This window comes from Sapajus apella, unplaced genomic scaffold (assembly GCF_009761245.1).
Source record: "Sapajus apella isolate SASKATOON/1434 unplaced genomic scaffold, GSC_monkey_1.0 scaffold116, whole genome shotgun sequence".
Classification (NCBI taxonomy): domain Eukaryota; kingdom Metazoa; phylum Chordata; class Mammalia; order Primates; family Cebidae; genus Sapajus; species Sapajus apella.
The window spans coordinates 5,347,627-5,491,805 of NW_022437056.1; the positions used below are offsets into that span (position 1 = coordinate 5,347,627).

Genomic DNA, 144,179 nt, shown 5'->3' on the forward strand with positions numbered 1-144,179 from the left:
TGCTGGGTAGATAGGATAGCACGGCCTGGCTCTCACCATTGGTGTCCCAATTAAAACTCATGTATGTATTTATGTATCCTCTGCCTTATGCTGACAGTATTGGAAGTGGCAAGCTAAGATTAGGATTCTCGGCTCCTATATCACAGACTGGCAAGCTTCCCACCCTGCCCACTGAATGTTCTGCCACAGTGGGTGCTTCACCTGTGTCCTGCCTCTAATGGGACATGTGGCTACTAAGCACTTGAGCTCCAGTGTGACTCAGAACTGAATGTTTCATTGTACTGAATTTTATTTCGTGTTAATTTAAAAAGCCATGTGTGCTGTACGGACGGGGCGCATTTGGACAACACAGCTCTTGACCATTTGTTTTTAAATACAGTTTCATGTCTATACAAACAGGTTTTTGCTGTCCTGTGTGGTCAGCTATTCTGAATGCTAAATTGCTTTTCCATCTCTCTCTAGATTCCATCACCCAGCACAAGGTCTGTGCCCCTGAAAACTACCTGCTGCCACAGTGACCCCACTGGCATGGGTGGTGACTGCACACCGCTCACAACACTGTCTTTGGACATTCAAATGAGAAACAAAACTGTGAAGGAAGGAACTGACGAATACAGGATGACTTCGGATATCACGTTTGCCACGTGTGGTGGTTCTTATCATAAGAACTCTCAGGTGACTTTCTGATGACTGAATTTGTTCAGAGAAGTTTTAGATGGCTGGTGCTCCTTTTCAGACCTTTTGTTTTTCTTTTTCTTTTTTTTTTCTTTGAGGCAGAGTCTTGCTCTGTTGCCCAGTCTGGAGTACAATGGCACGATCTCAGTTCACTACAACCTCTACCTCCCAGGTTCAAGCAATTCTTCTGCTTCAGCCTCTCAAGTAGCTGGGATTATAGGCATGCACCACCACACCCTGCTGATTTTTGTGTTTTTGGTAGAGGAGAGGTTTTGCTATGTTAGCCAGGCTTGTCTCAAATGCCTGACCTCAGCTGATCCATTGGGCCTTTTCTATAAAATGGCAGTTTTTTGTATCTTAGTAGTGAGCAGAATTGAAAGGTCTCAGAACCTTTGTCGTTAGAACACTGTACTGCCAAATAAAGAATGGAAATTCCTTGACATTGTTTTATTACTGAGAACAACTAGAGAACTCTGAAAGTTTCTTGGCTTAGACTCGAAGATCTTCATTAATACATTATCTACTAGGTAGAAAGGACATTTATCAGTTATTAAGGTGACTTTTATCTAGCTGAGATTCCTCTCCCAAAGCAATGAAAGAAGACAGGTATGGAGGGTGTAATATAGGATGACTGGTACCATCTGAGTGTCTTGCTTCTGCAAGCCTGCTATATGGTAAGCAGAGCATCACCAGCAAGGGATCACAATGTCCACTGGCCACTTCTTGCTCGCCATCCTCCAGAGGAAACTGGCAGCTGGGGCTGATTCACGGAAACACCGATTTGTGGCTGGGTTTTGGCCACGCTAATAGGGGTGTAGCCGTACCTCACTGTTGCTTTCATCTTCAGTTCCCGAGCCAGGCACGGTGGCTCATGCCTGTAATCCCAGCACTTTGGGAGGCTGAGGTGGACAGATCACTTGAGGTCAGGAGTTCGAGACCAGCCTGGCCAACGTGGCGAAATCCCATCTTTACTACAAATACAAAAATTAGCTGGATGTGGTGGCAGGCACCTGTGGTCCCAGCTCCGTAGGAGGCCAAGGCAGGAGAATTGCTTGAACCCCTTAGGCAGAGGTTGCAGTCAGCCAAGGTTGCAATGAATCAAGATTGCTCCACTGCACTCCAGCCTGAGTGACAGAGCAACTCTCCGTCTCAAATAAAGAAATAAGAAACACCGATGTGTCTGTCATCTTCTAAACAAATGAAATGCTAGGAAGTCCTAGCCAGAGTGATCAGGCAAGAATAAGTCATAAAAGGCATCTAAATAGGAAAAGAAGTCAAACTGTCTCTCTTCACTGCCGCTATGATTCTATACCTAGAAAACCCTAAGGACTCTGCCAGAAGGTTCCTGGAACCAATAAATGACTTTAGTAAAGTTTCGTGCATAGAAAATCCATGAACAAAAATCAGCATTTCCAAACACAATAACATGCAAGCTGAGCGCCAAATCAAGAACACGGTCCCATTTCCAATAACCACAGAATGAAATACCTAGGAACACGTGTAACCAAGGAGGCGAAGCATGCAACAAGCAGAACCATCAACGAGATGCTGAGTCCCAGAGAGGTCAGAGGTGCCACTGAGCCCTCGTCATGATCTGTTCCCGCTCCAGGTTATTCATCTGTTGCTCATCTCAGCTATTGTTCCTACCTCAAATTTCAAGTCCCTCAACAAATATAACAGATCAACTTCTAGAATGAACCTTTGAGAAAGGAGGTAGCATTGTATTCTATAGAAACTGGCATGCTATAGAAAACTATAGACACTGGCAATAATGAAGGGGTTTCTACTTCCACCCCCTCTTCTCCAATTAGGAAACATTGTGATTACATCGATTACCTTAGTCTCCCCAGAATAATCCAGGAGGACTTCTTTGTTTTAAAGTCAGCCGATTAGTACATTTTCCGCCTACCACCTGAATCCCCCTTGGCCGTGAAAGGAAACATATTCACAGATTTTCAGATTAGAACATCTTTGAGGAAACCTTACTTTGCTGCCAACACTGGCCCCTGATTGCCTCACACTAAATCCAAGATGGATGCACTGATCAGGGGTTCTCAGTGGCACCCAGCCTGAGACCTTAGAGGAGCCATTTGTCTTCTCAGAGCTATGCTTTCCTCAAATAGAAATATTCACAATAACCCCTGTCTCATGCCTGAGAGCACAGGATGACGGCTGGGGGTTGATGCCCTTCTGAAAGGAGGAACAAGCAAAGGCATCTCAGTTTGCAGTATTCAGTGAGTTATGCCAATGCAAAGACTTGGATCCGACACTGACTGGTAGGAACCCCCAGCTCAGATTAAGGAATGCACAGCCAACAGGCCTGGCTCCAAACAATTCAAACAATGGGGAAAGAATGGAGGATATTTTTACTTCTAATTATTGTGTCTGTTTGACAAATACTTAATTGACCATAATGTCAGGCTGGAATTTGCCTATTTTAACGTTATCTGTGGTTTTAATTAAACTGCTATGTTTCATGTTCTTAATACTAATTCGTCTACTACTTTATTTAAAGCTATACATTTTTGTGCCAGGAAGACAATATTTACTTTTATCCCTCTAATTTTTGGCCTTTTAGCGAAGACAATAATTAGAATTATTGACCTGACACTACACAAGAGCATACAAATATTCTTCAGGCTAAACTATCATTTTGTTTGGTGTGAGTTCCCAGTCTAGGCATTAATACTTTCCCAAAGCGTCAGGACCTTCCAAGGACTAAGCTCCACCTAGAGCTCTAAGATACTGGAGGGAGCTGTCAATTTCATTAATCTGGTTTCAATTTTTTAAATGTTTGGATTCACAGCTTATCTATGGGAATACGTAGTTGTTCCATCTTTAATATTCCAGAGAAACAATTTGCCGAAAAAGCTAATTCAGTATTCTCTCCTGTGAGCCAGCCACTGAAACCGCAGCCAATGCTGAGGAGTGAGGGCTCCAGGGGAGGAACGCCATCCTGGGGTTCTCTGGGCCACCGTCTATCAACAGCGAGATGAAAACGAGGGGCAACAGCGCAGCCCTGTTGGCCCATGGCTGCCCCAGGGGCCCTGGGAGAGCGGGAAAGGAAGACACTGCCAGACCTCAGAGCTGGCACCAGGACCCAGCTATCAGCCAGATAATGTACTCAGCCACCAGCGAGACATCCGACTGTGAACTTATTGGGAACTGGTCACAGGAAAGAAAAGGACTCTTTGTCCTGAGTGTGTGATGCCGTGGTGGTGAGGGCTGCGGGGCTGTGACTCACACGATGCCACAAGGATTGTTCCAAAAACAACTGGGGATGCTGTGTGGAGACAGGGCTGAGGGCACGGTAGGAGGTAGAGGGCTCGAGACTGGCCTCCTTTTCTAGGGGTGGTGAAAGACTGTCACCTCATCTTGTGGCCGCAGAGCCCAGAGGAGGCGTGGCGTAGCAGTTAGAGACTTACGGAGGAATTCTGCTGTTTTTAACTCCTTGGCATTTTGCTTCTCTTGAGCAACTCTCACACCACCCCTTTTTAAAGATTTATTAGGTTCAGGGGCTACTTTATAAGATCCTTTGAGCCCATATTAGGCTTCAGCACATAATATATCTGTGCTTGAGGAGTTTAGGGGTTTAACTTCTCAATAAAGGAGCAAAGAGATTTGGTAAAATGTCCCCCATGGCCCCTAATGTTGATGGACCCACTGAACTTAGTCTGTCACCTGAGACAAAAGGATACTATTTTAAAGAGATGAGGATGTTTTCCACATTACTGTTCAAAGCAATGACTTTGCACCTTCATCTACTGAAGGCCTCCTCTCCACCTGGTCTGCCCACCCTGGATCCACAGGGCTTATGCTGCCCTCTCCCTGCCTGCAGTCACCTTCCAGCAAATGTTGGAGTTTGAGTCACACCAAACAGAAATAGCCAAAATTCATAAGAAGTCTATTGGGCACCTCTTCTGTATGAATGGCCGTACAGGCTCCAAGGGCCAGAAGTAACTAAGACAGAGGACCTATCTTGGGGAGCTGACAGCCTTGAAGGCGGATGAGTTTGGAAAACAGATGACGGCACCGTGTGGTAAGTTCACTATAGACCAGGGGAGAGAGACAACTTTGAGAAAGGGTGATTGGTTTTAAAAGGAAAGGAAAAGAGCTTGGGAAGTGCTTCCAGAAGACATTGACATCTAAGTTAGGTGGGTTTTGTTTTTTTAGCTGGGGTCTCACTGTGTTGCCCAGTCTAGAGTGCAGTGGCTATACAGAGGCGTGATCGTAGTTCACTGCAGCCCCGAGCTCCTGGACTCAAGCAATCCTCCTGCCTCAGCCTCCTGAGTGGCTGGAACTACAGGTGCATGCCACCATGCCTGGCTCTCCAACGTAGGTTTCAAAGGAAGTCTAGGACTTCAGAGAGGAAAAGAGACCAAGGAAGAGGCCTGTGTACAGTCCTGAAGGTAAGGGGAGATCCAGGGGCTTCAGAATTGCTGGAGCTTCCAGCGGGAGGGCACGGTGAGGGGACGCAGGTCAGATATGAGCATTGGCTAGTTAAGAGAGCCTCTCGAAATTTTCCAGACAAGAAATGCTCAGGTGTTGAATGCAGTGCTCACAGAGGTGGAAAGGAGGAGGTGGATTAGAGGGGTGCTTTGGAGATGAAATTCATAGGACTTGTTGCCTGAGTGGCTATGCAGGAGGAGCAGGGGGACAGGGTTGAGCTGGATGAGTCTCGGGCTCAGGCATAAAGTGTCAGCAGTCTTGGGAGGACCCACATCCTCACAGGAACCAGCTCCTTCAGCTAAAGGGAAAAAGCACTCGGAGCGTCAGCCAGCCCAGAGCCTGCCCTCTGTAGACATAAAGAGGCCAAGTTCTTGTTGCTAAAGGCATCCAGCAGAGAAGTGTGGGAGGGCCAATTAAAGGCAAAGCCTGCCATTTTATAACCACATTTTTGGCATATTAAACATTCTAGCATGTGATTGTCAGACTTCTAAACTGAGCCACTTGTGTTATCCAAGAAAGTACATCAGTGGCTTAGGTTTCCAGCAACATAATGAGCATTATAATGGATACCTGAAAATGCAGAGTGACTGATAGAGAATTGCCTTGGGAATCATGGATAAAGTCTAAAAAAAAAAGGTGGAGAACTGTTCAACAACTGGAGATAAGGTGGAGAAGTGGGTTGACGTGGAAGCTGGGGAATGTTACAGTGACCGTGCATTGTGTACACACAGGATGTGTGTGCATCTATATGTGTGTGTGTCTGTGTGTGCATGTGTGTATACGTGCATTCATGTGTGTGTGTGATGTCAGTGGGTGAGGACAGGGGCGTTGGAATGGAGACCAACCTGATAAAGCTGACATTCTGGAAGGGTTAGACTCCCAGGAGGAAAGTTAAGAAGGGGAAGGATAACGTCTGCCCAAAGGAAATCAGAAAACAACATCCTTTGTCAGCAACATCCTTAGACACCTGGAAGAAGCAGACACACATCTTCCAGGAAGAATGTCCCTCAACATGAGCTTCTGGTGATTCTCACCAATACCGTGACCGTCAATTTGAATGTGCATGCGTGCACACACACACACACACACATATGCACAAACTTCCAAATAAATCGTCAAGACAGTCATTAGGAAAAATGAGCAACAGGACAAGACAGACTAAGACTTTGGCTGTTGGCGTCATCCGATATGGATGATACACATTTAAAGAAATAAAAGAACAAAAAACCATGAAAAAGGAACAAGAATAGTAAGATCGAATTGACAAGGAGGCAGACAGAACTTACAGAAAAACGTTTTTTAAACTTAGCATTTCATATTGTTTAAAAACACTTTCAGATCCCCACATAAGAATAGATGGCCTGGGTAGCAAACCCAAGCCAAGAGAGCCTTATGAGTTCCAAACTGTAAGCAGGTAGGGGCAAACCACCACCAGCCACAAGCCCCATGTGGTTCCAGCATCTGCAGGGGTGGAAGAAGGAAGCTCCCGGCGGCAGTAGCCCAGCCTGGGAACAGTAGAACCCCACACAGCTGAGGGTTATTCTCCATCTTTCACTCTGTATTACCAGGAAGCCCAGCAAGACCAATTAGAGGACAGTGCCTGGGTGTTGCCCAATGCAATCTCATGTGAGAGCAAAGGGGCCGCAGCAGGAAGGGCCCAAGTGTCTGGAGCTACCCCCCGAAAACTCTCCAAAGTCACCCATCTGAGTGCCAGTCCAGGCGGGGGCCCTGCCCCAAGGAGAAATTCCTGGGAGTAGAATCAAAATCAATCAAGACAGGCATGACAGACAAGAGAAAAAGAAGGTCGACACCAGGTTGGCACATCTCTCGATTAAGGACCCGAGAGTAAATATCTTAGGCTTTGAAGGCCAGACAGTCTTGCTGCTTCTACTCAGCCCTGTGGTTACAAGGTAAAAGCAGTCACAGATAACATGTAAATCAATGGGCATTGCTGTGTGCCAATAAACATTTATGAACACTGAAGTTTGAATTGTATGTAATTTTCATGTGTGACAAAATAGTATTCTTTTGTTTCTTTGTTTCAACCATTTAAAAATGTAAAAAACGTTTTTAGCGCACAGGCTACACAAAACTGGTGGTGAGCCAGAACTGGTTTTCTGTCTCCTGGTCTGAATGGAAGAGGGTTTGAGAAAAAGACAGGGAAACTCAAGACAGGAAGCCCTGCTACTTTCGGACATTACCAAAAACATCAGGGGGCGAGCCCTGCCAAGGCAGAAGAGCCCTCTTAAACCCAGACACAGCCTAAAGGCTCAGGCAAATTAATTTCACATCAAGATAAGCAACAGAAATTATCCAGGTCAAATCCAATACAAAACTATTGTAAGAAAAAGATCGTCAGAAGCAGAATAACATCCCAACAGACGACAAGAGCAGACACAAAGATGTGGCCATCACGGGCCTTAGAAAGCCGGAAATGCAGCGTCAGAAGCTGAGGTTCTCCCTGGACTTCCCCTGCCCTCCTGCACCTCACCCCTCATGCTCCCCTGACGGAAGCCGTAGAAACTAGAATTCCTCTTCTCCAAGGTGAGTCATAAAAACCAGAACCCCTTTGCTTCAAGGCCAGTCATAAAGCCTAAAAATACGACTCTAGCCTCCCTCTGCTTTTCTGTGTAACAGCTGGCAATAAAGAAATTAAGACCCTCACTGTAGAGGGGCCAACCTTATGCCCAGGAGGAGGGAATACACAGAGAGGCTGAGAAAGATCTGAACGTGGAGGCCTCTCTCCACCCGTCTATTACATTCCATCTGGCTGAAACTTCAGCAGTGAAAATGGACTTTATTTAAACTGTTACACCCTTCTCTCCACCACCCCATCTCCTGCCTGGCAATCCTCAACTGCCCCCCCTCACTTCCTTAACAGTGCTGGTGGGAGCACCCGACAGCCAGCCAGGGCAGTGCTCCCGTGTCCAGGATGTGGGGTGTCAGTGGAGACTGCTTAGATCTTTTAACATCAAGAAAAGATATTTTATGATTGGATTTTTTTTTTTTTTTTTTTTTTTTTTTTTTTTGAAACGGAATCTTGCTCTTTTCCCCAGGCTGGAGTGCAATGGTGCAATCTCGACTCACTGCAACCTCTGCCTCCCAGGTTCAAGTGATTTTCCTGCCTCAGCCTCCCAAGTAGCTGGGATTACAGGCACACGCCGCCACACCTGGCTAATTTTTTGTATTTTTAGTAGAGACGGGGTTTCCTCATGTTGCTCAGGCTGGTCTCGAACTCCTGAGCTCAGGCAATCCGCCTGCCTCTGCCTCCCAGAATGTTGGGATTACAGGCATGAGCTACCGTGCCTGGCCTATGATTGGAATTTAACAGAGATTTTGGTTAATAGCACGAGGCCTCCCGATCTGCTATTTCAATAAGAAAATTTCCCTAACCATTTCTCCCCAGTCACAATTTCTCTGTAGTTTTCCAGAATTTCAATCAAGTTATCTGTTGTTTTCTTCAGTTTTACATCGTAATTTTGGCAGATAATTTGTTTTAACTCCTGGACTAGCGGGCTTCACCAGGAGGTTCTCATTTCTTTGGTTCTAGAGAGCAACCACAAAATGTCAAATCTTTGAGTCTTTCTGACCAGCTGGATGCCACAGTCGTTGACAGACTGCCGCCTGGAAGTAAAAGAAGAATTTGAAATAAATCACTCATTTCTGCATCTCAACAGTTACAAAACACCGACAGCCCCCAAATTACAGGGTGTTACGTAAGTCAATGAACCAAGCATTTGGGATTGTATGGAAACACTGTCTCAGCGGGCACTGGCTTCCTGGCCTGACCATTATATAACTATTATCCATAGCATAATTGAGGTGCTGTATGCTTGGAATAAATGATAAAAAAGAATGCTGTAGATTATCCATTTTCTTTAGCCATTTTTCCATGAAGACATAGCCCACAGGGTGCAGGAGGATAGCTAACTTAGGCCTCCTCCATTTCTTTGCCAGGCCATTTAAACTCCCTCCTAAACTGACTACTGGCCCAAGGGAGGGTATGGAAATGGAAGGGACTGGTCCCAGTGGGTAGACACTGTGTCAGATTGGGAGGAGGCGCTGTGGGCTCCCCACAAGAAAGGGACCTCCTCTCTGTAGCTCCACCCCCCACCCTTTAAAGAAAGTAGGAAAAGGAAGCAGTCAGAGAATAGCAGAACCCCACTGGCCTTCAGGGCAGCCAGTCAGCAGATAGATATAGGGGCCATAGTGGGCCAGGGTCCCCCATTCTTAGGGGCAGACATAGGGGCCATAGTGAGCCTGGTGGGGTGTTGGGGGGCGAGTGGAGGGAGGAAAGGCAGTTCCCACAGGATGAACTGCAGATCCTCCAAGCATCTAAAGATTGGGAGGGACCAAACATTGCACCCACTCAGTCACTCCTGCCTCCCCGTCCAGGGTTCAAACTTCTGATACAATATTCGGTTTTAGCTCAAATACTTCCAGTGTCAGGGCTGCTCCCATTTTGGGGACCACTGGGATGGCAGAGCTTGGAAGGATTAAGACTTGAGGGGATTAAGAAATGGAGCCAGGCTGCAGTGGTCCTGGGAAGAAAAGAGAGCAGAGGGACTGGATGTGGGAGGAATCAGGGCTTCTGTTTGGTCCATACCCCTGCAGAGGTACAGCGAGGTTCATGTGGCCAAGGGCTCCAAGAAGCAGTGCAGCTATAATTTTGCAGGGGAGGTATTGCCACAAAGGCATGACACCCTCCATGGGGGCAAAGGTTGCCAGCACAACCTCTGAGAAGACAACCTCTCCCGCAGCTGGGGTCTGCAGGGGATAACAGAAGGTCTCTGAAGGGTATGGGTGATTTGCCTGGGAAGAGAAGTGTGGACTCTGGTAGCCCAGTGTCCCCGAACCCCCATTACTGGGGCTACTATGGTACACGGGGAATCCACCCGCCACCTTGGCTCCAAGATGCTCAACCCTTTTCAGCTCCCCCAACGACTGAGCCTCTGCCTCAGAAAAGAGTTTCAGGTTTTTCAAGTGCACCCAGAGAAGTGGGGAATACAGAGGGAAAATGAGTTCCTTGTTCCAATGAGACCCAGAAAAGTAGCAGGGAGTCTGTGAGTTCTAGAAGAAGTGGGCAGAGGTGGGCTGGGATCTGAGGTCCTGCATCCTCAGCTTTTTATCAGTGTTTGTTAGAGACACAGGGACATTCCTCGTACCTGCAACTCAAAGAGGCACCATATAAATAATAAAAAGGGGAGGGAAGACGTTGATGACACAAGAAAAGACTTAAGTTATTCTCTTTCTCTCTTCATTGGAAGAAATGTAAGATTTGGACCAAGAAGACTGGAACAGTCAGGAATAGGAGAAATTATTCCTGTGGAGAGAGAGTGAGGTCAGGCCATGAACTTGGGAGATAGTCGAAAGCTTGAAACTGAATTGCTGGATGGAAAAACCAAGCTAATATTCTCTCCACATGAATATAAATTTAAAATTTCTGTGAAGAGAGAATGAATGGAAACCACATGACTATTCAATACCCTGGGGGAAGCAGACCATGATAGAAGTATGTTGGAAGCAAAAAAAAAAAAAAAAAAAAAAAAAAGGAAAAAAAATGCCCAGTGGAAGAAACAGCTCGGTTAGTATACTCTTCACCATCCCTCCCTACTGAGAGTTACTGACTGCTCCTTGCTGGACAAGTGTAGCTGGTAATGCCAGGAAAAATATTAATAAACTTGTTCAAATAACAAAACATAGGAAGAAGACAACAATTTTCAGGGAAAAATAACAGAGTATATCAGATTTCAACAGAAGCAAAAATATTAGCATAAATGAATCAATAAATTTAGTCTAATAAATGTAATAAAATAAATACAGGAAGGTATTACCAACTGAGAATAAGAAAGCATTAAGAAAACAAAGCAGAAAGCTTAGGTGTGAAACATAGTTGAAGTAAAATATACAACAAATTAAAAATTGCAGAAATTTAACTTAGGGAATGATACAACTTGGAACACTAAATATAGAAAAGTCTTAAAGGGAGAAAGGACAGAACAGATAAATACGGGTGAAATGTTAAGGCAATATGAGAATAAAAAAGAAATACAAATATTAAGATAGGTAATAGTTCAAACAAGAGTGAAAACATGAAGAAGGGGAAATATTTCAAGAAGTAGTTGAGATCAGTTTCCCAGAATGAAAAGATTGACCTCAGATTTAAAGAACTCACAAAGCACCACAAAAGAGAATAAGGAAAACCTCACCTACACATACTAAACTGAAATGAAAGAGTATAAAAAAATTAGAGAAATCCTAAAAGCCCACAGAAAGAATGACAGGCTATATAAAAGAATGAGAATCAGCTTGACATGAGCTTTTTCAACAGCAATACTGGATGCAAGATAAATGGAATCTTATTTTCAACATATTGATGGAAAAGAACTTAAAAATGTAGAATTTTATATCCAGCCAAACTATCATTCAAATAAGGTGAGATGATAAATTTCCTCAGGCATACATGTGCTTTGAAGATTTTATAGAAAAGCTCACTTTGAAAATAGTTTTGAAAATAACTACTTAACTAAAAAGTGAGGCAAATTGAAGAGCTACTGCCAGAAATTCTTGAAGGAAAAGTGACTTTATATCTTAGTAGAGTTGATTGTTGTCTCTATAAATTGCTAAGACTAACAAGAAAAAATAATATCCTTATAACTAAGAATTAAAAGTTAATGTCAATATTAATGAGTTGGCAGAGGATGGTAAGTACAAAGGATATGAGAGCGTACTAAACTTCTTATTAGATATAAAATTGTTTTAAACAAAGCCCAAACCTAAGATATGTAATTAGAAAAATTCTAGAAGAAAACAGGGGAAATACTCTAGGATGTTTGCCTAGGCAAAGAGTTTATAGTTAATACCTCAAAAGCATAAGCAACAAAACCAAAAATAGACAAATGGGACTATATTAAACTAAAAAGCTTAGGTACTTCAAAGAAAACAACAAAGTGAACAGACAACCTTCTCTTTGATCATTTGAATATTGGCCAAACTTCATCTGATGAGGGGCTAACATCCAGAATATACAAGGAACTCAAACAACTTGACAACAAAAAAACAAATAATTCCATTAAAAACTGGGCCAAGAATCTGAATAGACATTTCTCAAAAGAAGACATACAAATAGCCAATAGGTACATGAAAACATGCTCAACATCACTAGTCATCAGGGAAATGCAAAATCAAACCCACAGTGAAATATCATCTCATCCAAGTTCAGATGGCTATTATAAAAAAAAGTAGAGATGCTAGCAAAAATAAGGAGAGAAGGGAATCCTGTACACTTGGTGAAAATGTAAATTAGTACAGCCATTATGGAAAACAGTAAAAACCTGTCCCCAAAAACTAAAAATAGAACTACCAAATGATCCAGCATTCCCACTACTGGATATTTATGTAAGGGAAAAGAAATCAGTATATCAAAGAATTCCTGCATGGCCATGTTTACTGCTGCACTTTTTGCAATAGCAAAAATATGGAACCAAACTAAGTGTCCATCAAGGGATGAATGAATAAAGAAAATGTGGTCTGCATACACAATAAGATACTATTGGACCATGAAAAAGAATAGAATCTTGTCATTTGCAGTAACATGAATGGAACTGGAAGTCATTATGTTAAGTAAAAAAAGGTGGGCACAGAAAGTTAAATTTCTCATGATCTCACTCAAATGTGGGAGCTAGAAAAGTGGACCTCATGAAGCTATAGAGAGTAGAATGATAGACACCAGAGGCTGGGAAGGACATATGTGTTGGGGGTGGGGTTGGGGTGGGGGATGAAGAGAGAAAAGTCAGTGGGTACAAACATACAATTATGTAGAAGGAGTAAGTTCTAATGTTTAATGGCCCAGTAGGGAGACTATAGTTAACAATGTATCATATATTTCAAAATAGCTAGAAGAGACTTCCAAATGGTTTCATCACACATGGTAAGTACTTGAGGTGATGGATATCCTACCCTAACTTGATCGTGACATGCTCTATGTATGTACCAAAATACCCCATGTGCCCTGTAAATATGTACAAATCTTATATATCAATAGAAAAAGAAAAATTTTAAAAAGATTGAGTGGGGCCAGTGGCCATCCCACCCATGTCGGCTTCAGCATTGACTTGACCTAGTGGTGCTACCTGCAAAGAGGTACCTGCTCAAAACTGCAAAGCCAGCCTGGTTTCCGAGTCCCTCTCCCTGTCCATTTTTGAGACTCCTCCCTCCATCTCCCTTATGCAGCCCCATAGGGCTCGCTGGGGTCAGCACCCTGCTCAGGCCAGCCTGTGATGTCCAGACTTTGTTCCTAAATCAGAACTTGCATTCCTTGTCCATTTCCATCAATGATCTGAGTAAAATAAGTCACAGTGAGGTGAAAAAGTCAACTGCATTTTAAGAGATTAGTAGCACAGATGAAAGGGACTAACAGGCCCCTTTCTGTCGGGAAGCTTTCCTTAATTACCTCATTCAATCTGCAGAACCACTGTTAGAGAAGAAGAAATGCCTGCTGTAAAGGGTTAAGTAACTTGCGCAAGGTCACCCACTTCTAAGTAGCAGAGGGGAGATTCAAATTCCATCTCTCTGATTCCAAAGCCTATGTTCTTTCCAAATAAATTACCAAAAGAAAGAATGAGTGAGCAGACCCCCCTTTTTTTTTTCTTTTTTTCTTTTTTTTTTTTTTTGAGACAGAGTCTTGCTCTGTCGCCAGGAGCCAGGCTGGAGTGCAGTGGCACAATCTCAGCTCACTGCAATCTCCACCTCCTGGGTTCAAGCAATTCTCCTGCCTCAGCCTCCCGAGTAGCGGGGACTACAAGCATGCAACCACCACACCCAGCTAATTTTTGTATTTTTTAGTGGAGACAGGGTTTCACCATGTTGGCCAGGATGGTCTCGATCTCTTGATCTTGTGATCTGCCCACCACGGCCGAGAGGACCCCTTTTAAGGATGGAAAGGCTCTTCGTGTATCAGTGACTTCCGGTTCACAGTGTTTTACCTTCCGTAGCCCCCTGCTTTGTCAGCAGTGAAATCAAGGCAGGGGGTTAGTGTTGCAGCCACATACCACTCTCTGACACCCCAGGGAAATCTCTGTAACAGAGTCTTCTTACTTGGAGGAGAAGAACATGAATTGGCACAAGAAAAGCACAATCGCAAATCCCAGCCCCAGGTGCTTGCTACATCTTGGCTGTTACACAATTTCCTTTCTGGAGTGCCCACTTGACATGCTTGCCAGCAGGTATCAATGAAACCGGGGTAACTCATAACAGCTTCTGAGGGAAAATGGGAGGACTTACATCAGTTCAGCATATTTAGTTGTTGCCACATAAATGTTCTCAAACCCAAATGCTAACTTTGAGATTATTTATAATTAACTAATAATATATTCTACCTTTGCCAAACAAGATAAGTTATCCCTTGGGGGTAAAGATAACAAATGAATTAAATATAATGGCTGCATGCTTTTCATGAAAAAAATGAGATTCTCAACGTATAGGCAAAAAATAAAGTCGCGGATAGACGAGAAAATTTAAAATGATGTTAAGAATTAAATATTCCATCTAAATCAAATCATGTTAATACAATAAAACTAAGCTGTGGGGATTTAGTGAGGGAAATGGAGTTTAGAATCTCACATAGGTTCACAGTTAAAACTCTATGAAATATGTCACATTATTTACTGTTTTCAAATTTAATAAATCTTCAGCTAACCATGATATTCAGAGACAGGAATGTCATGGTTCTCTGAATTCCCTGGTTAATATGGTTAACCAGAAATCCTCCTGGAGTTCAATCCATCTTTTTGAAAATCTCTCAAAAATTTTTCTTTGTTTTCTTGTCCTAGTAAATACAATGTACTCACCAGAAATCTTTATTCCAGAACCTCAGAATTACTGTACCATGCTGTTTGTAGAAAGTCTGTGAGATAGGGCTGAATTTGTAACAATCCTGGAACACAGCCTGTTGCTTTTTAGATAAGTGTCTGATAGGAATACATTGAGTTGTGAGTAAACTCTTCCAAGTAGAAACGTGGGAAGTAAAACCAAGGTATCTATTTGAAGTTTCAGTGAGTTCTGTATCAGAAAATCAATGCTCCCTCAAGTTTTCCAATTTGATTAAATATACATTGACTAAGCACCTACTTGACATGGAGGCTTTAAAAAGTAGGCATAATCCTTGCACATGAGCAGCTCTTAGACCATGATAAACAGATAGCTGTCATTGAGTCTGTCACATAGAAGCACATCAAGCACAGTCAGGGTGAGAGTTAAATTGGCTGAAGAATTAAGAGGGAAGAATGGGAAAGAGCATTAGGGCAGAAGGCACTTGGAGTAGTCTAGAAAACATGCAAGAAATTTCTGGACAGAGCAAAGAGGGTGGAGAGGCCATTCTGGAAGAAGGTGATAACACTGATAAAGACATCTAGATTTAAGTATCTAGATGGCACTTACAGAAGTAGTAATTTACCCAACCGTGTAGACCAGTGTGGTGTGCAGACAGGATGGTTGTGATGTCAGAAATGGAGGCTGGAATGAGTTAGTGAAAGCCTGGATATTTCATGCTAATGCAGCTGCTCTGAATTTAGTGAGCACTGGCAAGCTATCAATAGCTTTCATGCTGGAGAATGATGAGATTCAATTTGTGTTTGGGAAGGTCATTCTGATAAGAGTGTGGCAGATGGCTTGGGTGGGGCAAGACTGGAGACCAAAAGACCTATTAGGCTATGGCAACAGGCTGCTTAGAGATTATGAGCATCTGGACGAGGGCTGTGGCAGCAAAGATGGAAGGGAAGAGAGAGATCAGGGCACCTTTTTGAAGTAGGAACTAAAGGACTTACCAATTGCATGATTTAGATGGCAGGGAGTCCAGGTGGGTAGATGGATAGTTTTACTTCCATAAAATAAGGAAGATAGAGGATGAAGAGGCTTAGAAATGAGACCATGAATTTGAATTTGCACTAGGTAAATCTGAGGTGCCTGCAGCATGTTTAAATGGAGATCCCTAGGAGGCAGTTCAATCTTGAATTTCAAAAAGAGCATCTTAATGCCAAGTTTAATGACTCAGACAAGTTTAATGGCCATGCAATACTAACACAAATATTCAACATTAAATATGTAATATGCAAATGAACACTGAGAGACCACAAAACCCATTTGTTACTCCCAACTAGGAAGTCTGAAGCTGTGTGTGGTGCTTTGTTTGTGATCCAGGCCTCAGTTTCCCCACTATCTCAAGGCTCCACTGAACCCCTTCCTAATTTGACCCGAGCAGAACCCCATGAAACAACTACCTTTGTTTCAGCTGGCTCCAGCTGATCTCCCAGTTGAGGCTCAAACCTGTTGATTCCTTAACAAGGAATCACTGTTTCTATGGAAAACATGGTGAGCCAGTTATGTGTTCTGTTGAGTGGATTTCATCTTTCTCTGTTGATTCTCATGTGCTGACCACATGTAGCTCCCCTGTTCCTCAGTTCTTCAAGGCCTGCAGACACCCAGCCTCCAACCAGCCCTGCTTCTTTCTACGGTGTATTCTGTATTCAGGCCCATTAGACTCCATGGGCTGTGCAAGTCATCCTGCTGTGTGTGCCGAGTTCAATCTCAGCTCCGTGCTTGGGTACAACCATCACTACCAATGACCATGCAGATGTACTAGATGGTTTGCTGGCTTAAACAAAATATAGCAGCTTTCTTATCGGGCACACAAAGGAGTTTCATCATCAACATTTAAGCAGCATGTAGAATCAAATTTCCCATTAAAAAAGAGAGGATTGTTTCATTATTGCTTCGATTGTGCTGTAAATCTCTTTGAAACGAGGTGCCGTGAACGATGGGATTCCTTCGAGGACTCTGCCATGGCAGCCGCCAGTGTAGAAGAGCACATTGGAAAACCGATCCCATGTGAAGTAAGGTTCGCTGGGAGATGGAGACTGGTGAGGCCAAGGTTGGAAGATGGCTGGTTGAATCACTTGTTTTCTTGTCATGACTCCAATTCACTCGATTTCAACCCTGGTTGCAGATCAGAGTCACCTGTGAAGATTTTGTTTTTCCCCAAAATACTGTGCCTGGGCTCACAGTCCCAGAAAATCAGTAGGACCTCCCCCACCCCCACCCATGTATACTTTTAGAAAAGTCATCATTCTGTTGCCTTTTACTCCTGACACATGAAAGACTAGTGACCATAAACAGGCATTCATTTAGGCAACGTGTGAATACTCAGAGTATACAGGAAGAAGTGGAGAATGTGGCCTGGACAGCATGGGATGGACTCTAGGAAGCACCTGGCACCTTTCGGAGACAACCCTCACTGCTCAAGGGCTTCCTGGGTGTTTCTGAAGCTGCATTTGGGATCAGGCCTTAGTTCCTATGTCTCAAGTGCAATGTAGTCCTTTCTCCTCCTCTCTCCCCGTCTAAAAAATATCACCGAATCTACTAAGCGTTGCAAGTCCATCTGTAGGAGCAGAGGTGGGAGGTATATATCCCCAACCCTGAGCTAACAAGGCCTAGGAGCTAGGGGCCACTGTAGTGGCTCGGGAGCTGTGAACGTTGCAGGGAAGATTTAACCAAAATAACAAGGGGTGTTAGGTCCCTAGGGCTCTGTCCCTCTTTCCCCATCCAAAGTTCTGTCATGGAAATGATGAATGAAGGCACAGGACCTTTGCTGTCAAGCTCTCTTGGCTGGGGACGGTGACTCCCAGGGCCACCAGCAGTGAGCATGCCTGGGACCCAGGGGAAGGGAAGCAGCTCTAGGACCTCAGCTCTGAGGACACACAGATCCTGCTCCCGGTGGTCTCAAGCCTCCTAGTTCTGATTCCTATCTGTCGACAATCTGGACTCAGCCACGCTGTTACCAAAAACCATTTCCTAGGCAGGCATGATGGTGGATATCTATAGTGTCGGCACTTTGGGATGCCAAGTTGGGTGGATCTTTTGAGGCCAGGAGTTCAAGACAAAACTGGGCAAAACAGTGAGACACTATCTTGACAGAGGGAGAAAGAAAACGAAAGAGAAAGAAATGAAAAAAGGAAGAAAGAAAAGGGAAATAAAAGAAGGAAAGAAAGGAAGAAGAAAGAGCAAAAAGGAAGAAAAAGGAAGGAAGAAAGAAAAATGTAAGGCAGAAGGCAGACAGGAAGGAGGGAGAAAAGGAAGGAGGGAGGGAAGGAGGGATGAAGGAAAAGAGGAAGGAAAGAAAGAAGGAAGGAAGGAAGGATTAAAAAGAAAAAGGAAACAGAACCATCCTCTCCAGCTGGCCCCACTGAAGTGCATCCTGGCCATCCAAATAGGATGAGGCAAAGTCCAGCACACCTGAGCTGACAAGGATCAAGGACAAGGCACAGGAGGTAGAGTCATATTTCACAGCATCCTCCCCGGAGCCTCTGGGCGAAGAGCTTTACATCTTGATATCAGTTCAACTTCCATGAAGGCCAAGTTAGCTGTGTGAGATGCTGTTTCTGCAAAGTTCTCAAGTGGTTTCCCAGGGCCCTTTAAGGAGCCCACAGCTTCTGCACGAGACCAATCATCTCCTCATTAACCAGTTTAGATTCCCTTAAACCCACTCTTAGGTTTTCTTTTGGGCGGCGTGGTCGCAGATATCATCTAAAAGTATGGGAAACTGCTTCTGAGTGGGACCATATAGTCCTCAGAGATCAGTTTGGTCAAGAGAAGGGGTGTGAGGGGAGGGAGTGAAGCCAGTTGGTGTTAGAGAGGCCTCAGAGAGCACTTGGCCCAGCCTTTCATTTCAGATCAGAGGAAACAAGAGACTTAGAGAGGTTAAGTGTTTGTCCAGAATCACTTGAAATGTGGATAGCAAAAACAGGGCGAGGCCTTCAGGAGCCTAACTGTCCACCCGAGGCTCCTTCTGGTTAATGTAGCACGTGTGGTTTCCAAGGAAATCAGTCAACTCTTTGGCAGGAGGAGGTGAGGTTGCAGAGCAGAGGTGACGGTGGTGCAGGCAGCCACACCATCGTGGCCACAGGAAACGCGTGCTTCAAATGGGGCTGCGACAGGAACAAATACCAAGGGTACTGGCGTCAGAGGTGGCGTAGGACAGCACGTCACACAGTGACAAATGGATTGCCTATGCAGCCGGCGCTCCGGGAGTTGAGACGAAGCAACCACTGGACACAGGTGGATGGAAGTTATCAGGTCAGTTTCGTCCTGCAGCTTGCAGGTCATGAACGTGTCACGCTCACTGGGGGTTTACACTGCTTTTTTACCTGACACTACCCAGGCAGCAGAATGGAATTTAATAAAAAATGAGAACCGTACTTGAGAAGGCTTCAGTGTCATTTGCATTTACAGTTGCATTTCAGAGGCCTGATTTTTCTGTCTGACCTGATTGACACAAAAGCATATTGAGTTCTGCGAGTTCTACTTAAAGATTTGCATTGATGATTTCCAACTTCTGCTGTTTGAGATTTCATGTAAGGAGTATGCAAAGAACGAGCTGTTGAGGCAACATGATTTTGTTGCTTTTTCACTGCTGCATTTATCCATTCTTTAAATTGTTTTTTAAATTATTTGAGACGGTCTCTGTTGCACAGGCTGCAGTGTAGTGGCATGATCATGGCTCACTGCAGTCTCAACCTCCCAGGCTTAGGCAATCCTCCTGCCTCAGCCTCCAGAGCAGCTGGAACTATAGGCATGTACCACTATACCCAGCTAAATTTTTTGGTTTTTTGTAAAGATGGGGTCTCACTATGTTGTCCAGGATGGCATTTATCCATTCCTAATCATCTCTTTATTTTTATACAATGTCAAAGTTCACATTATTATTGGGGTAAAATTTCCCCCAATTAGAAAAATTTCCTTCCCTCTCTCCCTCCCTTCCTCCCTTCCTCTCTTTTCTCCTTTCTCTTTCTTCCTTTTCTCTCTCCCCTCCCTTCTCTCCTCTCCTTTTTGATTTTCTTCTCTTTTCTTTTTGAGATGGAGTCTCGCTCTGTTGCCCAGGCTGGAGTGCAGTGGCGCCATCTCGGCTCACTGCAACCTCCTCCTTCCAGGTTCCGGCGATTCTCCTGCCTCAGCCTCTGGAGTACCTAGGATTGCAGGCACACGCCACCACACTCAGCTAATTTTGTATTATTAGTAGAGATGGGTTTTCACCATGTTGGCCAGGGTGGTCTTGAACTCCTGACCTCAAGTGACCCACCCGCCTCAGCCTCCCAAAGTGCTGGGTTTACAGGCATGAGCCACCGCACCCGGCAGAATTATTTCATTTTTAACATGTGAATACCTCAACAAAGTCAACTGAGTCTACTTCTAAAACTCCTTCCACGCATATCCCTTCCTCCCCAGCCTTGCTGGCCACTGCCCTCTCCCAAACTCTCGTGAGTGTTTAACATTCATTTTACAGCAACAGCCTCCTAAACTGGTCTTTTAGCTTCCAGAAAAAAACATATTAAGAAACAAAAACAATTAAATTCCTAAAGGTCAATAGATGATATATTCTACACTGCATAGGTGCAAATTCTGTGCCATATATTCAAGGCCAGAGCAGAGTCTGATGTTACAGTCTGGCAGAAATTTCAGAAATGGGTGTTCCTCCAAGGAAGGTTTAAATTCTGTTGTCTGAAGTCCAGTAATTATACCTGGCATTTTTATTCAGATGACCAACCAGCACCGAAGGTTTACTAGCTCATGTGCAAACTGCTGTCAACCCACCAAGCTTCCTACTTGTCATGAGAAATCCCACATGCTACAGAGAGAACGCAATTTGCAGATAACTTGAAAACATAAGAAGCCCAAATACAAATCACGTAATCAGAGAAAACATTGCTCTCTTAAACAGTTTTTTTTTCTTAGCCAAGATGTATTTATTATCATTTCCAGAATTACTCTTATAAGTATCTGGTTATCATAACCACAGAAAGACAGCTTATTAGTTTTAACTGCTGGATAAAAGCATGTAGCATTTTCAAGATTTCTGGTTTCACCCTTTTAACCCAAAGAGTAACTATAAATAGTTGGTAAAGTCTGGGATTTCCACAGCTAAGAGCTGCTATAAATAGTTTTAAACATTTTCCCACTTCATGCTTTCTGAAAGAACATTCCCCACTTCCTTTCTTGGATAACCTCTGGGAATAAAGGGAATCACATTCAGAATTTTATTGAGGGAGTTTAACAAACTGCTTTTAATGAACCTTTTAGCAACTCTAAACATTTCTCAGATGCTGAAAAAACTGAGAATAAAATGGTTTAACAAATGTGTTACTTTAAATAGATACTTAAATTGAAATAGATATTTTTGAGAAATGCATTTCCTTTTAGTAACCACTTTGGAGGTTACTAAAAGAAAGAAGTGTATTTCTTTCAACGTTCCTTCCATGATAACATCTAGAAAAAGGGGTGTGAATTCACACCTGTTGTCAGGTGTCCACACTGTCTTCTTTCTTAGGGAATATTCATAAGACGCCCTGTAGAATAGACACAAAGACCCTCAGTTCTTTGTGAAATCTCTGCCACGGAGCGGAGCGAGTGCTGTCCCTTGGGACATGCCTGTAGCTGTCAGAGCGAAGCTGGCGCTGTGCAGGACCGCCCATCTCTCCACAGCTCAGAGATTCCTAATGCCTGCCTTCTAGCAACCTCTGCTGGTAGTTATTTCTGACTGGGAAGAAAGGACAATTAGCCAGTCTTTCCCCATGGCAGGGAAATTAAGCAAAGAGAAAACAGCCACGAAAACAGGTCATATCAGTGAAACTTGTGTTTCTGTTTGATATTTTAATGAAAGGGGACAATGGAAGGATTCTAAATGTTTTTTTTTTTAATATTCGTGTTTTCTAAAAAAAGAAAAAAGATAGGCTTTTTTTTTTTTTTTTAGCAGTTTTAGGTTTGTTTTTTTTTTTTTTTTTTTTTTGCTTTTTTTTGTAGTCCTTTTTTTTTTTTTTTGAGATGGAGTTTAGCTCTTGTTACCCAGGCTGGAGTGCAATGGGGTGATCTCGGCTCACTGCAACCTCCACCTTCTGGGTTCAAGCAAGTCTCCTGCCTCAACCTCCTGAGTAGCTGGGACTACAAGTGCATGCCACCATGTCCAGCTAATTTCTGAATTTTTAGTAGAGACGGGGTTTCACCCTGTTGACCAGGATGGCCTCGATCTCTTGACCTCGTGATCCACCCGCCTTGGCCTCCCAAAGTGCTGGGATTATAGGCATGAGCCACCGTGCTTGGCCAGGTTAGATTTATTTTACTCATGAACTTGCAAATCAGGCAGGGCTCTGGGGGCTGGCTCCCCTGGGTTGACCTGCAGGCTGGTGTTGGGATCATTTACAGGCTCGCCCCCTTACATGTCTGCTGCCTGGCATGGGAAGACTCAAGCATACAGACTTGAAGGGAAGAATTAAACCATTTGTAATTTTAATTTTTTAAATTTCCCACACTGCACTGCTGTACATAGTTTAAATTTAGATAAAGTCCAATTTGCCTATTTTGTTTTCTGTTATTGCCAGTGCTTTTGGTGTCATTTCCAAGAAATTATTGCCAAATCCAATGTTATGAAGATTTTCCCCTGTTTTCTTCTATGAGTTTTATGGCTTTAGCTTTTACATTTAAGTCTTTGACTCATCTTGAGTCAATTTTTGTATGTGGTGTAAGGGAAGGGTCCAACTTCATTCTTTTGTATGTGGATATCCAGTTTTTTCAGCACCATTAGTAAGACTACCCTTTCCCTGGTGAGGGATTTTCGGACCTACTGACAATATATGCAGTGGCTTATTTCTTGGCTCTCTTATCTATACCATTGGTTTCTCTGCCTGTTTTTAAGCCAACACCACACTGTTTAATGACCATGGCTTTGCAGTAAGTTTTGAAATCAGGAACTGTGAGTCCTCCAACATTAGTCTTCTTTTTCAAGACGATTTTAGCTATTCAGAGTCCCTTAATATTCCACATAACAGTCATGTGCAGTAGTGCACACCTGTAATCCCAGCTATTCAGTAGGCTGAGGTGAGAGGATTACTTGAGCCAAGGAGTTCAAGTCCAACCTGGGCAACAAAGAGAGAGAGGAGGGAGGAGAGAGGAGAGGAGAGAGAGAGATTTTCTATGAACGGTAGGATGTACCTTTCTGTTTCCATAAAAAATACTGGCTGGGTGCAGCGGCTCACTTCTGTGATCCCAGCACTTTGGGAGGCCAAGGTGGGCAGATTACTGCAGGTCAGGATTTAAAGACCAGCCTGGCCAACACGGCGAAAGTCCATCTCTACAAAAATATAAAAATTAGCCAGGTATGGTGGTGTGTGACTGTAATCCAAGATACTCAGGAGGCTGAGGTGGGAGAATCACTTGAACCCGGGAAGCCGAGGTTGCAGGGAGCTGAGATCATGCCACTGTACTCCAGCCGGGGAGACAGAGCAAAAGTACGTCTTAAAAAAAAAAAAAATTTTCACAATGAGAGGGATTTCACTGAATCTATAAATCCTTTTAGGTAGTATTCCCATTTTAGCAATATTATATCTTCCAGTACATGCACATGGGATAATGTTTCATTTATGATTTTAATATTTTGGGGGTTTTCAGTGCATAAGACTTTTGCCTCCTAGATTAAACATATTCTTAAGGATTTTAGTCTTTGAATCGTAAATGAAAGTTTTAAAATTTCTCTTTTAGATGGTTATTGTTAGTGTATAGAAATGCAACTGATTTTCTGTTTGTTGATTTTACGTCCTGCAACTTTGCTTTCATTAAAAAATGCATTTTGTCTTCATTTCTGAAGGACATTTTTGATGCACGTAGAATTCTGGGATGACCGAGTATTGTTGGAAGAATGGGGTTTGGCGGCTTGGTTTTTTTCTTTCAGCACTTAAAAGATATTCCACTGTCTTCTGGCCTCCATGGTTCCAAAGAGAAATCTTCAAATTCTTCTTCCCCTGTATGTATCTGTTTTCACCAGCTGGTCCCCATCCCTCTTCTTCTCTTCTTCCTGCAGTTAGATTATTGTGTCCTGGCACAATATTCTTCATGTGTATCCTGATTGAGGTTTATGAAAGTTTACGTTTTTCCGCCAAATTTGTTTAAGTTTTAAGCATGCCGTTATGTTTCAAATCGTTGTTCCACACCTGTCTCTCTTCTCCTCTGGGACTCCAAGGACATAAAGGTGAAACCCTTCGATATTATCCTATAGGTCCCTGGGGCTCTGTTCATTTTGTTTTAAATCTTTGTTCTTTCTCTACTTCAGACTGGATAATATCTATTGATAATTTTCCACCGTTTCTCCGACATCTCCATTCTACGATTAAGCCCAACCAGTGAATTTTTTATCTTCTTGCGCTATATTGTATTTTTCAGTCCTAAAAATATTCGTTTTGTTCTTTATAGTTTGGATTTTCCTACTGAAAACTCATTTCCATTTTTCATTTATTTCAAGTATAGTTATAATAGCTGTTAAAAGACTTTGTGTGCTAATTTCAATGTCCGGGTCCTCCCGTGGTTGGCATTTGTTGATTGCCTTTTCCCTTGGGAAATGGGAATATATTCCTGGTTATTTGTATATCAAGTTATTCTACATTCTATCTTGGACATATTGGTTATTATGTAGAGCAACCCTGGGCTCTGTGTGATCATGCTGATTTTTTGTGATTTGTTTTAGTAAGCAATCAGCCTGTTTTGGTTCAGACGGCAAGTTCCTTTTGCTGTGGCAGTGTTTCCTATCTCAGTTCTCCAAGCCTTTCTTATGCTTCTCTGTGTCTGTTGTGTGTACTTCCAGCTCTAGATGAGCTCAAGAGTTGGCTAGATTCATACACACAATTAGGGGATGCCCTCCTCCAACGCACTTCCCTCTGAAATGTCCCCCACATGGTTGGACTCCCAGAGACCCCTTTTCCTCTGACTATAATGATAGTTTTCTCTTGGGGTTTCAGCTGCCCCCATCATCACTGCGGTAGGTTAGCTTTGCAAGGTGAGCTTGCCTTGTGGCTGGACCAAGACAGAAGAAAGGAAAAAGGCAGAAAAGTAAACAGGGATTTCCCTTCCCCTGCACTCTTGACTCATTTTTCTGTGGTCACAAAGGAAGTGTTTCTCCTTTTTTTTTTTTTTTGAGACAGACTCTTACCCTGTCACCCATGCTGCAGTACAGTGACATGATCTTGGCTCACTGTAAACTTTGCCTCCCAGGTTCAAGCAATTGTCATACGTCAGCCTCCTGAGTAGCTGGGATGATAGACACAGGCCACTACATCCGGCTAATTTTTGTAGAGACAGGGTTTTAGCATGTTGGCCAGGCTGTTCTCAAACTCTCTATCTGAAGCAATCCTCCTGCCTCGTCCTCCCAAAATGCTGGGGTTGCAAGAGTGAGCCACCACACCTGGCTGAAAGGAAGGGAGAGTTCTGTTAGAGCTTTTGCTCTGTGTCCACTGTGAGGTTGTACAGATCATGTTGCAGGGCACCCTTGCATGGAAGGCAAAAGATGAAGAAAGAAATAAATCTTGGAAACTCACTATTGGTGTTTGTAATTTTTCAAGTTGTTATTTCTCTCCCCTGCTGTTGTTTACTTTTCGGTGTCTTCAGGTAGATGCTTTTTGCATTCTCAAAGCTAGGTGTAATCAGTGGATGAGTTATGGACCAAAATATTCTTGTTGAATTTAGAAAAGAGGTCTGGTCAGTCTCACTGACTGGGCTGTTAGCTCCAAGAAGCCATGGACCGTTTCTGTCTTCTCCCATGTGATACATGGGAAGGTCAAAATAACTGTTAAATTAATTAATATTAGGCAAAGAAGAATAAACACAAAATATTGAAGTAAATTTTTAAAAACTTTTATTTTATGTTCAGGGCACAGGTGCGGATTTGTTATATAGGTAAGCTCATGTCACTGGGGTTCATTGTACAGATTATTTCTTTACCCAGGTACTAAGCCTACTATCCACTAGTTATTTTTCCTGATCCTCTCCCTCCTCCCACCCTTCACCCTCAAGTAGGCCTCAGTGTGTATTGTTCCCCTTTGTGTTCACGTGTTCTCATCATTTAGCTCCCAGTTATAAGTGAGAACATGGGGTAGTTGGTTTTCTCTTCCTACATTAATTTGCTAAGGATAATGGCTTCCAGCCCCATCCATGTTCCTGCAAAGGACATTATCTCATTCTTTCTATGTCTTCATAGTATCCTACGGTGTATATGTACCCACATTTTCTTTATTCAATCTGCCATTGATGGGCATTTAGGTTGAGTCCATGTCCTTGCTACTATGAATAGTGCTGCAATGAACAGTCGTTTGCATGTGTCCTTATGGTAGAATTATTTATATTCCTTTGGGTATATACTCAGTAATGGAATTGCTTCGTCAAATGGTAGTTCTGTTTTTAGCTCTTTGAGGAATTGCTACACTGCTTTCTGCAATGGTTGAACTAATTTACATTCCAACAGTGAAGATGCATTCCTTTTCCCCCACAACCTTGCTGGCATCTGTTATTTGTTGACTTTTTAATACTAACCATTCTGTCTGTGAGTTGGTATCTCATTGTGGTTTTAATTTTTCTAATGATCAGTGATACTTAGCTTTTTTCATATGCTTGTTGGCTGTATGTATGTCTTCTTCTGAAAAGTATCTGTTCATGTCTTTTATACTGCAGTGATTTTTAAAAAATACTTTATGTATATAGAATGTATGTAGTGTGTATGCTGGCTGTGGTGGCTCACACATGAAGTCCCAGCACTTGGGGAGGCCAGAGTGGGTGGATCACAAGGTCAAGAGATTGAGACCAGCCTGGCCAACATGGTAAAAACCCGTCCCTACAAAAAATACAAAAAATTAGCCTGGCATGGTGGTGCGTGCCTGTAGTTCCAGCTACTTGGGAGGCTGAGGCAGGAGAATCTCTTGAATCTGGCAGGCAAAGGTTGCAGTGAGCAGAGATCATCCCACTGCACTCCAGCTTGGCAACAGAGTGAGACTCTATCAAAAAAAAGAAAACAGAAAAAAAAAAAAAAAGAAAAGAGAATATGTGTAGTGTATCTAAGTGGGAGATAATGTTGTGGGAGTGATATAGCTTTCACTTAAGGCTTGAAATTAATGGCAAAAATTCTGTAGGCACATCAGGGTTTAGAAAGATTTAAATGGAAGGATTTTTTTTCCAGTTGTAATATTAAATAATAAAGCTCTTGGCAGAAAGGATACATCTGAAAGTGATATAATATTCAGGAAACAATAGAAATTGGCATGGATTTACAAAAGAGAAAAAAGTCATTTAAAAATCTGAGCCTTAAGTTTTGATAACCAAAAGCAATAATGTGCAGTAGAGAAAATAAAGGAATCAAGGAAGCTTATTATCCCCTCTTAACAATACATGACACAAGCCTTGGAAGCCAGAGACAATGGAAGCTGTACCTTTGAACTCTACTTTGAGGTATCAGTGCCTGTCCAAAGGATACAAAGCCATCAGAAAGACAGGCAGAAGCCGGATAATACAATGGTCACAGGCCAAGGCCAGAGACACATATCTGGGGTCATCTATACAGAGAGAGTAACATTACATGGAATGCTGTTGACATCTTTTGGCAGAGGCAAAGGGGAATTATCACGGGTGTCCGCTCGTCAGCTGGAAGAATGATGGATGTTCAGGCGCAAATAACTATGGTTCATTCCAGTGGTTTGTCTCCAATGTTTTCTTCACAGAAAGGAAAGGAATCAGGACAGGGGACATTTCAAAAATATATATCTTTCAACAGAAAAGAATAATTTGTTTAAATGACAGAACCTATTAGAAGATTATAGATGGGAGGAATGGTTTGGTTAAATCTTAAGAGTCTTATTGTTTCAGAATTTTTGAAATGATTTATAAGGAAAAAAAAAACCTTTGAAAAACAAAGTGATTTTCAACACATTTTAAAGCATGCAAGTCCTCAAACACTGAATACGACCATACTGTCGAATATTAAAAGTCATGTTGAAAAATAATATTAGACTGTAAAACTAAAAGCTAGGAGTGAAGGAAAAAGTGGAAAAAATTTCGATGTTTTTAAAAGGTAGGCTAAATGCTAGGGGTATATTGGATTGGTCCTGTACCATCCCTAGTGAATGGCAGCAAGTGTCATTTGATATACACAGAAAGAAAAATTGGTGGTGAGTGGTGGAGGTGAGGAGGGAGAGCTGGCAGTCATAACAACTGCAACACACTTCCCCGGAGAATCACAGTGAAGCTGGAGGCAAAGCCTACTATGCTCTGGCACCCCTGGCCAACGGACTGAGAGGTTTTCAAACCTGCAACTCTACACTCTAGTTTGCAAGGCCATCAAAGACTTGATTTCACTTCCAATAGTCTTTCAATGTGACTTTCGTCCTCCTGGATGTACTATAATAAAATCTAAGTTACAATGCAAAGAAAGCAAATCCAAACGCTCATGATAAAGTCCATTTACTCTGCTAAGATGAGTGGAAGTACATCAAGTCAAATCTGAATCAGCATGGAGGATTGAGCATATGCACAAACACGTCAGCCAAGGTGAGGACATGGTGAAGGAGTTAAAGGAATGGTGAGCAGCGACCCGGGGATTAGAAGCTGTGGGGCTTGGTTCCAGTGCTGCATATAGCAGTCACGGGACCCAGGCAGACTGTGGCTCACTTGGCCTTGATGTCCTGGTTGTTAAAATAGTAGGCTGGCTCAACATCCCAACAGCCCTCCTGGCTCCTCTTATGGTAACTTTTGCATAAGTGGAAACTGTAGAAAAGAGAACACAAAGCCTCTGACATGCAGAGGGCAAGGCTTTAGTATCATAAACTCAGAGGCTCCACCTAGGCAAAAGGCCCTATAACCTAATCACCATCAGTAGGAAGGGCTAGTGCTCCAAGCATGATGGCTCACACCTGTAATCCCAGCACTTTGGGAGGCCAAGACAGGAGGATTGCTTGAGGTCAGGAGTTAAAGACCACCCTGGGCAACATAGTGAGCTCATGTCTCTACAAAACATTTTTAAACTTAGCTGGGAGTAGTGGCACATGCAGTCTCATCTACTTGGAGCCCCAGAGTTCAAGGCTGCAATGAGCTATCATGAAACCACTGCACTCCAGCCAGCATGACAGAGAAAGACCTTGCCCTAATAAAATAAAACAAAATTAAAAATAAAAAAAGAAGGGGAGCTATACTAAAACAGAAGTTGTCAAATTTTGTTACCTGGTCAACATAGCAAGACCCCATCTCTAGGGGAAAAAAATTAACCAGGCATGGTGGCATGTACCAGTAGTCTTAGTTACTCAGGAGGCTCAAGCAGAAGGATTACTCGATCCCATGAAATCATGGCTGCACTGAGCCGAGATCATGCCACTGCACTCAAGCCTAGGCAACAGAGTGAGATCTTGGTCTCTAAAAAAAAAAAGGTTAAGGTTAAAAAAAAAAAAAAAAAGACTTATGAAAAAGTTAAAGGAGTACTTAAAAGAAAATAAATGGCTTTAAATTCATTTTTGAAAAAAAAGGGTAAAAAATAAAAAATTTCCAACTCAAAAAACTAAAAAAAAAAAATTAAATTAAATACAAAGAAGGTAGAAGGAAATAAATAAAAAATTAGGTAAAAAATCAGTGAATCTAAAAGCAGGCAAACAATAATCAGTGAAGCCAAGAGTTTGTGCTTTGAAAATATTAATAAAATTAATTAGCCTGGCATGGTGGCACATGCCTGTAATCCCAGCTACTTGGTAGTTTGTGGCATAAGAATCGCTAGCAACTGGGAGACAGAGGTCACAGTAAGCTAAGATTGCGCCACTGCACTCCAGCCTGGGCAAAAGAGTGAGACTCTGTCTCAAAATAATAATAATGATAATAATAATAATAATAAAATTGACGAAGTCCTTGCTTGTTTGGTCAATGGGGAAAAGGTGGGAAAACAAGACCACCAATATCAGGTACAAAAAAGAGGACATAGAGATAAAGAATGTTATAAACAATTTCTTGCTAACAAATTTGACAACTTAGATGAAGTGAACAAATTTCTTGAAAAGCACCACTTATCAAATTTGACACAAGATAAAATAAGAAATTTCAATTGTATATATCCAAAAGCCATTAAAAGATTCAATTTTTAATTTTCAAAATCAGTGTATGTGTGTGTGTGTGCATGTGTGTAAAATGTACAGTTTAAAACCCTTCCACAGAGAAACCCAGGCTGGGCTCTAAAAGCTTAGCATTGGCCTCAGCCTAAAGTTGTGCTGAACCACAGACGGTCTGCATGGCACTGACCTCATCTTGCCGTCCCTGTGCTTTCTTGCTCTTCATGGTCTCTTGCCTCATTTCGTTATTTATTCTGCTGTTGTGCATGCATCATTTTAAGTCACTGTGCAACTTCTTTGTAACAAAGTGAAATACAGTCCTGCGATGCTTAAGGATGGAGACATGCTCTGAGAAATGCGTTGTTAGACAATGTAGTGATTGTGTGGACATCAGTGTGTACTCACACAGACTTGGATGGTGCAGCCTATTACTCCTAGGCTACAAACCCATATACCATGTTATTCTACTGAATACTGTCCGCAACTGTAATATAATGGTATTTGTGTATGGAAACATAAAAAGTGTAGTAAGATACAGTATAAAAGATAAAAAATGATACACCTCCACAGGGCACTTACCATGAATGGAGCTTGCGGGACTGGAAGTTACTCTGGGTAAATCAGTGAGTGGGTGGTGAGTGAATGTGACGGTCGAGGACATTACCGTACACGATCATAGACTATAAACACTGCACACCTATAGGCTATATTACATTTACTTTGCAAAATTTATTTCTTCAACAAATGAACCTTACTTTGCTGTAACTTGTTTATAAACTAATTTTTAAAAATGTTTTCATTCTTGTAACACTTAGCTTAAAACATACATTATACAGCTGTACAAAAATATTTTCTTTCTTCCTATCTTTATCCTATAAGCCATTTTAAAACCTTTTTTATTACTTTCTAAACTGTTTTATTCAAAACTAAGACACAAACACACACATCAGCCTAGGCTACACAGGGTCAGGATCATCACTATCATGTCTTCCATCTCCACATCTTATCCCACTGGAAAGTCTTCAGGGGAAATAACAGGTATGGAGCTGTCGTCTCCTGTGACCACAATGCATCCTTCTGGAGTTACCCTGAAAGACCTCCCAGAGGCTCTTTAGGAAGTGCTGCTGTTTTCAGAAATATGTCTTTGGTCATTTGCTTGGTTTCTTTTTTACATCACAGATTTGCCTACAAACAGATAATGTACCATATACATTCCTTTCTATTAATAAAAACCTTTTAGTGTTGGGCTCTATGTTTTCTAACTTTTTAAGTAGCTGAGGTCTACAAAGGCTTCTGGCAAACACTTCACTGTTAATTTTCTTGGGAGTTCTTTTTTTCTCTGTTTCCTTTTCTCTTGCCTCTTGTTCAGCTATGCATTCCTGTTCCAGTTCCAACAGCTCCTCCTTCTTCAATTCCTCAAGAACCACCTCAAGGAACTCCTCCACATCATCCTCATTTATACCTGGTTACAGTAGTTTGTTATGACAACCACAGCCTTGGTTTTTGCAACCTCCTTATCCTGGATAATCCTTTGAAGTCATGGACAAACCTCTTGAGTGTCTTCATCCAGATTCCATTCATACATGCCTTGGTGACCATGCATAGGTTCTTGATGCAGTCACAGATATCGTAATCCTCCCAGAGTTGCATCAGTGTCTTCTCAGCATCTTTCTCAGCCACAGCAATAGCCTGGGCAAAGGTCCTTCTTAGGTAGCAGGCCTTAAAGGCACTATAAGTCCTTGGTTCATTGATTGAATCAAAGAAGTGGTGTTTTGGAAAGAGAAACACCACCTCAATATTGGGATGCAGATTACCAATAAAGAAAGCATGTGCATTAAGGGTAAACACAACCTTGAAAGGCACTGTACGTTCTTCTTCAAACGAGTCTGCCAGCTTCATTACTTCCTGTTCTCCACATCAACATGTATGTGGTTTGGGGTTTCCGCATGACATGGTTTGGCTGTGTCCCCACCCAAATCTCATCTTGAATTTTAATCCTCATAATCCCTAGGTGCTGAGGGAGGAAACAGGTGGAGGTGATTGGATCATGGGGGAGATTCCCCCATGCTGTTCTCATGCTAGTGAGTTCTCATGAGATCTGATGGTTTTATAAGCATCTTGCATTTCCCCTGCTGGCACTCACTCTCCTGCTGCCCTGTGAAGAAGGTCCCTGCTTTTGCTTAGCCTTTCACCATGACTGTAAGTTTCCTGAGGCCTCACCAGCTGTGCAGAACTGTGAGTCAATTAAACCTCTTTTCTTCATAAATTACCCAGTCTCAGGTATTTCTTTATAACAGCATGAGAATGGACTAATAACACACCATGGTACCAATTATAACTGTAATTCTCTATTACTTCTGTGCTCTAGTGCTTAGTTCTGTTTGGCTGTAATTTTTTTTGTCTCCGATGACTTAATTACTGCGTCTATGACTTAATTACCTTGGATCCAATCACCAGGGGATGAAGGGGATGATTTCCTAGTATAAATTTGGTTCTGTAGCTCTATCTCACATAGCAATGCTTCCAGGGAGTGAACCCACCTTTACAAGAGAAAATCATGATGGTGAAAGAGATCTGACCTAACCAACTCCCATCTTGCCTTTAACCTCCAAACTGCTCTTAATCATTCCTGAGCTCAGGCCAAGCTAACTTTGGTAGACATTTAGTTTACAGTTTAAATGATAATATCTCTTCCCCAAAACTAAACCACCTTTGTAGAGCTAACAAAAGGCCATCAGGTCAAAAGATGAGGAGAATCTGAGTTCTGCTAAGGTGAAGATGTGAATGGTTACCAACTGTTATTCCAGAGGTCACAAGATTTGAAATTTTCCCAATTGCTCCTGCAGATAACATCACTATTGTAGAACCTGACTGGCCTTTTGAGATGTCCTTTCAGGTATTTACATTTTTGACAACTGACACACTGGGAGGGACAACCAACTGGTCCTGTGGCCTCACCCTGAAGTAGACTCAGCATAGCATGCATGGGGACCATTTTCCACACCACTATGATTGCATCCCCAACAAATGAGGAACACCCAAACTATCTGTGAAAAACCGTTGTCTCTGAACTTCCAGGAAGACTGATTTGTGTAGTAAAACTCTCGTCTCCCATTCAGCTGGCTCTGCATGAGTTAAACTCTTTTTTGACTGCGATCCCCCTATCTTGATAAACCAGCTCTATCTTGGCAGCAGGCAAGATGAACCCATTGCATGGTTATAGGAGCACCTCCCATGAAGAAGAAGGATTGGGAAAACACCCATGTGTACCCACACAGTGGCAGTGTGCTAGGGACTCAGCATGGCACACAGACTCTCTTACATAGAGAGTCTAAGGTCCAAGGAGGTGTTGGCACTTCTAGTGCCTGGCCGGGTCCCACGCTCACTCACTCACCTGTTCCCTCCCTCAAGGGGCTTAGTGCAGTGGGCCAAGTAGATGGGCACCCTAGCTGCAAGACTGGTAAAGGTGTTGAGAAAAATACTGTGTCAGTAGGGGATCTAACTGGTATTGGGCAAATGATTGGAGGGCACAGCTAGGCAAGGGTCTCAGAACAAGCGGGAGTTCAAACAATTCTGTAAGAAACACCTGTGGGATATATTGTCCTGAGAGGGCTGTTTCTCAGAGAAGTCTCCTGGTGTGCTGGGAAGAGGTGAGCCTGGCAGTCTATTGTTTGGATACATGGACATTTAAGAGATTCCTGAAGAAAACAACAAAGTTATTGACTGGTTTTACAGCCTTATATTCCTGGACGAGAACTTCCTGGAACAAAGAGCTGAGAAAAGAAAAGAATTTGTATCTGAGGAATGCAGTCCTTTTAATTATCAGGCCAAGCGAACCATTAAAATAAGATCACAGAAGCTCACCGAGGAGGTGTGTGCCTGTAGTGCCAGCTACTCAGGAGGCCGAAGCAGCAGGATCACTTGAGCCCAGGAATTTGAGACCTGCCTGGGCAACATAGCTAGACTCACCTGGGCAACGTAGCTAGACCCCGTATCATAAAAAATAAAAAAGAACATATAATGAGACAACAGTCACATTCTACTTCCCCCTTGAGCTATGCATTCATCTCTTAAAACTGCCTGCTATTGCCACAAGTAGCTATAAATTGACCTGATAATGGTGCAACTGACATTATAACCCACAACCTACAGCTTAGCAATATAGAGCCAATCACTAATTACTGTTATCTATGTGAACCAATGAGATTTCCTGACAAGCCACTTTGTATCTGCCCACTCTCTGTCCCCATTTCCCTTTAAAAATCCACTTGTAATTGCTGCTAATTGGAGTGTGTATTCAGGGCTACTTGAATCTATGCTCCTGGGTTGCAATCCTCAAGCTTGGCCCCAATACATTCCCTATTTATGCTAATTTTGCCCCAGCTTCTTCCTTTTAGGTCAACAGAATCAAGTCACGTTGCAGTTGGCTTAGTCCTGACAGTCAGTTATGGCACACCTAAATGTAGATGGTCTGGGCAGAGCTGTGTACCGAGGTCAGGGAAGCAGCTCATGGGGCAGCCTTGCTGGCCATGGGAAGGACTTCATTTGGATTTTTTCTGAGCTGGGAGTATTTTGAGCACAGAAGTGATAAGAGTTTGCCAGAGCTGCTGTAACACAATGCCACACATTGGGTGGATTTGAAAAAGGCATTTATTGTCTCTCAGTGCGGGGTGCAGAAAGTTTTTAAACAAGCTGTCAACAGGGTTGGTTCTTTGTGAAGGCTGGGAGGAAAAGGACACCAAATATTTCACCCCAAAATAGACTTCTTTGACATACTTCAAAATGGCTATTCAGGGGGCCTGCAAACACAAGAATTGTCCTGCAAAGCTAGTCTCCCCTTTTGAGTTGGTGGCAGGGGAAGGAGGTTTGATGCTTATACCTGCTTCTGCATTCAATCTGCTGCAACGTTTAGCTTTTTTTTTTTTTTTTTTTTGGCTGATGTGTATAAAGAGGAAATAAAGTGAAGTAAACAATGGATGTTAGAAGGCTTTCTCTGAAGCCCCTTCTGTCGGGATCTAGGAAAGATAACGTAAGAGTCTCAAACCTTTAGGGTCTGACAGACACTTCCTATGGCCTACCTACTGTCTATTCTTCCTGACGGCTGCTACCTTGGCTTCATCTGCATAACAAGACTGCCTTAGGTACCAGGCCTCCTCTTCTCTCCCTCCCATAACCCATAACCTCTTTTGCCATCATAACTTGTTTTGCCAGGACCCACGTAACCTCAAGATGGTATAAAAGCATCAGCTGGCCTGGAGCAGTGGCTCAGGCCTGTAATCACAACACTTTGGAAGGCCGAGGCAGGCAGATAACTTGAGGTCAGGAGTTCAAGACTAGCCTGGCCAACATGGTGAAACCCTGTCTCTACTAAAAATACAAAAATTAGTCAGGCACGGTGGCACACATGACTGCAATCCCAGCTACTCAGAAGGCTAAGGTGGGAGAATCACTTGAACCCAGGAGGCAGAGGTTGCAGTGTGCCAAGATTGTGCCACTGCACTCCAGCCTGGGTGACAGAGTCTCAAGACTCTGTCTCAAAAAAAAAAAAAAAAAAGAAAAAGAAAAAAAAATTTAAAAAGCATCAACCACCTGACCATTTGAGTTTTTCATATTTTGTATGACTTCTGTGCCTGAATGCACATGTACTTTATAACATTGTCTTTAAAAGACTATTTTCAAAAACAATAAAAAATTTAGGAAGAGTGGCATTGTTTTACTTTTTTTTTTTCAAATCTCTTTAATGTGGCTTAATAAAACAGATGCTCGAATGCTTGTACCTGCTGCTGCATTCAATCTGCTGCATTTTTTTTTTTTTGGCGGAAGTGTATGAAGAAAATCCAGCCTTACATAGATCTGTAATTAGAAAAAGGGAGGGTTTTTTTTAGGGGGGGCGGGGTGGGGAGCAGGGTCTCATTCTATCCCACAGGCTGGAATACAGTGGCGTGATCTAAGCTCACTGCAGCCTCCTGGGCTCAGGTGACCCTCCCACCTTAGCCTGCTGAGTAGCTAGATGAGAATACACGTACGCACCACCATGTATGGCTAATTTTTGTATTTTTTGTGGTGAAACATGGGGTTTTGCCATGTTGCCTAGGCTGGTCTCAAACTCCTGAGTTCAAACAATCTGCCCACCTCGGCCTCCCACAGTGCTGGGATTACAGGCATGAACTACCCATAGTGCCCAGCCTGGAAGGGGTATCTTTATATCCTTTTCAGATAATGTGACTATTCTTTCATATTATACTAAACCTCAGAAACTGGTAATTGCTTCAAGGTTAGCAGCCATGTAAAGTTTGAAATCACATCAATGAAATTTTTGTACTTAAATTAAAATCCATTGGTATATCTTAAGCTTACAAGAGCCATTTACCCATTCATCATTTTTAAACATCATGCATTATTCAAAATATGTTGGTTTACTGCATTGTGCTGACTTTCCAAATGCATTTCATCATACAATATGGAAAACTCACATTGGTTGCCATTATCACAGATCTCATGGAAAAGTCTTCAAGAATTGAGAAGGTATCAAGCTCATAGAACAATATAAGTTTTCCAAGACTCAAGTTTTCACTTAAAAGTTCCAATTTTATTGTTGGCAATATTACCCATTGTTTTCTTTTGAAGTGAATTTGTTTTTGGAAAAAAAAAAAAAAAAAAGTCTGCCAGACTCACCAGTTTATCTGCTAGCTATTCTTTCAAGTAAAAGTGATGTTCCCTGAAGAAAGTAGCTCGCTCAGCTTGCAGCTCAGAGGTCGCTTCTTACAGGGGAGTTATTGCACTTTGGCATGCATCTCATGTGTCCCATGCAAGTTCCATTTAGTTACATGGAGGATTATTAAGATGTGTACTCCACAGTTAAGATTTAATAAAGCTGATTTTTTGTTGTTTCTACTGCATTGAGGATATTCTTAAGTGTAGTGTTTTTTGCCATGATCACACGTGATGAAGCACACAGTGGTCACTAGTAGGTACATTTCTACATCACTGCCTTACTCCCAGGGAGGTGCCAGTGGATTTACCTACCCCTGCTTTTGCAACCCCACTGCAAATCTAATAGGGAAAAGGCAAATGATGTCTCAGTATCACTGTGAAAACATTTTTTCCTCAGACCACCTGAAAGGGTCTTGAGGAGGCTTTAGGCTTCAAGGTCCACAATTTGATAAAACACAGCCCTAGACTGATGGTGGCCCATTATGGGTGGACGGGTGGGGTCAACTTCCCCTCAGATCACATGGGCTCTGCTGGAAGGAGTGGCAGTCTGCATAACCATCTTAGTGACCTCAAGAAGGGAATGGCCAAAGACTGCCAAACATCTACTGCATAAATACACAGCTGTAACCTCTGGGTAAGAAAGTGGGATTGAGTGCGGCACGAGGGAAATGTCCACATTTTATTCAACATTCAAAAAATAGTATTGCTTACACTTTGTATAACAGGAATGCCTTCTTGTTTTATCTGTGCAAATAGCAAAATAAAAGCATGAATGGGAATTGACCAAAGAGAGGCAGAGTACTGGCTCCAGTTTGGAGAAGTTGTTCATGGCTTGATAGAAGGTATTCTAGTTCAAGATCTTTCCATTCACTGAGATACGCAAGTTTCCTTTTGCATCCAAGGGTACGACATTGAGTTTAGCACCCTTCTGTTACCAATTAGGAAGGTCAATTTACAACACAACTGATTATGTTACAGCTTTCTTTAATTACATCCCAGGCCTGAGTTCACATAAATTCAGTTTGGATGTTCTCAGAAGCATGCTGAGATCCCATGGTGCCCAGGTTGAACACTCCTTAATTTGTATACAAAAAACAGTGGGTTTATTCAGCTCTGTGGAGATTCCAAGATCTTTTGAGAATCAATACTTTGTAATTACTATTGACCTTGGCATCATCCCAAGCAAAATCTTAAAGATTTAAAAACTATTATGCTATATTTTCTCCAGCACACTTATGTGCTGGAATGTCAAATATGGTTGACATTTCAGTCAGCCACAGAGGCATATATGATGGTGGTCCCATAAGATTATAGTGAAACCAAAAAATTCCTATCACCTAGTGAAAACATCATAGCCATTGTAACATTGTAGTGTAATTACTTTATTAAAAAATAGGAATGTAATGTACAGTGTGTATGAAGTCTATAGCAGTGTAATGTCCTAGGCCTTCACATTCACTCAGCACTTACTGACTCACCCAGAGCAACCTCATCCTGAAAGCTCCAATTACGCTAAGTGCCCTATATAGGTGTACCATGTTAAATATTTTATACTTTATTTTTACTGTATCTTTTCTATGTTTAGATATACAAATACTTACCATTGTGTTACAATTGCTTACAGCATTCAGTATGGTAACATGCTGCTCAGTTTTGCAGCCTAGGAGCACTAGACTATGTGTGTGTATGTGTGTGTATATATATATATACACACACATACACACACACAAGGACTCAATCACTCAGTCTATCTATCTATCTATCTATCTATCTATCATCAAGGACTAGATCTATATTTATACCTATAGTCAAGGACAATTCCACCTGTGCATTTATGTCCCTGGAATCATCTATTTTTGAGCCCACCCATGCTATACTGTTTATGTTCTCCTAATCATATTTCTCTTGGCCAAAAGGGCAGGCAGCTGACCAAATATAAAATGCCCTCCATGGTGGCAGAGATCTCTTTCTGATCCCAACAGCTGAAGCTGTGAACACAGATCACTACTGGGAAATTTGACACTGTGCTGTATTGGCACGCTGAATGCCTCTGCCATTTGCCCAGGGAGAAAATTGCTACTTGTATATCCTGGGCAATGTCTAATTATGTGATAACAGTGCCAGATGCCATGTAATCAAACTAAACTTTAAAATGGGCCAGTTTTCAAAAACAAACCAGGAGACTTACAGCAACCAGGGCAGGATTCAACTTACCTGAGTTGGCATGATAAAGAAGTCTTAACCATATAAGGAGAGTAACTTCGAAATGACCAATCTGCTTTTTGTTCTGTTACTGCTTCTTTAGCCCTCTTCAGCTTACAAAGCCCACATCCTCTGCTCAGCTCAGGGAGCTTGCTCTATTTTATGAATGAGATGATACCTGATTCATGAACAGGTAATAAGAATTAATGAGACCTCCAAAAAGAAAATTTCAACACATTGAGCTTTAAACAGTGGTATGTTAACTTTGAAAAATTTCTGATTTCTCACTCTAAATATCCATATTCAAATCTAATTTTGTAGAAGTAAGTTCCATATCCTATAAAACTTGTTGCCATACCATCAGTGGGTGAAACCAAATTCTGCCCATTAGTCAAGCATGAAACCTGAAAGCCTTCTTTATTCCTTTCTTCCTCTTCCTATCACCACCAGTCAACTAACTCCTGTGGATCACATCTGGTAGCTGTTTTGTACAAAAGGTCAACCTTGGTTTTTTTTTTTTTTTTTTTGTATTCATTTTTAATAGCCTGTGTAATAAGTAAACCTCACTCCCCATTCCCCCCAACTCAGATCATAAGGATCACCTTTGGGCCTTTTCTGCTCAAGGTCATGGTCTCTGACACCCAGTGTGATGTGGGGTGTCTAAAAGGCACTGAGTCTGCTAAGTCAGTATTTCCTTGTAAAAACCTGATACAATACAGAAAGTCCAGTTGACCTTCATGTGATCTTACTCTTCTTCCCAAAAGATAATTGCTGTCATCAGTGTATCTTCCCAAATACTTTCTAGACATTTGCATTTAGAAATATAATTTTAGTTTGTACAGAATTAAGATCATGTGCATGCATTATCCTGCAACTTGCTTTGTCACCAAGTGTCTTGGAGATCTTTCCATGACTATGTATTTAGGGCTATTTATTCCTGTGCAACTGCTGCATACCATTTCACATATCAGTACTGTGTATTCACAGTACCATTCTGCTACTGATGTCCACTTAAGTAGATTGACTAATTAAGGGTATCTGTATTAGGCTGTTCTTGCATTGCTATAAAGAAATATCTGAGACTGGGTAATTTATAAAGAAAAGCGGTTTAACTGGCTCATGGTTCAGCAGGCTATATAGGAAGCATGGTGCTGGCATCTGCTCAACTTCTGGGGAGGCCTCAGGAGACTTACAGTCATGGTGGAAAGAAGGGAAAGCAGGAACAAAAGTGACGGGGGAGGTGCTACACGGTTTTAAATCACCAGATCTCGTGAGAATCACTCACTATCCTGAGGACAGTGCCAAAAGGGATGGTGATAACTATCTATGAGAGAACTGCCCCCATGATCCAATCGCCTTGCCCCAGGCCCCACCTCCAACATTGGGGGTTACAACTGAAAATGAGATTTGGGTAGGGACACAGATCCAAACCACATCACTGTCCATTCTTAGAACATACTGTCAAATTTCCCTCCGAGAAGGCTTACATGATGGATTAATTTTTCTCTCTATACATGGTCACCATCAAAGGCTAAGCTACTGTCATCCTTTCTACCTGGGAGCCTAGCTATGTCTCCAAACTGTTTAAATGTACTCTCCACAATGCTTGAACAACTTAAAGCTGTCAAATATAAGCAGGGCACTCCTCTCCTTAAAATCTCAGTAGCTTCCCTGTCCTTTGGGATAAACTCTTAAAAGCTTTATGTGTCTCCCAAGACCCTGCTGTGTTCTGGTTCTTGCCTACCTTTCCAGACTCAATTCCTACCATCCTTGTCTCTTTCCTTACCACAATTACTTTTGTAAAAACAATCTTCCAGTGGAGGCATGGGTATCCCTGAGAATGCAGACACATGCGGTCATGAACAGTTTTAAGGGATTCAATTTTCAGAACTCAACTCTTCTAAAACTGATCTGCCTGAGGACTCCTGGAGTCCAGACCCACCTGGCATTTCACAATGACTCCTCTGCCACCTGGCACATCCCAAATCTTATGACGTGGTGCTGCCCTGCTGAGGTAGAAAGGCATAACCCCGAGGATACCAACAGAGAAAATTTAGTTAAGGCACCACTAAGAGTTGCATTTCTAGTAAAACCTTTTTTGCCTACAATTCCTTATCAGATTTTATGAAATACATTGATTAAAGTGCATATTGTTAATAATAGCAACAGTTCAATCCAGAAGAAAATTTGCTTCTTAGAACCCTGATGATACAGTCCGCTCAATAAAAGACTTTAAGGGATAAAGCATATTCAGTTAAGGTAGAATCCTGTGGCAGAAGTGAAATAAAAAGATTTTCAGGGAAAAAAATGATTGATGCAAAGTTTTCAACTGGTCAATGGCTTAAGTAGCTTTGAGATGAATGATGCGGTGGGTATTAAATCGTTATGGTATTTATAACTCACTGCATATATTTAAAATTTTTCTGTAATCACTTTATTTTTACAACATCATTCAAAACTCATCAGAACTTCCTTCTTTTTGTGATTATTTATATTTATAATGAAAAGCCTGTGCATTTTGTTGTTGTTGTTGTTGTTTTGACAGGGTCTTTTTCTTTTGCCCAGGCTGATGTGCAGCGGTGCCATCACAGCTCCCAGCAGCTTTGAACTCCTGGGATCAACCAGTCCTCCCAACTCGGCCTCCTGAGCAGGTGGGGCTACAGGTGTGCACAACCACACCCAGCTAATAAAAAAAGAATTTCTTGTAGAGATGGAAGTCTCACTCTACAAATCGCTCAAGCAATCCTTCCTCCTTGACCTTCCAAAGTGCTGGAATTACAGGTAAGGGCCACAATGCCCAGATGATGAAAACATTTAATTATCAATTTAAGTATGTGTGATAGGAATACACAGCATTCTTTCAGGCAGCATCTCAACAAATCTTAAAAAGACTATTATGGCCCACTCCAGTGCTATGCATGAGAATACGATGTTCTCTCAGCTTCAGGCATTCAAATGTGCCATTCTCCCTTGGAGGGCCCACTAACTCCCTCAAGCATCACCTTAAATATCATTTTACCTGAAAAGTCCTCCTTGTCGCCATACTAAATTAGATTGCTTTGATATATGCTCCCATAGAACCACGAATGTCCCCTTTTCATCCCACAGGTAACTCGTTAAATGTTGTACCAGGAACACATAGAATCTGCTTTTCACTGTTCCACTGGTGCCCAGCAGGGTATACAGAGGAGGAAGTCAGCCGTGCTCTGAAAGAAGCATCATTCCGGCAGACGGGTGGAAAAGGTCATCAGACTGCAAGGGCTCAACCAAAGTACAAGGTAAGGAGGCAGAGGGTGTGGACTGATTTTCAAGAGGTTTGCATGGAAAAGGAAGGAAGGAAAAAAAAAAAAAAGACAGAGAAATAGAGCCGGGTCGTGGCAGAAAGGGAGGGTGGATCTGTGACTGTTCAAAGGAAGAGAGGAATGTGAGCAGCACAGAGAATAATTGATAAAGTCAGGAGCTGGGTTTGAAGATAAAAAGGGAACACGAGAAAGTTAAGTTCCATGTTTCCATGCCAAACATTGCACAAAAGTTTACAACTTGGTGACTAACAGTAATCTGGGGTAATTCACAGTAACAAATTTACACAGAAACATGTATTTATTGACTGTATACATGGCGATCCCAATGTGAGCACAGAACCTGCTTTATCTTTTCACACATTGTTCTAGCATAGGGAATGTCTGGTCTCAGTTAAAGAAAGCATGAACATTGTCCACACCCATGACTTTCCCCCTCCAGTACTAAACCTAGTTCTTACAATGCAGGGCAATGACAGCCACAGAAAGGGGGAGAAGCTCTTTCTACTGTGTAATGCTTCCTGCTGGCCCTCAAATACTTGTTACTTGAGAGATCTCTGTTCACCTGGCTTTATCCCCAAAGGTCACCATCTACCAATGATGTTACTTGATGTTAATCATATATAAAGAAAGTAACCATCCTGGCCCCGCTTAAAACTTTCCACTGAAATGCTGTTCTGCCTAAAGGTAGCACGGGCTTCCATTAGGCAGGAAATATATATATGTATTTAAGGTAAAGCATTTGGCATTCTTTTAAAGTACAACTATCCTTGAAAAGTGTTACGTATTAAACCAGTTTTACTGCAGCCAAAGGGGAGTACCCAGAAAGCCTGTGAATCTGCTTTAACATCAATAAAACAGCTACCTACCCTTCCTAGCTTTTAGTGAAGGCTACAAAAGTATGTATTTTATGGGTTCTACATGTACACTCAAGTACTTTATTACAGAAAAAAATGAGGCTCCTTATTAAAAAAAAAAAAAAAATCAGAAACAAGTCCAACAGGCTCTGGAGAAATTAAGCAAGGGTGAATTTTGGAAAGGTCTAATAAACAGTACGGAAATATCTTTGTGGGATGGTTCTTCAGCTACGCATAAACTTGTAATGGTCATCATTGCTGTTATGGGCAAAACACCAATCCTAATTCTTAAACATCTGGTGGAGAGAAACGGGCGGGAAGGGCTGCTGCGCAGGCAGAAGGGAAGCTGAGGCGGCGGCATCCCAGAGCTAAGGCCCGGCAGCGAGCAGATGGGGAAGCCCGAGCTGCTTACAACCTGGGACTCTGACAACGCTGACAACCCCTTTCTCACTGCTCTAATTGTGTGCTCCCCGGCGCCCAAGGGCCTGTGGGCAGGAGATGCACGTTTCAGGCAGCTCCAGCGACCCTGAAGCCCGCCGGAAAGCACGTCCGGCCGAGGGAGCAGAACAGGAGGCACCGGGACCCTCCTCCGGTCGTAACCCTTCACCCAGCTCCGCCAGTCTACGGCAGGGACAGCTGGGGAGCATGCGCAGCGGCCGGGGCCGGGCTGCCCGCGTGCTCGGTAGGCAATTTGTGCGGCAACTGTTGGCCAAGCCAACCAATGAGGAGACGCGTTATTTTCGCCGATGGGGAACTATGGCAACGGGAGACCAATCAGAAGGCGTGTTATTGCCGCGGAGCCCCGCCCCCAGCAGGGGGGATGTGGCTATGGGTGAGGGTCATGGGGTGTGAGCGCCTCTGAGCCGTCGACCCGGAGGGCCGCGGGTGCCCTTGCCTCGCCGCCGCGACCAGCGCACCCAGCCCCGCAGTCGCCCGCCCCGTTCCCGGCGGCGGCGCAGTCCATGCGGCTGGGGGCGGAGGCTGGGAGCGGGTGGCGGGCGCGGCGGCCCGGGCCCGGGCGGTGATTGGCCGCCTGCTGGCCGCGGCTCAGGCCCGGGCGGCGGGCGGGGAACGCAGGCGGAGCCCGCTGCCGAGGAGCCGAGAAGATGCTGCTGTCCCTGGTGCTCCACACGTACTCCATGCGCTACCTGCTGCCCAGCGTCGTGCTCCTGGGCACAGCGCCCACCTACGTGCTGGCTTGGGGGGTCTGGCGGCTGCTCTCCGCCTTCCTGCCCTCCCGCTTCTACCAGGCGCTGGACGATCGGCTCTACTGCGTCTACCAGAGCATGGTGCTCTTCTTCTTCGAGAATTACACCGGGGTCCAGGTGAGCCGCCTCCCGCCCCCAGGCCTCGGCGTTCATCCGAGCTCCCAGGGGAGCAGACCCCTCCGCTCCCCCCAGGTGGCGAGGGTCGCCAGGCCTGCCCGGCGGACCCAGCCAGGAGAGCACGTGCCGCCTCCCCGCCTTCTCTCTGCTCCTGCTTCCTGTGGGTCCGCGGAGATCGCTCTCTAGGAAGCGGTGGCTGCGTGGTTCTGAGGCCACAAGTGGGACCAGCCACCCCTTTCCCCGCCCCTCGCCCGGGTCTGATGCTGTTTAGCAAAGTGGGTGCAGATGCACGTTTTAAATAGGACACGCGTTTGGCAGTTTCTGGCCTTTGGTCCAAAGAGGTGGTCATGTTGGAACAGACTGTAGAGATGTCTGCCCTCCGAAGTGCGCTTTTACAATGACCTTCTCTTGAAACGGAAGTACAATTCTGTCTTGTGTTCTTCCCCCAGGACAAGTGAAAGCTGGACGAGGAAATGAATACATTTGTTACGGTAGAAGCCTCACTAGATACAATTGTTGCCAATTTTAACTGAGCTTAAATGTGTCGGTGATCTGTTGCCTGATTACTTTCTTTCTGCTACTGTTTCTTTGTAGTTTTGGATTCGTAGATTACATTTGAGAAACAAACCATAAAAGTAGAAGGCCCTCTTAACAGTAGGTACTTGAAATGTTATAAAAAATTACAAATGTGACTTTTCCTTTTATTTTTCATTTTGAAAGAACAGCTTCATTCTTGGTTATTCCTGATGTCCACTTAGTCCTCTTTTACTTTTCTTGGTAGGGTTAGGGTGGGATGGGGAAAATGGGACGGTGTCATTTTGTCTTTTTTTTTTCCCACTTAGAGCAGCTGTTTTTACCCTGTGGTCAGTCAGCTACTATATTTAGTTTGCAGCTGCACTGCTGATGGACCCTTGATGTCCCCAGTTGCAAGTTGTTGGCGGGGAAGGAATTAGGAGAGGCCAGGGCCTCCATTTAAATCAGTATCCCTGTCTCCTTGGAAAGAAAGATGCTGTTCCAGACCATGGTTTCTGGGTAATTGAATTTTAAAATGAGCCTCATTTAAAAATCTCAATAATTCAGGCTATTTTTTTCCCTTTACATGATAACTTCACCAAGTTTGTCTAAATATATGATCATTATCATGATGAAGTTTTTACTTTTACATCATATGACAACTGGCCTGGGCTGGGATATAAGCTCAGAGCACAAAGTCATTCTCCTCTTAAAAAAATAATTCTACCTGTGCTGGGTTATGTTATTTTTGTTTAAAGAGTATAGAGTGTCCCACACAGTATGATGCAGAATATACCATTGAAGGATGTTTTGTTTGGCAATTTCTTATTTTTTTAAATGACTGTAAAACTTAGTGTTTCTGAAATTACATACTTTACCTTATATAGTGCTGATTGCATAACTCCAATTTACTTCTTGATTTTCCAGCAAGTGATTTTTAAAACATTTAATCTAATGTTTCCCCCCTCTCTCTATTCAAATAAAAGGAACTAGCATCCAGCACTAATTTTCACACATTTGTGAAAGGATGCCTGAGGGCCCTTACATATAGTTCAAAATTTTGTTTAATGTGTATTCCTTGATGAAGTTCTTTAGGAATCCTAGAACTGATTGCCCAATAATCATCAAATTCAGGTTATGAATACATTTGATACAAATTTAAAACCAAGAGTTTCTTCTTCCTACATTTTTGTTTTTATTGTTTGGACGGGGCAAAGAGTTATTTTCTGTTTAGTAATAGAGAGAAGGGTATTTTGAATTTGTTAGGGTCTTTTTCTGTAATCCAGATTTCCTGTATACACAGTGCTACCTTTCAATATTTTTGATTATTTCCTTCAAGATTAAATCAATAGAGGAATAAATATCTTCAAATGTAAGACCCAAAGGAACAAGAGTTATAGTGACATTCTGTCATCTTATTTTTTACCTATGACTTTTTACCATTGACTTTGTCACTGAGATGTTTTGATTACAATTTTTAGCTTGTTTTTCTTGTTTTGCCACTATAATTTTTTTCCTTGAATTTTTTTTTTAATCAGGTTTCATTTGCAAAGCTAGTGATGATTCTCTTGTTCTGTATAAAATATTAACTCATTTCTGAAGGGAGTTTTAGTAATTTAAGAGGTTCTAAGTTTTTTAATAAAAGAAGGTTTATTATATACATCAAAGAGGCATTTTAAAATTAAAGTTTTTTTTTAGTGACATTTTTATGCCTTTCAACTACAGGTTTGAAAATATGAATGGTTCATAGTAGTTCTTGCAGAATATTTTCTTTTGCATATAATTTTTTAGGTAAAGAGAAATAGTAGGTCCATGAGATTTGTGATCTGTGCTTGGCAGGTAAACCTGCTTCCAACAAGTTTACTTGGATTTTCCTTGGAGTCTAGGTAAATATCATTTTTTCCCTAATTTCACTACTTTATATGTATCTCTGAGATAGAGAAATATTTCAGTCAATCCTACTAACATTATTCTTTATAACTTGTTTATCCTTTTAGGTCCTTTCAGAATCTCTCATTAGTACTGAAACTCAACTGGGTACTTTCTTCACCATTTATTTCTTTAGAATGAGTAATAAGCATTTTTTAAGTTTTATGTATTTCAAATAGTTTGAGACTTTTTGAAAATCAACTTAAATCTCTTTACTAGGTAAGCTATGGTTTACCTGCCAAGCACAGATCATTGATTCAAGCACTTATGTTACTTTCCTGTGCTGCCAAAACAGATCACCTCAAACTAAGTGGCTTAAAATAATAGAAACGTATTGTCTCGTGACTCTGGAGGCCAACAGTTTGAAATCAAGGTGTAGGCTCAATTGTACTCCCTCTGGAGGCCCCAGTGGGGAATCCATTCCTTGTGTCTTTCAGCTTCTCTTGACTGGCAGCATTCCTTGGCTTGGGGCCAGGGTCACTTCAGCCTGGCCTCACAATCCTGGCCCTGGCCTCTTCTCTCTCACATTTCACCCTCCCTTTCTCTTAGAAAGATGCTTGTCATTGGGTTTAAAGTCCACCTGGATAATCCAGGATGATCTCTTCATCTCAAGATTCTTAATTTCATTATAACTACAAAGATCCTTTTTCCAAATAAGAAAACATTCACAGGTTACAGGGCTTAGGATGTGGACACATTTTTAAAACGGGCTGCCATTTAACCCACCACGATAATGAACTCCATTGTTCCACCTATTTGGTATTTTGTAGTTATTTCTTAGTTTAACTTGCCTTATTGCTTTCGGTATTTACATATGAAATCATTTTGGTCTCTGCTTTCTTTAACAGAGAACCTGCTTTTGTTCTGTAATAAGTTTTCTTTCCCATAATCTTTTAGTTTCTTATTTACAGATTAACCTTCACATATCCCTTAAACAGAGCATTTGATTAACTTTTATTTTCAGAACCAGTCTATATTCCGTGTAATAATCAACTTATTCATATTTTGGTATTCTTTTAATCCTTAACTGGTTCTGAATTATATCTTGTCATTTCATATATATATCATATATACATATATATGATATATATAGGTATACATATATGTATATGATATATATACATATATCATATATATGGAAATAACAAATCTTTATAAATTAAAGGTAATATAACTTCTAAGCTAAAACTATTATGTGTAATATGGTGAATATACTGGTATTTAGTTTGTTTACCACTGAAAAGCCCTATCTGTAGGTAGGAAGTAACTTGAATATGGAATGCTTTGATACTCAGAGTACGAGGCTATGTGTATATCCTTGAGCTGCAGTTTGAGGAAAACTTACAGGAAATTAAAAGGAAAGTTGGAGTACTGGCAGAGGAGTGGGTAGGACTCATGAAAAAGGAATGAAGTTAGCTTAAATTCTGTCATCATGCGTTGAAGTGAAACTAGATTTATCTTAGTTTATAGCCGAGAATTCTATCCTCGGGGTCTAGATATATCCTAAATGTTGAGATAGCTGCATAAACGATAACTGTAATATTTATGATAAATAATGAAAAATCTTTTTAGCATGTTTTGTGAAGCTGTTAGAAGTTAAAAGAATGTCTTCAAATGTCAGAATTCTTTTTTCTTTGCTTCTTTTTTTTTAAAAAAATTCTTTTTTTTTTTTAATTTTTATTTATTTATTTATTTTTTGAGACAGAGTTTCGCTCTTGTTACCCAGGCTGGAGTGCAATGGCGCGATCTCGGCTCACCGCAACCTCCGCCTCCTGGGTTCAGGCAATTCTCCTGCCTCAGCCTCCTGAGTAGCTGGGATTACAGGCACGTGCCACCATGCCCAGCTAATTTTTTGTATTTTTAGTAGAGATGGGGTTTCACCATGTTGACCAGGATGGTCTCGATCTCTTGACCTCGTGATTCACCCGCCTCGGCCTCCCAAAGTGCTGGGATTATAGGCTTGAGCCACCGCGCCCGGCCCTAAAAAAATTCTTTTTCCCCATTTCTATGAAATACACTGAAGACTGATCATTGAAATTTGTAGGCTAAAAAATTATCAACACAGAATAATTTGGGGTTTGGGGTTTTTTGAGTCATGGTCTTCTGGGCAGTGAGACCATCATGGCTCATTGCAGGCTTCAATGCCTGGGTTCAAGTGATCCTCCCAAGCAGTTGGCATGCCATTATTTCTAGCTAAATTTTAAAAGTTTTTGTAGAGATGGATGGGGTCTTGCTGTGTTGCCCAGGCTGGTCTTGAATTCCTGGACTCAGGTGATCCTTCTGCCTTAACCAGTAAGTGCTGGGCTTACAGATGTGAGCCACCATGCCCTGCCCCTAATTAATATTTTAATTACCAATTTATCTTGTTTAAATTAGTTGGTAACACTTGGAGTTCACTTCAGAATATATTTTACATTACATGACTCTGACTGCTAATCTCCCCCTCCCAAAAGGCTAGTGTAATATAACAATAAGATGCACAGTCTTAAGTTTAAAATAAACTTAGGTTTTCAGTTGACCTGCTTTGTAAAATAGTTTGAAAAACACAAGAAAGAAGATAAAGAATTTAAGATTTTGACATTTCTATAATATGCTCTTAACTTGTCTAAGGATTCATACTTTTTTTTGAAGCAGAGTCTCACACTGTTGCCCAAACTGGAGTGTAGTGGTGCAGTCCCCACTCACTGCAGCCTCTGTGTCTGGGCTCAAGTGGTCCTCCCGCTTCAGACCCCTTTCACCTCCCTACAGGTGCCCAGCACCATGCTGAGTTAATTTTTGTTTTTTTCTTTTTGGTAGAGATAAGATTCTTCCATGTTGCCCAGGCTGGTTTCAAACTCCTGGGCTCAAGTGATCTGTCCTTGATTCACCGATTTATACCTTGATGCTCAGCCGATTCATGCTTTTAAGTGAAAATTGTTCCAATTTCCTCAAAAACAGTCAAGGCTTTTAGAGACCATTTATAACTGGATCTTTCTTTTTGTAGCACTGCTCATCAAACTAGTCCTAAGCTCTTGATGAGTTAAATTTGTATTTTGAATCTTGCTGTAAAAGGAGCCATTCATTAGAATGAAACATGCTTATTTAGAATTGGAGAGGGGACCTTACAAGTCATCTAGTCTACTATTCCCCTTTATGACACGTCTATATTCTTTCTGCATTTCTGCCATAATGTTGCCCAGTGTCTTCTCTAATATCTGTAGTCCTAAAGAGAATACAAATTGTAGCTTGCATCCTTAATTTTACTCTTCTCTGCTTATTCGTCATTCGATGAAGACCTTAAATAGATCTTAAATTACTTCCTTCACTTTAGCTGAGAGTGATAGGACTGTGTAGGTTTGGGTGTGCCTCTGTATTTTCTTGTTTAAGCAGAATAATAAAAACTTTTACTATAGGAAATTAATCATTTCCCAGTCAAATACAATTTCAGTCTAACACAATTAAATTCTGGTTAAAGAGTGGGTTAACTTACTAGATGTATAGGAAAATCCTATACTAGATGTATAGGAAAATCCTAAAGAAATGCAATTAGAACTCTATTTTTATACTTTATAAATATAAACCTCTGTGAACAAACCAGTTATTTCAGGTTGCATTTGTGTATAGGTTTTTAATGCCTTATTTTTCTATTTTAAAATCACAGATACAATATATACATGCAATTATATACAGATGCAATTATAAATATACATACAAAATAAAGCCACAATATTTTGAGAAAGTTAAAGTTTCCCCTACTCCTACACTGCGTACACCTTTCCCAGGTGTGTACCAAAGTTTGATGTGTAACTTTAGATTTCTTCCAAGAGCATTTAAGTAAGTGTTTGAGTTGTGATAAGATCCTTCAGTTAAATGAACTTCTTAGATGAGTTTTTTTAGTACAGTAGCATGAAATATACCCATGTACCTTTGGGGATACCTCTGTGCCATTATGATGGAAGGTAAGGGAAAACAGCACTCCGTATATACCTAGTTTACTTTCCCTTTTTGGTAAATTTGTCTAATTTTGTGGAGCTGACGCTTCTTAAGTGAAATCAGAAGTTAATTTTTCCTTTACTCTTTTCTCATTTTGTTATGGCTTCTTTAACTAGAGGTTGACATTAGTAGTTTGGACAATTCAATGCTAAGTAATAACTTCAGTAAGGGATCTCTAGAACCTAGTATTACTCCCTTAGTCCCTGTGATATTCCCATGTGCACATTGTTCCAGGTGCTGTGCTGGGTACTAAGAGATACAGTGTTTGATAGACAGTGTACTTGCCATTATGGAGGTCACATTCTAGTGTGGGAAGACAAACAATACCAAGAAAATTAAAATTTACTGTGCCATGCCAGGTTGTTTAGCCTGGTGGGTTAGAGGTAGGGGTTGGAAAATCTTCCTGAGCAAATGACATTTGTGTGGAGCTCTGTAAAAGATCAAGCTTGGAAGGTAATGTCATCCAGGTGAGACATGATGGTTAGGGGAATAGAAAGAGTGGACGTTGAGACTGAAAAGAATTCCAGATCTATTTTAGCTGATAGGGCTTTGTGATTGAACATGGAGGAAAAAGAAGATGGTGGGTTAGTAACACAGTTGCATTTAGTGAGTGCTGCTGTGTGCAAGTATGGTTCTATTATGTAAATAATTTCGTCTTTGCAAGGTAGGCACCATTCTTCCTCTTTTACAGAGGAGGAAAAGGGAGTACCCATGATTCATATCTGTAGTCTCCAGGATTTAGCACAAGACAGTTGGGTTTCAAGCATTCATTTTCTAAAGATGCTTTGTCTGACACTGATTGTATTGATTGAAGTGAGATCCCTATTTCTCAAGGTATTCATCTAGGAGAGACATGAACTGACAATTACAATATAGGATAATACTGAAATTAGAGCATGTTTATTAGCTTTGCTGTACAGAGATAAAGTAACTTTTTAAAGTAACTCTTTGCTTGGGTTAGTGGAGAAGCCTATAAGAACTACTTTGAATTTTTGCTTTGAACATGGATGTTTAGGGAAAAGAGGTTTTCAATTAATAACATAATAAACATGAAGTGTTTGAAGCATGGCATTCAAGGCTCTCTAAGTCCTGCCCTGGTTAACTATTCCATTCCTTAGTTTCCTTCTAGTCTAGGTTTTCCCTCCCCACATTGGACTGCTCCTCTCTGGAATTCCAACTCAAGCCCAGCTTTTCTCCATCTGTCGTGCTTTCACCCCATCTCAATGTCAGGGTAACTTTTATGTAATATTAACATATAGCATACTAACATAACATTAGCATATTTTAATGTATGTATCATCCCCTCTGCAATATTGTAACCTCTTGAAGATGGCAGTAAAGGGAGAATGACTTGATTTTACTTTTTCTTTTAACAAAAATGGCAGAGTAGTCTGGGCATGGTGTGGCTCACACTTGTAATCCCAGCACTCTGGGAAGCCAAGGTGGGTGGATCGCTTGAGGTCAGGCATTCAAGACCAGCTTGGCCAACAATTGTGAAACCCTATCTCTACCAAAAACAAAAATTTGGTGGGCATGGTGTTTTGTGCCTGTAGTCCCAGCTAATTCGGAGGCTGAGGTGGGAGAATTGCTTGAACATGGGAGACGGAGGCTCCAACCTGGGTGACAGAGTGAGACCCTATCTCAAAAGAAAAAAAAATGGAGTACTCTAGGGGATTCTAGTCTGTATTTCTATGGAAATGTGAATGAATCTCACTTTTAAGGGATGGAAATTCCGAATGGCATTACTAGTTGATAAGTTTTGATCTAACAGGGTACACAGGTCTAGTGAGTCCAATTCATTGTTTCCCTAAAAAGATGGAGGAAGAAACATTGACTCTACCCTCAAGAGTAAGGCAGAATGAGCAAGGCCAGAGAAGTTATAAGACAAACTCTCAAACAGCCAGCAGTACAGAGAAACCTTGGTTTACTTGTGAATAAAAACCGGTACTTTTTGTAATTTTTGAACCTATGCAATTCTCCAAGGTTTTATATTGTTTCTTCTATTTCTCTGTAGGCACCAGAAATGAAAACCTCAAATAAGAATGTGTTGCTTGGAGATTTTAGAGTACTGTATATGTGTATAAGTGTAAGTAATATTTGGACGACAGCTTTACTGCGCTCCATCTTGGCATGAGAATTACAGGGGCAGAAAGAATTGAGGGTGATGATACCTGGACAGGAGAGTCGTATTAAGTCCCAGCCATGTACTAAGTGCTGACCACATAGTGTTAATAGATGCTAATCTACCCTAAAGTAACACATAATTTAGCAGTGCCAAAAGATGTCACTTAAAAGAAAACTTGAATGTATATTGAGATAGTTCCCAAATTAAAGACATTAACAAAGAACTGAGGAAATAAAGGAGGAATACAACTATGTCCAAATGATTAACTGGGTGGGGGCTGTTGCATAGATAAGCAGGTGCTTCACCTGAAAGTTGCATGTAATACAGTGAATGCCAGCTCCTGATGCACTTATGTATTGCGTTGCTTCTGGTCTTAATTCGTATTTATGTAGGAAATTTTTTTTTGGTGGTTTTTACTTTTTTAACGGGTTCCTTATAATTCTGTGGTTGATATAAACAGTGAAAAAAATTACATAAGCTTCTAATATATGAGAAGCCTTCTCACTTGACATTTTTTATTTGAAATTTTTGCAGAGAATAGTTTTGTCACAGTCAAAAGATTTGGGGATCTTGGAGTGAGAAACCTGGGTGTAATTCCTATTTCTCTGTCATTCTGTATGTCATCTGGAGCAAGTGTCAACTTCTTAATCTCAAGATTCTCATCCTTACATAAAATACTTTTTGCCATGTAGTTTTGAAGGCAAAATGAGGTAATATGTGAAACTGCCTAGCTCAGTGACTGGTACATCATAGAAAAAACACACCCTGTAAAATGAGAGCAATACCAAAAGACAAATGGGATATAAAATGAGGGCAGTACCAAGAGACACATACATGCCGAGTGTATGAGAAGAACTTGATGGCCCTCCTGGGTGGCCCAGGCCATTGCATCTCCACAGTGTGCCAGCTCCACGGTGTGACGTGGTTGCACGCATGCAACCCCAGCACGTATGTAGAGCATACATGCTGTTCCCCATTACTGCCTGGCTTTGATGCTTTTTTTCTTCAGCTGAGAGGATGCAGCTGTGATGTGAAGACCTTGTGTATACAGTCATGACCTCACATTTCCAATTTCCTGCTGGCAGAGCCTACAGCCTGCAATGTATGAGCACAGAGTTGGCCTGAGACAGACAGCCTACAGAGGTGGTTGGTAACATCCTTCTGGAAAACACTGTGTAAGCTTTCAGTGTGAATAAACATGAGCTGTGGCAAGTTCTGTTAGATGTAGTCTGCAAGCATCCTGATTTTACTGAACAAGACTGTTAATTTACAGGTGGCTGATGATTCCATGGTTAGCCCAGTACTAGTATTTTTTGCAAATTTAACAGGACATTCTTACTGGAAGATTGCCCTGTCTTTAGGTTAGTGCTGCCCTTTTAGCTTCATTTGCTGTTCAGGCTAACCTTGGAGACTACAGTCAGAGAACTTCGTAGGCCACCTATCAGGTTATTCTTTCGTTCCTGATCATCCTCAAACTTTTGAAAAAGAAATTGTAAAATTACATCAGCAACATACGTGTTTATGTCCTTGAGAAGCAGAAGTTAATTACCTAAACACAGCAAGTACCTTAGAACTCTGTGGAGTTGAATTCCTCTATGCGAGGGATCAAAGTAACAATGAAATTATGATTGGAATGATGTCAGGAGGAATTCTGATTTATAACAGGTTATGAATGAGTACCTTTCCAGGGTTGAAGACTGTTAAAATTTGTTTTATGTGCAAACAGTTTTTTGTTCAACTCTGAAAATGACTTGCATAAATCTAGAGAAAGATTATCAGGATTTAATATGGTGACTTATAGAGCATGTAAACGTTTGTGGAAAGCAAGTGTAGAACATCACATATTCTTCTGTTTGGGCAGACCACTTCCCACTAGAAAGAATTTTTTTGCACACCATTTTATATTTGGTTCAAAATTCCTAGTGCACCATGGGAGAACTGAAGTTCAGTTAGTTCAGTATGGCAAAGAAAAGGCAGACAGACTACTTGTAGGATCCTCAGGTAAGCCACTGACTTGGAAATGAATGCATTGGGAAGTAGTAAGCAGGAATTCAACATCTGGTGAAAAGGATAGAAACACAAAGTCTTCCATCACAGTTTCCACCTAGAACAGGAATTCTTAATCATTAAAATTCTGCATTCACACAAGAGGGAACCTGGTTATGACCATCTTCAGTTGGTCATTTGGTGGACCATGTGGTTCACATTTCCTCCAAAGTATTTGTCAATCAGAGATCACTGTTATCGGCACAAGCTAATAGCATCATTCTGGAATCATCACCATTACAAGAGACCCCTGGAGATGGACAGGCTCTGGCTTTACCACCCAAACAATCTAAGAAAAACAGTTGGAACCAAATTCATTATTTACATTTCCAGCAAGATCTGGAAGATCATAGTGATGAAACATTGATGTTCCATCTTCTCTTAAAAAGTCTACTCCTAATGGTGATATTCTGCATGATAATCTTGTTCTAATCAGAGTGAACCTGATGAAAGTGGCAAGCTTGGAGTCAGTACAAAGGGGGATATGATCAGAAGATGTCTGTGATCATGTCCTGAGAAGCACCAGGAACACCTTTTACCTCTGTGACCCTCAAGTGAATGAAGAGAAGACCAAGTTGTATTGATCAGTGGTTGGGACATTACAGAACACACCCATGACTGGGTTGTCCTGCTTATTAAACCTAACTGTGAGTGACATTCTGGGGAACTCATGCTTCTAGTTCTACCTAATGCCACAGATGAAGTAGTGGAAGAAATGCTAGAAAATGAGGCAGACTTCCAGTACATTCTGGAGAAAGCCCCACTAGATAGTGTCCATCAGCATGATCACTTCCTGTGGGAGTCATGATCCAGCTAGCCGAGGGCTTATCACTGGAGCAGTCTTGACACAGTTTGATCAACGTATCAGAAAAAACTTGGAATGACAATATCTGCTGCCAGATTACCTTGGAATCTTTTCAAAAATACAGAGACAATTTGCCTTATGTTACATGGGTTATTTTAAAAGGTAATGAAGACTACATCAGTGCAATCCCCGCATTATAAATCAGAACAGTGCTTGTCAAGGGGCATTACCACTTACTTGAATAGATTTTTGGCAGATGACCTGGGAATAAGGTTCCTCCATGGTTGTTATGTTGACCACATAAGTTGAATGTGGCAGGGTTAAATGACACCAATGTTGGCCAAAACCCACAGGAAGTTCATCCTACGGATGCAAGCCATCTGCCATTCAGAAGAAGGAAGCACTACCTTTATCTTCAGGAAGATCACACTGCTGTTTAACCAAGAGAAAAATGATAGAGTCTTCCATCACTCATTTCCATTACATAGGTTGGCCTGACCATGGAGACCCTGATGATTTAGTGACTTTCTGGGTTTTGTTTGTCATGTACAAAATAAAAGGGCCGGCAAGGAAAAAGCCATTGTTGTTTCTTGCAGTGCTGGAGTTTGAAGAACCAGGGTTCTTATCATTATGATTACTATGGAAACAGCCATGTGTCTCATTGAATGCAGTCAGCCAGTTTATTCACTAGACATGGTAAGAACAATGAGAGAGCAGTGAGCCATGATGGTCCAAACACCTAGTCATAACAGTTTTGCGTGTGACGTGCTATTTTGAAAGCATATGAAAAAGGCTTTGCTAAAGAAAGCAAAAGGAAGAAAAGAACTTTGTCATCTGTTAGGTTCCATTTAAATATTGCATGATAATTGTGTTTTTATTGATTATTGGGTAAGTAGCTATTTGCTATTTTGATCTTATTTCAGAAGGGCATAATAATTTTACTATTCAATGAAATGTTTTAAACTGGGTAGAAAAAGACTATAGTTTTTGCATATTTTACAGCAGAAACCTTATGATTAACTGGTAATATATTTTGTTGGCATAAAAATACATTTAGAAGCTCAAGAGATTATGTAAGTTGACCACATAAGTTTACATATACAGTGTAAACTGTATATGTAATCTTATTCAAATTGAAATTCTTTATAGCTGTACATCTATGTAATCAAAGACTTATTGCGGGGAGAGATAGACTAGCTATCTCTCTATCCATTAATCATTTTACATGGTTTTCAATAAAAAATTCCATTTCATTGGATAATAATAATGACAGTGTAACATATTTTAGATGGTTACTATGTTCTAGGTGTTGTATGAAGTAGTTTACATGGTTTCACTTATTTCACTACAACCCTAGGAGGAGCAGTTATGATTATTACACTCATTTTGCAGGCAAAGAAATAGGTATGAAGAAGTTGGGTGTTTTGCCCAAGTTCTCATCGTAAGGTGATGGATAAGGATTCAAATTTAAGCCTTAATTCAAGTCCAGTACTTTGGAGCCTACCCCTTAGTGGCTCTCACATTACAGTATAGGGGAGAGTAAACTGTTCCTCTACCTTGTTAGGCTAGCTAGGGCTTGTGAATTAAGAGATTAACAGGAGATGAGAAATGCACATTTTATTGATGTTAATATTTTTACATGCACAGAGTCCTTGGGAAATAAATTAAAACTCAAAGGAGGGTTTTATTTTTATCTGTATTTTAAAGAGACAGGGTCTTGCTTGCTATGTTGCCAGGGCTGGACTCAAACTCCTGAACTTAAGCAATTCTTCTCTTTGAGCCTCCTGAGTAGCAGGGACTATAGGTGTGCCCCTGTGTGCTTGGCTAAAGGGGGTTTGTGTGTGATTTTTAAGCAACGATGATAAATTGTAAAGAAGTGACTAGTCAAAGGAAAAGAGTGTTTCAGCTCCTGGGGTGGCAAATTGTGGGAAGATGACTAGGAAATATATAGTAATAAGGTTTGCTGTGCAGATTTATTTTGCCAGCTTCTGGTCTCCCAATAAGGGACAGGGAAACACCTTTACCAATGGAAATTCATATCACCTTTACACTGGTAAATTTATGCCATGCCTTAGGCAGTTAGGGAGAGGATAGAGAACTCTTCTTGTATCTGCTGTTTCTCAGCTGCTTTCAGCTCAAAATAATCCTTATGCCAAAGTAGCTTGTTTTGGTGTAACATATTCTCTGATCCGTTTCAACAGCATCATCTATACTTATTGACAGTGAAAATTAAAAAAAAAAAAGTCATTTCAAGTTTTGCATGCAGAGTGCAAATGGACATTATTGAGATAAATGAAGAATATAAAGAATATAATATAAATTCCTAGAATATAAATATACAGCATTCTTAAAGAATGCTGTATATTTATGTCTCTGTGATGTGATTCGGAGGCTAAGGTGTTAAGCATGTGATTAATTTAGATTCCATATTACTACCTGTTTTTAAGATTAAAGGAGTTAGGCAGTTAATATATCATGGGAGCAAATTTAAACAATACAGATGGGATCAAGGTGAGGGGAAACTAGTCCACATCTAATCCAGGTCTTCTTGTGAAAGCCAGTTTGTGCAAGATAAATAAATTTGTTTGACTAAAGCAGAATAGTTTTTCATTTGCAATGAAGATAATTATTCAAAAATCATTTTTATTGGCAGCCTCTGAATTAATCAATGGAAAGATTTTTTTTTTTTTCTGTAAAGGGATGTGTGATGAGTTTAAAAAGTGGATGAACCTAAAATTAAATAATTATGAAGAAGCAACGATAAGCAACTTAAAATTAGAGTTATGAAAAGCAAAAAGAAAAGCCATATGTTTTCATGTGCCTTGTTTTGAAGTGACAAATTATCTGTAGGATACATTTGTAGAAGCAACTAATGTGATTTTAAAAATGAGTACTAGATTTACAGAATGATGCCTTTAAAAAGTTACTGGTCCTCTTAAATTATTTTATTTATGTTTATTCCGAAATTACCTTTATGTTAAAAATGAGATATAGCTTTACCTACTGGCAACAAAAGTGTAAACAATAATTCAGAAAACATCGGTGAAAAACCAGCTTGGTGTTAGGCTCTCAGGGTAGAAAACTGATCAGGCCATGGAGGAGTGCATAGGCCATAAGGGGCTAGGGACTTGTTATTAGGTGTCCAGTATGTTCTGGATGCTTCTGAGGGAGTGGGGGCAGGTGCTCACCACCATGCCTGGCTAATCTTCTTATATTTCTGTAGAGACAGAGTTTGGCTGTGCTGCCTATGCTGGGTTTGGACTTCTGGGCTTAAGAGATCTTCCCACCCTGCCCCACTGCCCCTGCCTGCCCACTCCTTCTCAGCCTCCCAAAGCACTGGGATTGCAGGCGTGGGCCACCATGCCTGGCCTGTGCAAAACTTTTAAATCAGTGCATATGCAATTGTCTTGACGCAATTCTGGCTTGTTGGTAAGAGAATGGGGATTTACTCACAAGCCAGTATGTCACTTTTAACTCTGAACAGATCAAATTATTGGTTTTACTAATTTATACCATCAATAAACTTTATTAATAAGAACTCATTTGGGCAAATATTTAAACATAGTATGTACATAGCTTGTGCAGTTTCTAAGGAAAGTAATGGAAACCTCAGTCACATCCCTGGCTTCCAGAACTTTACATTATCTAGGTGCATTTATCTACAAAGTTGTTGGGTTAACTGTCCCTTTCTTTTTTCTCTTTTTAAGATACTAATAAATAGTGTCACGACCAAAAGATAACACTTATGGAAAAGATAGACCTAAAAAGCCTTAGCTAATTTATAATCTTGCATAATCCATGATGACAAGATACAGAAACAAAAATGTCCAGAATAAACACTGTTAGCGGCCATTTCCTTTTAAGTCTTTACAAGTGTACTCCCAGTTTCCTTAAAATTTTATTTTAAAATATGTAAGACACACAAAACAACAGAAAGACTAATAGAGGTACATTGAACACCTGTGTACCCCCCGCCCAGTTTAAAAATAAACTGGCTGGTGGACCAGAAGCCCACTGCGTGCTTCTCACCAGCTCCTTCCTCCTACTGGAAGTTGCCCTTTTCTTGAATTCTGTTCTTGGTGGAGACTAAGTGAGTCCTAATCATGGAACCATGTTTCTCTCATACTTACAGAATAAAGTTTTAATCCTTAGCATGGAATTCAAAAGACTTCTGGCATTCTGGTTCAGAGCCACCCTTCCAGTCTCCTTGCTCCTCACCCGTGAGACTGCCCATGTACCCAACAGGCCTTCAGCATTACTGCTTCCATTCGTTCTTATTTTCATGAACATTTTCCTTCATCTCATCTGCCAAAATTCCACCTAATGATAATCCTTCTGCTCTGCAGTTTACAGTTCTTTAAAATTAGAAAAGGTTGGGTGTCCTTCTAGTTTCCTGAAAAAAGAAAAAACAAAATTTAAAACATGAAAAAGTACTGTATTTTCATAGTATTTGCATGGTGTCTTATTACAGTTCCTGAAGACATGTCTGTGTCTTTTACTAGATTGATTGTAGGCTCTTTGAAAGAAGATTTGTCTTATGGTCAGTGTTTTGTATATTGTTAGCAATCAATAAATGCTTGCTATATTTTTCTCATGAGGATATTGATTATTCTATTTTAATTTATGACCATTAACCTGTCCTATGCATAACTGTTTTGTGTACATGAGCTATTTATGATCTCTGAGGCTCCTGTGAGAAATCTAATTTTTGTCATCATGGATGGAAATATTCACAACATCATTTGTCTGTCAGTTTCTTCACATTGTCTTTGTATATTACAGTAGTAGATATTTTAAAATATCAAAGTAATTTTTTTTGTTTTATCTTTTAGATATTGCTATATGGAGATTTGCCAAAAAATAAAGAAAATATAATATATTTAGCAAATCATCGAAGCACAGGTTTGTATTTCATTTGCATGAAACTTAGGTTTTTCTGCAGCTGGCACATGGGCATTCAACATACCATTCTTATATTTAAATGAAGTGGGCTTTTTAAAACATGAATTTTCTATGCAGGTATTACACCTGTTCTTGTATTTTTGTGATTTTACTTTTTGGACAGTCAGAAACATGAAAGCTATGAATTTTCCTAAACTTACCTTGGATGTAAGCAAGCTATTTTCTTGTTTGCTTAGTTTTTTCTTTTTGTGTGGCTCTTTTTTTTTGCTCTGTTATTGTATTTTTAATTGTTACTATTTTTTTAGTGCTCTGGTTAAAATTTCATTATATATATATATATATATGTATTTTATTGCACTTTAGGTTCTGGGGTACATGCGCAAAACATGCAGGATTGTTGCATAGGTACCTACATGGCAATGTGGTTTGCTGCCTCCATCCCCCCCTCACCTATATCTGGCACTTTTCCCCATGTTATCCCTCCCCAGCCACCCTGCCCCCCAATGTCCCTCCCCTACTCCCCCACAACAGACACCAGTGTGTGATGCTCCCCTCCCTGTGTCCATGTGTTCTCATTGTTCACCGCTCACCTATGAGTGAGAACATGTGGTGTTTTACTTTCTGTTCTTGTGTCAGTTTGCTGAGAATGATGGTTTCCAGATTCATCCATGTCCCTACAAAGAACACAAACTCATCATTTTTTATGGCTGCATAGTATTCCATGATGTATATGTGCCACATTTTCCTTGTCCAGTCTATCATCGATGGGCATTTGGGTTGGTTCCAGGTTTTGCTTTTGTAAACAGTGCCGCAGTGAACATACTTGGATTTATAATCCTTTGCGTATATACCCAGTAATGGGACTGCTGGGTCAAATGGAATTTCTATTTCTAGGTCCTTGAGGAAGCACCACACTATATTCCACAGTGATTTAACTAATTTACAATCCCACCAACAGTGTAAAAAAGTGTTCTTATTTCTCCACATCCTCTCCAACATCTGTTGTCTCCAGATTTTTTAATGATCGCCATTCTAACTATGTGAGATGATATCTCAATGTGGTTTTGATTTGCATTTCTCTAATGACTAGTGATGATGAGCATTTTTTCATATGTTTGTTGGCCTTATGTATGTCTTCTTTTGAAAAGCGTCTGTTCATATCCTTTGCCCACTTTTGGATGAGTTTGTTTGTTTTATTCTTGTAAATCTGTTTTAGTTCTTTGTAGATTCTGGATATTAGCCCTTTGTCAGATGAGTAGATTGCAAAAATTTTTTCCCATTCTGTTGGTTGCCGGTTCACTCTAATGATTGTTTCTGTTGCTGTACAGAAGCTCTGGAGTTTAATTAGGTCCTATTTGTCTGTTTTGGCTTTTGTTGCCAATGCTTTTGGTGTTGTAATTATGAAGTCCTTAGTTCTGCCTATGTCCTGAATGATTTTGCCTAGGTTTTCTTCTAGGGTTTTTATGGTGTTAGGTCTTATGCATAAGTCTTTAATCCATCTGGAGTTAATTTTAGTGTAAGGTGTCAGGAAGGGGTCTGGTTTCTGCTTCCTGCATATGGCTAGCCAGTTTTCCCAACAGGGAATCCCATTTATTAAACAGGGAATCCTTTCCCCATTGCTTGTTTTTGTCAGGTTTGTCAAAGATTAGATGGTTGTGGATGTGTGGCATTGCCTCCAAGGCCTCTGTTCTGTTCCATTGGTCTATATCTCTATTTTGGTACCAGTACCATGCTGTTGTGATTACTGTGGCCTTGTAGTATAGTTTGAAGTTAGGCAGCGTGATGCCTCCAGCTTTGTTCTTTTTGCTTAGGATTGTCTTGGCTATGCGGGCTCTTTGTTTCCATATGAAGTTTAAGGTGGTTTTTTCCAGTTCTGTGAAGAAGGTCATTGGTAGCTTGATGGGGATAGGGTTGAATCTATAAATTACTTTGGGCAGTATGGCCATTTTCATGATATTGGTTCTTCCTAACCATAAGCATGGAATGTATCTCCATCTGTTTCTGTCCTCTCTCACTTCCTTGAGCTGTTCTGTTTATGTGGTGAATTATGTTTATAGACTTGCATATGTTGAACCAGCCTTGCATCCCCAGGATGAAACCTACTTGATCGTGATGGATAAGCTTTTTGTTGTGCTGTTGTAATCAGTTTGCCAGTGTTTTATTGAAGATTTTTGCATACATGTTCATCGTGGATATTGGCCTGAACTTTTCTTTTCTTGTTGAGTCTCTGCCAGGTTTTGGTATCTGGATGATGTTCGTCTCATAAAATGATTTGGGAAGGATTCCCTCTTTTTGTATTCTTTGGAATAGTTTCAGAAGGAATGGTACCAGCTCCTCTTTGTCTGGTAGCATTCAGGTGTGAACCCTTTTGGACCTGGACTTTTTTTGGTTAGTAGGCTATTAATTGCTGCCTCAACTTCAGCCCTTGTTATTGGTCTGTTCAAGGTTTCAACTTCTTCCTGGTTTAGGCTTGGGAGGGCACAAGTGTCCAGGAATTTATCCATTTCTTCCAGGTTTACTGGTTTATGTGCATAGAGTTGTTTGTAGTAATCTCTGATGGTAGTTTGTACTTCTGTGGAATCTGTGGTGATATCCCGTTTATCGTTTTTTGTTGCATCTATTTGAGTCTTCACTCCTTTCTTTTTTATCAACCTGACTAGCAGTCTGTCTATTTTGTTGATCTTTTCAAAAAAACAGCTCCTGGATTTATTGATTTTTGAAGTGTTTTTTATGTCTCTGTCTCCTCCAGTTCTGCTCTGATCTTAGTTATTTCTCATCTTCTGCTAGCTTTGTTTTTGATCTTTCTCCTTTAGCTCTTTCCATTTTGATGATAGCGTGTCGATTTTAGATGTTTTCTCACTTCTCTGGTGGGAATTTATTGCTATAAAATTTCCCCTGACACTGCTTTAAATGTGTCCCAGAGATTCTGGTATGTTATATCTTCATTCTGACTGGTTTTGAAGAACATCTTTATTTCTGCCTTCATTTCATTGTTTATCCAGTTGACATTCAGGAACCAGTTGTTCAGTTTCCATGAAGCTGTGCAGTTCTGAGTTAGTTTCTTAATTCTGAGTTCTAATTTGATTGCACTTTGGTCTAAGAGACTGTTATGATTTCTGTTCTTTTGCATTTGCCAAGGAGTGATTTACTTCCAATTATGTGGTCAATTTTAGAGTAGGTGCCATGCAGTGCTGAGAAGAATATATATTCTGTGGAGATTTCTGTAGATGTATATTAGATCTACTTGGTCCAGATCTGAGTTCAAGTCCTGGATATCCTTGTTAATTTTCTGTCTCATTGATCTAATATTGACTATGGAATCTTAAAGTCTCCCACTATCATTGTGTGGGAGTCTAAGTCTGTTTGTATGTCATCAAGAACTTGCTTTATGTATTTGGGTGCTCCTGTATTGGGTGCATATATATTTAGGTTCGTTAGCTCTTCTTGATGCATTGACCTTTTCACCATTATGTAATGCCCTTCTTTGTCTCTTTTGATCTTTGTTGGTTTAAAGTCCATTTTATCAGAGACTAGGATTGCAACTTGTGCTTTTTTTTGCTCTCCATTTGCTTGGTAAATCTTCCTCCATCCCTTTATTTTAAGCCTATGTGTGTCTTTGCGTGTGAGAAGGGTTTCCTGAATACAGCACACTATGCGTCTTGACTTTTTATCCAATTTGCTAGTCTGCGTATTTTGATTGGAGCATTTAGCCCATTTACATTTAAGGTTAATATTGTTATTTGTGAATTTGATCCTGCCATTTTGATGCTAGCTGGATGTTTTGCCCATTAGTTGACATTTTCTTCATTGTGTCAATGGTCTTTACCATTGGTATATTTTTGGAGTGGCTGGTACTGGTTGTTCCTTTCCCTGTTTAGTGCTTCTTTCAGGAGTTCTTGTAAGGCAGGCCTGGTTGTGATGAAATCTCTCAGCAATTGCTTGTCCATAAAGGATTTTATTTCTCCTTCACTTATGAAGCTTAGTTTGGCTGGATATGAAATTTTAGGTTGAAAGTTCTTTTCTTTAAGGATGTTGAATATTGGCCACCACTCTCTTCTGGCTTGTAGGGTTTCTGCAGAGAGATCTGCTGTGAGTCTGATGGGCTTCCCTTTGTGGGTAACCTGACCTTTCCCTCTGGCCGCACTTAGTATTTTTTTCTTCATTTCAACTCTGGTGAATCTGACGATTTTGTGGCTTGGGGTTGCTCTTCTTGAGGAATATCTTTGTGGTGTTCTCTGTATTTCCTGTACTTGAATGGTGGCCTGCCTTGATAGATTAGGTAAGTTCCCCTGGATAATATCCTGAAGTGTTTTTTTCAGGTTGGATTCATTCTCTCCGTCACATTCAAGTACACCTATCAAATGTAGATTAGGTCTTTTCATATAATCCCATATTTCAAGTGCTGTTCTGGGAGCTCTGTTGTTCCATACAGAGCTGCTGGGCAGGTACCTTTAGGTCTGCTGCAGTGGAACTCATAACCGCCTCTTTTCCCAGGTGCTCTGTCTTAGGAAGGTCATCTTTAAAGTTTCTGACGTGCTGCTGCCTTTTTTCATAGATGCTCTGCCCCACACGGAGTAGTCTAGTCACAATCTGTCAGCAGAGGTGGTGTTGAGCTGCCACAGACTCTGCTCAACTGCTGTGTGAACTGCCTAGGTATTTGTAGACTGCCTCAGTAGTGGTGGATGCCCTTCTCCCACACTGAGCTCGACCATCCCAGTTCCAGCTGCGCTGGCTGCAAAACTCTCAATCCAGAACGTTTCAGATTGCTTGTTTTGTGGGTGTCATACCTGCCAAGCCAGATCACCTGGCCCCGTGTCTCTGCCCCCTCCCTTTCAGTTGAATGGGCAGCTCTGTCTCCCAGGCTTTCCAGGTGCCTGTTGAAACAGCCGCCCAGATTTGTGTGAGTTTCTGTATGCCAACCTGTGGCACCGGCTGAAACAGCTGTGCTGAAAACTCGTGGTGCTTTTCAGCCCGGGAATCTGCTGGTCTGTGGGCAGTGAAAACTCGTTTGGAAATGTGGTGAGCACTGGAGCTGTTCCTATTTGGCCATCTTGGACCCTCCTCCTATGTAGCTCTTTAAATAGTGTTCTCATTATTTGTGTAAGTTATGTTTCTAGAAGTAGCACTGGTGGGTCAAAGTGTATATACATTTTACATTTCTGATTGATGAGCTGCAGAAAGCTTTTATTACTGTGTGAGTGCTCATCTCTTTACCAATGTCTGCACTTCCTTTGCTTCTTCAAATGTGTTTGGTTTAATTCTAGTTTGCTATTGTTCTATCAGAGGAATTGCGGAAGACTGGTCTTCAAAATAGTGCAGTATATACTTTAAGATACTTGTAAAAACCTTTTTAAGTAAGTCTCAAGAATATGTAAAAACTGTACATTGAATCCTATGACCCTTTCAGCAATATTTTTCCCAAAGGTGACATCTTAATATAACGGCAGTACAATAGCAGAATCAGGAAATTGTCATTGGGTAAGGTACTTTTTAATTCTCCAAAAAATTCACATCCCCCCAAAATCCCACTTCGTATGTTTTCAAACCTGTAGCTACTTTTGATGTGTACTTCCTAAATTCCATTTTTATTATTTTAAAAAATATAGTACCTAGGAGCTCAAAGCTAAAAACAGCCTGATCAATATAGTACTCTTAAGGGAAAATCACTTATGCCTGTGGCTTTTCTTTATTTTCTTTCTGTCAGCTGTTTCTTCATGATTTTGTGGTTTTTATTAGTACTTGTAGCATAGAAGCTAAAATGTGTTTTTCTCACTTTAGTGAGTTAATTATTACATTCAGATTTATAGGACAAGAGTTGAAGCAACAAGGGGTTGATAGGAATTTTTATGTATCTGTGTATTTTCCCCAACTTTATTACATGACTTGTTCAGGCTATTTTATCTAATTACATTTCACTCTAGGCAAAAATAGCAAAACAGTCAACCACCCGTCAGTGCTGCTGAGAACTCTGGCCCGTGCAGACATATTGGCTGTTTTACTTCTAACACCGTTCTGCTGTTCCTGTCCTGCTGTTGATGGATGTTTCTACCAGGGTTTCAGTATCAAATAAAAAGGATCTGTGGTCCCAGCACAGGAAATGGCTCTTGATAGCTTTGATTCTCCTGCATTTCCTTTATATTGATCCAGTGTTAATTTCACGTAGAGTTGTCTTTCTGTTTAACAGGATTCTCTTAAAATTCTTTGTTTAGTTTCCCTGCCAACTTTTCTTTGTCCAGGTTTCAGTATAAACTCTGCTTTATTAACAGAACCCTCTAGTAGTGACTTGTGGAGTGAGTTCTCTGAACATTTCTGTAAGTGTTGCTGATAGTGATAAATATTGCTGAAAGGGTCATAGGATTCAATGTACTGTTTCTGCAAATTCTTGAGACTTACTTAAAAAGGTTTTTACAAGTATCTTAACCTAAAGTGTATACTGCACTATTTTAAAGACCAGTCTTCTGCAATTCCTCTGATAGAACAATAGCAAACTAGAATTAAACCAAACACATTTGAAGAAGCAAAGGAAGTGCAGACATTGGTAAAGAGATGAGCACTCACACAGTAATAAAAGCTTTCTGCAGCTCATCAATCAGAAATGTAAAATGTATATACACTTTGACCCACCAGTGCTACTTCTAATAAAATTCCTGTTGATTTGTATGCTCACTACATGTTGGCTTTTATATATATTCCTTCAGATTGAGGACTTCTAGAAAACATCTATCAAAAAGCAGCAGATTAAAAAACACAATTCTACTTATATTTGGGACTAGAAGGTCATATGGGAAGGATGATCTTCGTACTGAGACCATACTGACCTGGGTTTCATTGATCAGATTAGAGACCCACTCCCCTTCCCTTCCCACTAGTTCCAAGTGCCTGTGACTTTCCTTCATGGCTCTGGCACCAGATCCTGATACCAGCAGGATTTGGGAAGGCTGATTTTTGAAAGCCTTTTAAAATTCCACAACTTGGGCAAATAGCAGGAGAGTGATTTTAAGTTTCTTTAGAATTACAGGCTTTAGTCAGTATATGATGGAGCCTTTTCCCAGAAAAAATGTTCATATAAAACTTTGCATGCAGTTTTAGGGTTTCAGAGACCCGTAAAGCCTAGCCATAGACATGGTTCATTGTCCGATCCTGTTTAAGTACCTGTTTAAAACCCTTTGGAGATGTTAGGAGTCACAACAGAGTATCTCTGAAAATGTAATTAGCAGAAAGAACATTTCAAAGACTGCTGTTCTGCTTAGACTTTCTAGTTTGTCTTCTGCCAGGCTTGCCAGAATAAATGAGTTTCCTGGCCTGGTGTTCAAAAGAATTGACATTTAAATTAGTCTCTCTCCTCCCATGTTTTCGCTTGGCACATCCTTGTCTCTACATTCTATCTCTGTGAACTTATTTCTTTCCAGAGTCAGCAGGATGTAGTGGCTGTTATTCCTTTCCCTCATCCTTCAAATACCTACTTTTGATGCTATTTGCCTTTTTTTTTTTGAGACAGAGTCTTGCACTGTCACCCCCAGGCTGGAGTGCAGTGGCATGATCTCAGCTCACTGCAACCTCTGCCTCCCAGGTTCAAGCGATGCTCCAGCCTCAGCCTCCCGAGTAGCTGGGATTACAGGTGCCCGCCACCAAGTCTGGCTAATTGTGCATTTTGGGTAGAGATGGGGTTTTACCATGTGGGTCAGTCTGGTCTTGAACCCCTGAACTCAGGTGATCTGCCCACTTCAGCCTCCCAAAGTGCTGGTATTACAGGGATGAGCCACCATGCTCGACCTACTATTTGCCGTTTTAATTTCATGAAATATTCCCTTTTCTTGGCTTACATGTCAGTTTTCTTGTTGAACAGCATGCACAGTGAGTAGAATGTTATAAAAAGGCATGAACTTTGGAATCAGAGAGACCCAGGTTCCTGTTCAGTGTTGCAGAAATGCTGTTCTGCAATAGGCTAGTTGTCAGTGGGCAAATTACTTATCTCTCAGAGGCTTATTGGTAAAGTGTGAGTGATATCTCCTTTTAGGCACTTTGAAGAGGCTATCTCCTAATCCTGTAGAGGACCTGGCATTTAAAAGTGGTTGTGATGACAGTTGTAGCTAGCCATTAGCATAGCGCTGGATGCATGGTGGGGAAGTGTTGCACATGCAGTATCTCTTAGACTTTACAGTGTCCTCATCAGTTAGGAACTGCTCTAACATGAGGATAGGGGTGAGGAAATTAGACTTCCTGCCCCTAACTGCCTTCCACTCGTCTCCAAGTTAATGGCAACAATGACACTGCTTTGGCTGGATCACCATGGAAGATTCTCACTAGCCAAATTTATTGCTATCTTAGTTAAATTATGCCAGAACATAAAATGTGAATAGTTATTGTCAAAGCAATATCATCTCAGCTGTAACTTGGATAGTCAGAAAGTATCTGTAATCTAGGGTAATCCTATCTGAAACATAGCTGAGAATAAACAAGAAATAATGATAATTCCATAGCAAATATTGGTGACACGAAGTTGTATGTTTTGACTACTTAAGCTAGGTCTTAAATGTTTCCACTAAAATTTTCAAATTTAAGGGCATAGCCCAGGGCAGCTTATTATGAACATGATATATTTTGGAAATCTTACATTTTCTCCTAAAAGTTCTTGGGAGGTGCATCTGAGGCTGTAAATAACCAAAACCATTTTTAAAAAATAAAATGCATTTTTTAAATTCCTCCAAATTTTAAAAAATAATTGTTGCAGGAAAAGATGCTAAACCTAGTTTTTAGCTTTGTACCCCAACTATATTTCCAAGATGTACTTTAGCCTGGGAACCATACAGAACCATACAGAATTAGTTCTAAGAATTTATTGTCTACTTACTTTTGTATTTGGTACAGTTATAACAGGGTTGATTATATGGTTTCTAAAGCATGACTAGAAAGAAATATGTCTATCAGTTATTTCTTTGATCTAAATTAGGAGGAGCTAGGGAAAGGGCTTCAACAGGAAGTTACATACTTTACAGAAAAGTGATCATTGATAGCCAAATTGTGTAGGCATCTCAACCCTGTAACACAGATTCTGTCTGTCTCTGGGATCATACACTATGGGAAGAATCTTTGCAAGCAACATTCTACTCACAGGGAGCCGTAACAAAAGTTTCATAAACTGGCTAAATTTTCTTTGGGATATTCTGTCTAGTATGGTGCATTGTCTAATGGATTTCACATAGCTGAGAGCTGATCATCCCGTAATCTGTGGGAAAATGTCCTCTCTGGCTAAAACTTTGTTGTAATTCCTTTAACTCCTCAGCTTTCATTTTCTACAGGTTTGTTTTTTGTTTTGTTTTGTTTTTTTTAAACATTTCCCTCCTCTGATTCACTCCTTTTGTTCACATTTTCGTGGCCTGAGCACATGGTGATGCTAGGACTATTCTTTTCACAGGTTCTTAACAATTTTCTTTTCGAGTATCCTATCATTGAGTTCATCTGTGTATTAGAGAAGTCTCCCTTACATTTCATTTTTATATGTTTTCTTTCTCATCAAGAGATAGTTTGTAGCCATTTACTTTCAAATCCAAGTTTCTGTGGTTCTTAAGACCTTTATCATTTGTCCTGTTAATTTCACTTCATTTCCTCTTTAAAACGTGTCCTCTGTTTCCCATCTTCTGCAGCCACTTTCCTGCTCCCTGTTTGTTTAATTTGGCAAGGACCACTCTGTGTTGGGAATTTTCTCTTTTTGAAAGCTCAACTAACAACCTAACTTCTAGGAAGTTTTTTGTTGCTACTATTATCAACTCATATCATCTTACCCTCGTTTTTGCAATCCTCTGTTAATAACATATTTATATATAACTATAGTTATTAGCAGCCTGGGATCATTTTACTTGGTTACATAGGAACACATGTATCTACCCAGCACAGTTTTAAGGCATGTGAGACCTTTGTTTGATTGCCATCCTAACATAGTACCAAGTCCTAAAAACTCATTAGTAAAGATAAAATGTCCTTGCCTTTTGCTTAACATCTACATATACACACACACAATATTTAGTTGCAGTTCACAGTTATTGCACACACAATATTTATTGCACACACAATATTTTTGCACACACAATATTTAGTTTTTGCACACACAATATTTAGTTGCAAAATTATTGCACACACAATATTTAGTTGCAGTTCACAGTTTCACTTGGCCATTTTTTTGTTTATAATTTCCCCTTTCTCATTAAAAAAGCCATTGTTTTCTAAGCTTTAGGAATTAGAGAAGCTCATTTTATTCCCTATACATGCTGCTGCTGGATTATTTAGGTCTTTTGTGGCTGTGTTTTATCTTTCAAACTAAAACCCTTTCAAGAAATACAAAACAAAACAAAACTCAACAGAATATTTATATTTTTTAAATACCTGGGGTTGATTTAAAGAAATTTTAAACATCCTAATCACAGTATTCTCAAAGCATATTGCTAGTACAACCTGTGAAGAGCTCATGTATGCACTCACGGGGTCCTGTCTCTGCAGTTGACTGGATCATTGCCGACATCTTGGCCATCAGGCAGAATGCGCTTGGACATGTGCGCTATGTGCTGAAAGATGGGTTAAAATGGCTGCCGTTGTATGGGTGTTATTTTTCTCAGGTAACTTGTTTCCATGCTTTTCTCTCTATATATGTAGTCTATAATTTTGGGGGTTTGGGGGAGGGGGAGACATCTCACTTGGTTGCCCAGGCTGAGTGCAGTGGTGTGAACACAGCTCACTGCAGCCTTTACTGCCAGGGCCCAAGTGAACCTCCTGTCTCAGCCTCCCAAGTAGTTGGGACTGTGAGTGCCCACCACCATGCTCGACTACACTGTGTATTTTTTGTAGAGATGGGGTCTTACTGTGTTGCCGAGGCTGGTCTTGGACTCCAGCAATCTGCCTGCTTCATCTTCCCAAAATGCTGAGATTATAGGTGTGAGGTGCCACATTCAGCCCTATTTTATATTTTAAAATTTAACATATACTTAATGTAAATGTGTGGTTTTTAAAATGGGTTTAATAGTTTATTCTCAATTGAAGTAATTTTAATTGGTATTTTTAGTGGTATGTATTCATATACCTGTCTAATTATCCATAAACTTTCCTTCAGCATCTATGGGGACTGGTTTTAGGACCACCACAGACCAAAATCTACAGTGCTCAAGACCCTCGTATAGAATGGCATCGTATGTGCATGTAACCTACAGACTACTTTAAGTCATCTCTAGATTACATATAATATCTAATACATTATAAATGCCATGTAAATGGTTGTTATACTTTATTTTTTTACTTGTATTATTTTATTATATTATTTTCACTTGTTCACGTATTTTGATCTGTGGTTGTTCAATCTGCAGATGTGGAACACATGGAAATGAAGAGCCAGCTGCAGTAAAAGTAAATGAAAGAGCAAACATGCAAATGTACAAAGATTAAACAAATAGGAACTTTAAAGGCATAGAATTTGATACACAATTACATTAAGAAACTATTGTTAACAGTAATTAGTCGTCCATATGATATTTTTAAAATAGTGAGCGATATATATAAAGTGCTTAGCGTGAAGAAACTTATTTCTCCAGTTCTGGAGGCTAGACATCAAAGATAAGGTGTTGACAGGATTAGTCTCCCCAAGCCTCTCCCTCTGACTTGCAGGCAGCAACCAGCCTTCTTCCTGTGTCCTCATGTGGTTTTCTCCCTGTGCCCAAGCAGCCCTGGCACTGCTTCCTCTTCTTTGAAGGACTAGTCACACTGGATGACTGATTCTTCTACAAAGCCTTCTAAGGTCCCACTCTTAGGCCCTTTTTTAACCTTTATTAGCACCTCTAAGTCCCTCTCTCTGAATACAGTCACAGTGGGAGCTATTAGAGCTTTAGTAGACCGACTTGAGGGAACACAGTTCTATCCATAACAGTACCACATAAATATCTGTAGCAGGACTGATTTTTTAAAAAATACCTAAAGACCATGAGTATTGACATTTTAAGGACTTTTTAGTGACACTGTAATAAGTGGGTTGAAAAATTGGGAGTTAAATCCATCTGATTGATCACATTTTTTATTTTTAAAAATGTATATTTAAGAAAGAAGGCATTTTCATTTTAACTGCCAACAAAAATAAAGTTTATATATTTTCCAGTACAGTGGCACATGCAGTTTTCTTGAATTGAGACCAGGTAATTTTCAGCTGAGTGTTCTTTAGAAGCTAGTATTTGAAGGTATTAAATACAGATTAAATTCTGAAATGTAGTTTGTATTCTGTACTTTTTGAAAGAAAAGTTGGCTTTTTGATGACTGCAGCCAATCGTTATTTTAAAAGTAAACCCTTATTTCTCCTGTTTATCTTGTGGCAGCATGGAGGAATCTATGTAAATCGAAGTGCCAAATTTAATGAGAAAGAGATGAGAAACAAGCTGCAGAGCTACGTGAACGCAGGAACTCCAGTAAGCACCTACCCGCTTCTATTCTTCCTACCAACTCTCAGTTTCTACATTTAAGAATTAAATTCAAATCTAAGAATTGTTTTGAAAATGTATTTTCCCATGTCTCATTACTAATTCAGAGTTATGCTGAGGTAACAGAAACCTTTCAAATATAGGTAAGCAGGTTTTTCAGCCATCAGAAAGATTGCTGTAAGCAACGAGGTCCTTTGCTGGTCAGTGTGAGAGGAATTAAGAGAACACTTGGTGTCTTTCACAGTCTATAAATAGGACTAACTGCATTTTAACCTGACATTTAAGTACTTTAAGAGCTCATCTTGTCTTCTTTAGTATCAGATTTAGTTTTAGAAGCAGCAACTGTTTTTTGTCACTGTAAATTTGGAATGTCTTACATATACAGAAAAAAAAAAGTGTGAATATCCACAAATGTAAAATCATTCAGCGTAAGTAATATTTTATAAAACTTTGTTCCACAAAAGTGGGGGGAGTTCCTTCTGCTATGTGTAGAATGCTGATTGCTGCCAATGGCTTTTCCCATGGTTCCCTCCTAAGACAAAGCACCATGAGCACGTGACTACTTGGCTTTCTCTTTCAGTGCATAACATGTGCTCAGAAGCTTAGCTCATGTGCACAGGATTTCCCTTTCCTCTCTTGCCCCCTCCCTCCGTCTTCCCCCCTCTCCTCTTGCCCTCCCTTCACCGGGGGCCCTGGGCAGCCATTGGAGCTCATGGTGAAGGAAGACTTCTTCATGGTCAGCTGGTTAAGTGCCCAGTGTGAGCATTGTTTATTCACATGCTTCTTCTAGGTGTCTTTACGTTAGGACATTGCATCCTATTCTGAGCATGTGTGGGGTGACAAGCAGAATGGAATAAGATGAATGGTAACCCTTTGTCCTGTTATAGCTCAGCCTTGAGAACCAAGCTTGGTGTCTTCTAAGGGTCTGGTTAGTCTGAAACAGTGTGGTGAATTTGGGCAGAATTGTGGCATTGTATGTAGATCTCCAAAAGACAGAATGGGTTGGTAATATGTTTAGCAACCTTCTACAAAACATTAAAATTTAACAATCATGAATTTTTACCTTAAAACGTCCATCCCACTTCTTTCCCAGCTGTCCAGTCACCCAGCCACAGATGACTGCGTGGAGTTTCTTCTGTGTCCTGCTATGGAAATTGTATATATGAAGCAAACAAAGATAGCTACCTCTTGGGTGCATGTTGGTGTTTTATACACAGTGGCCCCTTGCTTTGTTGGCCCCATAAATATAGCTGTCAGTAGCGCTAGGACTGAGAAAATCAGCTCTGCACACTTGTCATGTGTCTGTTTCTCCAGCTGCCTTCATGAGTTTCTCTCCTTGTTTATGGTTTGCTGCAGTTTAAGTATAATATATCTGAGTGTCATTAAAAAAAATTTACCTTAATTGGTGCTGTGAGCTTGGATTTATGATTTGGTACCTGTTATTAATTTTGGAAATTTCTTTGCTCTTATGTCTTTAAATATTATTCCTGCTCTATTTTTTCTTCTCCAGTTGTGTTTGTGTTGGCTCATTTGTTGCTGTTCTTTAGTTCTTAGATGCATTGTTTGTTTTTGTTTTGTTTTATGCCCCCCTCCCTTTTTTCTTTTTGCGTTATAGTTTGGATAATTTCTGTTGACCCATCTTCAAGTTCAGGGATTCTTCCTTTGGCTTTGTTGAGTCCACTGATGAACCAGTTGAAGGCACTCTTCATCTCTGTTACTGTGTGTTTCATTCCTTGCATTTCCCTTTGATTCTGTTTCACAGTTTCCATCTCTGTGCTGAGACTATCTCTCTGATGGTAAACCTTTATCATTTTATTATACTTGCAGTTATCTTAAATTACCTGCTTGATAATTCCAACATTTGCACCATATCTGAGTCTGGAAATTTTGATTGCTTTGTCTCTTCAGATTGTGCTTTATCTTGCCTTTGTTGTACTTCCTAACATTTTGCTGAAAGCTGGGCCTCTTTTGTAAGACAGGAGAGATGGAGGCAAGTTGCCTTGATACCTGGAAATGGATAGACTTGTCTTTCTGCTCAGGTTTTAGTGTTGAGGAGTTGAGTCAGTCCACTCAGGAGTTGCACTGGATTTGGGTTCTGCTACTGTACTTTTTCTCACAGGCTTCGGGTTTCTGTAGCACTCATTACTTTGTGTGTAGGTGGGAGATGTCCTCCCGCAGAGCTTTTCCTCAGTGTCTGTTCCACACTCAGCATTTTCACATGGCTCCTCAGACTGGCTCTCCTCTTTGTGCCTTTCCCCACTGTACTTCGCTGACACTTGCTACTGAACTCGTTAGTTTGATGGTAGAAGGAGGAAGGGAAGTGTCTTTTTATTCTTCAGGAGAATCTCGGGGATGGAGCCTTCTCTGACCTTGCCTTGCTTCTGGCTGGAAGTCTGTGCCCAGGATGTATTCCTGCCTTCTGTAGAGAGTCTTTTCCCCTGTTCTCATCCCCCAGCCTCACATGGAAAGCAGAGTTTTGTTGCCCCTGTTCATCAATTTAAGGCTGTTGTTCGGTAGGAAGGATAGAGGGAAGATCTGGGCTGGGCCCTGAGCCTTTCCCACGGGGCTCCTGCCCCTCCCACAAGCCTACATCCAGTCTTCCCTGACCCCAGTATGTTTTCCTTTTTCTCTCTTTTTCTTTTGAGTACACAGAAGGTCTGTGGGTAGGGCCTGTGAATTGTGGTACATTCTCCTTGTCTGTAGCCCAGGGGTTCTTCTGTTCCACTGGCTTATACTTGGCTTTCTGCAAAATTGTTAAAATTTTTAGCCAAATTCTTTTTTGCTGGCATCTGTTAGCATTGGCCCTCAAGTAGACAAGTGCTTGCATTTTGTTTCACCTTCGAGTTTTCTGTCTTTCCTTAAACTTTTGGGTTAGCTGGTTGCCTTTTAACCTTTCAGCTCTCTGAAGGGTCCAAGAAAAGTCATGAACCGACAGATTGTCGGTGTTGCTGCTGTAGGGTTGGGAGCAGTATCCCTTCAGCATTCTACATACTTCATGGATGCAGCCTCCCATTTTTGGTTAATAAATTTCAAAACTTGGAAAACTTTAGATTTATAAAAATGTTACACAAAAAGAAGAGATTGTTCCTATTTACTGTTCATCTGGCTTTAGTGGTAATATCCAATGGTGACCTTAATATAACAGTGCATTTGTCAAAACTAAGAAATAAATTCATACCACACTATTAATTGTACTACAGATTTTTATTCAGACTTCGCTAGGTTTTTCACTAATGTCCTTTTTCTGTTGTAAAATACAATCCAGAATGTATACAAATCCATTCAGCTCCAGTGTTTAAAAGTTATTGCTTTTCATTATATAAGTGCTATATGGTTTTTGTCAAATCTGTTATTTTGGTTTTAACCTTCAAGCTTGTCTTTGTTTCTTTAAGTGTCAAAGGCATTATTTAAAAGGTGTGTTGGGTTATTTCGGTGCCTGAAGTCCTGTCTGAGTCTGCTGTTTTCTGCTGGTTCTTGCTCATGGTACTTTCTTTCCTTATTTGCTTTGTTATCTTCCTTTGCTGCTGGTTGTATTTGGTAAGTTTGCAGAAATCAGTTGAAGCCTCAGGTGAAAGTGTCTTTCTCCAGAGAACATTTGTACCTGTTTTAGCTGGACCCCTTAAGCCTCCCCTAGTCTGGACCCCACCCAAACCAAATTCTGAGTTGGAGGCGAACTGAGCCAGCCATTCAGGCCGTACAGCCAGGGTTGCAAATCCACACGAGACCTGCTCACCTCTAATTTACTTTCACTCCGAGAGTGAAGCCTTTGGTGTTTCCTTTACTTCTGGGTCTCTCTTCACATTTCTCTTAGAAGGTCTATGGGCTTCAGTTTCTGTTCCCCTCGTCGTTTGAGTCTTATAAAACAAAGTTCTGTTTTACGCTTACTTCTGCTTTACTGTGTTTGCTTAATTTTGGTCTTCACATCTTGCCAACTCTTGGATACTTTAAAAATAATGTTATATCTAGCTTTTTAATTTGTTTTCAGTAGGAAGGTTGGTTCAAATAACCTAGTCTATTATGGTCTACCAGAAGAGACTTCCTGTGTTTTGTGGGCAAAATTCCAGCCTTTTATGTTCCTAGCACAGTATGGATAACAGACTGGTAGGCTCAGGAGGCAGTGCTGAGCACTGTCACTGTAGGGTCACTGTCCCAGATCGGGTTTCTAAGAATCCGGATGGCTGTTTGATTTCTTAATATGGAAGCGCTGTGAAAGAAGACACATCTTGCTCAGGTTCTTTATGATTCTTTTGTTTCTGAAGGTGAATTAAGTAAGTGACATGGTAGAATCTGTGAAGTCAGCTTTCATGTGGCTTAATAGTTCTCATCAGTCTATTTCATGATTATATCAGTTCTTACTTGGCATTAGTATTATTTGAAAAATGCACAATTTTGTTTTAAAAATATATTTGTATTATAAATTATGAAGAAATACATCTTCATAATTATTGCTGGGACAATGCAATAGTTTCATAAGGTACTTATTGGTTGTGGATGCAAATGAAACATATTTGTGATAAACATAATTATACTTACAGAAGTCATTTGTTAGAGTATGAGCTAGTAAAACTTATGACACAAATATGAACACTTCCACTTTTTCTTCTAACTTTCACTTAAGTTTGTTTTCGGATGTGAGGCAGCCTGGTCTATGAGAGTATTGGTTTTGAAATTAGATTTGGTTTTCAATCCCAGATCTGCAGTTTAATCTTTCTTTTATTTCAGGTAGATTTTCTGGATAACTTGCTGCAGCTTATACAGCAGTACTTGCCACTTCAGTTTTATGTTATGGAGAGATGGCTTCTTTCCTTAAACCTCACGGACCAACCCCTGCTAGCTTCCGACTTTTTTTTCCTGCCGCTTCCTTACCGCTCTCAGCCTTCATAGAATTAAAGAGAGTTAGGGCCTTGTTCCGGATTAGGATTTGCCTTAAGGGAATGCCATGGCTGGTTTGATGTTTTATCTAGAGCACTCAAACTTTCTCCATATCAACAATAAGGTTGTTTTGCTTTCTAATCATTTGTGTGTTCAGTGAAGTAGCACTTTTAATTCTCTTTAAGGACTCTTCCTTTGCATCTACAACTTGACTGTTTGGTGTAAAGGGCCTAGTTTTTGGCCTGCCTCGGCAGCAGACCTTCCTCACTAAGCCATTTCTAGCTATTAATGTAAAATGAGAGACGGGCAACTCCTCCTTTCGCTTGAACTCTTAGTGGCCATGGTTGGGTTATTAAGTGGGCTAATTTCAATATTGTTGTGTCTAGGGGAATAGAGAAGTCAAAGGGGCAGGAGAGAGACAGGGGAATGGGCCACCAGTGGAGCAGTCAACACACATGACATTTATCAGTTAAATTTGTCATCTTATATGGGTGCAATTCATGGTACCCCCCCAAACAATTACAGTAGTAACATCAGAGATGACAGATCACAGTAAGATATAATAACATGAAATATTGTGAGAATTACCAAAAGATGACACAGAGATGTGAGGTGAGCACATACTGTTGGCAAAATGGCACCAATAGATGCTTGATGCAGGGTTGTCACAAACCTTCAAATGGAAAAATGCAGTTTCTGTGAAGCTCAGTAAAGTGAAGCATGATCAAATGACGGGAGCCTGTCACTCCTAAGAATGTTCCTTTACAAGGTTTTTGCATCTGTGACTTGCCTTTTCCAATTTATAAATCGTGTCTTTTTTGAGAACATTTTAAAAATTTTTATAAATTTATATGTATCTTTTGAAGAACATACTTTTAAGCTTATTTATTCCCTCTCATATTTTCTGCGTTTTGTATCCTATTTAAGAAGTCCTTGCCAAACTCAAGGTTGCTAAGATTTTCTCCTCTGTTTTCTTCTGGAAATTTGAGAGTTTTGCTTTTACATTTAGGTCTAGAATGTATTTCTAATTAATTTTTTATATGCTGTAAGGTCGAAGTATTTTTTTTAAATATAGATAACCATCACTGCAGAAAAGATTATTTTCCCCCAATGTTTGAAATAAGTAGACTGAATATAAATGGGTGTATGATCCCTAGATCAGTGGACCATTTGTTCTGTTACATTGATCTATGTGTGTATCCTTATGCCAGTACCATACTGTCTTAATAAAACTCACTTTATAATAAGTTTTGAAATACTGTAGTTGTCTTCTAAACTTGTTCTGTCTTTTCAAAGTAGTTTGGCTATTTTGGGTTCTTTGCATTTCTATATGAATTATAGAATTAGATCGACAATTTCTTCTCAATGTTTGTGGGCTTTTCATTTTGATTGTGTTGGATGTATAGATGAATTTGGGAAGAATTGATATAGCAGGATTGAATCTTTGGATTTATGAACATAGCCTACATTTGTTTACTTAGGTCTTCTTTGTTTATCTCCGTGTGTTTTGGACTTTAAATGTGCATGTTTGCACACGTTTTGCCAGGTGTATTCCCTAAGAATTTTAGTTTTTGATGCCATTGTAGATGACATTTAAAAATTTTTTGAGTTTCTGATTGTTAACCTAGGCATATAATTGACTTACTTATTGTCTAGTAACTTAAAATTATATATTTCTTAGGATTTCCTACATAAACAATCATGTCATTGTTATAGAAATAACAGTTTTACTTTGTCCTTTTTAATCTTGATGACTTTTATTTTATCTTGCTAAATTTTCTGTCTAGACCTCCTAGTACAGCCTTGACTAGAACTGGTGTGAGGGAAATCCTTTCCATATTCCTCATCTTTAGGGAAAAGCACTCATTCTTTTACACATTCTTTAGGTCCTAGCCCCGTCACCCTTCCTAAATTCCCTCTCCTCATTTTTCTTCATGACACCTTGTTCTTTTTCTTTGCAATCGTATCATGATATGTAATTACATGTTTTAATTTATCTGTTTAACGTGTTTCTTTTCTTCACTTGCCTACAAAGACCATGAAGGAAAGGACCTTATGTGTTGTTATTTTGTATGTAGTTCCTGGAACATAACGAGTATATAAGAAATAGTTTCTGAATTAGTTCTGAATGAATTCATGCTTTCTTGCTGTCAATGTTTTACATTAAACACCTGAGACACAGCAAATAATACCATATGAGTTATTATTAACCTTTGAAATAATCGTTTTATTTTTAAATGATTGAGTTGCTTTCATGGCTTTGAATGTAAACCTTACTGGTAGAAAATACATTTTCATGAAAATGAATGTTTGGTTTTTAGAATTAGCTTTAATAATTGTCTTCCTGTTTTTTTTCTAGTTGCTGGAATATAATTAGGAATTCTGCATTTTTTCCTAATTTTACCCATTTTTTAACATTTTCTTAACACATCTGATCAAACTTCATTATGAAATATAAAGATATGTAATATAATCTGTTAATTTCTAAGTTAGGCATGGGTTCTGAAGACTATTACATGAATGAACAAAAAGCATGCATAACTGCATGGAAGGTGAAAATGCATAATTTTCAGATACCATTATACCAGTATCTAAAGGAAAAATTCAGTCCCACATAGGTTTTTAAGTAGGAGCTTTATAATCATAGACATCCCAATGAGGACCGAATGAGATACGTACAGAGGTGGACGGTATTGTCTGAATAGCGTCTGAGATCTGGCAGGAATGGACTCAGTGAACACAGTTTTCTCCCATCAGCTCCCGTCTTGTTTCCTGTATTCTGTTTATATTTGAAAAGATTTACTATGAATATCTTAATTTTGTCTTCTGGCTGTCAAAGTTATTAGTGTAGTTTTTGTAACTCAGTTCTTAAAGTTAGGAGTTTTGCTGTATAATTTTAATGTTTTTGTTTTTACTTTCTCAAGCAGGTAAGTGTAAAAACTTAGACTAATTGATTACTTAGTAAACACCCAGCTTGATATTCTTTATATTATTTTAGTTTCAGTTTACATAACAAATAAGGTTATTTATTTATAAAGAAAAAATTTAAAATTTAAAATTCACTAAAGGAGCTGTGTAAAATAGGAATTCTGTGTGAAGCTGTTGAATATGAACACTTAAAACCTTTTACATGGTAGAAATTTAGTATATGAGTTTCCTCAAATGAGGTACTTTTTAGTGTTGGTACTTAAGGATACTGATTTCTAAAATTTGTACTTCTAAAAATGCCATATTACAGGATCTTGACAATGAAAAAACTCAGTAATTGAGGCTTTGTATGAGTCTGCATTTCATGACCTATTTTTAATTAGTGAACTATCAGCATGTAATTAAAAATGCTTTTAGATTCTTCATGGCTGACCTACCAATGAATGTAGCACTGCATTTAAAATATAGTCTATGCTATGTTCAAACTTAATTGAATTGTTGAATTTTGGTTGCTCTGCTTGAAATGAAGGTCACATGTAAGTGAATAGACATTTTCTCTTAATGTAGGAAATACTTTCTTAGCATTAGTAGGTTTAGCTTTTTTAAGTTAACAACAGTAACAATAAAGCTCACACAAAATAAACTTAATTTCCTTTATGTCCCACAGATGTATCTTGTGATTTTTCCAGAAGGTACAAGGTATAATCCAGAACAAACAAAAGTCATTTCATCTAGTCAGGCATTTGCTGCCCAACGTGGTAAGTAAAAATTTGACAGTGTTTGAAGAAATAATTTTTAAAGATAGTAACATTTTTAGTTTTTCTGCTTGGAAAAGATAGTTTTGTTTTACAATTGAAAGAATGAATATATTCATTTCTTGAATTAATGTACATATTATCTCTTAGGAAATGAAGTTTCTTCTCCTTAATTCATTTGCATGCTCTTATTACATGTATCTGAGAAATTAAGTTTAACTACCTGTTATGATACATATTCCTGTGCCATGGATTTATTTAAAATCTAAGTACATGATTATGTAGATGGAGGCTTTTTCTACAGTGGGGGTTATGTGTGATGGAGTTTCTGTTTTGTAAGTTGACAGACTAAGTTGGAGTCCAAACTCTGATTTTTATTAGCTTTGTCATTGCAACTTGCAAGTTGTGTAATGTTGCTGAGCTTGTTTCTTCATCTCCTAAAAGAACATATGCCTTATATGTAGATTCTGTGTGAGAATTCAATGAGGAAATATGTCAGGTTCCTAATGGAGGACTTACACAAAGTTGGCTGACAGTGCTTGGAAGCTATTAATGTCCTCAACAAGGGTAACGTTCTTCACATCCATATTTTAGAAAATTGGATAATTGATACAACCGATAAGCTATGCAATTTAACCAAATTGGGAAGTATACAGAAAACAGTGGCTTTGCTATGTTCTCGTGTCTTTGAAGCTTGACTGTGGCTTAGTATGTGATCTCCATGTTGATTGTCAGACACTAACTGAGCAAATACCTCGTTTGTGACGTTATGCCAGGGCTTATGACAGTGCTATCAAATGGAACTTTCTGCAATCATGGTGAAGTTCTTTATCTGCTCTGTCCAGTATGCTGGCTCCTACCAATGTAGATTTGGAGAATTCAACATGTGACTAGTGAATAAAATAAATTTTTAATTTTATTTAATTTTAGCTTAACTAAAATAAGGGGAAGCTTTTACAAGGTGCTTACAAGAGAAGATATGTCATATACATTTAACAGTACATTTGTAACAGTACATTTAACAAATGTTTGTTTGGCTGGGTACAGTGGCTCACGCCTGTAATCCCAGCATTTCGGGAAGCCAAGGTGGGTGTATCACCAGAGATCAGGAGTTCGAGACCAGCCTGACCAACAGGGAGAAACTCCGTCTTTACTAAAAGTACACAAAATTAGCTGGGCGTGGTGGCACATGCCTGTAATCCCAGCTACTCGGGAGGACGAGGCAGGAGAGTTGCTTGAACCCGGGAGGTGGAGGTTGCAGTGAGCCGAGATCATGCCATTGCGCTCCAGCCTGGGCAACAAGAGTGAAACTCTTGTATTAAAAACAAAACAAAAAAAGGCTAGTTTGTTTTTAAACACATGTCCTGATTAAGGAGTGGTGCAGAATACAAGGGCTCAGTTTGTCCCCCAGTCTGTCAGCTCCCTTTTGACTTTGACTGCTTCCTCTATCTAGTGTAGATACCACATTCTGTCATTTCAGTTGCTCTTTTGCAATGCCATTGTCTCTGTTGCCCTTTTCACATTTATTAAACACAACAAAACAAAAATCCCCTCTCTCAAATTTATGTTTCCCTCTTCCTAGCACCCACTTTACCCCCTTTCCTTAACAGCCAAAGCCTTCTGAATCTGTAGTCTACCTTTGTTGTAAGCACTTTTTTCAGTTCTCTGCTCTCAATTTGTTGTGGTCGGATTTGAAATTCTCTCCCTAGCTTCAGTGGGGCTGTTCTCCATTCTCCTCCCATCTCTCTGGCAATTATTTCCTGGCTTCCTTTCCAGCCTCCTGCTTCATCTTTACCTGTTTCATGTGTTATTTCCAATGTTAGGTTCTGGTCTTTAATTAATTTCATTTTTTTGTTTCTCATGGTGGCCTTCCTCTAAATCCATGGCATTAGCCACTGTTTACTTGACTGCTGATGACTCACAAGAGCTTCCTCCCCTCCATATCTCTCTGCCTACCTCTACAACCATCTGCAGTTGTCCACTAGAGAGCTTCACTTGACTGGCCCAAAGGGATGTCTTAAACTCAGCATATGGAAGATAGAATTTATCCTTCCACGTGTATACTCATATTTCTTGTTTTGGTGACTCCGTCATTCCGTTTTTTTGCCTCAGTTTCGTTCACAAAAAGAATAAACTGGTAGCAGTTGCATACCTCTTACAGGAAACTTAGACATGGAGGAAGAAGCTGTTCACAGGGGTCCTGCAGAAGTGCAGGCCTGCAGTAATATTCCAACTCTCCTCAGCTATACAAAGAGTTTAACTAATTAGAATCATTTTAGATATTTGGCTTTCCAGAGGTTAGTAAGGAATTTGGAATTAAATATATCTTAATCTGCCTCCTGAACTCATTAAAGTGAGCCCCTATAGTGTTTTGTTTTGTTTTGTTTGTTTTGTTTTAATGCTATGGTTAAAACCGTAGTAGCCAGTGAAGGTGACATACTTAAGCTTTTTGAACTCTTATAGACACATCACTAAATTTCTGTTTTCTATTATAACGGCAAACCAGATACCTAGAATTTTCATGTTATTCATAGAATCAAAGCTTATCTGTTACTTCAGATCTATGAAACTTAGCTTTCATTCTGTGAATAACACTGGCAATTGTAGAGATTTGAGAGTCCTTTCAAAATGTGAGAACAAAGGAATAAGCTACAAAGCAATTTTTTTTTCTTTGTTGACCTAACTGAATAAAAATTATTATGTCTAAAGCATCATATGAACAAATTTAGTTGGCAAATGGTAAGCTAATAATATTTGATAATATGGTAATTCCTAGTTAGTATATTATAATTAGTAAGACATAAACTAGAAAAAATGGGAAAAAGGCATGAATAAGAAATTCAAGAGATACAAATGAGACCCACACACTTGAACAAATGTTTATTCTTTCTCATAATCAAGGAAATAGAAATTGAATGAATACTTTGAAGCCAACTTCTGAAAGCATAGCAAACAAAAAGACTAGTGCTCAGCTGTGGGTGGCGATGGCACTCCCACCCTTCTGCCCGAAGTGTAAGAAGGTATGTTTGCTTCCTATGGCTGTTCTCAGGAAGCGCCACAAACTTGGTGGCTTAAAACACCAGAGATTTATTCTCTTACAGTTGAGAAGTCTGAAATGGGTCTCACCCGGCTGAAATCAAGGGGTTGGCAGGGCTGCCGTCCTCTGTGGGGGCTCTGGGAGATCCTGTTCTGTGCGGGTTTCCTGTGCTTGGCTGAATGCTCTGCTTTCACCACCTTGAAGTTTGTCTGGAAATGGTACTGGGTCGCCCACAGCATGCAGCTGACTTGGTTCTACCTCCTCCTCACTCACTCTCAACCTGTGTTTTCGGGTCATTTCTAACCTCTTTTGTTGGCCCTTCTGTGGCTTTCAGGGCCTTCTGCAGCTCTTGCTTGCCCAAGTCCCGGGGTCGGCCCATCCCGATGCTGAGCCGTTCTGTTCCTGCCCTACCTTTCCTCAGCCCTTGGCAGCCCTGCTTGTTTTCTCCCTTCCCTCAATGGAGAACATCGTACGTAATGCTGACTGCCTTCTACAGCCAAGCCATGCCATTTAATTTCAGCTGAGCCAAGTCTGTGTTTAGCAGTTCTTTTATTTTTCTCCTTTTGACTACCTCTTATGGTTTCATGGATTTTTTTTCTCCTCACATTCAAGGAATTTTTTGCCTTCAGAAAGTTATGTTTCTCTGGAAAGAGTGCACCCAATATCCCTTTTGATTTCAAAATCTTAATGTGGACTCTCTTGACTTGGATTTCTTTCGAAGAAACTGCTGAATCTAACATGTCTAAGAAGAGAACTTTGGAGAAAAATTTTCCTCTTAGACACGGTGGCTTCAACAGTTTGTAAGCTCTTGACGCCATCTGTGCCGTCTCCATCATTGCCTCAGTCATCTGCCTTCTTCTCTGCTGGGGTTTCTCCCCAGTTTGCACGTAGTCCAATTCGGACATAACCGAGTCTACAGCTGTGCAAACAGAAGATTGGGACTCTTTCCTTTCTTTCTTGTATTTGACTCCATCTACTCTCCAGAAATGTGTCCCACCTCTAACTTACCAGTGACCTCTGAAGCATCCTATCATTTGTGTCAGTTGTCATATTTGTTAACTTTCATGTAACTTCTGACATTATGTATAACTTTATTTTATAACCAGGAAACAATTTTTAGTTATGGTAGAAATAAACAGTGGAATATAATTTTTCTTTATAAAGATAACTATCACCTTCTCTTCCTTTAAACATTCTTTCCTTGGTTTTTGTATTACATTGGCTTTTCTCTTCTTCTTTTCCTGACTTGCCCTATTTCCTGTTATTATTTTTATCTTTTTTTAATGTGGATGTTTCCTAAGTCTGTATTTCTGGCCTTTTCATCTTCTACCCTTTACTATTCTCAACCACTGCCATCACTTCAGTCATCTTATCCATTCACATGATTTCCACATGCTTATCTTTGGTTTCTTGCCATTTTACAGACCATATTTCCAAGTCCTTCTAGAATGTTTTATTACCTCAGCTCAGTGTGCCCAGTGTGAACTCATCTCTCTCCCCTTCTTTCTTCCTTTCTCTCTCCCTTGCTTCTTTTCCTTTCTCTCCCTCCCTCCCTCGCTTCCTTCCCTCACTCGTTCTCTCTTGCTTGCTTTCTTCTCTTCCCTCTTTTTCTTCCTTCTCTCCCCTCCCAACCAACTTCCAGGCTAAAGCAGTTCCCCTAAGTAGTTGGGACTACAGACATACATGTGCCGCTGCGCCCAGCTCCATGTTCCCTTTCTTTCTCTGCCTCCTGCCCGCTCTCTTCTCTCTTTGTGTGACAGGTGCATGCACATAGGCATGCTCTGCATGTCTTCCTCCTGGTCATTCATTCCCCTTCTAGTTATGGCATGGCTTTCTCTATGCCTTCTAGAGCAGAAGCCTGGTTATTTTTTTCTCCTTTTCCTTTAGACCACATTCAGTCAGTTGCTGGTTCAGTATATATTTGGTGTTTGTAACATAACTTGATTACATTTTATCTTTTCAGTTTTCACTGCTTCAGTCCTAATTCAGCATTTTGTTGCTTTATGACCTAATGTCCTAAACTCTTTCTGAAGCTGGAACTGTTACTCTTCGCACCTACATTCAGTCTGTTCTTGGGCCTCCAATCCTTGCACTCCTACAGATCAACGGATGTGCCTCAGCCTATTATTCTGAAGCTGGCAGCAGTGTGACCTGGTGTGCTTGTCACTGTTAGCCTCTCCTGCTCTGCACAAGTGCTCCAGAGGTCTCCCGGGTCCCTGCTTCTGTACCTTTGCTCAAGAATCCTTCTGCCCCTCGTTGTGTGCTGCACACCTCCACCTTGCCATATCTCCAGCATATTCTTTGTCCTGAAGCTTTCACCAATCAGATATGTGTGATTTAAAAACCTTGAAGTATGAGTAATATTTTTACATTCTGAGAACATCTTCTCTCTCTTTTAAGACAGCCTACCATGTACTATAGCTGTTTACGTTTTTTTATTGCCTCATTAACGTCTAACTTACATGTTTATAGTTTCCCAATAGTGAAACTTCACTTCCCACCACTGCACTGAAAATACTGATCAAGGTATCATGGACCCTCCATTGTGCCCAGGAGTCACGTCTTGGTTCTGGGCCTTTTTGTGTCTTCCAGCGAACGCGGCTGAGCACTTCGCTCTTCCTGAGCTATCTTCCTCTGGGGCCACCTGTGTCACCACCACAGTCCCCTTGCTTTTCTTCATCTTCATTGGCTATTCCTTTTCAAGAGCTGGATACTAAAACCTGGACTTTGTAGGATTTGGATTTGATATAGAGAATTTGATACAGAAAATGTCTGGAATAATAAAAGCCATTCCCAGTGTATTCCTTAATTAGAAAATTTTTTTTAGTTTTGTTTACATATTATTAATGGCTATGATTCAGGTCACAAAGCTATTTTTTTCAGACTTTCAATGATAATTCATTTTTGTGTATGTTTTAAAAATACTGCCTTTCTTTATTTTCTTACTAACTTACTTGGATTTTAGCCTTTCTTTATTTTCTTACTAACTTACTTGGATGTTAGTAACTAGTTGTTCTTAGTGAATGCCACAGAGTGATGTTTTCAAACTTTGGACTTAATCAAGTTAGATGAGCTCCAGTAGCAATGAAGGAAGTGTTAACTAGTTTAATTGACAAATAGATGCTTCCCAGCTTGGTATGCTGTTGAGATTTTTGTTACAAGTTTGTGAATAAATTTAACTGCTTCTGCCCTGGGGACTGAAGTCAGATGTGTGGTTGTGGGAATCTTTTTCTTTCCCACAGCACCCTGCATTTTAAAAATTGTTGTGTGAGACAGTCCCACCATGTAATAGCCGTTCTTCCGTACTCAGCTACTTTCCCTGGAGAGGGGCCAGTAGAAAATCTAGACTAGCTTTTTGTAGTCTGTTTTCATGTCACCTATTGAGAGCTACTGTTTTCTGTTAAATTGTCAGTAAATATTTTAGTCAAGGAAAAGGGAGGTAATAGGAAGAAGAAAAGAACAAATCCTTAACCCTAGTAGGAACCTAATGAATGCAATTTGCTCTGGATAATTGCAGTAGTTCCCCAGCTAAAGACACTTAAAAATACATCAGATATACCCAAGAGAAATGAAATCTTATGTTGATACAAAAGCTTGTTCATAGCAGTGTTACTGATAGTAGCCAAAGTATGGAGGCAACCCCAATGCCCGTGAGTATGACTCGGCCGCACAGAGGAATGCAGCACCGGCACCTGCAGCCGCACAGATGCTCCTCGGCTCCAGGCCGAGTGAAAGAAGCCGGACACAGGAGGCCATGTGCCGTGTGACTATTTCTGGGAAATCTCGAGTAACCGTAGGCAAGATGCTACCACCTTTGTTCAGTGGCCAGAAGCGAGGATACTAATATTTGCCATTGCCGGGCTTTAATAGATTGAAGGGTTTCCAATAGGCCACAAATTTCTAACACAGTGACTTGTACATGTAGATATTTGATCAATATATATCAAATGAATATTGATTTAAACAAAAAAAGGCAAGTGTGAGTGCTTTCTAAACTTAAAGCTCTAAAGATACGAGGTCGATGGCATTAATTGATCCTGGTGTGTTATTTGAGGAAATTTTAAAATAATTTAGATGTTAAAGTTAATATATTTTATTGTGGAGGTGCTTTGTAACTAAATTATGGCCACGCTGAATTGACTTCTCCTCTAGGCCTTCCAGTATTGAAATACGTGTTAACACCGCGGATAAAGGCAACTCACGTTGCTTTTGATTGCATGAAGAAGTATTTAGATGCAATTTATGATGTTACGGTGGTTTACGAAGGGAAGGACGATGGAGGGCAGCAAAGAGAGGCACCGACCATGACGGGTAAGTGTGTTCGTGCACCTGAAACGCCTGCCACGTGACACATACGCTGCCTGTGTTTATGTAGAATTAATTCAGCTTTACACAGTAAGTTAAGTGTACTTTTTTCCTTCATTACATTTACCAGGTATATTTTTCAAGATGTTATTAGGATGTAACAGTTGAAATTTCCTTATCTTGGCTGTCGTATTAGTCCTATGGACTCATCAATTATCATTCATCCAGCCTCTTTCTACCCAAAGTTCACCCATACAAATGGAAAGCTCCATAAAGGAGAGGAAGGCGTGAGGAGCACATCCCCGGCAGTACCAAGGTGCACATTATTATCAGTGCTGCCCTTTTCACGGTATTTTTCATAAAATATTTATGACATTTGGTGTCATTGTGACAAGAAGAAATACTGCTAAGTGTGACTTTTTTTTTTTTTTTTTAACATGCTGGGTTTTAAGAACCTTTGAGCTATTGTTAGATATAACCAGGAAAAAATAGAATTTTATGAGTTTTGTATTTTTACCTCGTCAGCTGTTTGGGGTTAAGCTAACATGCCTGTCAGTGTGCTTGTATCAGTAGGGTCTACTGAAGGCAGATGCCCAAAATATGAGCCACCAGCACGTTTTGGTGGCTCATATTTTGTAAACCCTCTCCTGAGGCATTCCTCTGAAGTTGATGTGCCTTGGAAATTTTATGGAATAATATTTTTAGCTACAATGAAACATTTATAAAAGTAGACACTATTAAATCATTCGGAAGTGAGCAAGGATAGAAATTATTCTTCCCAACCTTACACATAGGCCTTCTAGATGTAGCACTGTGCATGATTACATTATCTAACACTTTGTGTATTCTTTGGATATCAGGGAGCTTTCCAAGTGCAGTGAGAGCATAGTTGTAAAATGATTACTCTGGGTGTGACAGATCAATCTTAAATAATGATAAGATGAGGCTCACTCAGGTTTTAGAAGAAAAGCTCTCAGAGAAAGAGAGAGCAGCTGCCTACCACAGAAAGTTAGGGAGTGAGGCTAGAGGAGTGAGGCCCGGGGGCTAGCTAACATAAAACCAGTTATGGTGAATGGAAAAAAAATCTGACATAGTTATATCTGAAAGATGATTGCTCTCATAATTGTGTATAACACAGAGTAACTGTAAAGTAGGAAGCTAAGGTATTTTTCATTTTAAGTGTAAACTTTTGGAATACATAATGCATCAGTTGAAGCATGAAAACTGCAAAGTACACAGTGAAATGTCTTCCTTGCTTTCCACCCTGCCACCTGGCCTTCCCTTCTCCTTCCTAGCAGTAATCACTTTTCTTAATTTGTTGTGCATTGTATGTGCAAATTTAAGTATATATTCTTATTCTACCGTCCTTTCTTAGAAAAGGTGGCATTTTAATATTTTTCTCTTTTAAACTATCACAGGAGTTATTTACCTATTTTTACATTTGAAAACAGACAATTATTTAGCAAAGTTGTCATTAGTTTATTAAACAAAATAAGATTAAACAAGTGATTATAACCAATGAAAAACAGACTTTAGAAAGCACTCACATTTGCCTTTTTTTAAAAAATCAATATTCATTTGATATATATTGATCAAATATCTACATGTACATGTCATGTAGAAGTTTGTTAGAAGTTTGTGGCCTATTGGAAACCCTTCAATCTAGTAAAGCCTGGCAAGGGCAAATGTTAGACTGCCCATGATAACCTTGTTTAAATGCTGCTACTCTTATCATGTCCCCTCCTGTCTAAGAACTCCTCGATTTAGCAGAGTTCAAGGGGAATGCCGGCGTCTGTAGCCTGCTGTCCAAGGACTGATTTCAGCCCTAAGCTTGGCCTTGCCTTGGCTTCCTGAAGCCTCAGCTGTGGTGAACCTGGCTGACGGAGTCCTCCTGCGCCCCATGCATATGCTGTAGTCAAAGACTTTTGTTGCCCTGACCCAAGCCTGCTGTTCCCTCAGTGTCAGGTGCTGCCTTTCCCAGCATAGCACTGGCGCTGTGCATTCTCCTGCCCTGCCCTCACAGCACTGTGGTGGCACTGACTGCATGTGCTAAGTGCCAGCACTTAGCACAGGGCTCAGTCCCTCTCTTCCCAGCTGTATCGCAAGTGCCTTGAGGAAGCAAAAACCCTCTTTGAGTTTCATTGCCTGCTTCCAACCTCCCACTGCCTTGCTTCTCCTCTGCTACATGTGAGCTGACTGTCGCTTTGGGGTGGTCACTGCCTATGTGTATTCATTACAAAGTGTCTGTCCTTTTGAAAGGTTGACCTTTCTGTCACACCTAGCTACCATATAGAAAATAAAATCTTATCACTTCAGTCAATTAAGGATAAAGTGTTTCTGAATTTAAGGAAAAATAAACTAGAGTAAAATCAGGACTGAAAGACAAACTAGGAAAATATTTTCAGCTTAGATAATAGAAAAGGGGTCATTTCCTTCATGTATAAAGTGCACTTAAAATTGATAAGAAGATGACTTGAAAAAAATGGGTAAAGGATGAGAAAAGACATTTCACAAAAAATGCTTAGCCGCATTCAGAATAAGATAAGTGCAAATTAAAACTGCAGGAGATACCTTTGTTTTTTAACCCATTAGACTGGGAAACATCCCAAGGTTTGCTCATAGGCTCAGTGGGTGAGATTAAAGTATTAACAGGCGTCTTTGTAACTTTGCTGTTAGGAGTGTAATATGGTATAACCTCTGTAGAAGTTGGTTTGGAAATGTCTCAGATGTACAAATGCATTCACAGTTTAGATTTAGCATTCCCACTTCTGAGACACTATTCTACACGTATACCCGTGCACATAAGACATAATCATAACACGTTTTTCCTTCTAGTATGTTGCTTTTAACCGGTAGCTTGAAAAACCCTGCTTTCTTTGTTTTTTTGTTTTCTGTCACTGGCTCAGCCCTGCTTTCAGTTGTTTATATGAATTGATGGGTGTTCTGGTCTGATTATAATCTATAGATTAAGAGACACTTTAAATTATATGAAATCTGATATGTTGTGTTAGCAATAAAATTCTGTAACTTGGAATATTGTAAGTACTTAGCAGCCAGATTTCATTAGTATTAAATATTATCTCTATACATAGTGAGCTATTTAATATTCACAGTTTATGGTGCAATTAAGAAATAATTTTTTTCACGAAGCTGCCAGGTTGTTGATATGCCCTGGCCTGGTGTTTCTCAAAGCATTCTGGGGGAATTAGCTGCAGTGGCTGTTGGACATGCAGGGCCTCTACTGCACTCCACGCTGCTGCCAGGATGCGGTGCAGGCGAGAGCTGGGAAGCTGGAGGAGCTGCAGTGCTGACAAACTCCATAGGAATTCTTGCAGTCACCTTAATGTGGCCTCACATTCAAGAGATAGGCAGCCAATAGTGTCCCTTGTCCTTCCCATTTTATGGTGTAAGTTTCATTTTAAAGGAGGTATAAATCAAAGCCCACCTGAGCATTCTATCATGGTTCACTGGTTCTTGTCATCATGAAAGATGTCATTGTGGCAGACATGAGACAGGGTAGTTAGATTACTACTGATTTTTTTAAAAATCCCATTTCTGGCCCCATCTAAGATGGCGGAGTAGGAGCATGTCTGGATTGCAGCTCCCAGCGACAGTGCGGAGGGGGAGTGGTCACCGCATTTTCAGACAGATTTTTATTGCCTATAGCCCAGGAGATTCCCCAGGCGGAGGAGCGTGACGGGTCTACAGCGCGACTGTTTCGGCCAGCGCAGTGGGTCTCCACACAGAAACTCATACAGATCCAGGTACTTTTTCAACAGGCGAGACTGGAACGCCGGAGAGACAGAGTCACCCATTCAACTGATAAAAAGGGCACTGAAACAGGGAGCCAGGCCAAGAGATTCCCGGGTGAAAAAGCGCCACGAGTCTCCAGCACAGCTATTTCAGCCAGCTCAGTGGGTCTCCACACAAGAACTCACACAAATCCGGGCACCATTTCAACTGGTGACTGGAATGCCTGGGAGACAGTGTCACCCCTTCAACTGAAGACAAAGGGGTCTGAGGCAGGGAGCCAGGTGATCAGGCTCAGCCAGTCCTACCCCCCACAAAGACCAGCAATCTGAAACGCTCTGGAGAGTTTCACAGCAAGCACAGCTGAACCCGGGACAGTCCAGCTCTGTGGGATGAAGAGAAGTAGTCCACCACTAGCAAGGCAGCCAGCCATCACAGAGAGAGTCTGCCATTACAGAGGTGGGCCACCACTGCCGAGACAGTTCTAACTATACCCCTATAAACAGGACTGCAGGGAAGTTCACAGGGCAGCTGGGCGGAGCCTCAGCAATGCCTCTGCTTGCAGACTGTGACTCGGCTGCCTCCTTGCTGGGCAGGGCATCCCTGAAAAAAGGCAGCAATGTGACAGAAACTTATAAAGCCATACCTTCCTGGGACAGAGCACTTGGGGAAAAAAAGGCGGTTATGAGTTCTGCTGCAGCAGACTTAAACATACCTGCCCAACAGCTCTGAATGGTACAACGGAGCTCACAGCTCAGCAGTTGAGCTCCTATAAGGGACAGACTGTCTCCTCAAGCATCTCCCTGACCCCCATATATCCAAAGAGTCACCTCATAAAGGAGAGCTCATGCTGACATCTGGCGGGTATCCTTCTGTGGCAAAGATAGCAGAAGAAGAAACTGGCAACAACCCTTACTGTTCTGCAGCTGCTGCAGGTGATCCCCAGGCAAGCAGGATCTGGAATGGCCCTCCAGCAGTCCCATAGCAGAGGGGCCTGACTATTAGAAGGAAAACTAAGAAACAGAAAGAAATAACTTCATCATCAACAAACAGGATGTCTACTCAGAGACCCTATCTGAAAGTCACCAACTACAAAGATCACAGGTAAATAAATCCACAAAGATGGGAAGAAACCAGAGCAAAAAGGATGAAAATACCCAAAACCAGAATGCCTCTCTCCTCCTCCAAGGAATCACAACTCCTCACCAGCAAGGGAACAAGGCTGGATGGAAAATGAGTCTGATGAAGTAACAGAAACAGGCTTCAAAAGGTGAGTAATAAGAAACTTCTCTGATCTAAAAGAACATGTTCTAACCCAATGCAAAGAAACTAAGAACCTTGAAAAAAGGTTTGATTAAATGCTAACAAGAATAAACAGCTTAGAGAGGAAAATAAATGAATTGATAGAGCTGAAAAACACAAGAACTTCACAAAGTGTACACAAGTTTCAATAGCTGAATTGGCCAAGCAGAAGAAAGGATATCAGAGGTCAAAGATCAATGAAATAAAACGAGAAGGCAAGATTAGAGAAAAGACTAATAAAAATGAACAAAGCCTCCAAGAAATATGGGATTATGTGAAAAGATTTAATCTACATTTGATAGGTGTACCTGAATGTGATGGAGAGAATGAATCCAAGCTGGAAAACACGCTTCAGGATATTATTCAGGAAAACTTCCCCAACCTAGCAAGGCAGGCCAATATTCAAGTCCAGGAAATACGAAGAACACCACAAAGATATTCGTCAAGAAGAGCAACCCCAAGGCACATAATCGTCAGATTTACCAGGGTTGAAATCAAGGAGAAAATGCTAAGGGCAGCCAGAGAGAAAGGTCAGATTATCCACAAAGGGAAGCCCAGCAGACTCACAGTGGATCTCTCTGCAGAAACCCTACAAGCCAGAAGAGAGTGGGGGCCAATATGCAACATCCTTAAAGAAAAAAACTTTCAACCTAGAATTTCATATCTAGACAAACTAAGTTTCATAAGCAAAGGAGAAATAAAATCCTTTACAAACAAGCAATTACTCAGAGATTTCATCACCACCAGGCCTGCTTTACAAGAGCTCCTGAAAGAAGCACTAAACATAGAAAGGGACAACCAGTACCAGCTACTCCAAAAATGTGCCAAATGGTAAAGAGCACAGACACAACGAAGAAACTGCATCAACTAACAGGCAGAACAATCAGCTAGCATCAAAATGGCAGGAACAAAATCACACATAACAATATTAACCCTAAATATAAATGAACTAAATGCCCCAATCAAAAGACACAGACTGGCAAATTGGATAAAAAGCCAAAACCCATCAGTGTGCTGTAACCAGGAAACCCATCTCACATGCAAGGATACACAAAGGCTCAAAATAAAGGGATGGAGGAAGATTTACCAAGCAAATGGAGAGCAAAAAAAAAAAAAAAAAAAAAGGAGTTGCAATCCTAGTCTCTGATAAAATAGGCTTTAAACCAACAAAGATCAAAAGAGACAAAGAAGGACATTAAATAATGGTAAAAGGATCAATGCAACAAGAAGAGCTAACGATCCTAAATATATATGCACCCAATACAGGAGCACCCAGATACATAAAGCAAGTTCTTAATGACTTACAAAGAGACTTAGACTACCACACAGTAATTGTGGGAGACTTTAACACTCCACTGTCAATATAGACAGATCAACGAGACAGAAAATTAGCAAGAATATCTAGGACTTGAACTCAGACCTGGACCAAGCAAACCTAATAGACATTTACAGAACTCTTCACCCCAAATCCAGAGAATGTACATTTTTCTCAGCACATCATGCCTACTCTAAAATTGACCGCATAATCAGAAGTAAATCACTCCTCAGCAAATGCAAAAGAACAGAAATCTTAACAGTCTCTCAGACCACAGTGCAATCAAGTTAGAACTCAGAATTCAGAAACTAACTCAGAACCGCACAAATTCATGGAGACTGAACAACTGGCTCTTGAATGTTGACTCGATAAACAATGAAATGAAGGCAGATATAAAGATGTTCTTCAAAACCAGTCAGAACGAAGACACAACATACCAGAATCTCTGGGACACATTTAAAGCAGTGTCTAGAGGAAAATATATAACAATAAATGCCCACATGAGAAGCAAGGAAAGATCTAAAATCGACACCTTATCAAAACTGAAAGAGCTAGAGGAGCAAGATCAAAAAAACTCAAAACCTAGCAGAAGACAAGAAATAACTAAGATCAGAGCAGAACTGAAGGAGATAGAGACATTAAAAAAACTTCAAAAAAATCAATAAATCCAGGAGCTGGTTTTTCGAAAAGATCAACAAAATAGACCACTAGCCAGATTAATAAAAAAGAAAAGAGAGAATAATCAAATAGATGCAATAAAAAACGATAAAGGGGATATCACCACAGATTCCACAGAAATATAAACCACTATCAGAGATTACTACAAACAACTCTATGCACATAAACCAGTAAACCTGGAAGAAATGGATAAATTCCTGGACACTTGCCTCCTCCCAAGCCTAAACCAGGAAGAAGTCAAAACCCTGAATAGACCAATAACAACAAGGGCTGAAGTTGAGGCAGCAATTAATAGCCTACCCACCAGTAAAAGCCCAGGTCCAGATGGGTTCACAGCCAAATTCTACCAGACATACAAAGAGGAGCTGGTACAACTCCTTCTGAAACTATTCCAAAGAATACAAAAAGAGGGAATCCTTCCCAAATCATTTTATGAGACCAACATCATCCTGATACCAAAACCCGGCAGAGACTCAACAAGAAAAGAAAACTTCAGGCCAATATCCATGATGAACATAGACACAAAAATCTTCAATAAAATACTGGCAAACCGATTGCAACAGCACATCAAAAAGCTTATCCATCACGATCAAGTAGGCTTCATCTCGGGGATGCAAGGATGCTTCAACATATGCCAGTCTATAAACATAATTCACCACATAAACACAATCAAAGACAAACACCTCTTGATTATCTCAATAGATGCAGAGAAGACCTTTGACAGAATTCAACAGCCATTTATGCTAAAAACCCTCAATAAACTAGGTATTGATCTGACATATCTCAAAATAAAAGCTATTTATGACAAACCCACAGCCAATATCATATTGAATGAGTAAAAACTGGAAGCATTTCCTTTGAAATCTGGCACTAGACAAGGATGCCCTCTCCTACCACTCCTATTCAATATAGTAATGGAAGTTCTAGCCAGATCAATCAGGCAAGAAAAAGAAATAAAGGGTATTCAGTTAGGAAAGGAGGAAGTCAAATTGTCTCTATTTGCAGATGACATGATTGTATATTTAGAAGACCCTATCGTCTCCGCCCAAAATCTCCTGAAACTGATAAACAAAGTCTCAGGATACAAAACCAATATGCAAAAATCACAAGCATTACTATATACCAATAACAGACTTAAAGAGAGCCAAATCATGAACGAACTGCCATTCACAATTGCTACAAAGAGAATAAAATACCTAGGAATACAACTAACAAAGAATGTAAAGGACCTCTTCAAGGAGAACTACAAACCACTGCTCAACAAAATAAGAGAGGATATAAACAGATGGAGAATATTCCATGCTCATGGTTAGGAAGAATCAATATCGTGAAAATGGCCCATACTGCCCAAAGTAATATATAGATTCAATGCTGTCCCCATCAAGCTACCAATGACATTCTTCACAGAACAGGAAAAAACCACCTTAAACTTCATATGGAAACAAAAGAGAGCCCGCATAGCCAAGTTAATTCTAAGCAAAAAGAACGAAGCTGGAGGCATCACACTGCCTGACTTCAAACTATACTACAAGTCCACAGTAATCAAAACAGCATGGTACTGGTACCAAAACAGAGATATAGACCAATGGAACAGAACAGAGGCCTCAGAGGCAATGCCACACATCTACAACCATCTGATCTTTGACAAACCTCACAAAAACAAGCAATGGGGAAAGGATTCCCTGTTCAATAAATGGTGTTGGGAAAACTGGCTAGCCATGTGCAGAAAGCAGAAACTGGACCCCTTCCTGACACCTTACACTAAAATTAACTCCAGATGGATTAAAGACTTAAACATAAGACCTAACACCATATAAACCCTAGAAGAAAACCTAGGCAAAACCATTCGGGACATAGGCACAGGCAAGGACTTCATGACTGAAACATGAAAAGCATTGGTATCAAAAGCCAAAATAGACAAATGGGAACTAATTAAACTCCAGAGCTTCTGCACAGCAAAAGAAACAATCATTAGAGTGAACCGGCAACCAACAGAATGGAAAAACTTTTTGCATTCTACCTATTTGACAAAGGGCTAATATCCAGAATCTACAAAGAACTAAAACAGATTTACAATAAAAACAAACAAATCCATTCAAAAGTAGGTGATAGTTCGGACACTTTTCAAAACAAGACATATATGAGGCCAACAACCATGTGACAAAATGCTCATCATCACTGGTCATTAGAGAAATGCAAATCAAAACCACACTGAGATACCATCTTACGCCAGTTAGAATGACGATCATTAAAAAATCTGGAGACAACAGATGTTGGAGAGGATGTGGAGAAATAGGAACACTTTTACACTGTTGGTGGGAGTGTAAATTAGTTCAACTATTGTAGAAGACAGTGTGGCGATTCCTCAAGGACCTAGAAATAGAAATTCCATTTGACCCAGCAATCCCATTACTGGGTATATATCCAAAGGATTATAAATTGTTCTTTTGTAAGGACACATGCACACAAATGTTCATTGCAGCCCTGTTTACAATAGCAAAGACTTGGAACCAACCCAAATGCCCATTGATGATAGACTGGACAGGGAAAACGTGGCACATACACACCATGGAATACTGTGCAGCCATAAAAAAAAACAATGAGTTCGTGTCCTTTGTAGGGACAGGCATGAACCTGGAAACCATCATTCTCAGAAAACTGACACAAGAACAGAAAATCAAACACCACATGTTCTCACTCATAAGTAGGTGTTGAACAATGAGAACACATGGACACAGGGAGGGGAGCCTCACACACTGCAGTCTGTTGGGGGAACTAGGGGAGGGACAGTGGGAGATGGGGGAGTTGGGAAGGATAACATGGGGAGAAATGCCAGATATAAGTGATGGGGAGGAAGGCAGCAAACCACAGTGCCATGTATGTACCTATGCAACAATCTTGCATGTTCTTTACATGTATCCCAAAACATAAAACACAATAAAATATATATTTTTTTAAAAATCCCATTTCTGAAGTGGCGAGTGTACGGTAATAAATTGTGTGCTTAAGGACAACATTTGATAATCTATTAAGTATTCTATATGATCCTAATTTTTTCTATCAATATTTTCATATTATAAAATATATATTTTCCATTTCTAGTAATATTTTTATATTTAAAAATATGGTTCAGGAAAGGGGGGATTACAGATAACCCAAAAGAGAAAAGAAAAAACTTGACAAGTTCACCTGTCCAGATGCAACCCCAGTTAACAGTCTTGATATTTGCCTTTAAATCCTTTTTCATAATGTCTATATGTTGGATAGAGTATGTGCCTTTATGTATTTTTTTTAAAGATGAGATGGTGTGTATGTGTGTTTGTGTATCTTCTGTTCTTCACATTTTCTTACTTGTGTGTAATGAACAACTGTACATGTCAGTATATATACTTCCAAAATTTTTTTTTAAAAAAAGACTATATAGTGTTCATTGATGTGAACTAACAACAGCTATCTACCCAGCTTCATCCTGTTAGATGTGGGTCCTGTTTTTTTCAGAAGAAAAGGGGGCAGGTTCTCAGTGGGCTGTGGTGTGGGAGGGCTGAGTGTGCCAGAGGCCGCCTCCACTCCCACTTTCTTTGTGTTGCCTTCAGGGCAGATGGGGCTTGGTTTCTCCAACAAGTAGACCTGTGACCTGTGTGAACACTTGGAAGACTTGCTGTATTGCCCAGGCATATCAATGTACTTTAGTGCTCTACTAGAGATTTATAGGTAGAAAAACAATTAGACCTTACAGTATTTTTTCCTAGATTCCCTAAAGTACTATAGGGTAATTTTGACTCCTGTGATATGAACTATGCTTCACCTAAAATAGTTTTTGCAAATGTGGATATATAAGTCCTTTATTAAATCTGTAGGAAGTATTTATCCCACCTATTTCCCGCCTTCAGCATTAAAACCTCCTCAATGGCATTGATATTGAACTGCTTTCCACTTTGTCGCATGCTCCTCTCATAGTTCCTGTCTGGGTCCTGAACGCTGGGGACTTGGCTGTTATAGATCCACCCCAACTACGCTGGACCTCAGTGCTCTCTGAGACTTAGTTTCCTCATCTTACAAGGAGATAATAATAGCCCTTGCCTATGTAGAATTACAGAGATCTAATGAAATAATTAGTATACCCAAAAGCATGCTGTAAATGCCAAAGCACATATAAGCTTTAGGAGAAACAAAGGGACCCATGGAAATTTCAGAGTCCTTTCCTCACAGCATCAGTGCCTCTTCTTCCACAGCTGATGTCTTAGCCGAGGCACGGCCATGTCCTGAGCACATTACTCCGCACAGCCTTCTGTTTGTCGTTCGAAATGCAGTGTGCTACATCTTCCTTACAGTCTGTATGCCAGCACGTGAAATAACGGGTAACTGCAGTGTTGACTATTGCTTATGGAAATGTTGAGGTGGAGAGTTAGATAGTTCAGTCAAGGTAGGACAATTAGTGTTGGAATCTGTCTTTTTATGTATCAGAGATAGAAATAAGACAGGGTGAGAAGCAATATGCCAAAACACTGTACTAGCTCACACACAGTACCTACTGTGTGCCAGGCACTCCTGCAGGTGCCTGACATCTTCCTCTGTGACCCTGTCAAGTAGTGCCGTTATCATCACCATCCGTACCTTAGAAGCTTGGACACTTAGCACAGAGAGGCCGGCAGAGCTGCCCAGTGTCACCACAGAAGTGAAGACCCAGGCTGCTTACCCAGGGCACAGTTCTGCTGCTTACGGTACTTTTTAAGCAGTTCTTTGATTATTCAGATGATAGTACTGTAGGAAAATTAAGACAAAAATACTGAAAAATGAAAATCTTCTTTTAGTGTTTTGCACATGTATTATTAAAGCCAGGTCACTCCTGGAAGCATGTAAGAATACCGGATATTTTTGATCATCGAAATGCTGCATGTTACTATGAGCTTGACACTGAAGTCAGGAAGAGCAGTTGCAGAAAGTACTTAGCAAAAAACGGAAGTGTGTGGGTTTGAAAGAGCAAGGACAAGTCGTCTTCAGACGGTGGAGTGTAGTATTCATCATTTCTCAGAACGCGTCTTTGAACACATTTTCAATTTGAAGTAAAAGGTCTCAGCCTCCCTCTCAACATACCTCCCACCTTAGTCTGCTTTTAAATCTTAGGAATATTTTGTTGTTCTCCAAGGAACTTAAATATGTTAACATTCTTACCTTTCCACAGAGAGTCACTTACAAGAAGGGAGTTTCTAGGCTCAAAGTTCTTTCTTGAAATAAGTAATATAGCCTCATCCCTTGTGCAACCAAGGTTGAAAAAGACTATCTCCTTTTTTCAAATTATCAAGTCTTAAGAACTACAGTTGTTTACAGGGCTTGCCATATCCGTGTAACAATTTTGGTTCTTTTACCAATTATATGCTATGTTAAGATATGGCAAGTATCAGGAAAGCAAGGCGTGGCAATGATTAGAAACCAATGGCCAAGTTAGGAGGGGCAGTTGCTCCCCCAACTTTGTTGTGGCAGTGTAGCAGTGAGCGACAATAAGCTGTGTGTCAGGTGAGGAGCGAGGGATTGAGGCCTGTCAGGTGCCTGTGAGTGCCCAGCTGTGTGCCAGGTCAGGAAGTGCCATCGTGAAGCCAGACCGGCTTCCTCTCAGCCCCTGTGGAACTCACAGTCTGGTGGGGAAGCAGCAGTCACTGTGACAGGTGATACACTAAGATGGGTGCTGGTGGTGGTAGGCATTTGGGGATCCCTGCAGAAATGTGGGGATGGACTTAGAGGAGGATCCAGCTTCCTGTTCCTGGGATGCCTACAGCACTAAAAGTTGTCAGGTGAAAAATAACATTTGGTACCGTTGATTTAGCTAAATGACTTATGTCATTGTAGTCGACTTAGAAATGATAACATGCTCCTCGACTTCAGCTTGAAACCCCAACCACCAGTTTATAATCCCTATTTTTTTAACTTTTACTTATTTTTGCTAAGGAATCTTTTTCTTCATTTTACAACTTTTTTGTCCCATTACCTTATTTTCATTATGTTACTTTATATGACCATGAGTTCTAAAATAATAAAAAATGAAATATTTTTGTTCTTTGTTAGAATTTCTCTGCAAAGAATCTCCAAAAATTCATATTCACATTGATCGTATCGACAAAAAAGATGTCCCAGAAGAACAAGAACATATGAGGAGATGGCTGCATGAACGTTTCGAAATCAAAGACAAGTGAGTAACAGCGGCTCCAGCCCTTCAGAAACTTTGGTTCAACTAGATTTCAGTGTAGTCAACCATTTGAAACCAATAAGAATGCGTTTTATAAATTCAAGTCAAATCATAGGCATATCTGATCCTGTTTTAAACTTTACTTACACAAATCACTATAAAAGGACTCGTGACAGTGGGCCCATCTGCTTTCATTGATAGTGTTTCTTGGACAATACTATGTGATAACATATAAAATTAAATTAAAAACAACACCACACACAAAGAAGCTCTCCAGTATCAGATGCCTGGATCTACCTCTCGGTCAGATAAAGTGGTGGTACCGTGTGAGGACCATCTGCTGGGCCAGGGTGGGGCAGAGGACTGTGCTGATGTACGGGCGGACATGATGCTGTTAGATTTATTGCAGAAAGAAGGAGCAGTTGACAGTGTTATATCTAAAATGTCTTCTGTGATTAATTATATTCCACAATTGTAGCCAATTGTTTTATTCTCTTAACATATTTTCTTCTCAAGAAAATATCATTGTTCTTCTTTTCCTTGTTTTACAGTAAAATGTTTTAAATTAACCTTCCTGGGTGAACCTTACTGGGTGAGAATTATTAGAAGTATAATAGGTTAACCATGAAATTTTAAGTTTCTATTTTCATTGACTCTCAACTGTACATAATTGTTATTAAGCCAGCCATTCGGGACCTCTTTGTCCATGGAAGAAATTTAAAAGTAAGATCGACATGTATCGACATGAAAATGTGTTTTCAGAAAAAAGACTAATGTATTTAACGTCTTACTTATTTTATAAGTATTTATAAGTATTTAGAGTGAGTCTGAACATTTTAATACAACGACTATTGCTAGGGAATGTGATTTATAAAGCAATAGAAGCATGTTCCCTTTCTGTATGTTTGTGTTTTAGATGATTATGTTGGGTATGTTCTGCTGCTATAACTTTACAGATTTTATGTAAGATGGGAAAATGAATTGACTATGTTGTTTTCCTTCTTTTATCTGCCTTTATAATTCCATGGGAAGAAAGGCTTCTTTGAGACACTCCAGGTGCAGTAAGCAGTCCGTATCCATGGATTCCACATTCATGGATTCAACCAAGCACAGGTCAAAAATATTCAGAAAAGAAGGGAGCTGGGTGTGGTGGCTCATGCCTGTAATCCCAGCACTTTGGGAGGCTAAGGTGGGCAAGCTGCTTGAGTCCAGAAGCTCGAGACCAGCCTGGGCAACAGGGCAAAACCCTGTCTCTACAGAAAATACAAAAATTAGCCAAGTGGGCACCTATAGTCCCAGCTACTCAGGAGGCCGAGGTGGGAGGACCACTTGAGCCTGGGAGGTTGAGACTGCAGTGCGTCATCATTGTGCCACACTCCAGCCTGGGCAACAGCGAGACCCTGTCTCAAAAAAGAGGACTTGGGAGGATGCGCATGTGTTTATTCAAATACTATGCCATTTTATTCATGTATCAGGGACTTAAGCATCCTTTGATCTTGGTATCTGCTGGGTATCCTTGGACCAGCCGCCCATAGATACAGACAGACAGCTGAGAACTGCTGGTCCTGTCTTTGACTTCTGGTGGAATAGGAGCTCTATGTAAAAAGGAGGAGAAACTGCAACAGGTTGTTAGCCATTTGTGGGTTAGGTCACTGCAAAACTTTATAGATCAAAAGTTTAAAAAACAAAGAGCATCCTCATAAAATGGCTGTTGAAATATTCTATATATAATTCATATATGCTAATCATAGAGCATATTAAAGATATTTTGAAAGACTAGAAACTTCTATTAAACCAAGTTTCTGGATGTTTTCTTATCCATCGTTATTTTCCAAGGACCTGCATAACTTTTCCAGCATGTAATAGCTACCTAATTTATATTTTTTTAATTGAAATACTGAAGTGACTAAAATATAAACTTTTTTCATTCTGGCCATAGGATGCTTATAGAATTTTATGAGTCACCAGATCCAGAAAGACGAAACAGATTTCCTGGGAAAAGTGTTCATTCCAAATTAAGTATCAAGAAGACTTTACCATCAATGTTGATCTTAAGTGGTTTGACTACAGGCATGCTTATGACCGAGGCTGGAAGGAAGCTGTATGTGAACACGTGGATATATGGAACCCTACTTGGCTGCCTGTGGGTTACTATTAAACCATAAACAAGTAGCTGTCTTCAGACAGTGGGATGTGCTGCATTGCCTATTTTTGGCAGCTGCACGTGACATCAAATTGTTTCCTGAATTTAATAAGGAGTGTAAATAAAGCCTTGTTGGTTGAACATTGGGTAAAATAGAATTTGTGACGAAAGCTGATATGCAATGGTTTTGAGCAAACAAACATGGTGATACAACTTTAGCACTAGGGCTGCTGGAAGGGTAAAAGCTAAATGGAGTTCCTCCTGCTCTTTCAATTTCCCATGCACTAATGACAACTTCAGAAGCCTAGGAGGATTGTATATTTTGTAAGTCAGATGGCTGCATTTTTGAGCATTAATTAGCAGCATATTTCACTGTTATTTTCAATTTATTACCATTTGACAGCTCCAAACTCTTGTACTAAAGTACTTAGTATCTTGCAGCTAGGTAATATTTCATGTTTTGCTTAATTTCTACAAGTCAGTGAAAGAAACTGTATTTAAGAAGTGTCGGCTGGGTGCAGTGCCTCATGCCTGTAATCCCAGGGCTTTGGGAGGCCAAGTCGGGCAGATCACCTGAGGTCGGGAGTTCAAGACCAGCCTGACCAACATGTAGAAACCCTGTCTCTACTAAAAATACAAAATCAGCTGGGCTTTGTGGCACATGCCTATAATCCCAGCTACTTGGAAAGCTGAGACAGGAGAATTGCTTGAACTTGGGAGACGGAGGTTGTGGTGAGCCAAGATCGTGCCATTGCACTCCAGCCTAGGCAACAAGAGTGAAACTCTGTCTCAAAAAAAAAAAAAAAAAAAAAAAAAGAGGTGTCAAGATGTTAAACGGAAAGGGTAAAAAATATTCATGGGGAAAAAGCTCTGTTTAGCACATGATTTTATTGTATTGCATTATTAGCTGATTTTACTCATATTTGCAAAATAATAAAATTTCTAATATTTATTGAAATTGCTTAATTTGCACACCCTGTACACACAAAAATGGTATAAAATATGAGAATGAAGTTTAAAATTGTGACTCTGATTCATTGTAGCAGAACTTTAAATTTCCCAGCTTTTTGAAGATTTAAGCTACGCTGTTAGTACTTCCCTATGTCTGTGCCATAAGTGCTTGAAAACATTAAGGTTTTGGGTTTTCTTAAGTATCAAAATAGTCAGTGTGAACCTTGGTTGGACCCCAAGTTCACAAGATATTTAAGGTGATGGGAGCCTGCAGACATTCTGCCTAGATTTACTAGCATGTGCCTTTTGCCTATGTCTCTTTGATTTAACAGAATATGAATTCAGAAGTCACGTTTCTGTAGCGTGCTGGATTCCCACTGGGCTCTGGTCCTTGACCCATGGATCCCATTAGTGGTGCTGCTCAGCGGCTTGCACGCACACTTGCTCGGAGGAAATGCAGAGCCAGCCCGTGCTGCTGCTGTCAGAGGGCAACTCACTGAGCCTTTGCCAGCAGGCTTCACCAGCCACTGCAGAGGCATTTTGCATTTGTCTGTGTCAAGAAATTCACCTTGTCAAACCAGTGAAATACAGACTGGATTCATCAGGACTGAGCGAATTTGATCATTTCCCATTAGTTTTAACGGAGCTACACATTAATATATATCACCTTAGAGCAAGAGCTGTGTTCCAGGAACCAAATCACGAATTTCAGCATGGAACCATGGGAAGAAGACCTTTCAGTGTGAACTACTCTATTTTTATGTTATAATTTAAACTTGGATTTCTCATAGTCCTTTAACGTTTCTGCTTACTGCTACTGGATTTTGTTGCAAAAATATATCAGTGACCCACATGAAACGTACCAACTGGACCATGATAAACCAAATGAAAAAGTGATTAAGGGAAAATGAAGTGACTGTTACACTGCTTCTCCCAAGCCAGAGAACAAACTGTTTGAAGCAACGTCTTTGAAGAGTCATGTGGTGTGAATCGGTGTGCATACATTACAATGTATATATATTCACACATCCGTGTACACTCAGGATATAGCTGTCCTAATCATCAATGGGGGTATGGATAAAACTTAAAAAAGGTTTCCTCATACTGAGTTGTAATTTTCTCTTACTTGTAAGGTAAAATTTAGATCAATTCCATGTCATTGTTAAGTACGGGAATTCAGCATATTTTGAATATGATGGATATGCTGTAAATTTGAGTTTCGAAAGGCAGTACTATTGGAATTATGTGGATTCTAACTCATTTTAACAAGGCAGCCTAAGCTGCATAAAATCACTTGAATGTTACGTTTCTTAAAACTATACTAATCTTCTCACAAAAGGTTATAAAATATAGTAGTTGAAAAAAATTCTGTATCAAAATGTTTGGAAAGTCAGAAGCTTCTCCTTAACCTGTATTCATATGGACGTGAGTTATGTTCTAATATTAAGAGCCCTATACCTGTAAATCTTTTCACATATCATTTAAACTTTTGTTTGTGTTGTTATTGATTTACAGCTTAGTCGTTTTTCTTTATAAGAATGTCATCGATGTGCATGCTTTTATGTTTTTCAGAAAAGGATGTGTTTGGATGAAAGTAAAAAAAAATAATAAAATCTTTCACTGTCTCATGGCTGTGCTGTTTAACATTTTTTGACCCTAAAATTCACCAGCAGTCTTCTAATACATAAAGTAGGCTAATGACTGGCCCTGCATTCTTCGCAATATTTTCCCCTAAACATTGAGCAAAGTTTTAAAAGAATACACTAAAATAGTCAAAACTCTCAAGCAGTATATTACTTTGGTTATATAAACCCATCTGTAATTTATAAGATGCATGACAGATGTTAATTTTCTTGGCAATTCTGTAATCATTAAATGTCTCAGTGAAACATGTCAAATGCCTGCAATTAACTATGTTGGTGAATAAATGTGCCAATCCCGCCAATTCTTACACCATACATACTGATAGTTTTTCATGTGTTTCATTTCCATGTGATTTTTAAAATTTAGAGTGGCAACAATCTTAATATGGGTTACATAAGCTTTATTTTTTGCTTTGTTCGTAGTTCTTTGAATAGGTCTGTGTCAATCAAGTGATCTAACTAGACTGATCATAGAAGGAAATAAGGCCAAGTTCGAGACCAGCCTGGGCAACATAGCAAGAACCTGTCTATAAAAAAATTTTAAAAATTAGCCAGGCTTGGTGGTGTGCACCTGTTTTCCCAGCTACTCGGGAGGGTGAGGTGGGAGGACTGCTTCAGCCCGGCAGGTTGAGATTGCAGTGAGCCATGGTCATTCCACTACACTACAGCCTAGGTAACAGCACGAGACCTCATCTCTTAAAAAATAAAAAGGAAATATAGAAAGATAAAATTTGCTCATTATAGACACAGAGTAACTCCCAGATACATGTGACAACGAATTTGAAAAGAGAGAAGTGTCTATCAAAGTAGTATTTCATGTGTATAATTTCAAGTGCATACTAAAATAACTTTTAATTTGTTTTTAAAGTATTTAGATTGAAGATTGAGTTAAATATTTTCTTGGCAGATATTCCATATCTGGTGGAAAGCTACAATGTCTTTGTAGTTTTGCATAGCTTTCTTTATAAGCAAGATTTTTTTCTCCTCTTTTTGAGCCAGTTTTCATTAGGAGTAACTGGTACTTTCTGATTAAAGATTAGGTAACTTGAAATTATGTTATAACTTAGTATAATTGACATTATACAGAAACTATGTAACATCCAGGCATTAGAGTGAAAATTAGTACTTTGGTGAAACTAATTTCCAACATTCAGATATTTGATATGTAGGTCAAATATTCATGTAATTAACTGAATTTAAAACATTTAATTCAACTATTACAGAATGCTTGTCCATACAATCACTAATTTACTCAGTTTAGAGTAGCTACAACTATTCAATATTATCAAGATAAGACATCTTTTTCAATTTGTTTATGAAAAGTAAATCTATTCTTGTAGCAATTGGGGAGTCATACGTGAGATCAAAGGCATATTCCTTGTTATTATGTATACTGTAATAATACCTGGTTATCCTAAGCAGAAAAAAAGTTATTTTTAAGGAAACCACTTCAAATAGAAAGCTAAAGTACTTCTAATGTAGTGAGGGAAATCGAGTATGTGGAACAAACTCCCAGGAAAACATTTATTGATACTGATGAAACACATCAGTTTTTCCATTCCAATTATTATTGATTTTATATGTGAATATATATATGTTCTGCAATTTTATAATGTTCATTTTTTTTTTTTTAAAAGGTGCTATTGATATTCTGTCTCCAGCAGGCGAGAATATTTGACTAACTCTTTATGTCTCTTTATGGTATTACCAGAATTCTGACTTATGTTATTGGGATTATTGGTGCCTCATTAATTCAGCAATAAAGGAAAATATGGATCTTAAAAATTGGTGATAAAAAGTTATTTCATACATATGTGATAAAGTTTACATGTTGTAATATACATGTTGTAATTCCCTCCCTCCCTCCCTCCCTCCCTCCCTCCCTTCCTCCCTTCCTTTCTTTCCTCTCTTTCTCTCCCTGTTTCCTTTTTCTTGCTGATTTTATGCAAAGGGCTAGCATTCTCATCGCTCTTTTTTTTCAGGTTTAATCCTTATTTTAATAAAGTTTTCAAGCAAAAAGTAAAAAAAAAAAAAAAATATATATATATATATATATATATATATATATATATGTTGTATTGCCAAATACAGCTATTAAATACATAATATTTTAAAGGTTCACTTTGTTGTGACAGTAGGGAAGCAGTGCCGTAAGCCTCTTGCAGGCATCATCTCATCTCACTGCCATCACAAACCCCATGCCACAGCATAGCTTGGCCACTGAAAGTAATGCGTCTGCAGGCATACTGCTAGGTTTGGGATACTGTTTCTACCAATAGATAGCTTACCAACATAAACCCCAGACTCTAAAATAGTTGGTGCTGTTGTCTCTACATGCATAACTTTAAATTTCCTGCCGGGTCTGGTGGCTGACGCCTGTAACCCCAGCAGTTTGGGAGGCCAAGGCCAATGGATCACTTGAGGTCAGGACTTTGAAACCAGCCTGGCCAACATGGTGAAACCCCATCTCTACTAAAAACACAAAAATTATCTTGGTGTGGTGGCAGGCACCTGTAATTCCAGCTACTTGGGAGGCTGAGGCAGGAAAGTCACCTGAACCTAGGAGGCAGAGGTTGCAGTGAGCCAAGATTGTGCCATTGCACTCCACATTGGGCAACAAAAGTGAAACTCCATCTCAAAAAAAAAAAAAAAAATTCCTATTTCAGCTTTCCCTTACCTGTAAAGAGGGGAGAATATGCATTTACTTTGTAGAGTTCAGGGAAATGACTCTCACTAATTTGAGATTCTAGGTATAAAAATACATTCTTACATAATTTCAACACCAATGTGAGAGATGACTGCTTCCTAAACCATTTCAGTTTTATTTGCTGTCTGAAATGTATTAGTAATTGTCCATTGTTTTCTGATGCATTTTGGAGCTCAGCACATGATTATGAAGAGTATATGTTACTAGACATCTTTCTGGTTATTCAAGCTTGTGTATATTGTGTTCTATTAAAACATACATGAGTTTCTGTCTGAGTTTCTTGATAATTTTTGGATGGTTAACCGGTTTTCATTTGTCCATGACCACCTTCATTCTTTTTTCTCACCTGCACCTATCTTTTATAAGGTCCTTTCATTTATTGCAAAGAAGATGGCGGAGAAAAGCTGGAATTCCCACCTGCTAATGCCATCCCAATGTTTATCATTGGCTAGACTGGAGAAGAGCAGTAACTACTGTGGGAGATCATTTGTTTATGTAATGAAAACAAAGATGAGGAAAGAACCTAGCTGACATCAGAGAATTGATGTATTTGGATTTTTTTGTTTTTAGGTGGAAACTTGCTCTGTTGCCCAGGCTGGAGTGCAATAGTGCAATCTCGGCTCACTGCAACTTCCATCTTCTGGGTTCAAGCTCCTGCATCAGCCTCCTGAGTCACTGGGATTGCAGGCATATACCACCACACCTGGCTAATTTGTAGTTTTAGTAGAGATGGGGTTTCACCATATTGATCAGGCTAGTCTTGAACTCCTGACCTCATGTGATCCACTTGCCTTGGCCTCCCTAAGTGCTGGGATTATAGGCGTGAGCCACCCTGCCCTGCCTGATGTATGTGGATTCTTAAAGAGCACTTTCAAATTAAATATCAATAGAAGAGAGCCAAAACTAAAGAATTTCTGTGTGAAACTGTTTAGCAAATGTGAGTAGAAGCTGGGAGATATGTCTTGGAATGAATGCATCTGTAAAATACCATACATATATTACGATTTTATTGTTTGCTTGCCTTGCTTGATTTGGTTTTACTCTGAAATAATTTTTAATATAGAATTGTGATCATTGGAATTTGATGATCTAGTAGAAAGTCAGGCAAAATTAATAGCTGTCTTCCTTAAAGATTTTTGAGATTGTGATGAAGGTAGAGTTCCAAAGACATTTTAAAATGGCAGCCAGAACTGGGCAGTCACTCCACAGATTTGAATTCCCACCCTGTGTTAGGTGCTGTGCTAGGGGCATGACTGGCTCAGTTATTTCCAGAGGTTCCGATGTATGGTGTGAAGAAAGCATGACAAGGACTCTAGTTAAGCCAAAGGCATAGTAGGGAATGAAAGAAAGGCCTCACCACTTCCTGTGAGGACACATTACTGCACAGGCACCCGAGCTTTGTCATCTACCATGTCCCTTGGAGCCCCTAAGCATATTCCCAGGGAAGGATCTATGTGGAAGTCGGCTCTGATGCATTCAACATTGTTAGCTGGTTCTCGATGGCCAGTGACTCTTGGCTGAATCCAGATGGGGGAAAACAGTTGCTGCTCTGGTTTAGTTGAGCCTGAGCATGATGGCACATCAGGGTCATGTCACTGATGACACCATCAATAATACTCTTAAAATAGGGGCTTTCTGTTGTCCGGATGACCAGCACACAAGGCTCTTTATAAGTCATTCTGTCTGTCAGTGTTTCTTGTTTGGAAAGGAGATTTGGGGAGGAGTGGCTGGAAGTAAATGGAGAGTCAGGGTTATGGGCAGGGATTCCAGAGCCAGGCCACTTAGGTTTGAGTCCCTGCCCTGCTCTGCCACTAGCCAGCAAGGAACTGTGGTCAGTTGTGTTTTTTTTTTTGTTTTTGTTTTTGTTTTTTTGAGACAGAGTTTGGCTCTGTTGCCCATGATGGAGTGCAGTGGCGTGACCTCGACTCACTGCAACCTCTGCTTCCTGGGTTCAAGCCATTCTCCTGCCTCAGCCTCCTGAGTAGCTGGGACTACAAATGCATGCCACCGTGTGCAGCTAATTTTTTTGTTTGGTTGGTTTTGTTTTTTGTTTTTGAGATAGAGTCTCACTCTGTCGCCAGGCTGGAGCGCGGTGGCGTTATCTTGGCTCAGTGCAACCTCTACCTCCCAGGTTCAAGCAATTCTGCCTCAGCCTCCTGAGTTGCTGGGACTACAGGCATGCAACACCAAGCCCGGCAAATTTTTGTATTTTTTTTTTTAGTAAAGATGGGGTTTCACCATGTTGGCCAGGATGATCTTCATCTCTTGACCTCAAGATCCACCCACTTTGGCCTCCGATAGTGCTGGGATTACAGGCATGAGCCACTGCACCAGGCCATTTTTCTATTTTTTTAGTAGAGATGGGGTTTCACCATGTTGTCCAGTCTCATCTCGAACTCCTGGCCTCAAGTGATCCACCCGCCTCGGCCTCCCAAAGTGTTGGGATTATGGGCATGAGCCACTGTGCCCGGCCTTGTAGTCAGTTTCTTAACCTCAGAAACTGACTTATCTTGGCCACCTGAAATACAAAGTGAAGATAACAGTGATGGAACCCACCTCACTGGCTTGTGACGATTAAATGAAATCATCTATGTGAAGCACTGGGTTAGCGCCTGCCACATTCTGAGCGCTCAAATGTTAGCAATTCTTGTTACTACTGCAGCAATTCTGTGATACGATGGTGACAACCTGCCCTCCTCCCAGGAAGTCGAAGATGGAATTGGGTAGCTGAACTATCTAAAATTCTATTACACATGCGCCTTTTATTGTAAACCACCTCAAATACTCTGTCCATATACACAGACATACCCATAAGTGCATTCTGCCTTATACTAGAGCTAATAACTTTGTTCTGTTTTAGGTTTGTGGTATGTTGTTCTAATGGGGCATGTAACAAGTAGACATTGTACATGTAACAATGTACCCCCTCCTCTTGTGCACTCACATCTTTATTCTTTTTGTTTCCCTATCTCTCTGTTTCTAGAAGTTGACATAAATAAAAGATACGAGATTAGAAATAAATCTAATATTAAATATGCCTCCCTGAGTCTAAGTACCTACTGATTCCTGGTTCTGTTATCTCTAACATGTGTTTCATCCCTGCACCCGCTCTTAGTGGTTGGTGGATAGATTTTGGTTCCTGGTATATGTGATGACTTGACTGGCAGCGCCACTCTAACATAAAACTGGCAGTAGAACTTAAACTGAGCATGGCCTCAAAGTGGTACAGTGAATGAAAACATTGTTCTGAGGGTCAGGAGATCTGGAGTTGTGGTCAGGTTCCAAGTATGTAGCCGTGGGTCTCTTCTTTCTGGCAGCAGCATCCCCTGAGACACGGCTGCTAAAGACCTCCCCATCCTGCAGTTTTATTCTGCGTTCTTTTCCCAGGTGTTCTGCCCATTACCTGGGCATCTTCAGCCACCCCTGCCACCTGCCTCTCCAAGCACGTCCACTTGGGGGTTTCTTCATCCCGTCTCCATCTGCCTCCTGTCTTCACCCGTCAGCACCCTCCCCACCCACAACGTCCATTACCAGTGAGCTCAAGGCAACGCAGCCAACAGTTTTCCTAGTTGCTCTGTTATGACCCGTGAGCCACATCCTCACCCTCCATATCAGCACTTCCCAATATGGCAGCCGAAGCCCCATGTGGCTATAGAGCCCGTGAAATGGGAGTAGTGTAAAATATCACACTTTGAAAAATAAGTACAAATATGAATAAAATAGTTCATTAATCTTGATCCTGATTACATATTTTAGGATATTTTGGACATATTGTGCTCAATAAACTATATTAAAATTAATTTCACCTGTTTTTTAATGTGGCCACTAGAAGGTTTAATATTGGCTATTTGGCATTATATGTCCATGGAGCAGACCTGATGGACAAGATGACTTAAAGGGTAGGAACTTTCACCCCAACTTTTGTGTCTCAAAACTACCCTGATTCCTGACACTTAGGCAGCAACAGTTTGTTTAGCTGATTCAGAATGCATAATTTGACATGACATTTTAGGGTTCCTCAATCATAGTTATATCATTAAGTATCACCTGAAGATTTTCTAAAGCAATTGTGTTTGAATTTTATAGTCTGAAGTCAATGGATTTTAAAAAGTAAATGGCATAAACAATAAACATTTAATAAGTGATACAAAAGTTATGATTTGAAAGAATCTTCCAGGAATTTTCGGAGTTCAAGAAAAAGTACAACCAAAAATTAAGATCTGAAGCAAATATGAGAGTAGTGAAATGTGTTCATGGCTGAATTGGCCTTAGAGTCAATACTATGTCATACTATTCTCTTTGGTTTTTTGGGTTTTGTTTTGGTATATGTACATGATTTTCCAAATTAAAATAAATGTCAACTAGGCACATCAGTTATTTCATCTAAAAATATCCTAAGGGGATTCCATATTGTGACTAAATATGTCACCACTCTTCTTCCATCACTAGTTCAAGTATGAGTGAAATCTGTTTAAAGCTTGTAATCTTCAAGGAATTGGAAAAAGCCTGTTTCTTACTGGTGTATCTCAATGAATGTAATCAGTTAATGTTATATGGTACTGTGATTCCAAATAGTAGTTATTGAGAATATCTTTTTGCTCTTGCATCTGCTTATAGTGATGAGCTAAACTTTTATTGCTTCTGTTCTTTCCATTCTCCCCAAAGAAAATTACTTGGGGTGAATTGTGTTGAAAGACAGCGTGTTTATAGTGGCGTCAGAAGTCACCTAAAGAAATAAACCAGAATGATTGATGGCATTTCCTCATCTTCATAGCCTACACCTGAAGAGTTGTAAGGGAGTGATTGAAACCACCTTTGCAAAATTATGACGGAGACAGTGAAAGAGATCTAAATTAACTGAATACATCTTGCTTCTAACCTCCAAGCTGTCCTTGTTTGTTCCTGAGCGTAGGCTGAACTAACTTTGGGAGGAACTTAGTTTATAGTTTAAACAAAGATGGTAACAGCCCTTTCCCAAAGCAGACCTCCTTCCTGCCTGGAGACTAAATTGCCTTTGCAGGACTAACATTAGCCACAAGATTAGACATTATGGTTTAGGAGTCATACAGCTGGAGGCTACAAGATTCTGACCCTCCCTAAACTGCTCCTAAGATCAGTGCTTGAGATATTTTGCAGACCCTGCACTTGATGGGTCAGCTGGCCCCACCCAGAGCGATAAACTGGTACACCTGGTCTTGTGGCCCCCAGCCGCCGAGGAACTGACTTAGCTCAAGAAGACAACTTAGCCTCCCTATGATTTCATCTCTGACCAATCAGCACTCCTGGTTCACTGGCTTCCCTCAACTCACCCAGTTATCCTTAAAAACTCTGCTCCCCAAATGCTTGGAGAGACTGAGTTGAGTAATAATAAAACTCCTCCAGTCTCTAACAACAACAACAAAAAAGTCCTCTCAAGGGTGCTGACAGCAAAAGAACAAGCTGAACTGCTTTTGCAATGTTGCAATTAGTAATTTCAAGATGTGCGTGGGGAAAAAAGATAATTCTGCATTGTTAAATGAATGCTCATGAAATTAGCTGGGGATAGTGGTGTGTACTTATAGTCCCCGCTACTCCCAAGACAGAGGCAAGAGAATCACTTGAGCCCAGGAGTTCGAGGTTGCAGTGAGCTATGATTGCTCCACTGCACTTCTGCCTGGACAACAGGTGAGACCCTGTTCGGGAAAAAAAAAAAAAAAAAAAAAAAAAAAAGCTCTTGTCATCTAGGAAATAGTTTTAGCTCTTTAGCTTAGGAATAATAGTGATGTGTAAGATAAATGTCTAAATAGCTCAGTGTAGTGATACAATTAGGAACAGAGTTGGAAGCCTCAGGGAGTTGAGCCCAGTTGGCTTCACCATACAGAGGAGGAAAGATCAAGGCTTTGTCAACGTCTCACAGTAGAGGAGTAGAGGTGGGAGGTGGTACAGAGGGTAACCATCATGTGACTATTAGAAGGAGTATTTCGTTTATGTATAAAAGAATTACAGTTGGGTCGGGTAACGCCAGCGCTTAGAAAGGCCAGGGCGGGCAGACCACCTGAGGTCAGGAGTTCAAAACCAGCCTAACCAACATTGAGAAACCCCGCCTGTACTAAAAATACAAAGCCAGGCATGGTAGTGCGTGCCAGTAATCCCAGCTACTTGGAAGGCTGAGGCAGGAGAATCGCTTGAACCCGGGAGGTGGAGGTTGGGGTGAGCCAAATCTCACCATTGCACTCCAGCGTGGGCAACAAAAGCAAAACTCCGTCTCAGGGAAAAAAAAAAAAAAAAAAAAAAAAAGAAATACAGTTGACCTTTGCGTAATAATGCTGGGGATAGGAGGCCCAATCTCCTATGCAGGTGAAAATCCTCGTTTAACTTTTGATTCCCCAAAAACTTAACTACTAATAGCCTACCGATGACCTGAAGCCAATAACAAACAGTTGTTGAACACATATTTTGTGTGTTCTATGTATTACATGCTGTACTCACAGTAAAGCTAGAAAAAGGAAAATGTTATTAAGACAATCACAGGGAAGACACAATATGTTTGCTATTAAGTGGCAGTGGATCATTCTAAAAGTCTTCCTCCTCACCATCTTTGTGCTGAGTAGGCTCAGGAGGAAAAGGAAGAGGAGGGGTTGGTTTTGCTGTCTCCAGGGGTGGCAGAGGAGGAAGAAAATGTACGTCTTAGTGCACCCTCACAGTTCAAACCTGTGCTGTTCAACGGCCAACTGTATATTCAGAATAAATCTGATTTCATATATATGAAGTATATCTGTACGTGTGTGTGTATATGACTTCCAATTGGTAAGAATTTTTCAGACAATGCTAAATTTCTTCTCTGCACACCTCCAATGTTAAACCCAGGATCTAGGTGGTCATCTTGCAAGTGTCCCTTGTGTTTTATTGGTGGCTGATTCCCCACTCTATATACTCAATGACACAATGACATCTTGTAAAAAAAAAATTCTTGTGTGCACATAGATGTATATATTTATGGAGTACATGAGATGTTTTGATACAGGCGTGCAATGGGAAAGAATCATGTCATGGAGAATGCATCTCTATCCTTTGTGTTACGAACAATCCAATTTTAAATTTAAAAAAGTCAAAATTTACAGTTATTTTTTATTCTAACCACCTTGTTGTGCTATCAAATAGGTCTTATTAATTCTTTCTATTTGGAATCCCATTAACCTTCCCCACCTCCCATCCAACCCCCTACTAACCTTCCTAGACTCTGGCAACCCCCCTTCCATCTCCATGGGTTCCTTTTTTTTTTTGAGACAGAGTCTCACTCTGTTGCCAGACTGGAGTGCAGTGGTGTGATCTCAGCTCACTGCAACCTCTGCCTCCTGGGTTCAAGCGATTCTTGTGCCTCAGCTTCCCAAGTAGCAGGACAGCACTTCACGAGGGAAGATGAACCCCAGTGGGAATCCCTCTCCACCCCCTCCACGCCCCGGCTGCTGGCAGACACTGCCGGCCTCAGCACAGCCCCACAGCCAGAAGCATGCGCCGCCAGCGTCCCCTCCCTCCCACTCCCAGCCTACAGACAAGCGCATCTCTGCCCCATTCATTGCCGCACACACCCTAAAAGTGTCCTCACATAAGTTTGTGCCAGGCAGCGCATACACCATGAGCACACCTTGCTGTGTGCACGCTCAGCTTTCCCCACACTGCATCCCACCCCGTGGGACCACATCCCCTACTGGGTAAGGGGAGGCTCTGGAAACACCCCCACTCCCTCTAATGGCACAGTAAAAAAGCAAGACCAGCTCTGTGGAAGGCTCTCTTTCCGATATGCTTCCAGTCCCCTGCAAAATGTTTCAGCTCTTTAGGTGAGGTCATGTTCTCTGAAGGCAGGCCCATAATCTTGTGGCTGATGTAGCATCCGCAGGACCTCTGTGGGGCCTGGGCAGCCTGTGCCCACCTCCTGGAGACAAGTCAGAGCCTGGGCAGCCCATTCCCTGGTCTCACAGAACCCAAGTCATGGAGCAGAGAGAACCACAGAGACACTTTCCCATATGGAGGCTGAGGCCAGAGAACCTGGCCCTGGAGTCACCTGAGGAGAGGCAGCATGGGGGCCCTCTGCAGGTGCCCAATGCATCAGCCAGGCCTGGGGACAGTGAGAGCAGCTCACTGATGAGAACCACACCTCCAGTGACTGATACTGCAGTCGCTGTGTCACAGATAAGTAGGCGCTGGCAGTTGGCATGTGCCCAGACCAACCCAGCCCAGCTCAGCCCTGGCAATGGCAGTGAGAGATGCTAACCCCCGCGGCTGCCCCCGTCTCTCGCCTGCCTGGCTCTGCCAGCCCCTGCTCCTGGCGTGGAGCCTGTTTTCCAGGGAGGCTGGGGCAGTCCTGTGCTTGGCATCTCTCGCAGCAGCTGCCTGGGCTGGGCTGGGCTGACCTGTCTTCCTGCCATGACTGGATATTTGTATTAAACTTGAGGAGGGGAGAAAGGGGACTTACAAGGCATACTCAATTCTTTCTAACCCTAAGCTCCTGGCCTTGTCTAGGTCCTTGTGGAAGGACTGCCTTGGCCACAATCCCCGTCCATTTGAAGGTCTGCATGTGCTTGGTGTCTTTCTGAATAAAAGGGAGGGTCATGCTGATGCCTCTACCCCAGGTCTTTGGATGGATGAGAAGCTCTTGATCACACTCTTGGAAGCTGACCTGCTGGCTGCCATCAGCAGCACCCCTGGGCCTGACTTCCAAGCTGCAATTAATCTGCAAGCTGTGACCCAGAGTAGTGATGTCCTCACACTTCCAGAGCTAGAGCCCCCACCTGTATCCCTAGCACCAACTCTGCCCCACACCGACGGAGCCTTGATTCCAGACCTCAGCACACAGATGCACACACTGCCTGGACAATGGCCAGAGAACCGCCACGGGTCACGCTGTGTCTCGCGGCTTCTCACTTCCATGGAGAAACCAAAAGATGGGTCTTGAACCAGAGCCGAGGCGCGGCAGCAACAGCAGCAGCAAAGAGCAGTGAAAGCGCGAACGCCTACTGCGCGCAAGCATGCCACCTGCCCGATTTCACCCTCCCAAGTGTACAGAGCTGGCGTCGCTATTCCTGCAGCACAGAAAAAAACAGAATCCCAGAGCAGGTAGAAGACACCCAAGGTCACAGATCTAATCATTCAAAGCGCTGCCCTGTGAGCAGATGCGTGATTGTCTACCGAGCTCCAGAAGGCAGAGGAGTCACCAGGGAGGGTCACTGCAGGCAGGGACAATAGCCAGGGAAAGGTCTCTCTCCATCTGGGAAGAGCGCAGCGCGTGCACCTAGCAGGAGCCCAGGAGTCGGGTGGGAGGGGGCCACTGGGGGAAAAGGAGCGGCCACACATCAGGCCCTGCCTCATGTGCATCTGGCGATGTATCGGCATTTGGTGCCGTTATCCTGCCCACTCCTTACGAGACCCCAGAGAAACAGAAACTCCTCCTGATTTTACAGCTGAGGACAGAGAAGCTCACACACCACAAATTGAATAATCGATTCAAAGTTACTGAAAGAATCAAAGGAGAGTCCAAATCTATTTCTTTTCTTTTTTTGAGGCAGGGTTTCACCATGTTGGCCAGGCTCGTCTTGAACTCCTGACCTCAAGTGATCCACCTGCCTTGGCCTCCCAAATGCTGGGCTTACAGGCATGAGCCACCATGCCCCGCCTCCAAATCTATTTCTTAATCCCCAAACTAGAGCTTTCTGCACATACCTGAAAGCCTTTGCTGCAGCTCCGAAGGCAGGCCTCAAGAAACACTACCAGCTGCAAGCGTGGATCTGCGTTGGCGAGACACCCACCAGTCGGGGCCGAAATCCCTCATCTATGGAAAAGTGGGTAGATGGAGATCATCTTCAAGGTCTCTTCCAGCTGTAGAAACAGTAAGTTCCAGAACTTATCGATGCTGTGTGGGTGTACAACTGAAACTCTGCTCACCGAGCAAGTTCGACAAGATGACCCGGATTAAAACCTGCCCCAGGGACGACTTTCCTCCCAGGGACAGGGACCTTCGGGGCAGGACTGAAGCTTGGCTCCTGACAAAGATCCCATTCTTCTTGATGCTTTCTTATTGTTCTTTGTGTTCATGAAGTGTCTTCCTTCAGGGGACCGGTGACTTGGACAAGTAGCCTGGAACCCTGACGGCACAGGCTGTGCTGGCCACACCCTCTTGCGCGGTTGCTCAGTGTCTCTTTCCTTGGGTTCCAAAGCTCTTACCAGGCAAGATTCTGGACAGTGAGTGGGAGTTGGCTCTGTCGTTACTTGGTGCAGGTGACATCAGGGTGAAGGATGGATTTGGGGTGAACTGTGAGTAGGCTGTTATCCATTGCCCTTGGGGTGTGAACCTCCTCATCCCCCTCCCCAAGTCCTGGCTTTTTCATGGAATGGAGGAGTCTGGGAAGGCGTCTGCTCGGGAGCCCGTTCCACCTGGGTGCTCGGACCCTGGCAGGAGCCCTTGCCAAGCACAGGGAGCTCCTGGCTGTCCCTTCTCATGGCACTCAAAGCCTGCCCACGCCTTCAGCCCAAGCCTGCCCAGCAGAGCCCAATCCACAGATCGTCCTGCCTTCAAAATGCCGGTTAACAAGTTCGTCCTGTTTTCCAAGGTCTGAAGCTATTCCACAGAAGTAAAAAGGCCTTTAAGGCTGAGCGAGCAAACGTGTGCGAAACGCATCCTGTGCCAGGTGGCTCTGGGATCACGGAGATTGCTATGGGCTAGATTCAATCCCCGTAATATTCTTCTGTTGAAGGCCTAACCCCTAATACTCAGAATGTGACTCTGTTTAGAGGTATGGCCTTTAAAGAGGTAATTAAAATAGAACGAGGTCATTCTGTGGCCCTAATCCAATCTGGCTGGGTCCTTGTACGCCGAGGAGACTTAGGACGAGAACAATCCTGTGAGGACACAGGAGAACTCGCTGTTTAGGAGCCAAGGAGAGAGGCCTCGAGACAAACCAGCCCTGCCAGTACCTTCCACTCTCCAGAAACGTGGGAAAATAAATTTCTGTGGTTTGAGTCATGCACTCTGTGATGTCACAGCCCAAGAAACTAACAAACAGATGAATACAAAATACCCCCTGAGCTCTGAGAATGACTGCGTAGCAGGAGGTGCCAGCACAGAGACGTGACATGTTCCATTGGGAAAGTCACAGGCCTCTCCTCTGACCCCTGCACTCCCCACTCTGGATGCTGGCGGGGGCCTAGGCGTTCAGGGAGGCCGCACGGAGCTCCCTCCATGCCTGTATTCAGGCCCCAGCTCAGGAAGCTTCCTGGTAGAGTCAAGTATACATCGAGCCTGTGCCAGACAGAAGTAAACTAAGACAGCCTTCATGCTTTAAATCTCCCCTCCCTCCTACAATTACTGTGATCGACATGCCTCTTATGTCTGACATTCTAAAAGCAACTTGGTCTGTGTCCATCTGTCTAGAGAGCTCTTAAAGGGCGTAACAGCAGAACCATGATTTTAGAGATTCTGCATGGGCGTCAGCAGCAGCTGAATTAAATGCCTTTTGAAAGAGTGATGTATTGGACGCATTTGTTATTATTTTCTCTACGAACTATAAAGATCGATGCCACCTAAACTCTCAGGCGGGATCTCCTTTTCCTTGCCCCATAATGCACTTCCCCTGGCAAACTCCTATTCATCTCTCAAAACCCAAGGGTTTGTCTTTCTGAAGACAAAGCTTTCTCCACTAGCTGAGCTGATCAGCCCATCCTTAGAATAATCACTTCTTAAACCCAGTGACAAGGGTGCTATGGGCTATTTGTTTCCACCCCTAATTCACACATTGAGCCCCTCACCCCTAATGTGCTGGGATTTGGAGGTGGGTCCTCTGGGAGGTGGTTAGGTTTAGATGAGGTTGTGAGGGTGTTGTATTAAGTCATTCTTCACCGTTCTAAAGGAATACTGAAATTGGGTAATTTATGAAGAAAAGAGGCTGGAGTGCTTCACTGTCCTGCATGCTGAACAAACATGGCACCAGCACCTGCTCGGCTTCTGGGGAGGCCTCAAGGAGCTTTCACTCATGGTGGAAAGTGAAGTGGGAACAGATGCATCACACGGTAGAAGCAGAAGCAGGAGAGAAGAAGGGGGTGCTGCACACTTATGCAACCGGATCTTGCAACTACGTGCTCACTACTGCAAGGACAGCACCAAGCCGTGAGGGACCTGTCCTGATGGCCCCCACACCTCCTGCCAGGCCCCACCTCCAACACTGGGGACCATGATTCAACACGAGACTTAGTGAGGGCAGCATACAAACTGTATCAGGTGGAGCCCCAGGACAGGATTAGTGCCCTTAGGAAGAGGAAGAGATTCCAGAACGTTCTGTGTCACTCAAGGACATGGCAGGAAGGCAGCTGTGCGTGGACCTTGACTCTGGGCTTCCAGCCTGCAGAACTGTGAGACACCCATGTCTGCTGCTGAAGCTGCTCAGCCTGTGGCGTCCGGTGGTGGCAGCCCTCGTGGTGCACTTGCCCGTGAGGTGGAGACTTCTGCAGCTAGGGGGCTTCCACCTTCGCATTCAGCACCTGGTCAGGGTGTGGACATCCTCTCCTGAAGATTTCCCGAGGCCCAGGTTGAATCAATGGCTGCCTGGTTGCCACAGACCCTGTCTGAGAGCTTGAAGCAGCTGAGGAGGTTGTGTTATTTAAACTGGGGCTTGACTGTTTCAGTTCGTTTTCCTCTAGCGGCAGGAAAACAATGACAGGTAAGGCCTCTCACCTTGCCGTTTTCGGGAGTGAGGGAAAGCAACCACCCCTGAGTTGACAAGAAGACCATTCTCAAAGGCGATCAAAACAGACTTAGGCAAGCAGGCCCGTGGCAGTCCTTGACAGTCCTCCCAGGCTTCCTGTTTGTCCCAGCCACCAGCATCCTGCAGACGCCGTGGGGGAGGATGTGGACTCACTGCTCGCGGGCCGCCAGCCCTAGCCCAATGTCCCAAGCCAAAAGTCACAGCGACATGCTGGAAAGACAGTTTCCACAGGACAAGTGAAAAAGGGGGTGTCTCTCCTGCCCATCAAAGGACGCACCCACCTGTGGTATTGAAGGATCTTACACCCAGCCTCGGAAACACGGCCAGGGCTGCTCCTTGGGGTTTGTCTGGTGGGAAGAGGCCCCTCCTGTGGCTCCCCAGGCAGTAAACAGCTCCAGCTTCCTGCGGGGGTGTGTAGCAGCGCTGATGAAAAACAAAACCAGCCCCATTTCCGAGCCGGAGCTCTTGGGTGGAAAGTGAGTCCATGTACCAGTGTGGGCACCATAGTGAGACTTCACCTCTACTAAAAGTAAAATGTAAATTAGCTGGGTGTGGGGGCTCAACCCTGCAGTCCCAGCTCCTCTAGGGGCTGAGGCAGGAGGATCGCAGCCCTGGAGGTAGAGGCTGCAGTGAGCTGAGATGGCACCCCTGCACTCCAGCCTGGGGGCAGGGGGCAGAGCGAGACCCTGTCTCCCCACCACCAGAAAAAAAGAAAGTGACACCATGTGGAGAGGGCATCAGGGCAGCCTTGGCCCTCCAGAGGGTCCAGTATGTGAGCTGCTTGCTCTATTTCTAAGGTCTCTCGCTGGGGATGCCAGGTTTCATGCACAGCTTTTGTATTTTGTTGGGGGCTGGGGGGTGCTTTTGATGATTCTCACCAAAACATTCTAGCTTCTGTGACCCACTAATTATTTGGGCACCCAGCTTTTTCCTAGACTGCCTTCCAAATTTAGTACTTACAGTTGGCCCTTTTTTCCTAGTTCCTTTTGAAATGGTCTAGGTTTGACTTCCCTTTCAGTGTCTCTCCTCGAAACTGCCTCCCAGCTAAAGTGGGACACGCGCCCCTCCCAACGAGTGAAGCTCTCGCAGACCACAGTTGGGATCTGGCACCATCTAGTGACGAGCAAAGAGCTGCCAGCTTAGCTTTTGAATAACAAGGTACCCATCCAAGTTGCTAGCAATGAGCTAGAATGCAAACCTCGCGCAAACGTGGGGGCTAAGGGAAGTGCACACCGGACAGAGTGCGGGCTGCAGACACCAGAGACTCGGAAGGGTGGGCGGGTGAGGGGCAGGCGGATGATGAGAAATTCCTGAATGGGTGCAACATACATAATTCGGGTAATGGATACAGTAAAAGGCAGACTTGTGAGGCGCAGTGGCTCACGCCTGTAATCCCAGAACTTTGGGAAGCTGAGGCAGGCATATCACCTGAGGTTAGGAGCTCGAGACCAGCCTGGCCAACCTGGAGAAACCCCGTCTCTACTGAAAATGCAAACAGATTAGCTGGGTGTTGTGGCGGTCACCTGTAATCCCAACTACTCTGGAGGCTGAGGCAAGAGTATTGCTTAAGCCTGGGAGTCGGAGTTTGCAGTGAGCCGAGATTGCGCCATTGCACTCCAGCCTGGGTGATGGAGCGGGACTCCGTCTCAGAAAAACAAAACAAAACTTCAAAGACTTCACCACTATTGAAGATATCCCAGTAACAAGATGGCACTGTACCCCTTAAATTTATACAAATAAAAAATTAATACAAAGATCAGAAAACAAAAGCAGCAGCAACCACAGACACCGCATGCATGTGCGTCCTACTCACGGGAATGGGTCCATGGTTTTGCCCTGTAGGGGTTCTCAGGAGGACAGCGTCACAGCAGCCAGGCCCCAGCAGGCTGGAGGTCTTCAGTTCGATCTCTGGCCCTGCTGTACAAGAGCCATGAGCAGGTGTCCAGTTCTCACTCGGGGTGATGGTGCCATTCTCCACCTCCCGGGTTTCTTCTCCTGCCTCCTGCCTGCTGCAAGAACAGAACCCAATTTTCTCATCAGCTGGCTCTCCGTGGGAGAGCAGCTCCCCAGTGCACGAGAGCTGCTCTCAGTCTGAGATGCCTTAGCTGCGCGCGTCTCCCTGCCAGAGGGGCTGAGGTTGGGGCTAGACTGTCCCTGGCGGTCTGATCCTTCCATCTCTCAGGCCATCCTCTGAGGCTGAGTCAGTGCCCCTGCAGGGAGCCCAGAACCCTGATTTCTGTACCTGACAGGTGGTTCTGAGACAGGTAGTGGCTGCATGGAGGGATGAGCCTGTTGGGGAAAAAAATGTCCCCTGCTGGTAAGTGTGGGTGTCTGGAGTATTCTTGGGTATCATCTACCTCACATTCTCTACCAGCGTGCACACTTTGTATCACTGAGTTCTTGTGTCAATATAAAAGATTACCCAAGCCTGGGTAATTTATAAAGAAAAGAAGCCTCATAGATCTGAAACTTCTGTTCTTTACAAAGAAAGAAGTAATTTATAAAGCAAAGCCTCAATGATCTATGATCATTGGCTCATAGATCTGTCGGCTCTACAGGAAGTGTGGTGCCAGCATCTGCTTGGCTTCTGGTGAGGCTCCAGGAAGCCTCCAATCATGGCAGAAGGAAAGGGGAGCAGGAGCTTCACATGATGAGAGAGGGCATAAGATGGGAGAAGGGTGCCTCTTAAACAGCCAGCTCTCGCATGAACTCAGAGTGAGAACTCACTCACTATCACAAGAACAGCATGAAGCCACCCATGAGGGAACTACCCCTGCTATCCAAACACCTCTTCCCAGGCCCCACCTCCAACATTGGGGATCACATTTCAACATGAGGCTTGGAGAGGACACATATCCGTACCATGTCACACTTCCCCAATCTCATACCCCAGGAATCTGGGTCAGTCCTTCCCATCAATATATTACTGTCTTTTGCACGACTGGGGGCTTTCTGGGGAGGAAGGGGTGTCCCCCCAACAAATGGCTTAGATCAAACTGACACGTGGTGGGGGCATCCATTTTCACTCCTTGGAAAAACAGATATTTCTGCTTTCTCCTTTGGCACCCAAGGAAAGATATATTTGCTGCAAACACAAACCAGAAGGATGGTGTCCAAGAGCTTCAGAGACAGGGAATCACAGCACCCACAGCCTTTGAGTCCTGTGGTGTTTGGGGATTTCAGAAGCCACAGACATGGAGAAAATGTCCCACATGATTCTCCTTCCAATCATCCCTTTGCTTTCACAGAATGAGAAATAATGCTCCTGAATGCACATGGCAAGGCCTGAAGAAGGTCTTGGGGAGAAATGTGCTGTGGAATGTTATGGATATGCATAGTCCCACATATGAACATGACACATAGATCATTATTCTTGGGCTTACAATTAATAGTTAAGTGTATTCATTTCCAGCTTGACTGAAGCTGGCAGAGGGTAGGAGAGCTCTGTGGCGGAGTGAGCTGTTTCTGGAGCCAGACGCATCCTCAGTGGATGAGGTCCCCTGCTACTACTGGGTGAGTCTCTCTGAGCCCTGATTTCCTTATTTGCAGTGTGAGAAGGTAACAGGTCTTTTCCTGTGGCTTGTTGGAAAACTCAAGTGAAAGAGTGCATCATGTCTGGCACATCAAGTGCTAATAAAGTTTGCAATAATTATCTGAAGACAATAGACCTCATTCAAAGAAGTCCAAGGAAGTCAATGTAGATTTTTTTAAGTTCCAGGATACATAGGTGGAATGTGCAGGTTTGTTACATAGGTACACATGTGCCATGGGTTTGCTGTACGTGTCAACCCATCATCTATGTTTTAAGCCCCGCATACATTAGGTGTTTGTCCCAAAGCTCTCCCTGTCCTTGCCCCCCAGTGCCCAAGACGCCCCGGTGTGTGATGAATCAAAACCACAAAGTTATACCATCTCGCCAGTCAGAATGGCAATTATTAAAAAGCCAGGAAACAATAGATGCTGGTGAGGCTGTGGAGAAAGAGGAACGCTTTTATACTGTTGACGAGAGTGTAAATTAGTTCAACTATTGTGGAAGACAGTGTGGTGATTCCTCAAAGATCTGTAACTAGAAATACCATTCAACCCAGCAATCCCATTATTGGGTATATACCCAGTGTAGACTTTTGACAGGTAGGTTTTCTTGTGAATTGAAAACTATCAACTTTAGGCTAAAAGCAAGAACAGTTTTTTTCCTTTTTTTGGCTCAGTTCTTCATTAGAAAAGAAACCTCCCCAAATGTAAGGAAGCAAATAAATGAAAGGAAAATTACAACCATGGGGAGTCATTACATTGGAAGGCCTCCCTTGGGACAGGGTGGAATAGAATTGCTCCATTGCTGCAGCCACGAACCATTAGAGAATTCCCTTCCCGGGATTGGACAAAGTGATGCAAGCTAATTTTCCGTGGGTGATGCCTGCAAAGGATGGGTCCTATTGGCCTCTGAGGCCTGTGTTTAGGTGACTGCTGTCTTTCCACATGGAAAATCCCCATTGAATATGGGAATCATGGCCATGGGATCCTTCACATCTCATGATGGTCAGGTGCCCTTCCTAGTTCATTGCCCTGAAGTCCAAGCACCAAAAGGCACTGACCTGTTGAAAACATGAGGTCAGTCTGCTCTAGCCAGAGCTTTTCTGAACCCCAGCCATTAGAAAGCCTTGCTAATATGATACCCATCCATTCAAATTGTTAGTACTACAGCTCCAGGAATGAATAGAAGAACTTAGCCTTTGCATGGGCAACATGGCTCAAAGAGCCCTGGATTCTGGGTCAGAGAACCTGGTTTCAAATCCTGTTTACAGACTGTGTGATCTGCAGCAGGTTCGTCTTTCTCACCTCCATGCATTCTTATGTAAAATGAGGTAATAAAAACCAACTGGGGGGTTACAAGGAAGACGAAAACAATGTCTATGAAGTTTTGTTGTACAATGCTTAATGTGTGCATATAGAGACATGTATACACAATACGTATACAGATGCATAATGTGTACATACATACACATATACATTAAGTGTTGTACAACTAATATATATATATACATTGTACAATTTATATACAATATATTATAATATCTATTAGTTGTACAACTATACATACACATTGCACAACTATATAAAATCTGCATATGTAGGAGAAAAAGGTTTAGCATATCAGTAATGTTAAGATTGTTGGCCTGGTGCAGCGGCTCATGCCTGTAATCCTAGCACTTTGAGAGGCCAAGGTGGGAGGACTGCCTAGGGCTGGGAGTTCAAGACCAGCCTGGGCAGCAGGGTGAGACCTTGCCTCTATTTTTTTTAAATAAAAGGTTGCTAGAGATTGTGGAAACCATAAGAACACACTTTTAGAATGTTTATAAACATACTGCTTGCCAAGCACTTCCTATTCATTTGATAAGGTAGGTTAGCACCAAGCAACATTGTACTGTAGGTACAAGAGGACTCTGTCTATCTCCTTGAGACTCTCAGTAAAATCTCTGAAACTTTGGATGTCTGTCTCTTTTTCACAGGTTTTTATTTGTACATAAAACGTTATGGATGATGCCATGTGTGTCAGGAAAAAAGCAGACACTGGCAACACCAGGGACGAAAAATGGGACCAAAGGCCACACATAGACTGAGGGAGCCAGTGGAGTGCAGGTGAGCTCGGTGTAAATTTCTGCCAGATATGGTCCCTCCGTATTGAGTGGCAGCAAACAACAGCATGGAATGCCTATCTCACTGGGGACGTCCCAGGTACTGCTGTGTTTGGCGATGTTTCGGGTTGTGCAGAATGTCTGCCCGAGTTCCTCCTGTGTCCAGCTGTGTTACTGTCTCAGAAGCCACAAGACAGCGTATGCGCCATGGCTGATATGCCCATCCCTGATGTCACATCGGCACGTCCATTCCCTGTAGCCTCTCAGACTCAAATCTAAGCATTCTTGTTCTAGTAACTGTATGTACTGGGCAATAACAGCAGTGTTTGTTTTAAAGCAATTAAGTCTTGGAGAAACAAATTTAAAAATGTCAAATTCAATACATTGCATGGGAAGGAGGTGGCCTTTTCAGGAACAAGAGAGCCTGACATCAGGACCCTGAGTTCTATTTGTGAGGATGAACTGGCTTCAGTGACCTTCTCAGAAGCATTTCTTTTGGCTTCTGTTTTACCACGTTCGTGGAAGGAGTTCCAGGGAGTGTCATGACCACTGATTCAGATCAAAGGCTAAAGGACAACAGCTTACAAAGGCTTTAGGTGACAAACACTATAGAGATTCTGAGTTGCAGAAAGTTCAAGAAGTCTACCTTTTGAGGGTGACATCAAAGGGAGGAAAATGGTTCAAAGTAAACAGTAGTTTATATAGAATGGTAGCTGAAGATTGTTGAGATGGGATTCTAATTGCATTGAAATATATGTGTATATATAAAGATGGAGTCTCACTCTGTTGCCCAGGCTGGAGTGCGGTGGTGCAATCTCGGCTCACTGCAATCTCTGCCTCCCATGTTCAAGCAGTTCTCTTCTCTCAGCCTCCTGAGTAGCTGGAACCATAGGAGCCTGCCACCACGCCCAGTTTATTTTTGTATTTTTAGTAGATATGGGGTTTCACCATACTGCCCAGGCTGGTCTTGAACCCCTGACCTCAGGTGATCCACCTGCCTCTGCCTCCCAAAGTACTGGGATTACAGGCATGAGCCACCACGCCTGGCTGAAGTATTTATATTTTTAAAAGCCTACATCCTAATTGTATTTCATCTGCATAATGAAAGACATGCACAGAAGGGAGACAACGCTAAGACACAGGGGAGAACGCCACACCAGGAACTGCAGCCACGTCGCCGGCCACCACCCAAAGCCCCGAGGAGTCACGAACAGCTCCCCTGCCTGCTTCAGAGACAGCATAGCCAGGCCACTGGCACTATTCCAGGCTTCTGCCCTCCAGACCTGCGCCACGAGAGGTTTCCGGTGTTTGAAGGCACCCGGTTGGCGGTGCTTTATTTTGGCGGCCGAAGGGAACGAGCGGAGAGTTTGGTAAAGAGGCTTAACTGCTCGAGTGAGCAAGTCTCACTCCTTAGAGAGGAGAGCCTGTGGCGGGCTGGTGGTCCTCTGCACTCTCCAACACACATGCACTCACACACACTCACACACTGACATGTTTCCACACACACATTTTAACACACAGACACATTCACACACATTTCCATACACACATCAACACATACACTGATCCACACATTTCCACACACACACTCACAGACACACACAAACACATCTCCACACTGACACATTTCAACACATGCACTCACACATTTCAACACACTCACACACATTTCCACACACCTTTACATATGTCCACACATACACATTTCCCCTCACACACACTGACACATATAAACACACATTTTACATACACAGGCACAGACACACGTGCTGATACACACATTTCAACACAGCCATACTTTTCAACACACAGATGCACACATATTCTAACACACACTGACACTTGTCAATACACACACATTTCAACACACACTGACACACTTCAACACATATTTCAACACAAACTGACATGCACTGACATTTCAACTTATACAGACACATTTCAACACACACGCAGACACACACTTTTCAACACATTCGCACACAGACATACAAATACACATACCGACACACACATTCAAACACATTCACACACTAGCACACACACTCAACACACTCCTACTCAACACACACTCAATACTCACATACGCTAACACAAATCACCCAAACACACTTACACATTAACACACACACCCACTCACTGAAACACATTCCCACACTTAGATTCACTCACACGCACAGCCACACACACTGTCTCTCACATACTCACACCCCCCAGGGGCCTGCACCATCCCTTATCTCTCACACGCACGTCTGTCTGTATTTCAGTCTGTCTGTCTGTCTCCGGGGACAAGGTAGGTAGGTCACTAGCAAGACAGGAGAACGGAATCCAGCTAGCATTCATTTTCTCAAACAGACTGTAAAAACTGCTATTGATGCTTTGACTTCTTATTCTAACACAGGCTATTATTGTTAGGATGGAATAATTCTTCACTTTTTTTTTCTTTTTGAGATGGAGTCTCACTCTGTTGCCAGGCTGGTGGAATCTCAACTCATGGCAACCTCCGCCTCCTGGGTTCAAGTGATTCTCCTGCCTTAGCCCCTGAGTAGGGGGACTACGGACACACGACACCATGCCCAGTTAATTTTTATATTTTTAGTAGAGACAGGCTTTCACCATGTCGGCCAGTATGATCTCAGTCTCCTGACCTTGCGATCTGCCCTCCTCAGCCTCCCAAAGTGCTGGGATTACAGGCATGAGCCACTGAGTCAAGACTAATTCTTCAGTTATCAAGCAATGACAAGCCATTGCCTCCACTAACCTACCTTATGGAGTTTCATCCATGCAGCAAACTTATTTACGGAACTCTTTTTTAGTGTGTTCGATGCCATGCTAGTTCATTACAAATTAAACAGTCATGGCCCCTGCCCTTGAGGGGGTTACTTGTTTAAGCCGCTGAGCACACAGGCAGCACATCTATTATGAATTGTTGAGTGCCAGGAGCAAAACAGCGGAGAATGGAGGCGATGCGCTGAACTCCCCGCCTCAGCTGTGTCTCCTGATGGGCTCTTCCTCCTCCCCACTCAGCCCCTCCTGCTGGTGGTTAAAGCCTGATCCTATTATTACGATAAACACAATCCTTCCAAATCCCAGGGTCCAATACCCCACTGCCAAGCTTCTTTCTCCCCAGCTCACTCACTCCACCAACCTCCTTGCAACAATCCTTCAACACCTGGGGACCTGCAATCGGCTCCTTTTCACTCTTCCTTACCTTTTGACTTCCTTTCTTCTGACTCGGCTTAAATCCCATAGCAGTCACACAGGTTGCTGCCTCGCGCTCCTTTCCAGCGCCCTTGCCACTCTGCTGTAGCTCAGCTGTCAAGTCCCTGGGTAAATGTGCCCTCCACTCAGCACCCGCTTAACCCCGGAGGCTGGGGCACACTGCACAGCCATGGGGACCAGTTCTCCAGAAGGTCTCTATCATGAACCCCGGAGGCCCCTGAGCTGGCCGGGAAACCATGTTAGATGCACCTGGTTCAGTCACCACCGCCCTCCCAGAACACGCTCCTCCAACTGGTCTAGCCCCTCCTCCACCATCATCCTGCCTAGCTGACACCCTCAAATTTTGCTTCGATGAAAAAATAAACCTGTAATTACTAGTCAGGTTTCTCCAGAAAAACATATTTATCATGGGGATTGGTTTATATGGAGGCCCACAATTTGCAAGCTGAAAACGCAAGAAAGCTGGTGGTGTAATTTAGTCTGAGTCTGAAGGTCAGAAAAACAGGAACTCCGATGTTGGAGGAAAGGGGCAGGTGGCCATCTCAGCTCAAGAAGACAGAGAATGAACCCCTTCTTTGATGTTGGTTCTATTCCTGCCCTCAGTGGATTAGATGCCCATCCACACCGGTGGGAGTGGATGCTCTCTTGTCAGGCTCCCAATCCGAATGCTATTCTCCACTGCAAACACCCACACAGACACACCCAGAAAGAAAGTTCCACCAGCTTTCTGGACTCCCATAGCCCAGCCACCTTGACCCAGAAAATGAACCAGCCCGCAGTAGTAATCCAAGAGGAACTTCCGTGACACCCACACACTCCCTTGCTCCTCTTCCTGCATGTGTGTCCTCAATCCACCTTACAGGGGTCTTTTGTGTGTGTGTGTGTGTGTGTTTTGTTTTTTTTTTTTTTTTGGAGACAGAGTCTTACTCTGTCACCCAAGCTAGAGTGCAGTGGTGCCATCTCAGCTACTGCAATCTCTGCCTTGGGGTTCAAACAATTCTCATGCCTCAGCCTCCTGAGTAGCGGGATTACAGGCATGTGCCATCATGTCCAGTTAAATTTTTGTATTTTTAGTAGAGATGGGGTTTCACCATGTTGGCCAGGCTGATCTCAAACTCCTGACTTCAAGTGATCCAACTGCTTCAGCCTCCCAATGTGCTGGGATTATAGGCATGAGCCACCATGCCCAGCCTACCTTCTTATTTTTGAAAGGACAAGCAGATAGGGGTTAACCAGACTGGCCTCAAACTCCTGGCTCCTTGATGGGCTGGGATTACAGGTGAGAGCCACTGCATTGTCCAATCCACCTTCCCTCCTGCATCTGTGGATGACTTCTATGCTGACCACAGCCAGCCCTCCCTGTGTGTGCTGTTACCTCTTATCTGCCTAGGGGCACTGTGCAGCCATTCTCTCTTCTGCAGCAATGCGGTGAAGAAATTCTATGAATGGACATTCATAGAATTACTAAACAGCCCCTTATAACTGTAAAATTTCTCTCCTTATTTGAATTTTTGAGAGTTAAAATGAAGCCAACCAATAACCTTGGCAAATCTTTAGAAGAGTTTTAGAAAATCAGTATTATAAGTGTTATTTTCAATGTCTTATACACAATATTTAAATATATCATCTTTGAATTATGTCAAATTTGTGTACTTTTTTTTTTTTGAGAGGGGGTCTCGCTCTATTGCCAGGCTGGAGTGCAGTGGTCCGATCTCGGCTCACGGCAACCTCCGACTCCCTGGTTCAAGTGATTCCCCTGCCTCAGTCTCTAGTAACTGGGATTACAGGCACATACCACTAGGCCTAGCTGATTTTTGTATTTTTAGTAGAGATGGGAGTGAGCCACCACACCCGGCCGAATCCCTCAGTTTTCTAAAGCACAGTTTTGTTACCTGTAAAATGGAAATAATAGGACCAATGCAAGGATGAGGTTGAGTTGATGCATGTGACAGCCTCAACACAGTACCTGGCTCCATCAGTGACAGCCTCCATTATGACTTAATGGAATGGAGAACTGGGATCAGATTCTGCTTGGTTACAATCAGCCGTATAATCAACCCTCCTCCCCACCCCTCAACCTGCTCTGGAAAAAAAAAGCCCAGAACTAAGATTAAGAAGCTTTGATTGTTCTAGTCTGCTCTTCCCCTCCTCCAAGGGGATAAACTCTCCACTGGCTTTAAGCCGACAGCCACCCACACCTTGACCACGTGAAGTTTCTCCTTGTCTGCCTCCCCAAGCACGAAACTGGCACCACGTGATATGTTTTCACTGCTCCAATTTTCCACTTTCCAGGCCAAGACGAATTGACAGAACTTCCAAAACACTTTGCAGAGACAGCGACCACGCAAAGCTGCTGCTCACAGCCTTGTCCGGTGGCTGGGAGACAGGATGCACGCTGAGCCGCTGGGCGGAGCGACAGAGGGAAAAGTGCCTGCAGCTGCTGGAGCACCCACTTGAGACGCCTCCTGTGTTCAGTCAAGTTCAGAGTGATTGCTTCCTCACTCCTCCTGGCACAACTGTTCAGCTTGGCCCCGTGACAGCTCCTTGTAGAGTTTTTCCAGCTGATGTCATTCTTCCTAAGTTCCGCCAGGGTCCCGGCTAACACGATTGTGTTCCAATGGCATCCCGACCTCCACCAGGAGGAATTCAAAGGCCTATTTTTGTGAATATGTGGCAGAGATCCCAGGCTCCATAGAGGCCTTTTGAACTGGGGACGTGGTCGAAAATTAAGCCCTACAGGTAACCACCTACCTGCATGGCACGAGACCAGCTGACTAGAGGACTCAATGGACAGACCCATGGAGGGGATTGAGTGGGCATTAACACGGAGCCTTCTCGTGAGCTGACTGTGTGAGACTGCAAATTCAGGGGCCACTGCGCACAGTTGTGTGAGCTGTGTGTTGCAGCAGGTGTCTGGCGAGCTAAAATCCACCCACAAAGGAGAACTTTTCTGACTTGTATGAAGGGCCATAAGTGGTGGCTGGGACCTGAGGCTCTGCCATGCAGTGAGTGCACGGGTGGAGAGGTGGGCAAAGGAATCGACAATGTAGAGGGGAAGAGACCAATGCGAGCAGCACGTTCACTGTGTTCAACTAAATACGGCCTGAAGGACTCCGTACTTCTCTATTGAGTCCTGTGGATGAACCGTAACCTAGCTTAACAGGCAGACAAAATTGAAGATGTAACTTGGTGGTATGTGCCTCTAACAATAGCTAAGTCTGGCCAACCCCAGCAACCATACTTCAACCAATCATACACTGCAGAGTGTTCAAACTGTGTTCAGATAAGGCAAACACCAACTGTAACCAACCCAGCTGCTCTCTACCTCACTTCCAATTTCTGTACATCATTTCCTTTTTTTTTTTTTTTTTTTGTCTATAGGTCTCTTTCCACCACGGGGCTGTGCTGGAGTCTCTGTGAATCTGCTGTGATTCTGGGAATTGCCCAATTCTTGAATTGATCATTGCTCAATTAAACGTTTTAAAATTTAATTCAGCTGAAGCTTTTTTTTTTTTTTTAATCAACTGCTATAGTATTTAAGGTTAGTTTCTTTCCTTTTTTTGAAACTAATATGTACTGAGAGTCTAGTGTGCCAAATGCCACGCTCGGCACTTTACTGATGTCATCTCAAAACTGCTTACGGGCTCCCTGCAAGACAGACAGACAGATGCTAGCCACTAGACCCATGGTGTGGAGCAGGAGACAGAGCCAAGGATCCCTGACCAGAGGTAGGTGGCCAAGCAGCAGGCCTGCTCCACTCGAAATCACGGGTTTCCCTTCACAGTGACTGCTCTGTCCTTCTTGAAGGACTGTTCAGTGAGGCATTTTATTTTCCACCCTGCATTCATAGATGTTATGTAAAATTTCAAATAGTATCTTTCTGTGAAATGGCAAAAGCGTGATGAGAAAGGACCTTGAAAATTGCTGAGTCTTACAAACATGGCATTTTATTTATTTTTATTATTATTGTTTTTAGAGACAGAGTCTCCTTCTATTGCCCAGGCTGGAGTGCAATGATCTCAGTGCAACTCCACCTCCCAGCTTCAAGCGATTCTCCTGCCTCAGCTTCCTGACTAGCTGCAGTTACAGACACCTGCCACCACATCTGGCGAGGTTTTGTATTTTTATTAGAGATGGGGTTTCACCATTGCTGGCCAGGCTGGTCTCGACCCTCCAACCTCAGACGATCCACCCGCCTCGGCCTCCCAAAGTGCTGGGATTACAGGCATGAGCCACCACACTCAGCCAAAGATGGCATTTTAAATAATGTCATTAGACATTATTGCACAAGTGCTACCGTTATCTCTTGTTAGGATGCAGTGAACAGCTCCTAAAGTTGCTTTTTTTTTTTTTTTTTTTTTTTTTTTTTTTTTTTTTTTTTTTTTTTTGCTCAAGGACCAACGTGGAGATACTTGGGAAAGAAAAGAAAGAATAAGATTTCTCTAACTAGCTTCCCCGCACACGGGCTGGCCACGTGTTGTGCCATCAGTACCTGTGCTACATCCAGACAGAAGTCACCCTCATGAAAAGAGAATTTGCTTTTTTAAAAAATGTGCTACAGACCTGGTGGGCACAAGAATCCTGATGCTAATTGTCAGGTAGATTCTATTGCATTCCGTTGTTTGAGACAAAACCCAGCAGGGATGCTTCAACTCAAGACTTGAGAAGGAGGCTAAAGAATTTGGTGAGGAGTCGGGCGTGGGGCTCGTATCTGTAATCCCAGTACCTTAGGAGGTCAAGGCAGGCAGATCACCTGAAACAGGGAGTTCAAGACCATCTTGGGCAGCATGGCAAAACACTTTTTTACTAAAAATACAAAAATTAGGCAGATGTGGTGGTATGCACTTGTAACCCCAGCTACTTTGGGAGGCTGAGGCAGGAAAATCACTTGAACCCAGGAGGTGGAGGTTGCAGTGAGCCAAGATCATGCCACTGCACTTCAGCCTGGGCTACAGAGCAAGACTCTGTCTCAAAAAAAAAGAATTTGATGAGGATTACTGAATCTGTCCTCTAGAAAGAAAAGTAGATATTGTTCAAAGAAAATTATGAAAATGTTTACATGTAGCAAACTAATTGGATATTAAATCATTTACAAATCTTTTGCCTCTACTCTTTCTCCTACTATTCAAGGAGCGATGAGTCTTTCCGTAAACTCTGATTTCCCAATTATTGCAGAAATGGCCAGGTGCGGTAGCCTGTAATCCCAGCTGCTTGGGAGGCTGAGGTGGGAAAACACTTGGCTCAAGAGTTCAAGACCAGCTTAAGCAACATAGTTAGACCCTATCTCTCATTAAAAAAAGAAAGAAAGAAAGAAAAATTATTGCCAAACTGCAACAAGATGTTGGTTGAGCTTGGCTTTGAATATCAACAGCAAAGCCTAGAAAATGAACCACAGAGGGTTGGCACCATGCCTTGGATTGCAAGAGAGAAGGAGCAATATCACCTCCCCCCTCGACCCAGTGATGGGGTGGAATGTGCCGGCTGAGGGAGGGGTGAGGGGGCAGAGGGTGGCATCTTGAGGGTTGGGGCAAAGATTAGCTGGAGCAGTTGACTCAGAGAGACAGGAGAGGATGGGGGAACCTGGTGGAGGCCAGCTGTGCCAAGGGTGTGGTGAGCCTGAGCAGGGCCGCTTGGTGACATTGTAAGAGGAGCTCCCTGGTGAGTGTCCTGGGGTGAAAAAGCTGTTGGGAGCTGGGAGAGCTCTGAAGGTAAAAAAGGAGATCAGTGTCCCAATCCCGAGCCTGCCCTAACTCCTGCAACTTTGGGCAGGTTGTGTCCCCTCCAGCTCCGTCAACCTTAAAAGGGGTGGGGTGGGGGGTTGGACTGGATGCCTCTGGGGTTTCTTCTAGATCACATCTACTCTGCGTCAACTGCAGGCCGCTGGCTGTTTGGGGAGAGCCCTAAGGATGAAGGCACAGGGAAGGGGTACAGTTGGAATTGGTAAAGAGGCAGGAAAGGGAGAGAAGGGTGGCTTGAGGAGGGTCCCAAGATACATTTCTTCCTGGTGGACCCTCAGGGATGTTTGGAGTCTTGGGGGAATCATCTAGAAAGGGAGGTGGGGTTCACCATGGAGGAAGGGAGGGAGGATGCAGGGAGGGGCGAAGGTGCTGGGGCAGGGAGATGGGTGTTTGTGGGAGCAGGAGACGGGGAGTGAATGAGAAACATGGGATGAGAGACCGGTTGCATTCCATCTTCCCAGCTAAGTGGGAGTTTCCAGGAAAGCACAGAGGACAGTGTGTGGGGCGAATGCTGTTAGGAATTCAGGGCCAGTGTACCAAGCATTTCCAGAAACGCATCAAGAACACCACTCAGAATGGAGAGGGTGTGTTGACGCTGACATTCATGACCTGCCTCGCTGATTTTTCACCTGGATCCTAGGGAATGGTTATTATTGCTCAAACATGACGTTAAAGTTGCCATCGTGTCTCTGATTTATGAGGCACGATGTGGCTTGTTGTGGTAGGGAGAGGCTGTGTTCCCAGAGCAATGTGTTGTGTCTGCTTGCTGTGGGGGGGGGGGGGGGCATCCAGCACATGGCCTATTGTACCCATTTTGGGGACCTGCAATTCACTTCAAATACCAGGAATCCATCCTCGTGTTACTGGATAGAGCTGTCCATGTTCCTGGTGTTTTGAATAAAGAATCACACAAAACGCACAGAGCAATAAAAGAACCGAGTAATGCACAGATTTATTGAAGACAGTTCAGAGTGGGAGGGCGCTCGAGCACGTGTCTCCAGAGCCTGCTTAATTAGGGTTTCTGTTGAGCTGAAGAAACAGCAACACCACCTGGTGTCCTTTAGAGGCCTCCAATTGGCTATGGCCCATGAAGAATTGGCCTGTGACCAATCAGAGGCTGAAGTGGCTTGTTATGCGAGTGAGGATGTGGCCTATTAGCTGCACCTGCTGCTCCTGCTTCTACGAAATGGCTGCACCTGCTGAGTCCCGTTCCCCTAACTCCATATTTTCCAGCCACACTCATGCTCTGGGAGTGCTCCTCTCTTTAGGCTCATTATGACTAAAGAAGGGGAGCTGAGGACTTGTTACCACTTCATTACAGAGAAAAGGGCATTAAAAGTATTTAATAAGCAGCCAGGCACAGTGGCTCACGCCTGTAGTCCCAGCTACTCGGAAGGCTGAGGCAGGAGAATCGCTTGAACCTAGGAGGCAGAGGTTGCAGTGAGCCAAGACTGTGCCATTGCACTCCAGCCTGGGTGACAAGAGTGAAACGCTGTCTCAAAAAAAAAAAAAAAAAAAAAAAAGTAAGTAGTAAGCATGTGTTGGGTACTGCGGTGTTCCAGGCACTGTTCTAAGTCCTGGGGCATGACAGTTTGTGTCTCCTCCAAAATTCAGGTGTTGCCAATGGGATGTTGAGAGGCCGGGCTTTCAGAGGTGATTAGGCCGTGAGGGCCGCTCCCTGGTGAGTGGGATGAAGACCCTTCTAGAAGAGGCTTTGCCCAGCATGTGGCTGGCTTGCCCTCCTGACCGCACCACGTGAGGACACAGCCTTCCTCCCCTCTGGAGGGTGCGGCCTCATTCGAGACCCAACCTGCTGGGGCCTTGATCTTGGACTTTCCAGCCTCCGGGACTGTGAGCATTACATTTCTGTTCTTTATAAATTACGCAGTCTGTGGTATCCTGTTAGCGCAACATAAAACAAACTCAGACTTGGGAATACAGTGGGGGGCAAGGCGGGTGAGGACCCTGGTCTCCAGGAGCTCCCGTGTTAGCAGATGTTAAACCCACTGCTGTACGTGCTCAAGGGCTAGCTCCTTTTGGAGCAGGGACATAGCTGAAAAGGTGGGTTGATTTTCAGCACGGACTCTGTCATCTCCCTGGACTCTGGCCAGCTTTTCTGCTCCCCACTCCGAGATGAAGCTGCTTTCTATTTTGATCAGGCTCAGAGATTCCAGGCCTGATGCTGTTGACCTGCTTGATCTTCTGAGGTGGGAGGGCAGTGTCTGGAGGCTCCATCCCTGTTTGGAATATCCCCGTCACCTGGGGCAATGGCGGCTAGTCCAGCCTGTGTTGTCATTTTCCCTGAGGAAAGGAGACTATCGCTCAGCTGCTCACTTGCTCTGGTTTCACCATACCCTTTTCAGATGTATCAGAACTCCCTTCAGGAAAATAAAAGGGTGCAGCCCGGGAGGCATTCAGCAGAGCAGCCTCCAAAGGGGCAACTGTTAAAAGCAGGAAGCACAGGCTAGGCACGGTGACTCCCGCCTGTAATCCCAGTACTTTGGGAGGTCAAGATGGGCGGATCACCTGAGGTCGGGAGTTCGAGACCAGCCTGGCCAACATAGTGAAACCCTGTCTTTATTAAAGATACAAAAAAATATATTTTTTAAGTCAGATGCAGTGGCATATGCCTGGAGTCCCAGCTACTCAGGAGGCTGAGGCTGGAGAAGCGCCTGAACCTGGGAGGTGGAAGTTGCAGTGAGCCAAGATCCTGCCACTGTACTCCAGCCTGAGCAACAGAGCAAGACTATCTAAAAAAAAAAAAAAAAAAAAAAAAAAAATGGGCAGGAGATGGTGTGTCTTTGTCCACCCAGTCTGCCGTCACAAAGTGCCATAGACCAGGCAGCCCATAACAACAGAAATGTATTTCTCACTGTTCTGAAGGCTGCAAGTCCAAGGCACTGGCAGATTCCGTGTCTGTGGTGACCTGCTTCCTTAATGGTAGGTGGCATCTCACTGTGTCCTCTTCTCACTGTTAGCCCCTTTTATGAGGGCACTAACGCCACTCAGGAGGGCTCCACCCTCATGACCACACCACCTCCCAAGGCCCCACTTCCTGAGAGTAAACACTGGGAGTGAGGATTTCAGCAGATGAATTTGGGGCCACAAGCATTCAGCTCATCACATAGGGGGAGGTGGGGAAGGGCCCTCTGGCTTGGAGGTCACCTTCCCAGCTTGTAAACAGAGGCCTTGGGGGCTGGCTGGCAGTGAGCCCATGCAGGGGCAACTGTTTGGAATCTCAGGTGATGGGTGTATTTCCTTCATCTCACAGGACCACAGCGGTCCATCCAGCTGGGATTTGGATGCTGGGGGAGGCTTGAGCTAAGTTAGGGTCCCCTGGACTCATGTTTTCCTCTGACAGCACCCTGCTCCTGGGCAGCCCACACCTTCCTGCCCCTACCACCAAGGCAGCTGCCCTCTGGAGCTCAAGCCAGGGACCCAGCTTGTTCCCAGGGCTGGAAGACTCTTCCTGGGGTGTGATGGCTGGAAATGTCCCAGCCTGGGGCTGGAGGAGGCTTTTCCAGCAGCTCCGCAGAGGCTGAGGCCCCTGGCAATGTGGCGCTCCCGTGTGCCCCGGCCCCTGGGGCGTCAGGCCTGCCAAGGCAGGCTGCTGTGGTGCAGCACTGGTGAGACAGAGCGTTTGCTATGGTCTCTCGGGCAACTGCTTTGTATTCAGTGGGTATTTTCCTTGGCCTGTCACCAAAACACAGCTTGCCTTGGGGTGGAGGAAAACCAATGAAACAACTCTCAGGAACAAGGGGGCAGCTGTGGGGGAGAATCCAGGGGCAAAATCCCAGGGCAAAGACCATGGGCTGAGTGAGAGCCCCCTGTCTGTGCCCCTGGCACCGCCTCCATGTCCTGCCTGGAGCCAGACACTCGCCCTCTTGCCTCAAGTCCTGCCGTAGAGACTCCTCCACCAGGAAGCCTGCCTTGTTGTCCTCCATCTCCTAATTAACACTGTCCCCACAGGATGGGATGTGTGCTTCACACCAACAAGTACGATTTGTCATTTTGATTGGAGTGTGTGTGTGTTAAGGTGGTGAGACCTGGTTTTAAAGCAGCCTGCTCCAGAGGTGTGGGATGAATGTTTCCTGAGTTCATGACATCTTTTGGTTGTTTTAGCGTTCTAAAAAAATTCTTTTTTATTTTTTTGAGACTGAGTCTGTCGCCCAGGCTGGAGTGCGGTGGCCCAATCTCAGCTCACTGCAACCTCTGCCTCCCGGGTTCAAGCAATTCTCCTGCCTCAGTCTCCTGAGTAGCTGGGATTACAGGCGTGCACCACTATGCCTGGCTAGTTTTTGTATTTTTAGTAGAGATGGAATTTCACCATTTTGGCCAGGCTGGTCTTGAACTCCTGACCTCAGGTGATCCACCCACCTTGGCCTCCCAAAGCACTGGGATTACAGGTGTGAGCCACCGCAACTGGCTAATGTATCTATAGCATTTTTAGGCTCAAAGCAAAATGGAGAGGAAGGTGCAGAGAGTTCCCACAGACTCCCGGAACCCCCTGTATCCTCCCTGCCTAGAGTGGTGCATTTGTTACAACTGATGAGCATCTGTTGACCCATCATCATCACCCAAGTCCAGGTTACCCTAGGGCTCACTCTTGATGTATGCTGTGCATTCTGTGGGTTTGGTCAAAGCTGTAATGACATGGACCCAACACTACACTGTCATACAGAGTAGTTTCACAGTCCTAAAAGTCCTGTGTTCGTTCCTCCTTCCCCACTAAGTCCTGGAAGCCACTGGTGTTTTTCCTGTCTCCATACCTTTGCCTTTTCCAGAATGTCATAGAGTCGGAACCATACAGAAGGCAGTCTTTTCAGACTGGCTTCTTTCACTTAGCAACCTGCATTAAGTTTCCTCCATGTTTTTTCAGGGCTTCACAGTTCATTTTTTTTAGCACTGAATAATATCCCATCATCTGGGCTGGGCACGGCGGCTCACATCTGTAATCCCAGCACTTTGGGAGACAGAGGCGTGCAGATCATTTGAGGTCAGAAGTTCAAGACTAGGTTGGCCAACATGGTGAAACCCTGTCTTTACTAAAAATACAGAAATTGGCTAGGTGTGGTGGCAGGTGCCTGTGATCTCAGCTACTTGGGAGGCCGAGGCAGGAGAATCACTTGAACGTGTGCCGGGAGGCAGAGGTTGCAGTGAACCAAGACCATGCCATTGCATTCCAGCCTAGGCAACAAGAATGAAACTCCATCTCAAAAACAAACAAACAAATCCCATTGTCTCGATGTACCACAGTGTATTTATCCATTCATTGATGAAGGGCACCTGAATTCCTTCCAAGTTTTGGCAACTATGAGTAAAGCCGCTGCAGACATTTGTGTGCAGGTTTCTGTGTGGACCTAAATTTTCAATTCCTTTGGGTAAACATCAAGGAGTGCAAGATTGATTGTACGGTGAGAGTAAGTTTAGTGGTTTTTTTTTTTTTAGATGTCGTCCAGGCAGGAGTACAGTGGCTCTTCACAGGTACAATCATTGCACACTACAGCCTCAAACTCCTGGGCTCAAGCGATCCTCCTGCCTTAGCCTCCTGAGTAGCTTAGACTTCAGTCATGCACCACTGTACCCTAATTTTGCAAGAAACTGCCAAACTCTCTCCCAAAGCATCTGCGCCATTTTGCGTGCCCAGCTCAGTGAGTGAGAGCCCTATTCCTCCATAGCCTCCCCAGCATCTGGTGTGGACAGTGTTCAGGGTTGTGGACACTCTACTAGGTGTGCAGTGGTGTCTCCTGGCTTAGGTTGCATTTCCCTGATCACCTAGGACGTTGACATCTTTCCAACAGCTTATTTGCCAAGGGCACCTGTTCCCCACACAATGGCAGTGTCCCACTAGGCAGTCGCTGGAATGTGACGCTAGCCTTGTTCTCGGGCCCCATGGGCTTCTTGAGGGCAGAGATTTTCTTCCCTGTCTGCTCCCGCTGCCTGGGTTGATGGCTTCCCCTAAAGACTCCAGACACAGCCTGGGGAATAAGAGCCGAGTCCACTGTGTGACCATGGATGCTGCTTAATCTCTCTAAGCCTTGTGCGTTTCATCTGTGAAATGGGTTGAACAAGAGGACCAGCTTCGTGGAGCCATTTTAGTCATAAATGCGCATTAGCAGCATAGAGCCTGGCACACGGGAAATATTTAGAGAAGGTTAGTTAACAGTGACAATGATTATTCAATGTGCTTTTGGAGGAATGACCAAGTCCTGTTAGTCTAAAGAAGAGCCGACCTCGGGCAGGACAGCCAGTACCATTCTTGGGTACCAAGAAACGTGAAGCCTGGCAACTAGAGTGCTTCTTGCCTTGTTTTACTACAATTTTTTTTTTCCCCAAAGTATATGGCTGGGAGTTGTTAGATGATGGGTAGAAAAGGTTAAAGCCAACCGACCATGGTGGCAGCCAAGCAAACTTAAACCCCCACAGCCAGAATTCAGCTGGAAAAATACACAGTTCCAATGTGAGAATTAAATTTAGAGACGAAGAAAAATTACCTAATTTGGGGACTTTACCCAGGAAACCAAGCTCAAATAGCGGCAATGGGGTCAGCTGGTTAATAGAAGGCTGGTTCCTGCACGGCTCTCTCACTTTCTCCACACCAGCCAAGGCCAGCCCTGCCTGGCGCCTTTCCTCACACCATTAACACAGGCAGCTAATGAGATGTTGGAACAGGCCCAGAGAAAAACCTTGTTCTGAGCACTTCCTCTCCACTTCACCGGCACAAACATCTATTCTGGGTTTGGGCTCTTCTCCAAGTTGGGTTACATGATGATAAACAACAGGTTATTTTGGCGAGTAAAATTTTTAGCTGGGTACTTCGTAAAACACAAAAATAATATTTGAAGAAACGATTAAGTGGAAAAGTAAGAGGCGTAAAGAATTGTCGGTGGCTCTAAAAGTGTTTTCCGTTGAGCTTCTTGTTTATTTCTTGATGTTGTGGAAAGACCTGCTTGGCCATGCTTTTCATGAGTTATCTGTGTTTCCCATGGACTTGGGATCTTTCTTTTATAGACTGTCAATTATTTATGTTATTTGAAGGGTAAAAGTGGGACGTTGAAGGAATCAATAATTAGCTGGCTTGAATTTGC

The 144,179-nt window shown here is 42.1% G+C and overlaps 2 protein-coding genes and 1 pseudogene across 5 annotated transcripts in view; all 3 read left to right on the forward strand.

The window, feature by feature from the left end:
• Positions 1-3,160, forward strand: part of MCPH1 (microcephalin 1) — a 245,455-nt gene extending 242,295 nt beyond the window's left edge. The window contains exon 14 of one of the 2 annotated variants that reach the window (XM_032260308.1): positions 463-3,160. In XM_032260308.1, the coding sequence (XP_032116199.1) occupies positions 463-518 (56 nt within the window). In that variant the 3' untranslated portion in view covers positions 519-3,160. The remainder of the gene's footprint in view (positions 1-462) is intronic. The other variant, XM_032260309.1, reaches the window with a different exon arrangement.
• Positions 3,161-42,049: 38,889 nt separating this feature from the next.
• Positions 42,050-104,613, forward strand: AGPAT5 (1-acylglycerol-3-phosphate O-acyltransferase 5). Of its 3 annotated transcripts, XM_032260313.1 has the most exons (9): positions 44,190-44,459; positions 52,888-52,959; positions 60,682-60,751; positions 71,246-71,361; positions 73,099-73,188; positions 81,668-81,758; positions 88,945-89,103; positions 102,203-102,326; positions 104,263-104,613. In XM_032260313.1, the coding sequence occupies exons 1-9, from the start codon at positions 44,241-44,243 to the stop codon at positions 104,486-104,488; spliced, it is 1,167 nt and encodes a 388-aa protein (XP_032116204.1). In that variant the 5' UTR covers positions 44,190-44,240; the 3' UTR covers positions 104,489-104,613. The 3 variants fall into 3 exon arrangements, with proteins under 3 accessions (XP_032116206.1, XP_032116205.1, XP_032116204.1); XM_032260315.1 differs by lacking the exons at positions 44,190-44,459; positions 52,888-52,959 and adding an exon at positions 42,050-42,256; XM_032260314.1 differs by lacking the exon at positions 52,888-52,959 and having other exon boundaries at positions 43,930-44,459.
• Positions 44,438-56,939, forward strand: LOC116538052 (annotated as a pseudogene).
• Positions 104,614-144,179: the final 39,566 nt, after the last annotated feature.

Coding starts and splice junctions, on each gene's coding strand:
- AGPAT5 (XM_032260313.1), top strand. CDS start 44,241: ATGCTGCTGTCCCTGGTGCTCCACACGTACTCCATGCGCTACCTGCTG. Junction 81,759..88,944: donor GGCATTTGCTGCCCAACGTG/GTAAGTAAAAAT, acceptor CTTCTCCTCTAG/GCCTTCCAGTATTGAAATAC. Junction 89,104..102,202: donor AGAGGCACCGACCATGACGG/GTAAGTGTGTTC, acceptor GTTCTTTGTTAG/AATTTCTCTGCAAAGAATCT.